At 46.0% G+C, this 142,451-nt stretch overlaps 7 protein-coding genes and 1 long non-coding RNA gene across 12 annotated transcripts; 4 read left to right on the top strand and 4 right to left on the bottom strand.

Moving 5' to 3' along the window:
* Positions 1–131: 131 nt before the first annotated feature.
* LOC102955556 (olfactory receptor 1440-like) lies at positions 132–1,717 on the top strand. The gene has a single exon (XM_007092678.2). It carries the CDS (start codon positions 132–134, stop codon positions 1,077–1,079), a length of 948 nt encoding a protein of 315 aa, XP_007092740.1. The 3' UTR covers positions 1,080–1,717.
* Positions 1,718–7,003: 5,286 nt separating this feature from the next.
* On the bottom strand, positions 7,004–41,750 carry LOC122231269. Its single transcript, XR_006208456.1, has 3 exons — positions 41,565–41,750; positions 11,728–11,975; positions 7,004–7,841 (listed from the first exon to the last, which is right to left on the bottom strand). It is a non-coding gene; the product is annotated as an uncharacterized LOC122231269 (long non-coding RNA).
* LOC102955270 (olfactory receptor 5A1-like) lies at positions 26,471–27,514 on the top strand. Its single transcript, XM_007092677.3, has one exon. The coding sequence runs from the start codon at positions 26,502–26,504 to the stop codon at positions 27,462–27,464; it is 963 nt and encodes a 320-aa protein (XP_007092739.2). The 5' UTR covers positions 26,471–26,501; the 3' UTR covers positions 27,465–27,514.
* A 3,078-nt stretch (positions 41,751–44,828) lies between the features above and the next one.
* On the top strand, positions 44,829–47,995 carry MPEG1 (macrophage expressed 1). Its single transcript, XM_007092649.3, has one exon. It carries the CDS (start codon positions 44,947–44,949, stop codon positions 47,098–47,100), a length of 2,154 nt encoding a protein of 717 aa, XP_007092711.1. The 5' UTR covers positions 44,829–44,946; the 3' UTR covers positions 47,101–47,995.
* Positions 47,996–50,121: 2,126 nt separating this feature from the next.
* Positions 50,122–86,059, bottom strand: DTX4 (deltex E3 ubiquitin ligase 4). The gene is made up of 9 exons (XM_042958508.1): positions 85,845–86,059; positions 76,980–77,706; positions 70,264–70,325; positions 69,784–69,945; positions 67,938–67,999; positions 66,327–66,479; positions 63,107–63,268; positions 57,742–57,831; positions 50,122–53,604 (listed from the first exon to the last, which is right to left on the bottom strand). The coding sequence occupies exons 1-9, from the start codon at positions 86,053–86,055 to the stop codon at positions 53,371–53,373; spliced, it is 1,863 nt and encodes a 620-aa protein (XP_042814442.1). The 5' UTR covers positions 86,056–86,059; the 3' UTR covers positions 50,122–53,370.
* Positions 86,054–87,170, top strand: LOC122231509 (basic proline-rich protein-like). Its single transcript, XM_042959631.1, has 2 exons — positions 86,054–86,295; positions 86,378–87,170. Exons 1-2 carry the CDS (start codon positions 86,054–86,056, stop codon positions 87,168–87,170), a joined length of 1,035 nt encoding a protein of 344 aa, XP_042815565.1.
* Positions 87,171–97,762: 10,592 nt separating this feature from the next.
* FAM111A (FAM111 trypsin like peptidase A) lies at positions 97,763–108,842 on the bottom strand. 5 transcript variants are annotated; one of them, XM_042958897.1, is made up of 6 exons: positions 108,552–108,842; positions 106,812–107,690; positions 105,902–105,925; positions 104,419–104,508; positions 103,746–103,900; positions 97,763–101,424 (listed from the first exon to the last, which is right to left on the bottom strand). In XM_042958897.1, exons 5-6 carry the CDS (start codon positions 103,824–103,826, stop codon positions 99,694–99,696), a joined length of 1,812 nt encoding a protein of 603 aa, XP_042814831.1. In that variant the 5' UTR covers positions 103,827–103,900; positions 104,419–104,508; positions 105,902–105,925; positions 106,812–107,690; positions 108,552–108,842; the 3' UTR covers positions 97,763–99,693. The 5 variants fall into 5 exon arrangements, with proteins under 5 accessions (XP_042814831.1, XP_015397758.1, XP_042814829.1 ...); XM_015542272.2 differs by having other exon boundaries at positions 104,419–104,505; XM_042958895.1 differs by having other exon boundaries at positions 107,544–107,690.
* A 15,765-nt stretch (positions 108,843–124,607) lies between these two features.
* FAM111B (FAM111 trypsin like peptidase B) lies at positions 124,608–134,357 on the bottom strand. Its single transcript, XM_042959044.1, has 3 exons — positions 133,949–134,357; positions 132,577–132,743; positions 124,608–127,169 (listed from the first exon to the last, which is right to left on the bottom strand). Exons 2-3 carry the CDS (start codon positions 132,655–132,657, stop codon positions 125,052–125,054), a joined length of 2,199 nt encoding a protein of 732 aa, XP_042814978.1. The 5' UTR covers positions 132,658–132,743; positions 133,949–134,357; the 3' UTR covers positions 124,608–125,051.
* Positions 134,358–142,451: the final 8,094 nt, after the last annotated feature.

Raw genomic sequence — 142,451 nt, 5'->3', positions numbered from 1 at the left:
GAAAATGTTTACTATGGATAACTTTTTGTTTAAATCATGAAAACATATTTAAAACAAGTATGTTGCATAATATTAAGATAGTCTATCATTAACCCAGGGATCCTTCTGCAGATTGAAGAAACTTCAAGACAATGGCTGGAGGAAGGAACAGTACAATAGTCATCAGATTCATCCTTTTGGGATTCTCAGATTATCCCAAGATCAAGATCGCTCTCTTTGTAGTATTCTTGGGTTCTTACCTCTTGACAGTGGCTTGGAACCTGGGCCTCATCATCCTGATTAGGATGGACTCTCACCTACATACACCCATGTACTTCTTCCTCAGTAACTTATCTTTCTTGGATTTCTGCTATGTTACCTCCACAACCCCGAAAATGCTCTCAGACTTCTTCCAGGAGCCTAAATCCATCTCCTTTCTGGGATGCACCATGCAGTACTTCTTCTTCTCTAGCCTGGGTCTGACTGAGTGCTGTCTCCTGGCCGCCATGGCTTATGACCGATATGCTGCCATTTGTAATCCTCTACTCTACACCGCCATCATGTCACCCACCCTCTGTGTGCAGATGATGGTTGGAGCCTGTATAACTGCTCTCTTTGGTTCACTGATCCAATTGTGTGCTTTACTTCAGCTCAATTTTTGTGGGCCCAATGTTATCAACCACTTCTTCTGTGACCTGCCTCAATTATTAGTCCTATCCTGCTCTGAAACCTCTTTCCTAAAAGTCATGAAGTTTGTGATAGCAGTGATTTTTGGTGTAATATCTGTCTCAGTCATCATGATATCTTATGGTTATATCATTGCTGCCATCCTGAAGACAAGCTCTGCTGAAGGCAGGTCCAAGGCCTTCAATACCTGTACTTCTCACCTGACAGCAGTGATCTGTTTTTTTGGATCAGGACTCTTTGTCTATATGCACCCCAGCACTGATAATTCTCTGGACCATGACAAGATGGCATCAGTCTTCTATACAGTGGTTATCCCCATGTTGAATCCTTTGATTTACAGTCTGAGGAACAAGGAAATCAAAGACGCCTTTAAGAGGTGTAAGAAGAGAGCTTTTTCCCATTGTCATAGTTAAAGGTCTGGCAGGCTAGTGGTCCTGGTGACTGGAAGTTTCTAGACTATGCAGAGAAATGCATTTAACTTTATTCAATCCTACTGATGCTCTGGCAGGATTGCAAGTGAGTCAACCCATCTAAATCCAGGACTGGTTCACTGGGATGCAAATCCTGTGGCTTCTTTGCATCTTGACAGTTGGCTCTTCTCTTGTATAGCGATAATAACATCACAAGTTAACTATATTAACTGTTATATTAATATAAGCCTTCAGTTCCTTGGTGTTTAGCCCTTACATATTCTTTCAGAACTTCTGCCTGTAGGCTGGAGTGATTAGGGCTAACCACAAGACTGGTGGTCTTTCTCATACACAACATCACAAGCAGCATCATGACCACTTCATCCCAGACTCCAAACCCTCTAGGTGTCTGAGAAAATTCCAGTTAAATAAGGTGGAGCTATGGAAAGAAACATTACTTTAGACTGTGACCTAATTCCGTGCAGGGAGATCTGCTATAGAGAGTTTGGTCTAGAGTTTGTTTTCTGGGTTTTTATTTCTAGAACTCAGCATCAGTAGTTTGCAAGTGAATGAACAGATTTCCATGGTACTGCCCTGATCTGGGAAAGCTAAACTACAAAGGAAAGACATGGTCATTTGGACTGTCACTGCAAAGCTGTAACAAGACCATTTTTTTTTAAGAAACTGTTTTTAAAAATATATTTCTGAGCAGCCAAGAAAAGATGAAACCTTCAGAACCAAATATAAAGTAAAATCAGGAATCATGAGAGTAAAGACAGCTCAGAAGGTGGCTTTCATGCTGGGGGAATCTGCTGAACTCTGACAGGATCTGTATTTTGACAGGCATGTGAAGCTTGGGGAAAGAGAGACCAAGCCTGGGGTTGCCTGGGAGTTAGATAGGAGACCCAGACATACACATGAGGGTCCAATCACTGTACTTCAGTATGAGAGGAAATTAAGAGAAAAAAACCGTGTCTCACAGAAAGGAAATCTTGACTCTTTCAGGTTTCATGCTCGGTATGGGGAAAAGTAAACTAAGAATTTGTAACCACCTGCTGTAATAGAGGTTTGTGGTCTGAATTCCCCCTACCTGGGCGGTTCAAGAAATCTTTAGCTGAGAATTTATTTTAAAGTAATCCCAGGTTGGTAGTACCCTCAAGTACCCTCAATCAGAAGCAAATGCAAATCCTCATTTAAGATTCTTAAGAGAGATTCTTAAACCCAGGCTCAAATAATTTTCCTAAAGAACTGTTTAAAGAAAATTGGGTAACACAAATCTCAAAGTCCAAAGGAACAAGACCTTGTGGGTGAAAGCCAAGAAGACATGGCCACATCACACCAATAAAAGATGTCAGGAATGGCCACTGTCTCAATACAAATATAAAATAGATGGACTGATATGTTCAGGAATAAGGAAAACTTAAAATATCTTTTGAAGACCAGCAAAATGAAGTTTACTGAGGATTTATTCATCTGGCAATGTGGTGAATTATACCCAAATGATTCTCCTAACTGAAACTGTTACAGAAACTGGTCTGGATCACCCGGCAGAAGAACCAAGTGGCACTTGGAGATCGTGGAAGTCAGGAGATTTATTTTATACCGATGGGTTCAGAGATCATTCTCCACAGGTCTGAGTCCAGAACATCAACAGAGGGGACAACTTATAGTCTGTTACTTACGCATTCCTCATTATTAGTAATTTGGTGCCTGAGGCAAGCAGGGTGGGAAGAAGAACCCGGAAGGGAAGTCTTCAGGCAGGGACTGAAATTCCCTTATCAGTCCTGTCGGCCATCATATAATAGGTTTTTCCCTATCAAAACAACTAAAATGTTGGATTTGAAATAAAATAACATTTTAAGTGAATTTCCTCTTAGCTTAATGAAAAGGAGGAAGAACAAGCTAAGCCCCCAAATGAAGTGAAACCAGGAACCCAGGGAAATAAAAAAGTGCCAAAAATGGCTTTCTTCTTGGAGAGTCTTACTGAACACTGGAGACCCTGAGCTTCTGCTACATAGACTGTGTGGGTGGTGAGGCTAGAAGACCAAACTCAGGGCATCCTCCAGGTGATTCAGACAGAAACCTGTACATAAAGCCCAGAGGAGTCTCCCCTCAGTGTGAATTAGTGAGAATTTCCACAGGTTATGTTCAAAAACACCAAAAAACAGTTATAGCAAATAAAAGCACAACCCTATATACAGAGTCAAGACCCCATAACTGAGAACCAGTAGGGGGAAATTGTCCATATAAGCAGACCTAAAAATCTTCAGACATTGGAATTATGAGTAAAGAGGATAAGACAATTAAGAACAGCCATGGTGAAACAGATTAAATCTCCCCGGAAAGAAGATACTCACTCCTCAGAGGAACTATACTGAGAACAGGTCTCAAACCTGGCCACTCAGAGCACTGATAACAAGAGAATCAAATGGAGGAGGACTTACCATTTGCCACAACATGGATGGACCTTGAAGGCATTATGCTAAGTGAAATAAGTCAGAGAAAGACAAACATTATATGATCTCACTTGTATGTCAAATCTAAAACAAACAAACAAACAAACAAAACCCAAACTTATAGATACAGAGAACAGATTGCTGGTTTCCAGAGGGAGTAGGGTGTAATATGGGCAAAATGGGTGAAGCTTACCAAAATGAACTTCCATTTATCAAATAAATCATGCAGGTGTAATGAACAGCATGGTGACTCTAGTTAATGATACTGTATTGTATATTTGAAAGTTGCTAACAGAGTAGATCTTAAAAATTCTCATCTCAAGAAAAAAATTAAGATGGATGTGAACTAGACTTAATTATGGTGATCATTTCACAATGATATATGAACATCAAACCATGGTATTATACATCTGAAATTAATACGATGTTACATATCAATTATAATCTCCAAAAAAAAGCAAAGGGAAGAGGTTTGGTAGATCCATGTGGTGGAATAATAGCTATAACGTTACAGAACCAGGCTGGAATGCTGGCGGAAAAACCAAGCGGCACTCAGAGATCTTAGTGGATCGGAGATTTATTTAACATCAGTGGGCTCAAAGGAGACCGTTTCTCCAAAGATCTGAGCGCTGAATGCAAGTGGGAAGGGGAATTTATAGTTGTCAGCTTCCATATCTGTGGCGGGTTTTCGTGTGCGCGGCAAACGGAGCAAGAAGAACCCAGAAGAGGGGTCTCTAAGCTAGAGATCAGAGCTTGTTTTAGTCCCATTGGCCATCTTGGGTGTACTTTATTCATTTCTCCAACATTCCCCCCTTTGATTCCTTTAAAAAAAAAACTTTCGGTAGGCATCACCTTTTAGTTTTACAGGTTGGTACTCTCAGAAGGGTAAGATACATGCAGTAGTTTGACGAGCAACAGTGTTTTCAATAAAACATACCATGGCATTCAGGGGCCGATGGATACAAGTAAAATTATGGAGAGGAGGGGCCCCACCAGGGCAGGAAGCCAGGATGCCCAATCCATGAGATCCCATCCATTCCATTGACTGATACTTTCCTGTTGTCTGCATTGAATTCTTTCCTTGAGTTCTTTAACCTTAGTTGTAACTATTCCTGACTGGTTTACAAAACAGCAACATTTCTCTCCCCAGAAAGATGCAAGTCCCTCCTTTTTCTGAAGTGAGGAGGTCGAGGGCTTGCCTATTTTGGAGGGTCACTGCCGCCAGATAGTTTATTTGGCTTTGTAAGGTTACCAGAGAATCTGCCACTCGTTCCATGTCTTCATGTAGCTCTTGAGATAGTCTATTGTTTAGTCCTATGGATGAACCTATGCCCCCTAATCCGGTTCCTATTCCTGTCGCAATTCCTGCTCCTATCAGAACAGGCAGGAGGATTGCCTGTTTAGCCTGGGATTTGGGGCTAAAGGCTGTTAGGAACTGATCTTCAGTGTATACGGATATCTCTGGGGTTAGGAAAATGGAATAACATATCTGAATCCAGTTGGCCTCTAAGCATCGGTAGGCCGAATTAGAACACAGATAGAACACCCCAGGGGTTGAACACAGGGTTTCATTCCTCTTTAAGGTTCTATTTCTTACGCATAGAGAGGTACCGTTCATACCTTCAGGGACTGTACAGATTAGATTGTTGGCATTTGTGAGACAGACCCCAGTGGCCAAGGGTCCAATTAAGACAGAAGTGTTGGTTTTGAGATTTTCAGGAGCTTCTCGGGTCAAAGGGAGGATGGGAGTGGCTAAGTAAGCCCTCCAACTGAAGGGCAAGCACATCCAGCAGGTTTGGGTGTGATTATCTGTTTTATGGAAGACTTGTAGAGTAGTTTTGGCCCAATGCTGGAGTGGGGAATTGGTAAGCATCTGATTAAGGGCTGAAAGTTTCAAACCCTGGTAGGCTGCCAGGGGAGTGGTTGCCTTTATGGCTTATATTACCCTATCCTGGGTATCCTTTATAACTTTTTGAAGAGTGCTATCTTGCATTCCTTCCCCGTCCAAGATCCCCCATTGAGGAAGGTAAGTGTAGCAAGCTCACTTCCTTTTCTGGAGGCCTTGTTGTGACATGGGTTCCTGACATTTTGGGTTATCTCTATGGTCCAATACTTAGTCCTTGGGGCACCAGGTGACTGACAGACAGTGGGTATTTTTCCCTTGTAGCAATCTTTGTGGAGGGAGGTGAAGGTGCTGAATGCCCTTGACCCCCTTTTTGTAATATAACAATCCTGGGAGAAAAGCAGGTAAGCAGCAGTTGTGAGGGTGAAAGAGGTTATCATAATATGCAGGCAATACTTAATAATCCTCTCATCCAGAAGAGGCATGTGAGACCCAGCATGCATCTTTTGTCCCATGTCCAGCTCATTGGTGCAGTCTCTATCAGCCCAACAGTAAGAAGTAAGATCAGGACTATGACATCAGTAAGGGGCAAGGGCTGGCAGAGTTGCATCCAAACCCCTGGGCTTGGTTCACACATTAATTCCTTAAGCATCTGCCATGCGCAGGCCAGCCAGCTTCTGGGGTGTGGCTGGAGCAAGGCTGGAGGTCTCAGGGGCCAGTGTCCCTTTTGAGGGTCAGTTTAAGTGGGTTGGCTGGATCTGGATCACTTCGCCAGGTTGTAGGTTCTTCTGATTTGGCCTTCTTAACTCTGGAATGATGGACCCATGGGGTGATACCGGAAACTTTAAGGGCTGTAGGAGTTGTTAGAATAACAGTATGAAGCCCAGTTCACTGTGGTTTAAGAGGTTCCCTCTTCCAATCTTTGATCCACACAGAGTCTCCTGGCAGAAAGGGGTGAATGGGTGTCCCTAAAGTAATTGGGGCCCTCTCTATGATGTATCTCTGTAACTTGCTTAGGACTGCCCCCAAGGTCTGGAGCTGTTCTCTTATTTCCTTGTCTCTAATCTGGTGTAGATCTCCTGGGAGTTTTCCTAAACATGGGGTGGGGGGAGGGATCACCCATATAATAACTAGAAAGGGGAGAGTTCTAGTGCCCCAGGCATACATCAGGCACGCAGGAGGGCCAGCGGTAGTAAATCTGGCCATGGGAGATTAGTCTCGTGGTGGAACTTAGCCAGGGTTTCCTTGAGGGTGCGATTCATCCGCTCTACTTTCCCTGAGCTCTGGGGTCGGTAAGCAGCATGCAGTTTCCAGGGAATGTTGAGGGACTTTGTCAGGGTCTGTGTAATGTCTGACACAAATGCATGTCCGTTATCACTGTGTGTGGTTAAGGGTAGACCAAACCGAGGCACAATCTCCTGTAGAAGAGCTTTGGCCACCTCATTACTTCATTCCGTTCTGGTCAGGAATGCTTCGACCTATCCCAAATATGTGCAGATTACTACAAGAAGGTACCTTAACCCTTTATTTGGTTGTATGTCGGTAAAGTCCACCTCTAAGTCTTCTAAAAGGGTGGTCCCTATCCTTTGTGTGCCAAGTGGGGGCCGTGGGGCAGACTGAACATTGTTTTTGGCACACGTTACACATTGTTCACTGACAACTTGGCATAATGCCAGCTGCTGGCTGATATAGTAGTTCTTTTTGCGGAGGGCCTCTAGCGCAGTTTTCCCTAGGTGAGTGAGTTGGTGATATTCCTTCACTAGGTATTTTCCCATAGATGACGGGACAAAGATGTGTCCATTTGGCCTGACCCACCATCCTTCTTTGCTTAGTGTGCCCCTTTCTGTTGAGGCCCAACTTCTTTCCTCGTTTGTGTACAGGGGTGGGGAGACTTCCTTCTGGGGCGCAAGAGTCATAGTGTAGGCAGGAGCTTCGCCTGGGTCACCACAGATGGCTGCTCTGGCTGTTTTTTTGGCCAGATGATTTCCTTGAGTTATGGGGTCATCTTTCTGATGTCCCTTACAGTGTAGGATAGCCACCTTGTCTGGCAGCCATATGGCCTCAAGAAGCTTTAGTATTTCTTCCTTGTTTTGGATAGTTTTCCCTGCAGCAGTAAGGAGGCCTCTTGCTTTATAGATGGCCCCGTGTACATGCACAGTAGTGAAGGCATACCGAGAATCAGTATAGATGTTAACTTGTTTACCTTTGCTAAGGATGAGGGCTCGGGTTAAGGCATACAGTTCAGCTCATAGTGCCAACCATCTTTTCGGCAAGGCCTTGACTTCCAGAACTTTGGTAGTTGTGGTTACCACATATCCTGCTCTTCAGCTGCCCTCTTGTAAATAGCTGCTCCTGTCGCTGAACAGATGATCTCCGCGCTTGTTATAGCCTGGTCTTGGAGGTCCAGGCGGCTGGCATAGACTTCATCCACTACTCTGGGACAGTCATGGTTGGGTTCTCCCTTCTCTGTGGGAAGGAAGGTGGCCAGGTTTACTGTTCTTACTGTTTCAAGAGTGACCCTTGGGTTTTCATAGAGAAGGTCTTGGTACTGTGTCAGCCGAGAATTGGAGAGGAAACGATATCATTGGGTGCTCATGAGGGATGTGACCGCGTGTGGGACCTTAACATTAAGTGTTTGTACCATTGTGAATTTGTCTGCCTCCTTGATGAGCATGACTGTGGCTGCCAGTGCTCTGAGGCATGGTGGCCATCCTGCAGCCACAGGATCAAGTTTTTTTGACAAGTAGGCTACTGGCTGTTGCCAAGGCCCCATGCTCTGAGTGAGCACTCCAAGGGCTCTTTTCTTTTTCATGTATTAAGAGGTTAAAGGGCCTTTCTATATCAGGCAAACCCAGGGCTGAGGCTCATCCCGGAGCCGACTTCATTTCTGTGAAAGTGGCCCTTGCCTCCTCAGTCCATGCGAGGGGCTCCCAGTCTGGCCCTCCCAACAGATCATAGAGGGGCCTTGCTATGGCTGAGAATCTGGGAATCCAAATGTGACAGAACCCTGTGGCCCCTAAAAATTCATGTAAGCCTCATTTTGCTTGGGGATGTGGTAGTGTGGTGATAACCTTCTTCCTTTCCGGTCCTAGTTCTCTTTTTCCTTTTGTGAGGAGGAAGCCTAAGTATCGGATCTGCTGCTGACAAATCTATGCCTTTTTCCAAGAGGACTGGTACCCCGAGTAGGACAGAAGCTGCAGGAGGGCATTGGTACCTTTCATACAGTCTTCTTGGGTGTCGCTGACAAGGAGGAGTCATCTACATATTGGAGAAGGACACACCCTGTGGTTTCCCTCGGAAAGTCGGTGAGGTCTGCAGCTAGTGCTTCCCCAAAAAGAGTGGGTGAGTTCTTGAAAACTTGGGGAAGTCATGTCCAGGTAATCTGCATCTGGCACCCTGTAACGGGCTTAGTCCATTCAAAGGCAAAAGATAGTTGACTTTGAGGAGCCAGGTGGAGGCAGAAGAAAGCATCCTTTACGTTGAGGCATGTAAGCCATCTGACTGACCCTGGAATTTGTCTGAGAAGGGTATACAGGTTTGGAACCACTGGGTGTAAGAAAATAGTCACTTTGTTAATGACCTTCAAATACTGTACTGGTCGGTATCCTCCTCCTGGCTTCTTGACTGGCAAGAGCAGGGTATTCCAAGCCAATTGGCACTTGATTAGAATACCTGCTTCTCTGAGCTTGGTCAGGTGCTCTTGTATACCCATTCTAGCCTTGAGTGGAAGGGGGTACTGTCTTTGTCTCTGAGGTTGGGTTCCAGGGAGCAGGTCAACAATGATGGGGGCCTAACTCCAAGCTAGTCCAGGTGAGTTATCTTCAGCCCATTCAGAGGGGAATGTAAGCCTGAATTCTGAGGGGCTACAGGGTTGGGCCTGGGTGCAGAATAGTCTCCATTCTTCTTCCCTTGGCAGGGTAATTGCCAAGACCAGGGTTTCCTTTTGCCTTGGGTTTAATTGGAAGCTAGTGTGTCCAGTGGGTTCAAAAGTTATTTGGGCCCCAAGTTTGGAGAGCAGATCTTGGCCCAGGAGGGGAATCAGGCAGTCAGGTAAGTAGAGGAACTCATGTCGGACCTTGTGACCCCCAAGTTCACATTGTTGAGCTTGACAGAAGGGCTGTTGTATCGCCTATGTCCCAGTAGCCCCAAGTGTGGTTGCCGTCTTTTGGCTGAAAGGGGCTACCAGGGAAGTAACAACCGAGTGTTCAGCCCCAGTCTCAACCATGAAAGTTATTGTTCAGCCCCCTACTTTCATTTCGACCGTGGGCTCATGGGGGCCAAGAGAGAAATAGCCTGGTCCCCCTCTGTCCGATTCTATCCCAGCCAGACCAATGAGGTTCTCACCTCGAGGTTCCTCCTGATATCAGCTGGGTTTTGAGGGCCCCTTCCAATTCGGACGTTCATTCTTCCAGTGTCCCTTCTCTTTGCAGTATGCACATTGGTCCTTTGCTAAGGGGGCTCTGGGCTTCCCCCCTTTTGGTGGCTGGGGTCTTTCCATCTTTACAGTGTCTGTTTCTTTTAGTGCTGTTGTGAGAAGGGTGGCTTTCTTTTTTAGTCTTTTCTCTGCTTCTCTCCACTTCTCTTTTGGCTGCGACTTCTCTGTTCATGAAAACTTTATTGGCGACCTCTATCAGCTGAGTGACATTCATCCCAGCAAAGCCCTCCAACTTCTGCAGTTTTCTTCTGATATCTGGGGCAGCCTGTGCCACAAAGGAGGTATTTACCATTTGTTGACTTTCTGGTGCCTCGGGGTCAAACGGGATGTATACATGGTATGCTTCACATAGCCTTTCATAGTAGTCTCTGGGAGACTCCCCAGGCTGCTGTGTGACTGATAATATTTTAGTCATGTTCATGGGCTTTTTGAGTCCAGCTCGGGTTCCCTGAAGGAGGGCTTCCTGGTATCATCAGATGTGGGCTTGTCCCTCTTCTGTGGTGAAATCCCATGTTGGACATTCTTCAGGTGTGGCAGTTAGAGCCCAGACAGCAGGGTTATTGATCCCTGGAGGTGCGTGATCTAGATACTGTCATGTTTCTCTCATTCTTCTTCTTTCTTCTGTATTAAACAGAGTACAGAGTAACTGTTGACAATCTTCCCAAGTAGGTCGATGGGTCTGGAAGAGGGACTCTATCAAGTCGACCATTGCTTGTGGCTTTTCAGAGTATGATGGAGTGTTGTGTTTCCAATTGAGGAGGTCAGTTGTAGAGAAAGGTTGATAATACATCATGGAATGGCTGGGCTGGACTGTTCTGTCCTTATTCTGCCTTTCAGGCTCTCTCATCTCCCTTACAGGCATTTGGAGAGCATTAGGTCTGGATCTGGGATGCAGTCTGGCTTCTAGCCCTGATGGGGGAGGGTTCTCCAGGTCTGGGAGTGAAGAGAGATGGGCAGCACGTCCAGAGCCAAAGGAGAGACAGATGAGGAGGAGTTTCAAGCTCAGGGGTAGGGGGGAGGGAGCCTGGTGAGTCATAAGGTGGCGGAAAGATGGGATCTTCCTCCGGGTCTCCTGCAAACACTAGGGAAGTGGTGGGTTGCTTCTTTGGCTCCCTGGGTGAGTCTCCAGATAAGGTAGCTAAAATCTTTGCCTGACTCTTCTTGCTATGGATGAATTGCACCCAAGGCTGAGGATTTTGGGCAATTCCAAGCCAGGAATCAATGTATCAAAATTGACCAGGGTGACCTGGGTTCCCAGTGAATATCAGCCAAACCCACTGCACTATTTGAGCATCTAATGTCCCTTTCGGGGGCCATCCTACATTGAATATGGGCCATTCTAGTTCATAAAAGGTCCTTAACTTCCTGGGTGTCATTTTCATCTGGTAATCACCTGAAAATCCATTTTTTAAATATTTGAGCATGACCTCTAAAATCGTAGGCTTACTCTGTTTTGATCCCATTATTAATTCTTTTCTCGTGTTTGGTGTCATGGAGACAGACAAAGGGAGGGTATCCCCTCAGATGAGAGGACCAATCAGATACTCCATTGGTCACATTCCCGAGGGAAACTTTAGATGAAGCTTGGCCATAGCAGACTCAGCTTTGTGACTTGCAATTGGAGTCTAATCCGATGACGCCCTGGACCATATGCCTTTCATTGTGAGACAGGAGAGCCCACTCAGACTCTGTAGACTTTTGGGGACCTTCAGGGCGCCCATCCGTGGAGCCACAAACTCAAACTAGACTGGCAAGACTATCCTAGCCGCACGTTCACATACACACACACACGAGAGGCTATTACATTCCCTCCTGCAAAATTTTCTACCTGTAAGACCACTAAGCTCTCTGGGGAGTGATCAGGTCCCTCTTACACCCTTTTGGGTAGGCCTGACTTCTTTGGGGCCCCAGTCTTACCAGTTCTGATGTCAGGTCCAGGTCTTCACCTACCAGGTCTCTTTGAGTCCAGCATGAACGATGCAGCAGGGCTAACCTGAGGCGACGAATAGGAGACTGCTGAAATTCAGGCAGGGCATGCCTTCTCCTTTGAGATTCCTCACTCTGTCACTGCCTCGCCATTCTTCCAAACCGGTGTCAACAATGGACCAGCCCAGTTGGGTTTCCCAGTCAGGTAACCAAATATGTTATGGAACCAGGCTGGAACGCTGGTGGAAAAACCAAGCAGCATTCAGAGATATTGGTGGATAGACTTATTTAACATTGGTGGGCTCAGAGGAGACTGTTTCTCCAAAGATCTGAGGGCCAAATGCAAGTGGAAAGGGTTATTTATAGTTGTCAGCTTCCATATCTGTGGTGGGTTTTCATGCGCTCGGCAAACAGAGCAAGAAGGACTCAGGAGAGGGGTCTCTAAGCTAAAGACCAGAGCTTGTTTTAGTCCCTTTGGCCATCTTTGCCACAGTACTTTATTCATTTCTCCAACAATAAAAAAGAATGGACTACTGATACATGCTACAACATGGATGAACCTTGAAAACATCATGCTAAGTGAAAGAGCAAGTCACAAAGGACCACATATGACATGATTCCATTTTAATGAAATCTTCAGAATTTCCAATAAACCTTTTTATTTAAAAAATTTTTTTAATGTTCATTTATTTTTGAGAGACAGAGAGTGAGCACATGAGTGAGTGGGGGTGGGGCAGAGAGAAAGGGAGACACAAAATCCGAAGTAGGCTCCAGGCTTTGAGCTGTAAGCACAGATCCTGATGCGGGGCTGGAATTCATGAACTGCAAGATCATGACCTGAGCCAAAGCTGGATGCTTAACCTACTAAACCACCAAAATGCCCCTCCAATAAAGCTTTTTTAAAAAACAACAGAGAACAAAGATGGAAAGTGTGTAGGACCAAAGGTGACATTCTTGGGAAGGTCTGTGGCAGGTATTCTGTAGAGATTTGGTAATAATGAAAAAGGAAATGAACCATGGAAATTAAAGGTCCTAAGAAAATAAAAAAGTAAAATACAAACCCATGTCTGTTCCTAAGTCACCATACACAAAAGAAACTGCCCTTCTTATATCAACATTGTTACAGCAAATACTCGGTGCCCAGGAAGAGACAAGTGACACACACTTGGGGAATCAGAAAAGACTTTATTTCTCACCGGTGCTGGCCCAGCAGAGTTACCTCCAAAGGCTGAACCCCAAGCCCTGATGTGGCGTACTTTTATGCCTGGCCAGCTTCTGGGTACTTGGAAACTTTCTATCGGCTGCACAGGTGGGTGGGATTGCAGGGGCTCAAGGAAAAAATGGGGCCACTTATCGGTTGTGCTATGTGGGCTGTAAGAGACAAGCAAGATTACAGAAGCCAAAAGTATGCAAGGGGAGTATCCAGCTATGGACATTTAGCAGACTCTTTTTTTTTTTTTTTATCTGTTTTTGCCAGCTTTCCTTCTCAACATAAGAGGGCACACTTAAACTAAGGCACACAGTACACTTAAAACCATGCTAGATTCCTGCATGGCCCTGCAGAGTCTCAGACCTCAGGCTCTGGTAGAACCATGATTGATTACTACTGCCAGGATCCTAGCAATCCCCCCACCTGTTGTGCTGTGGTGTGGTACAGATATATCATTCACCAACAAGACATACTGGACAGCTCCATGCTCTTGGGACAGAACTGAGCCAATTAAAGAATGGAGGAGGAGGGGGGGCAGCTCCTTGGGTCAGAAGTAGAAATAAAGAGATTCACCATAGATTTCTTGAAATAGCCATTTTTCTCTTTATGCAATTAAAATATGGCTTGTGCCAATTAGAGTTACATATAGATTGCCAGGAATATATTACATGGCTATGAAGACGACCAAACAAACCAATGATTATGAAGTGGCAAGTAAACTGGAATAAATTTTATATTATATGAAGTATATTTCTTACATATGTATGGTATGTCTATTACAACGCGACACCAAACACAGTCTAACAATGTGAAGTCTTCTTAGACCTTCGTTAACCAGTAGAGGGAGATCCATTGCAAGAGTCTGTAGTGATTGAGAAGTTAACATAGGGCAGTAGGCAGGTCTGACTAGTGATAGTGATGATACTAACTTTAGTGTGTGTAACTCTTCACAGTTAATATCCACAAACATTTGGTCTTCATGACAGCTTGGCTAATAAATGAGGAAGCAGAGCCTCAGCTCCACTTGCTGAGGTGACTTAGTGTGTTTATTAGCATCACCCAAGGGGACAGGATGTTAGCACCTCTGCCATAGTGGGCCAGATAGGATACTCTTTTTCCCCCCAGTAGTTACCACTCTAGCTGGGATTACCCCTTCAAATATCTTGGCATGCATGCCCAAGAGAGGCTGAATACATCCACCTCTGTGTTGTGCCCAGGAGATAAGAATATTTCTCTTCGATACTTCTCTTCATCCCAAGCACTCAGCAATCTTTCAGTCTCTTTAATGTTTCAGTAAAGATAAGAAAATTCTGACTGTAAGAAAATTCTTCCTTGAACTAAGCTATAAATTCTTTCCAAGTGACTTCCACCTATTGAAAGGGCGGGCCTAACGCCGGGCCTACGCTGGCCGACTCCATCTTGTTCTGTGTCCTTCACCTAGACCACGCCTCCACCCCTTGAGTAACCTCCCGCTCACCCGTTCAAACTTCCTGGTCAAAACATGCCCAGCGACCTGCATAACAGGACTCCGACCCTTCCCCAGCCAATCAGGTGAGGCCACAGCCATTACCTCACCAACTGCCCCTAGGCCCCAATAAAACCTTTGTCCTTTTGAAACTCGCTCTCTCTCCCTGGTATCTCACCGCTGCATCGCTGCATCGGTGCAGGTAGGGGATTGAGCTCGAGCTCGAGCTAGCTCGAATAAAGGCTCTTTTGCTTTTGCATCGGACTCAGCTCCCTGGTGGTCTTTGGGGATCACAAATTCTGGGCATAACACTATCACTTTTCATCTGCAAAAGGGACACTAAATATCCTCCCTCCCTACTTCATAAGATGCAGAAAGAGATAGGTGGAGCTAAATAACCCAATACCTTCCCTTACCCTGTTCAGGAGGAAGATAGTAAGCAGAGAACCCAGCTGAACTATGTTCAAACTTCTGACCTAAGAAGTTGAGATAGGGTCACCTGGGTGGCTCAGTGGGTTAAGCGTCTGACTTTGGCTCAGGTCATATCTCACTGTCTGTGGGTTCGAGCCCCACATTGGGCTCTGTGATGACAGCTTGGGGCCTGGAGCCTGCTTCTGATTCTGTGTCTCCCTCACTGTCTGTTTCTGCTCTATCTCTCTCTCTTTCTCTCAAAAGTCAATAAACATTAAAAAAATTTTTTTTTAAAGTTGAGATAGTATGAAGCAAAGGAAAAAGAAGATAAAAACAAAGGGAAGCAAACCATGAGAGACTTAAATACAGAGAACAAATTGTGTGTTGCTGGAGGGGAGGTGGATGGGGGGATGGGTTAAATGGGTGAGAGCATTAAGGAGGGCACTTTTTGGGATGAGCAATGGGTGTCATAAGTAAGAGATGAATCACTGGGTTCTACTTCTGTAGCCAAGGCTACATTGTATGTTAACTAACTTGAATTTAAATAAAATTTAAAAAAAAGAAAAAGAAAAGAGGTTGAGATAGTATGTCTATTGTCGAAGCTGCTAAATTCGCATTAATTCATTATGAGACAATAGAAACCTAGTATCCCCATGGCAAGTTTTAGTTTGCTTCTTTGTAAAGCTATCCCCCTCTAAACTTAGCAATTGATATCCCAATGAAGCTGTTATCTTTTTTAGAAAGTTCCTTTGTAGAAAGTTTGTCCTGTATCAATTCAGGAAACAGTCATGGAGCATCTATTTGATGACAGGCACTGGAACACAAAGATGAAGAAGTTAAAAGTCTGAAAATCCTCAGAGAAATTATACAATTAGATGCATAACTATTATCTGAGTCAGAAAGTGATGGAAGCCACAAAGGAATAACATGTATAAGCCATGAGAGTTTAGGTTAGGGAGAAATCCTGTCTAGGTGAGGGTATCAAGAAGGGTTATCCTGGAATGGCTGTGGGGTATATGATAGGGAATCAGTAAGAGGCTCAGGAAGGATTTCATGGTGCAGTAAATGTCTTTGTGGAGTTAGAGATCACCTGTAAATAGCTGATCCCATCAGCAACAAAATCTGGGACTAGTACTGGAAAGAGAAGAAAGTGGTGAAGGGTGGTGGTAGGAATGACTCAGAGCCAGAGTGATGGAGTCATGAATTTTGGAGGGTCTAAGGAGCGGCAAGTCACCAAGAATAGATTGACTGAGAGTTGCACAGGAGAAAAACAGGAAGTTTTGGTAAAGGGAAATTTTAGAATTTTAGATTTTGAAATTAAGCAGTTTCCCATTATGGTGAGGTCTGGGAGAAGGCTGCCAAATCATGTGACTGGGGTGGCATAGAATTTCAAGTTGGTGGAGGTATAGAGGTCAAGACAGTGTGAAGCTAGAGAATTTGGAGAGGCATTGACCTTGAAACCATTTAGTTCATCTTTATGTTTGCCCTTAAATGTAAAGGGCTTAATAAATGTTGACTTGAGAAACATGCAGAAGAATGAAATAATCACAATGAGGTGAAGTTGATCTAGAAATATTTCTTGCATTATTGAGCTTGATATTTGGTCTTCGGGAAAGGCAATAAATGGGTGAAGAATATATCATTCCTTGCCATTCCTAGCCTTGTGTAGCTGATTGCCCAAACCCATTCGTTGATCACCTTGAGAAGAGTGGTGTCTTGAGACCAATCAGATATAATAGAGGCAGTGCACAGAGAGAAACTATTCAGTTTTTCCCTCTACCTTTCTGTTACATCTGACAGAATTTCAAGACTAATTTTAGATTTTCAAGACTAATTAATAATTCCAGTGAAATAAACAGATACTTGATAATCAATAGCTGTCTTCCCCTCTCTTCTCTTGCCTTCCCAAAACATAAATATTCACATAGACTTAAGTGTCCCCTATTCATCTGGCTTTTTATGGCCTCATAACAAGGCCTTTCCCAGCATCTGGGATCCAGCTGGATAGTCCTCTCCAGTAAACATTCATCAGCCTAATGGCCTGCCTCTAATCACAGCTGCCTCTTCTGTTTGAAATTGAGCCCCAGTGACATCATGCTTAGAAGTACGAAGATAAAGCAAGTTCAGGGTGGTTGTACATTTCCCAAGTCACATCAGCTCTGGATCATTATCAGATCTATTTTAAGGGACAACTCAGTGTTGCAATGAACAGAACTTAATTGGATACATGATCCCCAAAGTCTCCATGTTTGTCAAAGCTTCTGGTCTTAGCAAGGCTTCTTTAGGAAGGGCTTCTTCTGCTGTGGGCTTACTCAGCAGGGGATACACAGCAATGTGGCTTCCTAGAAGAAGCTCTACCCATCCCATCACTCCAAACAGGACTGAAATATCGGACTCTCTTTAAAGAATATACAGTAGACACTGTAGAGGGCCATATCTGCCTGACATATGTGGTTGGGCAACTATTTTCTAGGTCATACCACCTTGCTGGTTTATAGATCTATTCTGAGACTGAAAATAGATTCCAAGAGACCACCTTCTCCACTTACCCTGGATCCAGAAAAATAAACTTCTATGCTATTTTTGATGAGCTAAAACAACTATTTACAAAGGCAGACAAGACCAGCCTCCTATGACTCAGCCTTCTGTATGCCTCCTCCCATGTAACCCCTCATTTCCTGATTCTGGGTTCCTCATCTTTCTCATTACTGCTTACCTTTGTGTTCTCATGCAGCCTTCCTTCGTCTCTTCCGATTGGCACAGGCTTACATTATGGCTCTTCCCAACAACTGGTCATGATCTGGGGAGCCGCCACAATTGAGAACAACTGCTATAGAGAATCCCTCTCCATGGCCTTTCCTTCAAAGGCCAAGTCTCCAAATCTGTTCTAGTTTCCCCAATCTTGACGATTCTTTCACTTGACATTGCTAGCCATTGTACCTACTTTTCATTTCTTTCTCTTCTTTAACTACTAAACTTATATCTCGCTTTCTTTAGCACCTGGCTTTATGCATATTCCCTGGTCCTCACTCCAGGTACCCCATCTGGGATGGATGGGCTTCTATTGAAACTGTGTTGATCACACCCTCCTTCCTGCTTGTTATGTCCAATGGCCTTTTGTTCCTGTTTCTCCTCTTTGATTTCCATACCACATTCACCAAGTGTCACTGAGTGGTGAGGGCTGAGGATCAGGACAAGGACTTTGGATGTCCTCAGGCTATTAAAGAACTACAACAAACTAATGAATATTCTTGAGCAAGGAATAGCATGATTAGCTGTGTGCTCTAGGGAAGTCCGCCTCCAGGTTAAGAAGGAAGAACTAAAATGAAGAGAGTCTCAAGGCAGAAAGACCAGTAACAGGGGCAGTGGCTGATGATGAACAATCAGGTCAGAACCACTAACAAAAGGGGGCTGGGGTGGAGACATCACAAAAGGAAGCCTTGATTCTATTGATAGTATTTTATTCTGCAAATGTCGAAGAGAGTCCTTTCTGAAGTTTTGCCTTGGAGAGGAGGGAGGGAAGGAGAAAGGCAAGAATTTTTTAAAAAATCAGTCTTCCAGCACCCCATCTTTATACCCATCAATCTGCAATAAGGAGTGTTTGTTTTTATTTTTATTACTTTCATCTAGAACAGGTTAATTGCATACAAACTACTGCAATGGCAATGGTGATCTTTTTCCCCGTATCAAGCCTTAGAGAGACCCCAAGAAAGTAGGCATAAGGTCAGGTGCTGGGAATTTGTAGAAGGGGTCTAAATTTTTTAGCCTCACATTGGGGGACTATGGCCTTGGTAGAAGAGAAATGGGTGGGACTTAGGTGTGGAGAAGGGAAACTACAGATTTTTCTCATCTAGATGCAAGCTGCAGAGCTGCCAACATAAACAGGGTGTGGCCACCATTTCTCACAAATCCTTGAAGGAAGCCACAAGTCCTGTGGGTTTGCACAATGCCCACTTCCTCCTCTTCCTTGCATGTCCCTCCCAAGGACACAGAAATAGAATTCAAGTCTTTTCAAGTTGGGTATTTGATAAATCACAAACAAAATGTACACAAGGGAAATCATGCTGTAGGCAAACCACTAAAGGTTATTTACTTTTAAACTCCCTGCATATAGATAAAAATGAGGTCTATCAGATGATTCCCACCCTCCTATTGCCATCCATTTTTCTTGTCCTTCTGGGATGAAGTTGGATGTAAGGACTGAGGATGGACTTTGGATTCTAGAAAACCTGAGCACAAATTCTAGCATTGCCTCAATATGTCTTGTGACCTTTGGCAAGCATGTCTCCAAAATTCCATTTTGTCATCTGAAAATGCATTTAAGAATGCTTTCCTTTCAGAGCTACTGTGGGGATATTATGAAATAAAGTTTGCAAAAAGTTCAATCCACACAACCCAAAGTGATAGTATATGCCTGTCTTCTTTCCTCATTCTCTTTACTCCACAGAATCTTAGAATTTTCCAGAGCCCATAAGGTCAACTAGTTCTGACTCTCTCTTGTTCTCTCTTTTTTTGATAGCCTATTTTCAGATTTTTATCAGATTTATTGAGATATAATTGACATATGACATTGCATTAGCTTAAGGTGTTTAACGTAATGACTGTATATTTGTATATATGGTGAAATGATCACCACAGTAGGTTGAGTTAACATTAATCACCTCATATCGTTACAATCTTTTTTTGTGATGAGAATTTTAAGATCTACTCAGGAAATTTCAAATATAAAGTATAATATTATAGTCACCATGCTATGCATTATATTCCTAGGAGGTATTTATCATATAACTGGAAGTATGTACCTTTTGAACACCTTCACCCATTTCCCTTACCCCCACCTCCCACCTCTGGCAATCCCCAATTTGTTCTCTGTTTCTATGAGTTTGTTCATTTTTAATTCTACATATAGGTGAGACCACCACTGTCAAGTATACTATTTTCTCCTTACTTTCAGTGCTGGAAAATCTACCTCTTTCTAGACCATCCATTCCACCTTTGGACTGGCCTATTGTTTTCCTATAATCTCTGTCTCTCTATCTCTCCCTCTCTTGTTACTCATTTAGTCCTGGTTCCAACCCTTGGAGTCATCCAAAAGATATTTTTACACTGGAAAGTTTCTGTAAAATATCTAGTGCTTTACAAAGGTAATTGCTGTTGTTTGAAATAGTTACACTATTTTGAAGCCAAAAGGCACTCTTGGCTTTCAATGCCTCTGGGGATATCTTTTTGGAACAAGACCAGAGACCAAGAATATGATGAAAGTAGGGCCAATGGAAATCAACTCCACCCAACCAAAGCTGGCGTCTTCTTTACCCCTGAGGCCAACCACCCAGCCAACCTTCCAATAGGTGCTCCCTGGGACATGTCATAATCCCACAACTAAGAGAGACCCAGTACTTGGGAGAGAACTGGCCTCCCTTTAAAGTCTTGTGAAGTCCTTCCCTTAGTGGCCAATTTAAAGTAGCTCCATCCATATTTTACTGATCTCTTTGACCAAAACCAAAACTAAGTCCTTCCCTTAGTGGCCAATTTAAAGTAGCTCCATCCATATTTTACTGATCTCTTTGACCAAAACCAAAACTAAGTCCTTCCCTTAGTGGCCAATTTAAAGTAGCTCCATCCATATTTTACTGATCTCTTTGACCAAAACCAATGCTTCAGGTGCTAGCAGAGATGGGTTTTCACCGTAGTTCTGTGCGTCTGGTCTTAGCCATCTGACCAAAGCCCAGAGTTTAAGAAGTTGTAGGTGAGTCTGCCCTTTGTCCTTCTTTAGGAATGGTGAATTCTACAATCACAGAATGGGAGTGTTGGAAGACTTTTGAAGGAAAGGGAGATAGATCAGACAGGATGCTGGCTTCCCCTCTCCCTACTGCTCCGACCTTAACCAGAGGAGCTGGACTTCACCTATTTTACATTCTGTACTTCTGCAGAAAATTTTGTTTTGAAAAATGTTCTGCTTTTCACAAGTGGAAAAAAGGAAGGAAAGTGGACTAGAAAACACTCTTTTTATTATATAGAGAGGAGATAAGAAGATTAAGACTCAGAATGGCAAATAATTTTTCCCAAGGTCACACAGCAAAAAGGTAGGAGAATAGGACTTGAATCAACATTTTTTTTTTAATTCTCAAGTTAGTTAACATACAGCGTAGTCTTGGCTTCAGGATTAGAACTGAGGGATTCATCACTTACATAAAACACCCAGTGCTCATCCCAACAAGTGTCCTCCTTAATGTCCACCATCCATTCTCCCCACCCCCATCACCCTCAGTTTGTTCTCTGTATTTAAGAGTCTCTTATGATTTGCCTCCCTCTCTGTTTTTATCCCATTTTCCCTTCTCTTCCCCTATGATCATCTGTTACATTTATCAAATTCTGTATATGAGTGAAATCATGTAATATCTGTCTTTCTCTGGCTGACTTATATTGCTTAACATTTTTTTAAAAAGCTTTCAGTCTAGTGCTTTTCATGTTATTCTAGGCTCATGAGTGTATGCATGTGCAAGTGTGTTTGCATCAAAACAAATCACAGGTTTCCTTGGATCCTCTCTAGTTGCCAATGAGACTTCCAGGTTTTAGAATAAGGTAAAGCAGGGGTGTCTGGGTGGCTCAGTCGGTTAAGTGTCCAACTTCGGCTCAGGTCATGATTCTGCTGTTTGTGGTTTGAGCCCTACGCCGGGCTCTGTGCTGACAGCTCAGAGCCTAGAGCCTGCTTCAGATTCTGTGTCTCCTTCTCTCTCTGACCCTCCCCCACCCTCACTCTGTCTCTCTATCTCTCTCAAAAATAAATACACATTAAAAAACTTAGAATAATGTAAAGCAGAAAGAACTACTCCTAGAAAAGGAGATATAAATGAACAACTCAGGAAACAGATGCTGGGGAGGATGTGGAGAAACGGGAACCCTCTTGCACTGTTAATGGGAATGAAAACTGGTGCAGCTGCACTGGAAAACAGTGGGGAGGTTCCTCAAAAAATTAAAAATAGGGGGCGCCTGGGTGGCACAGTCGGTTAAGCGTCCGACTTCAGCCAGGTCACGATCTTGCGGTCCGTGAGTTCGAGCCCCGCGTCAGGCTCTGGGCTGATGGCTCGGAGCCTGGAGCCTGTTTCCGATTCTGTGTCTCCCTCTCTCTCTGCCCCTCCCCCGTTCATGCTCTGTCTCTCTCTGTCCCAAAAATAAAAAACGTTGAAAAAAAAATTTAAAAAAAAAAAAAATTAAAAATAGAACTGCCTTATGACCCAGCAATAGCTACTAGAAATTTATCCAAGGGATACAGGAGGGCTGATTCATAGGGGCACATGTACCCCAATGTTTATAGCAGCACTTTCAACAATAGCCAAATTATGGAAAGAGCCTAAATGTCCATCAACTGATGAATGGATAAAGAAGATGTGGTTTATATATACAATGGAATATTACTTGGCAATGAGAAAGAATTAAATCCTGCTATTTTCAGCAATGTGGATGGAACTGGAAGGTATTATGCTGAGTGTAATAAGTCAGTCAGAGCAGGACAGATATCATATGTTTTAACTCATATGTGGATCTTGAGAAACTGAACAGAAGACCATGGGGGAAGGGAAGGGGAAAAAATAGATACAGAGAGGGAGGGAGGCAAACCACAAGAGACTCTTAAATACAGAGGACAAACTAAGGGTGGATAGGGAGTGGGGGAGAGGGAAAATGGGTGATGGGAATTGAGAAGGGCACTTGTTGGGATGAGCACCAGGTGTTGTATGTAAGCCAATTTGACAATAAATTATATTCATAAAAAATAAATGAATTTTTAAAAAGGAGATATAGGTTCTAATTCCACCTCTCCTGTCAAACAGCTGTACAGACTTTCACTATCTCTCTCTTTGGCTTTAGTTTTATCATTTATAATGGGAAAAGGCTAGCCTAAATGGTTTCTACTTCTATTATTTTAAGTATATCTTCAGAGTTTTCTGGACCTCCATGCAGCATTTAAAATAGTACAGGCCCAGGGGCACCTGGATGACTCAGTTGGTTAAGCATCTGACTCTTGATTTCAGGTTAAGGTCATGATCTCTTGGTTGTGAAATTGAGCCCCACATGGGTTCAGTGCTGGGTGTGGAGCTTGCTTGGGATTTTCTCTCCCCACCCGTCTCTCTGCCCCTTCCCCCGTCTCTCTCAAAAAATAAAAATAAAATGAAATAAAATCTTTAAAATAGTACAGATCCAATGATCTTGGAATTAGGGCAAGTTTATAGTAAATATGTTATAAGTCTTTATTGAGCCAGTCAAATATTTACTGTGTACCTATAAAGTGTCAACACTGCAACAGATGAGAAGAAAAATGTGATGAAAGCAGAAAACACATTTCTTTTCCTACAAGTTCATCTTTCTGGGTTTTCTTTATCATACCCTACAAAGTCATCTGAACTGAAAATACCCTCTGCACCTCAGTTATATAATTTATTTGGGAGTTACCACATTAGAGCTTCATTCTACTTTATCTTGGTATGTGGCTTTAACCTTGTTAAAAGGCAAGCAGACCTTCGGCGGGGGGCGGGGCATGAAGAAATCTCTTTACAGTGATTTTCAGAATTCAGATTCCACATATCCAGTCTTGTCTAATCAGTCAGGATGGGGAAAGGATCATATCTGTTGCAGCTATGCCTATAATATGGTCCTGTGGATTGCTCAGACCCTTTCTCGAGTTCTTTTACAGCATTCAGGAAAGAGAAGCAGCTGTGCAAAGAACTGGGGATTTAAAGCTTGGTTTGGTCACTTAAGTGCTTTAGCTGTTATAACCTCAATGAGCTTCTGGTCTGTAACATGTGCCTTTCCAAATTATTGTAGATTGAACTCATTCAGCAAATATTATTTTAGGTTTACTATGTTCCAGGAACTATACAGGGCACTGAGCTTATAATGTCTTCCCAGACTTTATAGTTAAGGCTGTAGACAGAACAAGCCAGCAAACAAAAGGAAGCACACAGTGTGATGAATTAAGTCAATATATTGCTGAAAATTATTGGCAATAACACCAGCAAAGGGTATATGGTTAATGTAGCCATTGTTGTGTACAAGTACGTGCACCTGGCTTTAAGCAGCATGTGCAGTGGAGAACAAACTCTAGATTAGGGATGGAGAGACTGGGATTCAAATCCTTATACAGGGCTGATCATTTGTCAAGCAATAAGAATTATTTCTTTTTCTCTCCAATACTTGATGTAACTTACTTCTTTTAATCCTCACGATCTGTGAAGTGGTCAGTACTATCATTGTCTTGGTTTTGCGGTTGAGGGAAATGAAAAGAGATTTAAGAGTGATGTGTTGGCTTGCCCAAGACCGCACAGCCTGCAGGTGGGTATACGGGGTTAGAGATGGACTCTGGCTGACATCAGAGCCCTGCTTAATGCCCACAGATAAGGTAGCAGATGTAGGACTGCTGTGTCATTTCAAAAATGCTATCAAAGTAGTGGTGGTGGCTCTCAGACCATGCAAACTATTATATATATATATATATATATATATATATATATATATATATATATATATATCCATATAAAATATGATGTGTAATATATTCATATAATACACATTATATGTACTTTTTATTATAGAGACATTTAACACATGTCATATACTCTACTTCTGTATCTTTATCTCCAGGTAATTCAGGTCAAGATAAGCAGGTTATTGATGTAGTAATCATACAAAATGATTGATAATTCACTTTTATCACACTCTAAAAGTGTAATCGATGTATACTATAGACTCCTGGGTTGAAATGGGGAAGAATCGTGGTGTAACTTATTAACACATTCCTTTGATGTGACTGTGAATGTGAGAAAAAAGGGAGCAAGGAATAGGTGGCTATTTATGGGCTTTCTCCCCACTGCACTGCACAATGAATGGTGCTGTTACATCTCAGGGGTGCAAGTACTTCTAAACCTACCCATCTTCACTCAAATCAGTAATAACTTTCCTCTCAGCTCTCAAAGCAACTGTCTGGTCTCCCTTCTCAGTTCCTTTTCACTCCTATCCAGCTTCCACACCTGCTTCCACACAGCAACACTGCTCTGTTATATTGTTAAACACATATTTGACAACTAGTTCCCTGTTTACAAAGAAATAATTAAAATTTTAAAAACAGACAAAAACAAAACTTTCATATTTTCCCTCTCGCCCATGGGAGAAAGGTCAAAACCCTTAGCATGGTATTTACCCAGAAAATATTTATTGAGCACCCACTATGTGCCAGGTACAGCTGTAGGTGCTAGAGATATTTCAATGAACAAAAAACACAAAAATTCCTACCAATCCTGGTTTTCCTAAGCTTACAATCTAAGGGAGACAGACAATCAGTATCAACAACCAATCGATTCTATGCAGTGGGAGAAGGTGATGCATCCTATCAAAAGAACAGAGCAGGGTAAAGTGGAACAAAAGTTCAGAAATGGAAAGAAGGTTGAAATTAAATAGGAATATGCATTACATATTTGCAATTATATATACAGCATATGCAATTATATACCTAGCATATGCAGTTGTATACACATATATTTATGAAACAAATGTTTTGCCATCTTTGCTTTGAGTTTCAAAGATCTTCCACAATTTTCCCACCTCTCACTGTCTCTCAAAACTAGACTCCTGTTATCCTCTCTTAACCCTGTTCACACTGCACTTCTGCCATGCTGACATTTTTAAAGTATCCCAAGTACTATGCTCTCCTCTGCTTTTGCAAATGCTTTTCCTGAACCAACTGTCACCCAACCCCCTCACACACCAGATTTTCATCCTGGTAACCCCATACTCACTGTTGGAACCCTCATGTGTTGCAACACATCTCTCAGAAGCTTCCACCTGCTATGCCCAACATCCAGGACACTATACAATACTTCTCTTGGGCACACCTATCACATTGTGCTGTGGTTTATCTGCTTTCTGTTTGTCCCATATATTATGTTGAACATTTTGAACCTGATAATAATGTTTTATTATTTTTTACATCATCTACAGTTAGGTCTATCAAACCTGGTGCAACGTTTGTGATCAGTTGATAATATTTGTACAGAATGAACACTGGCAATTCAGTGTTGAACTTTTATTTTTAACTCCTTTCTTTAATCTCTAAAGGGGATGCCAGTGTTTTACACCTCTATGTGCTTCATTCCACTGATTAAAGGAGAAAAAACACCTTGACCCCATAAAATCTGGTCAGAACAAACTATGATGATAAGAAACACAGAATTGCCTCTCTAGGTATTTCAATTTCTGACATATTTATTTTATTAAAAAAAAGAAAAAAGCATAAATCTGTGGCCCAAGAATCCAACCACAATGCTTGGAAACAAGTGGGAAAAAAAGGAGTATTTGGTGCAAGTTGTATTAATAACTTCCTTCAGTAAAGTGGTGACATTGACAATGAAGGTGGTGATCCAGATAATGCAAAATTGCCAGTCTAATCTGGGCCTGTCAGTTTTGCATGAACAGTGCATCAGATTAGGATGATAATGATCTCCACAAAAGACCCAATAAATGCTGTAGAGGGGGATTTGATGTTGGAAAGAGGTAGAACACCTGCTTTCCAGCGTCTCTTGTGACTCAGGGAGTCTATGATTCCGTGACAGAACAAAGCGGTTTCTTCATCTGGATTTTCATTCCCCAGGAATCTCATTTTGGGGCCTGCAGGCAGCAAAGAGAAGATACATGGCCATGGGAAGGAACATCAACATAACAACCGACTTCATCCTTTTGGGATTTTCAGAGCATCCAGAGCTTCAGGCTTTCCTCTTTGTGTTGTTTCTGGGGATCTATTCTGTAACTCTGACTTGGAACCTGGGCCTTGTTGTCTTGATCAGGATGGAGTCATGCCTGCACTCCCCCATGTATTTCTTCCTTGGAAACTTGTCCTTTGTTGACATCTCATACACGTCCTCCATCACCCCCAAGATGCTCTGTGACTTCTTCAAGCAGCAGAAGACCATCTCCTTCGTGGGATGTGCTACTCAGTTTTTCTTCTTCATCAGCATGGGGGCCACTGAATGCTGTCTCCTGGCGGCCATGGCATATGACTGCTATGCTGCTATTTCCACCCCTCTGTTCTACGCAGCCTTCATGTCACCCACCATGTGTGTGGGGATGGTCATTGCAGCATACACTGGAGGGTTCCTCACAGGATTGGTCCAAACAAGCTCCATATTCCAGCTGTATTTCTGTGGGCCACGAGTCATTAAACACTTTTTCTGTGACCTGCCACCTCTGTTAGTCTTGTCTTGTTCTAGTACCTTCCTCAGCCAGGTAGTGAACTTTCTTGTTGTGTGTGCAGTTGGTGGGACATCAGCTCTTGTTGTCCTGGTGTCCTATTGCTACATCATTGCTGCTGTCATGAAGATCCATTCAACCCAAGGGCGGATGAAGGCCTTCAACACCTGTGCCTCTCATCTGACCACAGTGATTCTCTTCTATGGCTCTGGTCTCTTCTCATATCTCCATTCTAGTGCTGGCTACTCACAGGACCAAGAGAAGGTGGTGTCCATGCTCTATGGAGCTGTGATTCCCATGCTGAATCCCATCATATACAGTTTGCGAAATAAGGAGATCAAAGATGCATTGAAAAAACTCAAGAACCAGAAGAAGCAGATGTTCCCTCTGTGTCTTATGGTTCTCTAAGTTAAAAAAATCTTAAATTGGGGCACCTGGGTGGCTCAGTTGGTTAAGCATCCAACTCTTGGTTTCAGCTCAGGTCATGATCTCATGATCATGTGAGTACAAGCCCCACATTTGGCTCTGTCAGCACAGAGCCTGCTTGGGATTCTCTCTCTCTCTCTCTCTCTCTCTCTCTCTCTGTTTCTCCCCCACTCAAGCTCACTCTTCCTCTCTCTCTAAAATAAATAAATAGACTTAAAAAAAGTTTGCTAAAAAAATCAAGTTTTGCTATATGTAAATAGGCATTATAATAAATGGGTCACAGAATGTAAGTAACAAATTAAAGAAGTTATGTCAAGCAAGATCCCCAACCTACATGTCTGTTGCACAATTAGGCTCAACAAAGGTTTTTCTTCCCTTTACCTTTCTTGTCATGGACTGATATGGTTTCAATTTAGGTCACTTGCAATAGAAAATAAATATGCTTTTGGATGACATTCTTTAGCTTTATGACATCAGATGCTGGGTCCAGAATGCCATATCTTAGAGCTGGTTAGATCATAATTCCAGGACCACAAGCATCCACTACAGACCTCTTTACAATATAACACTGCTCATACCAATCCATTCATTACTTGGGACAAATTTTCTGTTCCCCTTGCCCTTGATTTGTACCTATCCAATGGTTGATACTGAACAGGAAGTCTGACTCTGGTTTAGGAACCTGAGAGCCCTAAATAGTTGTGTCTATCAATGACTGTTCAGAGCCAAGAGAAAATAAGGTACCTATAAACTATGTCTGAGATGAGCCAGTGGTCACATATGTGGGGTCATGAAGTCCACTGGGCCAGAAATAGGAGCCCAAATCAGCAGATCCAAAGTTGGGAAGTCACAGTGAGCAAAAACCAGACATAAGGTTAGGTGAGAAACTCTAAAGGAGAGTAGGGTCCCATATGCTTCATTTTCGTGACTGAAGCCTCCTAGTGACTGGGTGGGACCACTTGGTTTAAGGAACAGGATCAGGGAAGAGAGACTTCCCCTGGAAATTCTAATTCTGCATCTGTTCCCTGGACAGTTCTCACTCTTGGCCCTGTATGGATATTTCCTCTCTGTCCTCACCCCATCCCCAACTTACTTTCACTTTGTGTTCTAGAGTTTGTATATTGTCTCCCATCTCTCTGGAATTTGACCACAGCCTGTCCCACAGATCTGACATCCTTGCTTTCATTTTTATGCATTATCTCAGAAGGAACCCCACTCCAGGACATGAGATAGGACAGCCAAGTCAGTGAGTTTGCAGCAGAAATAAATGTGGATTTTAAATGGCCTGTGATCCTATTTTACAAGATGGTTCTTGAGCAAAGGACACAGATTTCTGAAGTCCTGCTTCTTTAATGGTTGTGGATATAAGTCATGGTGAATAATGACAGCCATCCCTAAGCCATATCAACTTTGGCTATAACTAGTTTGCCTCTTTCTTTCTTTCTTTCTTTCTTTCTTTCTTTCTTTCTTTCTTTCTTTCTTTCTTTCTTTTGTTTAATGTTTATTATTTTTGAGAGAGAGAGACAGAGACAGAGACAGACAGCAAGCAGGGGAGGGGCAGAGAGAGAGGGAGACACAGAATCGGAAGCAGGCTCCAGGCTCTGAGCTGTCAGCACAGAGCCCAACGCGGCCTCAAACTCCCAGACTGTGAGATCGTGACCTGAGCTGAAGTCGACTATTTAACCAGGCACCCCAAAGCTGGCTTTGCTTCGCTCCTTCTTTCAATTCATGCTGCTATTTGATCTATTCTCTGACCACTTGGATTATTTGTAAAGGGTTCCTTGATCTGATCTTTGACTCCTCCAAACCAGGTTAAGAGTTACTGCAATGTGTTCCCATAGCATTCTCTATTTCATCTATCCGCACCTATGACACTTTATTACTTTTCCTTGTTTAGTTATATGTCTTCTCCCTGAGTTGTTAACTTTCTGTCTAAACTGCTCTCACACAACTGGGGAAAATTATGTGCTTAATACATATTCATTTAATGAATGAATAAAATTCAAATGCACTTGGCAGATAATTTTGAGATTTTATGCCAAAGGAAGGGAATTAACACTTATCGGATGCTTATTATATGCCAGGCATTGTGCCCAGCAGTTTTTTAAAATTCTGTTTCAGTTCTATAGCTTACACACAAATTCCTTGCTGAAAAAAAAAAAAAAATGAAAACACTATGGGTAAGAAAATGCCTCCTTTGACCGTAATTCTCAGTTTCAATTCCTTCCTGCTCCCCCCAAGAGGTAATGACTGTTTATGTTGCTATGTAAATTGACAGTTTTTCTGTCTATGTGTTAACATTCATATATGTACCCCTATGTAATACCGCTTTATGTGGCTCTGTGTGTATTTACATAAACAGTATTATACTGAATGATCCTTCCATACCCTGCTTGCTTTTTCACTCAACATGATTTCTTGGAGCTCTTTCCATGCTATACATATAACTCTACCTCAGTCTTAAGTTATTTCATAGAATTGTCACACCAAAATTTATGTACCTATTGTGCATTGATGGGCATTTAGGTGGTTTCCAGTTTTTGCTAGTTTATTACGAACAGTGTTGCAATATATGAGTTGTATATACCTCTTCGTGCTAATACCCAATTTTTCTGGTAGAAACAGAGAAGTTGAATTGCTATTAATAGGGTTTGTGCATATATATGTTATACACACACACACATACTATATATATATATATATATATATATACACACACATATATATGTATATATATAATTTAAATTCAAATTAGTTAACATACAATGTAGTATTGGCTTCAAGGGTAGAACCCATTGATTAATCTCTTACATATGACACCCAGTGCTCATCCCCAAAAGTGCCCTCCATCACCCATTTAGCCCCCATCAACCTCCATTCCATCCACCTCCCCTCCAGCAACCCTCAGTTCGTTCTCTGTATTTAAGAATCTCTTATGGTTGCCTCCCTTTTGGTTTTTGTCTTATTTTTCCTTCCCTTTCCCTATGTTCATCTGTTTTGTTTCTTAAATTCCACATATAAGTGAAATCACATGGTATTTGTCTTTCTCTGACTGACTTCTTTCACTTAGCATAATACACTCTAATTCCATCCACATTATTGCAAATGGCAAGATTTTATTCTTTTGATCTCCCAGTAATATTCCATTATATATATATACATACATACACACACACACACACACACACACACACACACACACATCTTCTTTGTCCATTCATTGGTCGATGAACATTTGGACTCTTTCCGTAATTGGGCTATTGTTGATAGCGCTGCTATAAACATCAGGGTGCATGTGCCCCTTTGAATCATCATTTTTATATCCTTTGGATAAGTACCTAGTAGTGTATGGCTCCTTTTTAATATAGAAGGGTTTGTATATTTTTAACTTCTAATAGACACTGCAAATTCTCTCTAAAGTGGCTGTGATGCTCCTGCCAGCAACCTCCTAGGGCATCTATCTCCTCATACCCTTGATGAAAGATGATATTAACAAAACTTAATTTTTTTCCTACCTGATAACCTCTTTATATGTATTCTGTTAATCCTTAAAATGATCCTACTGGATAAGATTGTTTATTGTTTTCATTCACATACAATGTACTATATACTACCTAAAGACTCTTTATACACACTCTCAGCAGTTCTCACAACCACATATGAGATAGGGGTCTTAACCATTTTTATCCAGGAAATAAAATATGTAAGGCTCAGGAAGGAGGTCAAGTAACATACCCAAAGGCACACACTAACAAGTTAGGGAGATCCTAAGTACATATCTACATGACACTAAAGACCATTAATTGAAAATACACCTTCTCATATGTATGCTTGGCATTGCCCAGAAAACTAAAACAAATTCTGTCAAAAACTGACTATTTTCTCAAGTCACGCATAATTTAAGTGCAAAAAAAGAAAGGAGAACTGACTTCTGTTAAATAGTTAGGCCTAGTTTCGGTAAGATCATCACTTATGTTATACACCAGGAGTGACGACCTTCATTTAGAACAGCATTCTTCAAAAATGGATTTCTAGGTGGAACAGTTTTATAAACGGAATTATCACACGTGACCATGAAATAAGGGAGAAACTAAAATATTAAAACAAAAACAGAATGGAATTAATAATGAATTTGTAATGCCTTTCAAAGGTAGAAGTAGTGATGAGGCTCCCTCCCAACTTAGAGCATTTGCATCTAGGTTCAGATAAAGAAATATTCAGCTGTGCTGTGGTCTCAGGGGAGGGACAACAGTTTTGAGAGCAATATCAAGACACTGGGGTCAGGGGATAATAAAGGAGGAAGATTGATGTTTTAAAATCTAGCCCTGGATTAAGCCAGTTAAGAAGAGAGACAACATTGTATCACCACCCACAATGAATTGTTTATACTGGAGGACTCTAGAAGAAATAGACTAACAACCACCTTCCTAGCAACAATTTTTCTGTATTCCCCCTATCAACAGGGTGAACTGTATCACTGAACAAGGAAACATGAACTCTGGCTACCTTGGCTGCTAAGAAATTCTGAGCAAAATCTGTGACCCATCTGTAGGAAGAATTTAAGTCATCTGGCATGCACTTTTATTCTTATTCCTGGCTCTCCTCTGCATCCCAAACTTGTGTCTCTTACCATTCTTTATTACCATGCGTATTTTATATATCTTTGCAAACTGCTTGCTCAAATATTTGGGAGCAAAAGAGAATATAAAAATGTCCAAGAGTTGGGGCGCCTGGGTGGCTGAGTCAGTCAAACATCTGACTTTGGCTCAGGTCATGATCTCATGGTCCATGAGTTCAAGCCCTGCATCAGACTCTGTGCTGACAGCTCGGAGCCTGGGGCCTGCTTCGGATTCTATGTCTCCTTCTCTCTCTGTCCCTTCCCTGCTTGTGCTCTCTCTCTCTCTCTCTCTCTCTCTCTCTCTCAAAAATAAATAAACATTTAAAAAGAAAAAAAGAAAAAAAATGCCCAAGAGTTTGCTTTACACACCAGGTTGGTGTGTTTGGAAGTGAATTGGTCACATAGGCTGCTGATCTCTCTAACTTCTGCTCCAGTCCCACCCATCCCCCTACTCTGTAGTCCTCCTGGACTTCTCCCCATCATTCTCCCAGTTTTGCCTCTGTCTCTGTCTCTCTCTGCCTCTCTGTATCTCTCTCTCTGTCTTGGAGGACCACCCTGACCCCCTAGTCCAAGTTGAGGCCTGCTAGTATGTTCTCTTAGCACTCCAAGCTTCCTTTCCATACCCTTCATCACTGTTCCATGTCTGTCTTCTGATTTGACTACAGTCTGCATGCCTGACACACCCTGTGTGCACAATAAATTTTTGTGAGGATGCTAATACTCAGGCCACATCCCAGAAAGCCTTTAGAGAGCTGTAAGTGACCTACCAGTGACTAACCCATTCCACTCCCCGCTTTTCACAAAGACTTGAAGCTCTGGGCGGGTGGAGTCCTTTGCTAATGGCTCACAGCTGTAGGGTGAAAGCATCCCTTTTCCAGCCCCACAGCCCTTCCCTGTGGTTCCACAACAGCTGGCAGCTGCCTGTCAGCAGCTTCTCAGCCAGGAGGTAGAAGCTTGCTCTAAGGGAGACCGAGGTGTGGGCTTCGGTCTGGCAGCTCTGAGTCCTGTTTTCGGGGAAATCACACCACTTCAGCTCTGCTGCAAGAATTTCGGGGCCAGGGACACTTTCCTCCTTCCTTTCATAATTATAATGCCTCAGTGCAAGAAATTGGAGAAGAGACATGTGGCCTGGCTGTTTGCAAACCATGTTCCAGGGGATCCCAGGGATACTGCACAGGCCTTTTCCAAGAGGTGGGGAGGAGATGAAGCCACTGAGCTCTGGGCCCCGGCCCTTGTTCAATCCACAATCCATCAAGGCAGCTTCTTTCTTTCTTTCTTTCTTTTTACATGTTTTATTATTTTTTTAAGTTTATTTATTTATTTTGAGACAGAGAGAGAGAGCACGCTCAAGTAGGGGAGTGGCAGAGAGAGAGAGAGAAAGAGAGAGGGAGAGAGAGAATCCCAAGCAGGCTCTGCACTGTCAGCACAGAGCCCGATGTGGGGCTCAAACTCATGAACTGCGAGATCATGACGTGAGCCAAAGTCAGATGCTTAACCCACTGAGCCACCCAGGCACCCCTTGTACGTTTTAAATATTAGCTTCCATGTAAACTTGCATTTGAAAGTATGTTTCCATTGGTAATATTATATTTATAATTCGTGGATTTAAGGGGCGCCTGGGGAGCTCAGTGAGCTGAGTGTCTGACTTCAGCTCAAGTCATGATCTCACAGTTTGTCGGTTCGAGTCCCACGTTGGGCTCTGTTTTGACAGCTCAGAGCCTGGAACCTGCTTCAGATTCTGTGTGTGTGTCTCTCTCTCTCTACCCCTCCTTGTGCTCTGTCTCTCTCTGCCTCTCAAAAATGAATTAACATTAGAAAAAAAAAAACAACTTTTTTTAATCCATGAACTTAATACAGTCCTCTAACTTTGTGAATGAAGAGGTGACAGGCAAAGGAAGAGAGGCGATAACAAGACTGATTTTTAAGCTTAAGTCTCCTGACTCCTGGTGCCTCGACTGTGCACTTTTCTTTACACACACACACTCACACACACTCACACGCTCTCACACAAACATATACACTCACACACGCACACTCACATACATTCACACATACACACACACTCACAGTACTCTTTCACACGCACACTCATACACAATCACATAACTTATAAACACACACACCAGGGAGGTGAAGGGAAGTGAAGGGAAGTGAAGGGAAGGGGGGCAGAGATGGCTACCGGATGTTAACATCCTGCTACCAGTAAAGTTGGTCTCAGGCCTTTCTCTACCCTGGACCCCAGGGCGCCTCATCTTTCCTTCTCTCCATCCTACTTGTGCAGTGACCAGCTCTCCTTCCCTCTCCCCACTCTAAGCAAAAATTCTGTTGTGGTCACTTTGTGAGACCAGCCGTCCTTCATCTTTGGGGGGGTGCAGGGAGAGGGAAAGGCAGGGCACTCCTGGACCCTGTGCTCTTCCAAGGGAAACAGCGTTGCTCCTTCTGGAGAAAGGACTTGGGTGAAGGAGTTCTGTCACAGGGAGGAGGGGTGTGATAGCAGGCAAGTTTGCTTCCCAGGGCCTGACACCACGGTTCGTGCGTGGCCGCCCACTCTGTCTGTGGGGAATCAACCACTCACAATAACCACGACGGGGCAGAAGGTGGCTGGCCACACGACGGGGCAGAAGGTGGCTGGCCAAGCTGAGTCAACCTGGGTGGCATTCTTCCCCCCTTAGGTACACAGGCAAAGATACATTTCTCCAAACACAAAGATTCAAGTTCAAAACCAAGAAAGGGAAATATTTGAGTGCCAGAAAGAGAACTCAGAATCAGAGCAGTTGGCGGGAGGAGAAGCTCTGTGGCTAAGGGGCTTTCTGCCTTAGCCCACCTCCGAGCAGGGGTACTGGGGCATTAAGGACTGTGGGAGGTGATCCAGGCCACTGGGTTGGTGCCCAATGTTCAAGGGGGTGGGGAAGCGGTGCTGGGAATCAAGAGATGCGGTCTGTCTCCGCCACCACCTGTGAGACTGCCACCCGCTTGCCTGTGAAAATGGTTGTGATGCTTGCCATCTTCCAAGAGATATCAGAAGCCTGGGCCTGTGTTCACACAAATGTGGGGACTGCCTTCACACAGATGGCAAACCGAGAAATGAACCTAAACGCCGGTCCAGTAGGAGTATCAGGCCTCAGCAGAGACAGACTGAAAACCGCCTGGGAGAGACTCCTTCCCAAGCCAGAGCAAACTGGCCTCCCTCAGCAAGCCCCAGAAGGAAAGCAGTTCAGGAGTCATAAGTTACAAACCACACGAGGAAACAAGCCAGCAGAAGAGGAAGTAGCAGCAAGAACAACAAGGAGGCAAATGTACATGCTGTGACCCATATGGGACAGAATATTCCCAACATTTATTAGTCAAAGATCACCACTGTGGCTTTCAGCCAAAGCAAGGTAATTGAATTGCAGAGCCATGGACTATGCGTCATTCAGATGTGGCAAAGGAGCTCCACAAACCGTTTCTTTACAGATGCAGAAACAGAGATTCAGAGAGGGGAAATGACTTGTCTGAGGCCACCAGCAGGTTAGCAGCAGATGAGGAACAGAATCCAAACTCCGGAGCTAGCCCTGTGCCACTTTTGCTGCTCCACGATGCCCTAGTTTCCCAGGTAGGCATGAATATCGTAGCTTTAAGAGAGGACCAGGAGAAAGGAGGGACAGAAAGACCTTCTCAAGACCTGGGAAGCACCAGAACCAAGGACCCGGCTCTCATTAGCCAAGCTCAGATTTGGCTGTGTGATAACTAGAAATTTTAAATAAACCCCATTCTATCTTTTGGTTTGCATTCTGCTGACCTGTTTCTCTTTCTTCTTCTTCTTCTCCCTTCCTTAGTCCTTGTCCTTACTGTCAGCATGACAGAATTATCATCAGAATTGGGGCAGGTCAGTTCTGATAGTTTCTCCCTCCTGCCCACTCTCCAGTCAGGCCCTGCTTGTGCACTGTGTATAAGGATCAAGGAGAGGGGAAAGGGAGAGGGGAGTGGGGAGACCTGATACCTTCAGGCCAGCCTCACTAGCTGCAGGTACTTGGCAGGGATGGGGGTGAAGGGGAGTATGGAAGTTCACATGGGTTCAGCTCTACACGGCCCAAGCTTTAAACACCAGGTCAGACATAAATAAGGCAACAGCTCTTGGCCCATACAAGCATCCCCTCGGGCTTTCAGAATTCATTTGTTATGTAGGACACTAGGCTCACACAATCCCAGATTCACCCAGGATATAATTGTAGATCAGAAAACCAAATTATTTTACAGTAAGAACTAATAGCACACAGTAGGTCCAGAGTAAGTGCTCAAAAATATTGGTAGAAAGTGAAATAAAAGTCCTATGATAATGTTGCTCTGGCTTGAATACTCATTCCCAGCCATTTGTGGCCTGATTTTCCAGAGACATGTTTGAGAGTTATTGTCACCTTTGTCTGCTTTATTTATTTATTTACTCATCCGATAGTAACAAATATTGGTTGAGCACCTGCTATGTACCAGATACTGCACTAGATCCTGTAATACAACAAGAAGCAAAAGGACACAGTGTCTTCCCATAAAGAGTTCACAGTTTCCTAGAGGTAACTAGAGGATGACTAGAGGCCAAACAAAAAGGTCATTAAAGTATACAGTGACAGGGGTGCCTGGGTGGCTCAGTGGGTTAAGCATCCGATTTTGGCTCAGGTCATGATCTCACAGTTCATAGGTTTGAACCCTGCATCGGGCTCTGTGCTGACAGCTCAGAGCCTGAAACCTGCTTCTGCTTCTGTGTCTCCCACTCTCTCTGCCCCTCCCTGACTTATGCCCTGTCTCTGTCTCTCTCTTTTTCTCTCTCTCAAAAATAAAATAAAAACATTAATGCTCTACATTAATTAACGTTTCATTGGGAGGTACAATCCTAGGGCAGCCACGGTAAAGGGGCAAGGAAACTAAGGCAGGGATGGAGACAAAGCAAACTAAGGGGGTATGTTACTGAGCTGATCACAGCTTAAGGAAAGACACAATTGTTTAATCATGCGTATATCTTTAGACAGACCACATGAAGCCCCCTGTCCTCCAAACAGTCCAGTGGAAGGAAGAGAAAGTGATTTGTCAGATCCCACCTATCTCTTGTCACTAATGCATTCATGTTCACTGGCACATGGAATGAAGTCCTCTGTACTTCTGAGTTGCATTTTCCAGATTTTCTGGCCAACTATTGGAGAAGCCATATCCCATGGCCATGGCCCAGTGCTTTAGCTGAGCTCAAAAGTGAAGAAGGAGCCAAAGTCTCTTAGGGTCCAGTAGTGTTTAGGGTCTCCAGATACAATATAGCATGTCACAAGACAGCTCTGTGCTTTGAGTTTGCCTCCACGACACCTGCTAATAAACATACATGGTTAGAAATTTCTTGGGCACCTGGGTGCCTCAGTCGGTTGAGCATCCAACTTCGGTTCAGGTCATGATCTCATGGTAGACTAGTTGGAGCTCCGCATCGGGCTCTGTGCTGACAGCTCAGAGCCTGGAGCCTGCTTCAGATTCTGTGTCTCCCTGTCTCTCTGCCCCTCCCTAGTTCGTGCTCTGTCTCTGTCTCAAAAATAAACATTAAAAAAAATTCTTACATATTTCCACCCTTCAACCTTCCCTGCCCCAATCCCTAGTAAACCCTATTCTACTTTCTGTCTCTATGAATCTGCTTATTCCAGGAACCTCATGTAAGTGAAATCATACAGTATTTGTCCTTTCGTGTCTGTCTAGTCCCAGTGTTGACAGGCCTCAAAATGCTGGCATAAAATAATTGCTGGGATGTGGACTCTTACATTGGATTTCCCTCCTAAATGGGATGTCTTGACCTGTTTGCTCCATCATCTCAGAGCCTGTAGGTCTCTGCCAATGACTGTTCTGGAATCTCATGAATAGAGTTCTAAGACTGCAAGTTTCTTACTATATTTGTTTTTTTATTCACTTATTTCTCCAACAAATATTTACTGACCTACTATGTGTCAGATGCTCTTCTAGGGAAGACTGGTATTCGTGTGGTTAGGTTGTTAAAATATTGAAATATATTCCTCTTGTAGGTTAACAGATGCTTTTCCAAACCTGCCAAGTACCCTATCTTCTGTGGTCCCTGCCCCAGAAACCCTGATATTCTCCATGATCCACCAATAAAGGAATAACTGGGCCAATAGGAGGCCTCTAGGACCCTCAAACTATGGTCCTCAACCATTCTGATTAGTCAGTAAACAGAATAGACTTAGCCATACTCCCATAGGACTTTCAGGATGGTGAGCATATAAGCCAACCACCTTCCCTTGCTTGGATCTGGTATACAGCATCACTGTCAAGATGACCATAACACAAAAGTCTGATCTCAGTCACCAAAGGGTCAAATGGATCAATCTGGGTTCAGTTGAAGAAAAAGCTTTCTGAGAATCAGAATCAGAACTGTCTGTAGGGGTGCCTGGGTGGCTCAGTCGGTTGAGCGTCCGACTTCAGCTCAGGTCACGATCTCACGGTTCGTGAGTTCGAGCCCCGCGTCGGGCTCTGGGCTGATGGCTCAGAGCCTGGAGCCTGCTTCCGATTCTGTGTCTCCCTCTCTCTCTGCCCCTCCCCATTCATGCTCTGTCTCTCTCTGTCTCAAAAATAAATAAACATTAAAAAAAAAATAAAAAAAAAACTGTCTGTAAATAGTAGGTAGGGAACCACTCTGCCCTGGAGGCATCTAAGCAGAGTTTACATTGTATTGGATTGTAAGGCTGTATTGGAGAAGACTCAAACCTAGGCTGGGAGAGCAGGTCCTTTCCAATTATGGGATTCTATGAGTCTAAATTGGGCATCAGTAAACTACAGACCACAGCCAAAATCCAGCCCCCCACCCCTGTTTTTGTAAATAAAGATTTATTGGAACACAGCATTTCCATGCATTTATGTATCATCTACTTTTGAACTACAAGGGCAGAATTGAGTAATTACCACAGAGGTCATTTGATTGCAAAGCCTAAAATTTTTTTAAATTTTTTTTTTCAACTTTTTTTATTTATTTTTGGGACAGAGAGAGACAGAGCATGAACGGGGGAGGGGCAGAGAGAGAGGGAGACACAGAATCGGAAACAGGCTCCAGGCTCCGAGCCATCAGCCCAGAGCCTGATGCGGGGCTCGAACTCACGGACCGCGAGATCGTGACCTGGCTGAAGTCGGACGCTTAACCGACTGCGCCACCCAGGCGCCCCCTTAAAATTTTTTACTCACTAGCCATTTACAGAAAAAGTTTGTCAACCCCATTCTAAAAGACCCTTAGGATGAATTCTTTGACAAAGCAACCAATCACTTCTAATTACCTGTGTCATTAATCCAGATTGGCATGGCTACTAGATTGCTTTCCTTAAAGTGATGCATGTCTTTGTTTAGGATATTAATAAAATATATTCAGGCAATCCCTCTGAGTCAATATGACTTCCCATGCTGTCAAATGGATGAGTAGAAGAAAGTCAAGCTCCTGAGATGCTTTAACATTTCTTTTCTCCTATTTCCATGTGAAAGGTTTGAACTACAGTGTCAACCTGAACATGGCAGCAAGCTCAACAAAGCTGAAAGCAGATACATACTGAGCTCCTACCTAGGTCATAGGGAACTTTTTATGGATGATTGCTTTACATGGATGATTTTACAACTTCATCTGTTACACACAGGTAGATGCTACTGTTTCTGTTTCATAGTAGAGGTGATGGAGGCTTAGGGAGTCTCCCGAACTTGCCCAGTCACATATGGAGCCAGGGTGTTGCCTACATTTCAAGTCTGAAAACTCTGTTTCACATCCATGTTTGTCAATCCAGAAGGTACTTTGAGTGACTATACAAACCCCAACAAAGTCTAAAGATTGAATGAACCCACAACACAGCCCATGCTCTTAATGTCACATTTAGATCACCAAAAAAGATAGTAGAGAGACAATAGGAATATTTCAATGGAGGACCCAAACTCCCAAGTCCACATAATTCTGGAAGAACCACCTCACCTAACTTTCCTGTTTTACCTTAACCTATTCATGATTATTTCAAGTAGAAAGAAAAATGTCTCTGTTCAAAGTCATTTGAAGATTGTGTGGTTAAAGAGGGAAAGATTGAATGGCAGACTGGTTTTGTGTTAACAAGTAATGAGACAAATAGAGAAATATAAAATCTGCCAGCAGTTGACTCAGGTCAAATGCCACTCAGTTACTTCTTTTGTTCAGATATTCCTTAAGGAGGAAGTTACATGACAGGAAAGAGTTGAGGACTAAGAATTGAGGACAGAAAGAAATCCCACTGTGTTCCAGCCCTGTTATGTGCAAAGCCCTTTGTGTGAAGCTGCTTTCAGCTGAAGGAGAATACAAGAGTACTCTTCATATTAGGCTGATGTCATTAGGAACCCTGAAGGCAGATGGGACGGGAGAATGGGTTGGTCCTAACTGCTCTGTCTCTGCAGAGCTTAGCTTGGAGAGGAGATGGAAAGGGGCGGGGACCTCTAAGGGCTCACTCGGTCACCCAGACTCTTAAAAGAGCATCAAATTTGGCATTGGCTACTCCAAATATGGTGCCTACAAAGATTGCTTGACAAATAGATGCTCAATAAGTGTTTGTTTAATGGGTGGATGAAACAAGCTTCCATTCGAATGTCCTGGAAAACTGTGCAGGGAAGGATTCAGAGGCAGTCTCAGAGATCAGCAAGAATGGATGGTGTGACTGCTGACTGGTGTCTGCCATGATGTGAAATAAGGAAGCACAGCCTGAAGACGGAGTCAGAATTTGTATCTTCTTAATGCAGTGGAAATGTCATCTTACATCACAGACTGTGTCCCTCAAACCTACATACGGAAATGGCAAAGAAAAAAGAGCAGAAAGGGAATAGTTGATGAGGATAAAAAGCACTAGAAAAATCGGAAGAGTGGAGGGAAGAGTGTCAACACAGAAAAGAAGGAAAATGGCATAGGCTGACAAATCCTGGCCTAGCTTTCAGTGGGAATATGCAGAATTTCACACGAGCCTTCCGTTTTTATCAACCAGGTTAAAAGGATTTGAGGAACCACAGTGTTCTTATTTTGGGGTCAGACCGCAAACAATGCTGGTGAGAACAGTCCCAGAGGGGAAGGAGATGACAAGGCAACTCTCAAAACATCAGGTTAGCAATCAACAGTTCAGGAAAGAAAATGTCACTGTGTTAAATGATACCTCCTGGATTTTCCAGAACCAAGTTTATTCTAGAGTGTATATAAGTTATTGTTCCCTGATCCGTTCATTTGGTGACCATTTGGCTGGTTTCCTGGCTCCCTGCTAAAAATAAGAAATGGATTGGTCCCTGCAAACATAGCCAGAATTTCCTGCCCGTGTCAGACCACAGGTGAAATGCAGAGGTCAGAAACACCTGGACCAGCTCCAAGCCCACACAGAACTGAAGCTCAGACATGAATCATGGTTTGGCTCAGAAAGTTGCACGTGCTCAAACTGAGTAAGAAAGCAGACATGGGACTTCCCTCTTACCTCTTTCTGGGGGAAGTGAAATCTCTCTTCTGCACAGAGATGCCTACCCTTTGTAGAAAAGTTTCCTTTTTCTTCTGTAGACCAAAGTTGCGTTTGTAGGCCCTGGAGAGCAGCGATCTGGAGAGTTTCTGCGATTGCATATGCATTTCAGCACAGGCAAAACCAGAGGAAGTTGCTGGTGAGCAGAGTAAAGCAAGAAAGGAATGGGTGAACCCCTGTCGTCCAAGTCTCATAGCCACTTCCTCCCACCTGACCACCATGAGCAGCTATTCTTGAAGGTAGCATGCAAATTCAGGCTGTATTGGAATTCCCATCTTTTACACTTCTCTTTTCATTGTTCCCGTGAACAGAAAAGAGAACTTCCTCGAACACGGCAGAGTCATAGGCTTTAGATCATTACAGGTATATAGAGATTCCAAAAAAATAATCAGTATCTTTTGTTTCTTAAATGAGTCCTTGCTGCTTATTTTCCTGAGTACAAAAGCAACAATTATTCAATACCCATCCCTGTGTTTGGAACTTGGTAGATTCTCACTAAAAATGTGCCAAATACGTGAAGCTATGCTCATTTTTGAAAACTCAAAAAATACAGAAAAGTAAGAAGGAAATTTTTACATAATCTATAAAACTTACCAGCAAGATATCATCGCTGTCAATGGGGTGATGTATTATCTCTCAAATGATATCTATGTACATAGTGGAGGTCACACTGAAAGTCTGTTATGCTTTTATCACTTCACTTTACGGCATAAGAATTTCTTTTTTTTTTTAAGTTTATTCATTTATTTTGAGAGAGAGAGTACGAGCAGGGGAGGGGCAGAGAGGGAGAGAGAGAGAGAGAGAGAGAGGGAGAATCCCAAGCAGGCTCAGCATGCTCAGCATAGAGCCAGATGCAGTGCTCAATCCCTGTGACATCATGACCTGAACCAAAATTAAGAGTTGGACGCTCAGCCGACTGAGCCACCTAGGCACCCCCAGCACAAGAATTTCTTATGTTACTGAAAGTTTTTGAAAATATGATGATGATGGCTGTAAAATATTTTGTGATAGGGATGCAATCTAATTTCACTCTTACCAGCTCTTTTAGCTATTTTCCACTTTCTGCTATGGTAGAAATGAAGAAGACAGTTCAAACACATGATATGCTGGGTGTTCAGAGATATAGGAACACCTGAATAGAGAATTATCTATATTCACCTTGCTTGTATTCTCATCGCAGAAGACTGAAACCTCAACAGGATCTATCACCGGGCAAACAGAACATAACAAATTGTCAGCATGTCTCCAAAACCGTGTAACATGTGAGGGTTTTCTCATGATGATGAACTAGCCCCATGACAGTCTGGAGAGGAGTGTGTGGGAATTTCAACAGACTTACCAGACATGCTTGAGGGCACTCAGCTCTAATTTTTCTAGTCCTAGGATCGCCCTACTGAGCTACAAATTTATAACTAATTCATTTACAAATTAGCCAGGACAACCCATGTACAAGCTTTCTTCTCTGACCAAATATAAACCAGACACTCATTCATACATTAATCCCTCTTGGATATAAGTAAATTCCTCCAAGTATGATAACCTAGGCATGAATAAACCCAGAGCATCACCAAGGTTTTAGTAATAACTAGTGAAGTTCAACCTGTGAACCTAGACCACTGGCCTCATTCTATCTGAAGATACCTGTCACTGCATCAGCGGCAATATTATCGTCATTTATTTCCCTGAAACCTTTCCCAGGACATGTACAGGTGATAGTGTAGTGATACCTGTAAACTGAAATATGACATTTTCTTTTTTTCTTTTTTCCCAATACTTTTAAAATTTATTTATTTATTTTTATTTTGAGAGAGAATGAGAGAGAGAGAGAGAGAGAGAGAGCAAGAGGTGGAGGGGTAGAGGGAGAGAGAGAGAGAGAAAGATTGAGAATCTCAAGCAGGCTCTATGCTCAATGCAGAGTCCAACTCATCACTCAATCCCACAGCCTTGGGAATCATGACCTGAGCAGAAATCAAGAGTCAGACAACCAACAGCCACCCAGGTGCCCTGAAACATGATGTTTTCAACCTCAGCACTGCATCTGGTTTGTGATATGATTTTGGGGGCCACGAGGGTACAATTGTGAGCTTCCTTAATTCCCTTGGATCCTTTGGCTACCACTGAATGTGCTAAGAGGCACCTTACTGGTCTCAAAGAAGTAATGGAGCTGGGCTTCGATTAATCCTGCTACCAGATCAGTGGGTCTGGAAACACTGTTCCAAAGTATGGAGTCTAACAGACATAGTATTAGCACACAAAAGGAAATTCATGAAATTATGTTCTCCTAATGATAGAATGAATGAATTGTTGCTTTAAAAAAATGAGTAATAAAGAGCCACATTCTTTTTTATGCACCTATACTGAGCACATAAACTTAACAGCAGAATGAAAAAGTAAAACTATAACAGCAGGTACCAACTTATTGCTAACGATACACACACAGAGGATGTAGAAGTGTGTAAATACATACACATATGTTTCTTGGCCACTGTCTGCTTTTGGTAGGTCAAAATCTAGATTATAGTATAGATTTTCTCTTTGTTTTAACATTTCTACCTGAAAGGAAACAACACAGTGTGGGGACCACTTGCCTTCACTCTGAATGCTGAGGACAATGCAGACTGAGGTTCACGGAATCCGCTTCAGGTCCCTTCAGCTCTGCTTCAGGAAATAGCACCTCCAAAGCCTATACTATTAGGCTTGTAACAGTAGAACTCCACAGTCCTTGTGTCCAAGATTTTCAGTCTTTTCTTGTGTGTGAATTGCCTTTACCTTCAGGTGAATGGGAAACCCAGCCCTCAGCCTTGACCTACAGCTACTTGCCTAGGTAAGGCGGAGGCAGTGTGTCTCAGCAAGGATGATGCTACCATTCACCTCTGCATTTACAGTAAAAGGAAACTAGTATTGGAGTCCCAGGGGAGAGCAGTTCAGGAAACTAAAACATCAAGAGAGTGAATAAAAAGCAAAACGAGAGCTTTCTTTCAAAGCCGGAAATCTCCCATGGAGGAAGCACTAAGACATGCGGTCGCACTTTTTCTGAGAACCCACCGTGGCTGCAGAGTAACCAGCCTGGGGCTGGGGGCTGTGGGGGACAGTGAGGGTGGTTAACTGGTAAGGATAAAGCTAGGACAACATGATTTTCTCAAAGTCCTGATGGACCTTAGTATTCCATTTGATTCTCATTTCCCCATTTTGCAATTAGATCAGCCCAAAGAGGAACTGGTGGCTTTAGGGGAGCTGCTGTATGTGTTTTGTTTCAGCAACTGCCTTCTTTCCCATCTGTTCGGTTTGCACCAAGCTCGCTGGCCGCTCCTTAGGGCTGGCGTGTGGCCGGAGCTTCTGAGCCATGAACAGCCTCAGGGGTGCTGTCCTCTTGTGGGCACTGGCAGCGTGGGCTAAAGCGGATGAGTCTCTGGGTGAGACAGATGAGACCAGATTTCAAAAATGCAAGAATACCTTAAAACTACCTGTACTGGAAGTCTTACCGGGAGGTGGCTGGGATAACCTGCGGAATGTGGACATGGGACGGGTGATGGACCTGACTTACAGGAGCTGCAGGACCACGGAGGATGGACAGTACATCATCCCCGACCAAGTCATCAGCATCGCCCAGAAACAGACCAATCTGGAGATGAACTCAGAAGTCCTGGAGTCTTGGGTGAATTACCAGAGCAGCACCTCCTACTCCATCAACCTGGAGCTCTCCCTTTATTCCAAGGTCAATGGCAAGTTCTCCTCTGATTTCCAGAAGATGAAGACCCTTCAAGTGAAAGACCAAGCCATAACAACCCGCGTGCAGGTGAGAAACCTGATCTACACAGTCAAAATCAACCCAGCTTCAGAACTCAGCTGGGGCTTTAAGAAGGAACTCATGGACATCTCTGACCGCCTGGAGAATAACCAGACACGGATGGCCACCTACCTGGCAGAACTGCTGGTCCTCAACTACGGCACTCACGTCATCACCAGCATGGATGCTGGGGCTGTTCTCATCCAGGAGGACCACATCAGAGCCTCGTTCCTGCAGGACAGCCTGAGCAGCCGTACTGCCCTGACCGCGTCTGCCGGTGCTGCCTTCCAGAACATCGTGAACTTCAAATTTGAAGAGAACTACACTTTGCAGAACACCCTCACCAAGAGCTACCTCTCCAACCGAACCAACTCCATGGTGCAGAGCATCGGAGGGCTTCCTTTTTACCCAGGCATCACCCTCCAGGCCTGGCAGCAGGGCATCACTAACCACCTGGTGGCCATCGACCGTGCCGGCCTGCCTCTGCATTTCTTCATCACCCCCAACATGCTGCCCGAGTTGCCGGGGCCGCTCGTGAAGAAGCTGTCGAGGACGGTGGAGGCTGCCGTGAGACACTATTACACATTCAACACCTACCCTGGGTGCACAGATGTCAATTCACCCAACTTCAATTTCCAGGCCAACACTGATGATGGCTCTTGCGAGGGAAAAATGACCAATTTCTCCTTCGGAGGAGTTTATCAAGAATGCACCCAGCTCTCTGGGAAGGAGTTTGTCCAACTCTGCCAAAACCTGGAGCAGAAGAATCCACTCACTGGTGATTTCTCATGCCCCTCTGGCTACTCCCCAGTCCACCTGCTGTCCCAGATCCATGAGGAGGGTTACAACCACCTGGAGTGTCTGAGGAAGTGCACCCTCCTCATCTTCTGCAAGACTGTGTGCGAAGATGTGTTCCGGGTGGCAAAGGCTGAATTTAGGGCTTTTTGGTGTGTGGCCAGTGGGCAGATACCAGAAAACTCAGGACTGCTTTTCGGAGGCCTCTTCAGTGGTAAGAGCATAAACCCTTTGACGAATGCACAGTCATGCCCTGCTGGCTATTTTCCACTGAGACTTTTTGAAAATCTCAATGTATGTGCCTCTCAGGACTATGAGTTGGGCTATAGGTTTTCAGTCCCCTTTGGCGGGTTCTTCAGCTGTGCAGTGGGGAACCCCTTGGTGAATGCTGCCATATCCGGAGATTTAGAGGCACCTTCTCTAAGAAAGTGTCCCGGGGGCTTCAGCCAACACCTCGCCCTCATCAGTGATGGGTGCCAAGTGTCCTACTGTGTCAAGGCTGGGCTGTTCACAGGAGGGTCTCTGCCCCCTGCCAGACTCCCACCTTACACCAGGCCACCCCTCATGAGTCAGGCTGCCACCAACACTGTCATGGTGACCAATAGCGAGACTGCAAGCTCCTGGATTAAGGATTCCCAGACCCACCAGTGGAGGCTGGGGGAGCCGTTAGAGCTACGCAGGGCCATGAGGGTCATCCATGGGGACAGCAGCGGTCTGTCAGGAGGGGCGGCAGCTGGGGTCACAGTGGCAGTCACTGCTGCCCTGGCAGCCACCATCACCCTGGCCATCTACGGCACCCGGAAATACAAGAAGAGGGGATACCAGGCATTGGAGGACGAGACACAGAGTTTGGCTGCGGGCACGGCAGCACCTGGAGATGTCCCCAACCAAGAGCAGGAGCAGAGTCCAGCCTAAATCTCTCCCAGGAAACATTTCTCTCATCTCTGGCCAGAACCACAAGCATGCCTCTCCTTCCTTCTTTCTCCACTTCTGCCTGAGGACTGCAGCAGCAGGTGCAACAAAAGGCAGGTATAACTTTGTGACTTCCTTAGGGCCCTGGGCCAGGAAATGAACAGAGAGCTCTGTGGACAGGGGTTGGGGTGGGGGAGGAGAGCACATGTGACTTTTTAAGCAAAAGTCATCAGGGGTAGGGGCTAAAACACAAAGAGGGTGTCTTTTCTCTGTGTGCATCATGGATTATCTTCATCTGAATATATGTGAAAAGAGAGGAGGGAGCATGTTAATATTTGGATTTGGAGACCATGCGTTTAATCTGAGGTCAGCCACAGTTTCCAATTCACGAGCTATAAGAATTTCTGCCTGTACATGTTACCCTCCCCCTGTTCTGTTTTGGTTTTTTTGTTTTGTTTTTAATCTCTCTGTATTTCATGCTCCTGGAGGCTGAGTGATCCCCTGGAAGACCCAGGAGGTCCCATGTGGCCTCTGATTTTCAGCATAGAGGGCTCTGTACTGATGGACTGGGTCCTTACAACTGTATCTAAACAGAAAGATGCTGTCTCTCCTAAGTCCATGTTTTCCAACTTTCCAACCACAATTCAGACTTACTCCGACCAGACCACTCTTGGCCTTCAGACTAGTGTCATGAAGTCCTCAAAAACAGATTTTAACTTAAAATCTTCTATTAGGAGGTCAAGAGAGAAGGGATGGTTTGGAGAAAAGGCATGAAGAAAGAAAGGGTGAAAGTTGGAAAAGATCCTGGTGCTCAGGGTAACTGGAATTCTTACCCATAACCACCTACCTGGCTTATGGAGCTGCAGATTTAGGTAAAACAAGCATTCCATTTTCTCAGTCTCTGTTACCAGAGTATCGTCCTTTCTTTTTCTATGAGTGGTCCTTCCCCTTCCTGTCCTTGTATCACGTGTACACATCCCCAAATACACACGTGCACATACCTCCACAATCCCCCTCCCCCGGCCTCCTAACACACACACACCCCAAACACAACCCCACTCCCAACTCCCCCAAACATACACACCCCAAACACACACAGAGCCATAGACACACACACACACACACACACACACCACATTCCTACAAAAAGTCTGCATTTCTCTAGGGGTGGGAGATAAGGAAAAATGCAAAAAAGTCAAAGTAAGCCCACACCCAAGTATTATTTCCTCCCTAAAACCAAAACAGAATAGAAACTACCAATTATGTATCCTACCTTTGTTTTTTGTTTTTTGTTTTTCCAGCAAAGGGACTGATATGATCAAATCCCTGTTTTTAAATGAAGCAAAAAAAAGGCACCCAGCACCCTCTGTGACACATGTATTTCAGTCCCAGGCTGACTTCCCTCAGGCATCTAGAGGGATGCATGCCTGTTACCTGGCATTTGGGGCTTTGCCCAATTTTAATACCAATCTTACTGAATTATAATGAATAGGGTGAGTCTATTAATACTTCTCCACATCTTTTTTTCTAATTTTCTTTTTTATTGAGTAAACTCTACCCTGGATGTGGGACTCCAACTCATGATGCTGAGACCAAGGGTCACGTGCTCTACTGACAGAGCCAGCCCCTTCTCCACAACCTTTTTAATAGTTACACAACTCTTCACCAAATCCAATGTCATTAATGAGCTCATTTGCATGAAGGATAATCTGTCCTCACCTCGTTAACATTCACAGTCAAGAGCTTAGGTTCACATAAGTCCTGAGGAGCCTGAAGATCCCAGCCTGGGGGAAGATGGGAAGGAGGTTCCTTGTCCGCCTCCCACTGTGAATACCAAGCGAATCACAGAAGGTGAGCCCTGCCCCCCCCCCCCCCCCCCCACCGCCAGCCACAGGCACTGATTTCTACATCCTCTTCTCTGAACCCTGCCTAAGCATTAAAATATTCTCTTAAACCTCTGGGTGTTTTGTGGGTAAATTTCAGCTGAGCTAACCACTTTTCTGCAAATTCCCCATGAACCCCTTGAAGATTACGGAGACTGAGAGACAACGGTCCAGCTACAGGCTTCCAGACTTTGCGCTAACTGCCCTTGGAAATAAAAATTCTTCACAAACTTCTGTTTCTCAGAGTTGCACATAACCATACATTAAAAATGTGGACCTAGGGGCGCCTGGGTGGCTCAGTCGGTTGAGAGACCGACTTCGGCTCAGGTCATGATCTCATTCATGGTTTGTGAGTTCGAGCCCCACGTCGGGCTCTGTGCTGACAGCTCAGAGCCTGGAGCCCGCTTCAGATTCTGTGTCTCCCTCTCTCTCTGCCCCTCCCTCACTCATGCTCTGTCTCTCAGAAATAAACATTAAAAAATTTTTTTTTTAAATGTGGACCTAAGGAACACTGTCCGGCTGCTCATCCACAGGAAATGAGAACACAGGGCTTTGCAGTTTGCAATCATCCTTTTGCCGAGTCAGCACCTGGAGAGGGGAGTTCACAGGCTCTGTTTTCCTGATCTGTGAGCTCAGACTGGGCGCTGTGGGAAGGCTCACCCCGGCTTCCACCCAAACCACACTCCCCAGACTCTCGGAAATAGAGGCACATGTGGGTGACAAAGGCAGCTTTGCGTTTGCATTTTGTGTTTGTGTCTGTGTGAGCATCGGGATGATTAACACTACACATGTATTTGACACACAACAGCCTGTCAACTATTGAAACCTATGCTATATTGTCGTTGGGCGGAGGGCACTGTAAAAAGCAAACATTCATGTTTTTTAAGCCGGTCTTTCCCCCACAGATTCGCTTACATTTCCCCTGCCATGCGGTCTCTTTCTTGAGAGGAACAAGCAGTCAGGTCAGGTCCCTTGGTCAAATGTGTGGGTGGAAAAGATATTGGGGGGAGGGGTGGCGAGAAAGAAGGGAATCCCCCACCCCCAATCAGTGGAAGGATTTATGGTTGCTCCCAGACTCGGAGAGGCGCCCCAAATGCCTCATAGGCGCCCTGACCTACAAAAAGCAGAAGGGGAACAGCAATTTGTGGTTGTTCATTTGCCATTTATTGTTCTGCACATACACCTCATGAGCACCAGGTGGCGATGTCCTCTCACAGAGCAACACCAAGGACTTCACAACACAAGGATAGTTTTTACATTAGGACATTCACCTTCCCTCTCCCAGAAAACCCCCACGAAAATGCCAGTGACCACGGACAAGGATAGGGGACAGGCCCCTTCCTGTACCACGCGGGGTCTTCTCCCTCCCCTCTCATGCACACGACAGTGCAATACCAGGACAAGTACTTTTGACCAAGTGTAAAACCATAAAGTCCAAGTTCTACAAAAGGGCAGGAGAAAGGGTATGAAACACAAAGGCACGCACAACCACATATACACAATTAACCTCTAAGGGACAGGCGTCTGACAGAGTTTGTCTGCAATCCCATTTGTCATCCCTGGAGACTCAGGAAGGGGAAAACCAGGCAGCTGGTGGTCCGGCCATGACAGGCAAGGCATGGGGTTCCCTGTGCAACCCAGGGAACAGAGCAGGAACAACACTGGTGGGGAAACGTCCCGTGTCCCAGGGATCGGTGCTCAGTACCTCTGCTGGCAGGGTGCTCACTGTGTCTGAGACCGTGCCTTTCTAGGCTGGCACAAAGGGCAAAGGGCTGCCTCCCCCCTGCCCCCCGCCTTGCTTGGCACAGCGTTAAAAGGAAATTCAAGATCCTTCTGCCCAGAAAGTCCCACCAAAGCGCAGCACAAGGAGGAGGTACCCCCTGCTGAGCATCCTCAGGGAGGAAAAGAACGGAGGGTACAGACACGGTCGGCATCCTAGGGGTAAGGTCTTGAAGGTATTAAGACTTACCCTCGAAGTGGTATTACCCCTGGCACACCGCCTGCCTGCCTATCCATTCTCTGAGTCCCCTTCCTTCTTTTCTCGGCTGTCCCCTTCCCCACCCATACCTTCTGCCCGAGGCAGGGAAATCAGCCTGTCCCCACTGCCATGGCCAGTTGTCAAACCTTATTTGCCTTCTTTCCCCACCTCCTGCTCCACAGCTGTGTGTTTCTACCCATTGACCCTCGGTCTGTTTCCTCATCCCTGTGGGTGAGAAGCTCAGCAGACACTTGACCCAGGTGCTGAAGGGCAGAGATGTACTAGGTGTGCAGTGAGGCTCTTCGATGACCTCTGGGACAGGGTGGCCTGGCAAAGGGCACGGTGGGGGGGGGGGGGTGGATATTAAATGCCTCAGCCATGTCTCTTCCGTTGAGTTCAAGTGTTTCCTCCCGACTGGCAGGAAACTGTGCCCTGTGGTGCAGTGGACTCAGGCCCAATCTCCTGGTCCGCTGGTGAGAGAAGATGGTGGCCGGCTGACCTGAGAGCTGAGTTGTCAGGAAGGATTCCTCTCGTCAGAGCTCCCTCTGCTGGAGCCAGCCATTCAGAGAATAAGGAAAGGCCCAGCACCAGTACCTCCCAAGGAACTGGGCGACACTCAGGTGCATCCACTGGCCACACCAATGTCAAAATGGCTGTAGGCAAACAGCAAGCGGCCACGGAGCCAGCTCTCAGGAAAGCCTGGCTTCAGGTTCTAACTTAAGTACCATTTTTGAAGGTTCTTTTGTTTCCATTTTTCTAGCATCAAAAACCTTCCAAATATTATGAAATATATATGGATATATATACGTCAAACCCCCAAAACATGAGGTATATAAATTCAAATTAGTATCCAGAGGAACTTCCCCCAAACACATAGTTCAAAGAACCCACTTTCAAAGGGGGAATTGGGTTTCCTTTCTTGATCCCCCTTCTCTCCTCCCTGACCCCCAATTCATTCCTTAAGGGAAGTGAAAAGCAAGAAGAATATTGGGGAGGGGACAGACAGAGTCTTGGGACACAACCCAAATGCAGGTTGGACTGGACCATGATGTGGTCCCAACCCTGTTGGGAATGAGCTAAAAAGTCTGCCTCCATGCTCTAGGTCAATCTGTAATAGATGAGGGGCCCAGCCCCCTCTGGGCTCTGATTAGCAAGTGTGCATGGAGACAGATCGAAGCCCTCATAGAAACATGACCGGATAGACTGGTTTAGATATGGTCTTGAAAGAGATATAAAAAGGGGTCAGTCCAGTCCTCACCTGACACATATCCCCAAGCACTGTTCCCTGGGGGCATCTAGAAAGATACATGATTGTTACCATTTGGGTCCGAGTTTACTGTGGAAATTGGTTGGCAAAGGGTGAAGAAAGTCAAGGAACCGCAGCCTGGCTGTTTGAGCCCCATCAGAGCTGGAGTTTGACAGTTTGCAAAACAGAATGGGAGAACAGGATGGGACTGTCTACCAACCTGGCCCAGTGGTGCACACTCGCGCACACACACACACACATATGCGCATACATAGATGGCACAGAACCCAGCCTGGGCTCTACTCACAGTGACTTGATGAAACTCATGGAATCTTTGAGCTGGTCTGGGATGAGTTGGGAAGAAGGCTATGGGCTCCTCTCCCTGAGGACAGTTCAGATGCTAAGTGGGATGCAGACTCTGGTCTGATCAGAGAGGGGCTGGAAACATCATGGGATGCCAACCCAGAGAGGAATCCCAGAGTCCGTCCATCCACACAAGAGAACCAGATGCCTCTTTGGACAGGTCGAAGATGTGAGGAGGGAGGGCCCAGAGAGGCCAAGGACTATTCTGAGAGCCGAGTGTGCTCCCAGAAGCCTTTGCTTCCCTGACCCTCTTGGTGAGAAGTGCTTCCTCGCTGAACACCGAGGCATCGACATCTGATGTCACAGCAATTTAGCGGTTCACCCCTTTGCCCCCCAATCTTGCACAGTGAGAGCTCCTCGCCTCCAGAGGAGGAGAGAAAAGCAGAAACTCCGCTCTCAAAGCAGAGTGGAAGCAGCAAGAAGCCAGCTGAGGCATTGAACCTCAGGCTTCACAAGGCCAAGGTATGGAGTGCCCACGCTCTGTCCATACCCTAAGTGTGCTGACCGTGCCCCTACTCAGGGGGGCGGGGGGGGGGGGTTCTTGCCTACCCAGCACCGAAAACTCCATGGGAACAGACCGAGGATGGCCCTCATCCCATGTCCCCTTTGTGGTGGATGAGGTTTATGAATGACATCACCTTATTCATCTCCCTCCCCGCTGTGGCCAGGAAGGATGGGGAATGGGGATAGGACAGAGCGGGAAATGAGGGGATTGGGAGGGCATGGCACCAACTTCCACCTCGATTCTCCCACTTCCTGCCCTGTGGTCCCCGCAGCCCCTCCTGGCTCAAAGACCCTCCAGCTCAGTCCTTCTCCTGGGTAGTGCTGTCCTCGGAAATGCCCTGGGCAGCCAGCTCAGCCAGCACATTATCCAGGTAATTGGCATCTGGGTAGCCGTGACCCGTGAGATTAGAGCCAAACTCTGTCTTGTGGTGGACCTCGTTCCAGATGACGGTGTCTGACTCGCCGGTGGTGCTGGAGGTACCGATGGCAAAGATGAGGCGGCGATCCCAGGCCACAAGCAGCAGCTTCAGCACCTGAGCAAGGGGAGGCAGGAGACCAAAGGCAGACATTCAGTGTTGGTCAGAAACTATGTCTTGATGGTAGGGTCTTCCCAAGGGTCCATGTCTTCTGGCATCATGATGCCCCCAGCGGCACAGTGAATAGAAAGAATTTGGGGGTGGAGTCAGGAAGCCGCAAGGTAAAGTCTTGGATCTGTCACCAACTAACTGTGTGACCTTGGGCATATTCTGTCCCCTCTCTGGGCCTTAATTTCCTTACTTACAAAATGGCAACGCTCTGATCTGCTAAATGGTACGAGGGCTTTCATAGCAGTGCCTGGCACCCACACCTCAACAGATGTTAGCTACCAGCAGCCTGGCTAAAAGACAGGATCTAGGAATTCGAGGCACTCACGATCCAAGAGCCTCTGAAGCGTGTCCGCCATTCCCTCCACCGCCCGAATGCGGCATTAGTGCACCCTCAGCTAGTGGTGTGGCAGAGCTCTCCGGTGACATGGTTGAAGTGGAGTGACCTCTGCCAGGCCATTTCACATTCATTTACTCACCTGGTCCTCATAACCACACATGGAGGCAGATCTGGCAGGGGCTACTATTGTCTCTATTTCATAGGTGAGGCCCAGAGAGGTGTTCGGGCTTGAAGAGTGTTCTCATTCAGCTAAATTTTTAAAAAATGGCTGTGGAGCAAGACAAGGGCCTAACACCCTACCCAGCATGAAGACGGCCGATAAAAGTGACCTGGATTCAAAAAAGAATGACCGTCGACACACTGTGGGCTGGAGGTGGGGAACTGTTAAGAGTGGTAATACCAACATGAAGTAATGGCACATGGTAGAGATACAATCGACCCTCCCCCGAGGGTTTACTTACTACATAGCAAGCACTGGGTCACGTACCAGTGACAACAACTCGACAAGACAGGTATTCTCCTTATCTCCTTTCTACACACGAAGAAGCTCAGAAGATAAAGACTTGCCCTGTTCGTCCAGCTAGTACATGGCAGAGGGGGGCCTAGACTTCAGGACTGCCTGAACTTACAGTCCGTGGTCTGAGTTACTACTCTGTTGACTCTCAGATGTGGATCCATACAGAATTCATGGGGGAAGATGCTTCTGAACTGTCGGAGAGGAGGGGGGAGATACAGCTGACCCTGAACAACACGAGTTTGAACTGTGCAGGTGCACTACACGTGGTCTTTTTTTTACAGTATATTATAAAATATAATATATATATAATACATTAAAATATAAATATTTTCACAGTATGATACTTACGATTTTCCTAATAATATTTTCTTCTGCCTAGCTTACTTTATTGTAAGAATACAGTATATCATACACACAACATACAAAATACGTGTTAACTGGCTGCCTATGTTATCGGCAAGGCTTCTGGTCAACAGTAGACTGTTAGTGGTTAAGTTTTGGGGAAGTCAAAGTTATATGTGGATATCAGCTTTGGGAGGATAGAGGTCAGCACCTCTAACCCCCCAGTTGTTTAAGGGCCAGCTGTCCATTAATAGAAAAGGACATGTAGACACAGTAAATGAATATGAGCCAAGGCATGTGTAATTATAACAACAGCTGTCACCATGCTGGGCATTTTACAAATGCTACTTTCACTTAATTCTTAACAACATCCTGTCCACACAGATAGAAATTATAACCACTGTTATATGGATCCAGAAACTAAGACCTCAGAATGTTCATCTTTATGCCAGTCCCCACATCTGGTAAATTGCTAAAGTAGGACTCGAACCCAGGCCAGTTTGTCTCCAAAGCCCAGGCTCTTATTACCTCACTGTGCAAGAGCCCAAGGTTAAGGTCCCAGACCAGCAGATGTGAAGGATAAAGGTGAGGAATTAGTGAGAGGGGAAGGTTCAGACCCCCACCATAGTAAGTCTTGAATGCCAAGCTGAGAAGATCGTACTTTGTAAAGAAGGAAGGGAAAGATATCAGAACAATTTTTTGGTTTTTTTTCTACCTTATTTCTTTTCAACAAAAAAGTTTGGTGGTAGAAACTGTACTTTAAGATACTTAACCTGGTGGCAGGTAAAAGATGAAAGTATTTATGGGGCCCCTGGGTGGCTCAGTGGGTTAAGCATCGGACTCTTGATGTCAGCTCAGGTCATGATCTCATGGTTTGTGAGATCAGGCCCCGTGTCGGGCTCTGTGCTGACAGTGTGAAGGCTGCTCGGGATTCTCTCTCTTTCCCTTTCTCTCTGCCCCTCCCCCTGCTCATGCTCCTTCTCTCTCTAAAAATAAATAGATAAACTTAAAAAAAAATGTATTTACTAGGTGGGTATGGCAGGATTAGAAAAGGAGTCACGTGGTTTGGCGGGCAGTTCCCTGGAAACAAGCCAGTGGGGTGGTGGCTCAGAGAGAGAGTCCAAGGAGACTACTGTGTCCAATATGGGTTCCAGGGATTCTGGGTATGTCATTAACAAGAGGAGGGAGGCCTGGAAGAGAGGGGAGCAGCTCTTGGCAAGAAGATTCAAGTTTTAGCAGTAGGACTTCACAGCGGACATGTTTAGCCAGCGGTTGGGACTGTAGAGCTGGGGCTCAGGCACAGAAATATGGCTTGCTCAGGGCTCAGGATCAGGACTGGTCCTGACTTCTAATCTGAGGACCCTGCACTGGGTACATCTTCACCATGTGGTTGATTTTCTCATTGTTCCACATGATCTGCTTCCTCCTCTGTAACAGAACACCCATGCCCTTTGCCATGGGACCCAAGGGGCTGCCTTGTAGGCAGTTCATGACCCCGTTCCTTGTGTGGTGTTCATGACTTGCTGGGGCCTGTGAAAGGCGAGTAGGAGTGACAAGCTTCCAGCAGCAGCTGTAGTGGGTTCACACTATTCCACTCGGATTCTCTCTTGCTCCTCTGCTCCCTTCCAGGAGAAGGGCAGAGACCACAGAAAGGCTGCTCCTTCAGCCTGGATTCCAGCACACGGAGCCCCACGGAGCAGACAGAGTGGACTCATAGCAGCCAAACAAGCCACAGCCACTGGCATGCACAGTGCATGAGAGTCAGCCTTTGTTGATGTCAGCCTCTGAGACCAAGGTTGTTACCCAGCAGGACCTAGAGAAAGCTAGCTAAAACCCACTTCCGGTCCAGCACTGCACCCCACAAGAAGGGGCGCGACACCCCCTTAGTTCAATGGTTCTTTTCCTTTTTGAGATCAGGGAAGGTTTGGAAATCCAATTGTTTTCTGGCCTTAGCCACAGAAAAATGAACATAAAGATTTTATTCTAATTTTACAATTCATAGAACCACTGAAGCTTGAATCATGAATCACTGGGGATCCAGAAACCCAATCATTTTTCCCTCTGTCTTTTGGGAAATTCATAGAATACAGAAGTACATTAAAAGAAAAGAAAAAAGGTAATCTCCCACAAATTAGGATCCCTGCCCTGGAGCAGTGCCTCTGAAGCTTTAATGTACTGTCAGATCACCTGGGATCTTGTTAAAATGAAGGAGTTTCTAAGGTTCTGCATTTTTTAAAAAAGTGTATTTACCCATTTTAAGAGAGACAGAGAGAGTGCAAGTGGGGGAGGGGTAGAGAGAGAGAGACAGACAGACAGAGAATCCCAAGAAGGCTCCATTCTGTCAGCGCAGAGCCCAACGCGGGGGTTGAACCCACGAAGTCATGAAATCATGACCTGAGCCAAAGCCGGATGCTTAACCAACTGAGCCACCCAGGTGCCCCGAGGTTTGGGCTTCAGTGGTTCTATGAATTGTAAAATTAGAATAAAATCTTTATGTTCATTTTTCTGTGGCTAAGGCCAGAAAATGATTGGATTTTCAAAACCTTCCCTGATCTCAACACCAAGCTTCTAGGTGTTGTCACTGGTGCTGGTCCCAGGACCATCTGCTAAGCAGCAAAGCCCCCTGGGAAAGCATCCTAAAATAGATGAATTATTGCCAGTGCTTATCCAGGAGAGGAAAAAGCCCTGCCCCAACTATCCTGCAAAAGAAAACATTCTAATCGTCCCCACCTTAACCTACAGTTGACTCAAATATGACCTTGTTACCATGTACATCTATGGTAAAAAGAGACTCAGCTCTTTAGCCTGTGCACAGCAGGAAGCAAAACTTGGGGCCCTGACACAGAAGCCAACCCTACCCCCCAGCCCCCCAAACCCCCGTTCTTACTTTTCTCCCTTTCTCGCTGTCTGGAAGGTAACAGTGTCTTGGGAAGCCACGGGCGCTGAAACTCTTCCCAGGATTTGGGTGTTCCGGCCCCTGAAAGCAGAAAGGAAGTCAGCGAAGGGCATTTTTCAAGATGTTTTTAATGAAGGGGTGCAGACCATGCGTGACTAATTCAAGTAATGATGACAATAATAACGGTCACAGCGTCTGGACAGAGAACAAATCCCAAAGCAGTGATAGCAGTGGTTTCCCACCTGGAGTCGTTAGACCTGCGTTTGGACCCAGAGCGGCCACCTCCCGATGTGTCAGCTGGAGCCCTCTCTTGGGGTGTGGGTTCCCCCAGCCATCGAATAGGGAGAGTGTGAAGGCTAAAGTGAGCTTGGCACCGCAGTGCATAGTAAGAGCTCAGTAAACGTTCATCATCATCATCATCACCCGGGGGCTCTGGCCACGGGCTCTTTTGTTTTACAAAAGAGGAAAACTTCAGCCTAGAGAGGTCACAGGGCTTCTCCAACCTCAATGGCTTTGCCAAAATTTAAGCCCAGGCTTCCTGAGGCACATGATGAACTTTTTCCCTCTAAAGTACTCAGAATAACAAAAGTGCCTCTGAGCCAGGAGCCTTGGAGTCATCTTTATCCATTCATCCACTGATGTGCGTGTAGGGTCTTGGCTATTGTGAATAATGCTGCAGTGAACTCAGAGGTGCACTGATACCCCAATTCAGCAAACAAGCAGGGACAGAAACTGACGCAGAATTTAGCCAGAAGCCAGGCTTCCTCATCAGGATCCACAGGCCCCCTTGAGAAGCTCAGGAAAAGTGAGGGATTTTTCTCCCAGAACCAATGCATCCATCCGCCCCCCTCCCAACCCCTTCCCACCCCAAACAGAAATGTTTGTCTATAATTTCTGAGCATCCCTAACCCCCTGAGGGTCTGTGGAGCCATTTAAAAAATCCCTTCTAGATGAAGCCAATCTAATACTGATAATTCCATGCAGCTCCTAGCACAAGCTCTCACACAAATGGTAACTGTCGTGGCTGAAAAAAATGAGTCCAGGAGTGAATGAATGCATGAATGAATGAAGAAACTATAAGAAAACACAGACTTTTCATTTTTTTCTTATGGTGGATGGTGGTTCCAAACTGATTTTTTAGAAGTTTATTTATTTATTTTGAGAGAGAGAGAGGGAGAGCAGGGGAGGGTCAGAGAGAGAGAGAAAATCCCAAGCAGACCCTGCGTGTCAGTGCAGAGCCTGATGCGGCGCTCAAACTCTGGAACTGCGAGATCATGACCTGAGCTGAAACCAAGAGTCAGACACTTAACTAACTGAACTTACCCAGGCACCCATCCCTCCCAAATTGAGTTTTAAATCCTGTGATTTAAAAAGATTTTTAGTAGCCTGGCTCAAGATCATCTATCCTTTCCAAATTGAACATCTTAAGCGCGATACAGGAGAAGGGAAATATACCCCTGGGCTGAGAGAGGTAACAACATCTTCTTGGAGACGCAGGACGTGACAGTTCTGAATTTCATAGTCCCATGAAATCACAGCACATTTACAACACGCTCACGGCCACAGCTGTTTGTAAGCCAGACTGCCCAACTCCAGAGACCATTCCCAGCATGGCTCTGCCCGCACCTCACCCTCCTGGGACTTGCCCGTCTGCAACACAGACACCCGCCTGGCGCTGACCCCAGGAGGCTGTGTGCTCTCTGCACGTCGCCAAGTGGAGCAGTCACGACTCTGCCTCCTCTAGATTGGAGACTCATTCTCTGAAGTGAAGGCAGAACTCCAAGTTCTCGACTCCTCTTGGAAACCCCAAGCCCTTGTGGTCTCTGGAGTCTCCAGGGACAGGGACAGACACAGCACTGAGGGGTCCTGCTACTGACTCGCAGGGGGTGGTCTATAGAGTGGCTGCACTGACCCCAGAGAAATGCATTTCCCTTGGCACAAGCTTGAGTTTTCCTGGACGATCCGGATCCATGGCGTCTACACAGGCAGCAAGCGGCCCCTCAACACCACCCCTCCCACCACCTCGACCTCTGTGCTGGCTCTCCATTCTTTAGTCCCAGAGGCTGGGAAAAGAATCTCCTGCAAAATGTTGCCCCGCCCTGATCTTTGCCCTCCTTCTCACCAGGGATCAGCCACCGGCTGTCTCTCCTGACTCCCCGACTCCCATATTGTCAGTCTTGTCCCTACCATCCCAACTGGCTGCCTCCAGTCATTCCAGAAGGTCGCAGCTGCCCCCACCTCCAACCACATCTCCCTCTCCCTCATCCTCCGCACCTTCCTTGTTCAGGCCCCATGACCAGAATGGTCTCCTAACTGGTCTAATCAGGTCACCCCTCACTTCTCCGCCAGGCTGACCTTCCCAAAGTGCAGTCCCAACTACACAACTTCCCAAAATGTTGGTCGCGTCCAGCAGTGAGCTGGACAAAGCCTGACAAATAAAGCTGCAACCCTCACCATGCTGGCGTCCTTCCATGGCCTGCCCACAGTCCTCCTTCACTCTCTGCTCCTTCACGCACCCTCCTCCCATCCCCCACCGTCGCAAGTCCCCAAATTAAACTCTTCTTTGTGGCCCACCAACACCCCTACTTCCTCTCCGCCACAACTCTGCTGTGTCCTCCCACTAAAAACCTTCTCCTCCATTTCTTTATGGCTCTCAAGGTTCAACTACTGGTGCCCTGCACCAGAAAGTCTCCTCAGACCCTCCCAGACAGACAGACATAAGCCCTCTTCTTCTTTACCCGGACAAGTAGCTTGCTCACATAATGCCAGTCACCGGGCACTGAGCCCCTGACCACCGTGCCCAATACCACAGCATGCACATACAAATGTTCACTCCCATTCTTACAAAGCCCCCTGCACAGGAGGTTCTCAGCTATACGGATGAAAAAACCAAGGGGCACCTGGGTGGCTCAGCTGGTTAAGCATCCAGCTTTGGCTCAGGTCACGATCTCATGGTTTGTGAGTTCAAGCCACACATTGGGCTCTGTGCTGACAGCTTGGAGCCTGGAGCCTGCTTCAGATTCTATGTAGCCCCTCTCTGTCTGCCCCTCCCCCGCTCAGGCTCTGTCTTTCTCTGTCTCTCAAAAATAAACGTTAAAAAAAATTAAAAAAAGAAAAAAGAAACCGAGCTCAGAGAGGTCTGGTGGTTGTCCAAAGTCCCAGCCAATACAGAGTCAGCCAGGATTCAGAACCCAAGTGTCTTCAGACTTTGAAGACCTCTTGTGTTGCCCCCCCCACAGCGTTTATCTATGGTGCACATTATGTTGTGTTCTATAGTTTGGTGATGTAGACTTATTTTCTCTGACTGGCTGGTAAGTCCCTCCAGGAATAACCATATTTTTCTTTAAATTCTTTTACAGACTATCTCACCTGCTCCGGTTTATTTCTGCCACATCTCTTATCGCTAGTTGGCAATACCTCGCTTATGTATCTGGGCATTGACTTCCTCATCCCGCTAGAATGGGGGCCTCCAAGGAGAAAAGACTGTGTCCACTTTGCTCACCTTTGTTTCTCCAGCACCTAGAACATGCCTGGTCCATAATCCATCCTCCAATGTTTGTTAAATAAGAGACAAAATGGAAGAAGGCAAGGAGGAGGGAGGAAGGAAGGGTGAACTGATAAATAGTTGCCAAATAAATGAATCCTAGATCAGTTAAAAAATCTTCAGTGTGTGAAGGAAGGGGCACATTTGTATTTACTGTTAGGAATAGGGTTCAATTTGTTCCTTAGGGTTGTCTTTCAAAGAATCAAAAGAGGAAATAAATGCCTACAAAAATCAAAGCCAAGGGACATCTATTGAATTATAAATGCAAATATCATTTGACAAAGAAATTCTACTTTTGGAAAATTATTCTACAGATATACTCACATGCATACAAGGTTATCTGTTACAGTATTATTTGTTGTAGTAAAAAGATTGGAAGCAATCCATATGCCCATCAAGTGGAGACTATTGAATATAAATTAGGGTGCATGTATACTATGGATTCTCACCCAGAGCCAAGAAGGAACGAAGAATCTCCCTCTATACCAACATGGGAAGATCTACAAACTATATTGTTAATTGAAAAAACCATGGTGCAGAACAATATGTCTAAAATGTCCCCCTCTGTGTACCAATGGGAGAGGTGGAAACAGTCTTTGCTGCACATGCACGGAGAATCCTGGGGGACACGTAAGAAGGTAAGAACAATGGTGGAACGCGGGGGCAGGAGGTGAAACCGGGTGGACGGAGGAAAGGAAACTTTTCACAGTATAAAATTATCTTATTTCTCTCCGGCTGCTGTAATGAGACACCACAGACTGGGTGGCTTAAACAACAGAGATCTATTTCTCACAGTTCCGGAGGCTGGGAAGTCCAAGGTGCCAGCAGATCCAGTGTCGGGTGGGTGCCCACTTCCTGGTTCATAGACTGCTGTCTTCTCCCTGTGTCCTCGATTCGGGAAGGGATGCGGGGGCTCTCCGGGGGCTCTTTTACAAGGGCACCCATCCTGTTCACGAGGGCCCCACCACATAACCTGTTCAGTTTCACGGAGTGCCAGCTGGAGAGGAACTTGTACATGGGGTCTCTCCCACCTCTGATTTAGATGGTATGTAGGTGAGTCCTCGGATTTAGACTTTAAAGTTGATGCTGGAATGAGTTAAGACTTTGGGGACTATTGGAACAGAATGTATTTTGCAAGCAAGAAGTACAAAAAGTAATGGACTGCTATAAACTGAGAGTCTGTAACCCTCGGAAATTAACAAGTTGAAATCTAACCCCCAAGATGATGGTATTTGGAGATTGGGTCTTGGGTGGGTGATAAGGTCATGAAGGTGAGCCCTCATGAATGGGATTAGTGCCCTCATAAGAGAGACCCCAGAGAGCTCCCTCACCCCTTCTGCCATGAGGACACAGCATAAAGATGTCCGTGACCTAGGAAGCAGGGGCTTACCAGATAGTGAATCTGCCAGCACCTTGAGCTTGGACTTCCCAGCCTCCGGAACTGTGAGAAATAACTTTCTGTTGTTTAAAAGCTACCCAGTCTGTGATATTTTCTTGCAGCAGCCTGAACAGATTAAGACAAACATATTACCGGGGCACCTGTACAGCTTAGTTAAGTGTCCAACTTCGGCTCAGGTCATGATCTCACAGTTCGTGGGTTCGAGCCCCGCATCGGGCTCTGTGCTGACAGCTCGGAGCCTGGAGCCTGCTTTGGATTCTGTGTCTCCCTCTCTCTCTGCCCCTCCCCCCTCGTGCTCTGTCTCTGTCTCTCAAAAATAAATAAACATTAAAGAAAAAAGACAAACCTATTGCCTGCAAACATTGAAACTTAAAAAATAAGTAAATAAAAGCCCGTGGCTGACTCGGGAGCACCTGAATGCCAGGAGGGATGCTGTAGATGATCCGGATGGTTTTGCAGTCGGGGTGGCCGGGCAGGGAGTGAGGGATGAGGTGGTACTCCATCTTCCCCGGAGGCTGGGTGCCTGTCTTCACCCCATAAATGGTCTTACAGGTTGGACACTGCAAACTTCCGTCCTGAGGGCGCAAGGCAGGAACAGCCAGGTTGGGAAACAGTCTTGGCAACACACCCCTAACCCCACCTAACCCTGGAAGGGGACAAAGATAAAAGGCCAGGGGGACAAAATGCACCCAAATAAGTAAATTCCACAAATTAGCTCCATGCTAAGGGCCATGTAAGAGAAACCCCCCATCCTTGAAAGGCAGAGCATCCCATGCGGGCAGGGAACATACACAGGGAGTCATTATTAACCGTGAAGTACCAAACGAGTCGGACACACAACAAAGCACTAGGGAGCAGCCTCTGCCCAACTGCTGAGCATCACAATTCTGACGAAGCTTGCTGGAAAAAAAGATGCTTGGACCCCACCCCAGGCCACCAAACTGGATGGGGCGGGGGGGGGGGGGGGGTCGCTACAGAAAGTAGCAGTGAAGAGTGAGAACTTTGGATTGGATTCTCAGCTCTGCCATCTACCTGCTGGGAGACCTGGAGCAAATTACTTAACCTCTCTGGGTCTCGGCTTTGTAACAGAACAAGGAAAACAATAGTATCTACCTCACTGGGTTGTTGGAAGGATTGAATTAGAGAACCCACAGGAAGTGCTGACCACTAAGTCGTGTCTCTAACTGTTATTAGTACTTTTATGACCCCTAAGGCTCATACAGGTTTAGAAACCACTGCTCTGAAAAGAGAAAGTGGGTGTCGTGTGCCCGAGTAGATGAAGCTGACTGTAAGAAAATGGTCCTTAAAGAAGAGCTGTGGACTGGTTTTGAAGGATTGAGGACAAGGTCTGCACAAGCAACGAGGGAGGGAATGAGTTGTTAGTGAAGGCGTTTTAAATCTTACAAAAGACTTTACATCTTGTTTCACGTAGGCCTCACCTGATATCAGCTTTAAAGGAATATTAGCCTTATTACTAGCCTTAAAAATGATTCCCGGGGCGCCTGGGTGGCTCAGTTGGTTGAGCGTCCAACTTCAGCTCAGGTCATGATCTAACGGTTTGTGAGTTCGAGCCCCGCGTCGAGCTCTGTGCTGGCAGCTCAGAGCCTGGAGCTTGCTTTGGATTCTGTCTCCTTCTCTCTCTGCCCCTCCCCACTTGTGCTCTGTCTCTCTGTCTCTCAAAAATAAATAAATACAAAAAAAAGTTTTTTTTAAAAATGGTTCCCATTTTGGGGCACCTGAGCAGTTGAGGTCATGATCTCCTGGTTTGTGAGTTCAAGTCCCACCTCTGTCTCCCTCCCTCTCTGCCCCTCCCTCCCCCTCAAATAAATAAATATTTTTAAAAAATTATTCCCTTTTACAGAGAAGAAAACTGAGGCACAGCACCATTAAAGGACTTGACACTAGTTAGGGCTTGGTCTTCAGCGGTCTGTACAAAGCCCACGGCTCGGTGGCTGTGTTGGGGCGCAGGGCAAGACTCTGGATGCAGACATATAAGGGGCCTTGGCTTCACACTGGGGCCCAGCGAGGCGTGGCCTGCACGGCTGGGAGGAGACCTTGTTCCCAGGCTTTCCAGAAGAAAGTGGGTGAGAAGGAAGGCGTGGGCAGGGAGCCATGTGTGCAGAAAAGGCTCACAGCCAGGAGAGAAGCTCTCCAGGACATCCGCACCATTTCAGGAGGACAGCGATCCTCTGTGGAGCTATTTGGGGACCTTCAGCTCAAGCTCTACTAATGTTAAAGGAGTAACTTGCATTCAGGGCAATGGAGAAGGTTACTCCATGTGGTCAACGGGACAGGAACCCAAGGCTTGGAACCCAAGGCTTGGGGCCAAGCCTTGGCCCTTCCACCTTCTGCTCTGGCCTTAACTTGCTTCATGGCCTTGGGAGAACCACTGGGTTTCTCTCTGGGTCCTTTCGTTTCCTCTTCTGTGTGAAGAAAATTTTAAACGGCATGCTTCAAAGTATTAGTGCAAAGAGGAGCTAGATTGTTCTTGAAAACAGTCCTCAAAAAGAGAATGAACATGCTAAAAAATCCCTTTAAATCCAAAATAACCTCTTAAAATACAAAACCCCAATGAAACCTTTTAACCTAGGGTCAGGAAAGTGAAAACCAGTTCAGACCGCATCATCCATCAGTGACTGAGCATGGGCTCTCTGAGACAAAGGTCCCAAGGTCAGCCCAAGGTCAGCACTCTGGGAACTTCAATCACAGGGCTATATAAAGATGAAGGGAAAAAAAATTATACCTATAATGCCAAGGAGATATCCATTTGACTAATAATGGTAATAATGCCCTGGAAAGTAGGTATTATTTTATCTCCATTTTCCAGGTGGAAAATGAAATCTCAGAGAGATTGAAAATCTTGCCCACAATCACTCAGTTACTAAAGCCAGGGTTCAAGCTTGGGTCTGCTGACTCTCTCCTCTCCTCTTTCCCACAGCAGGAGAAGTACAGAGCAGACCCCGAAAGGCAGACTTTTGGGGGGGAGGGGATGAGTAAGAAGCTGGGGACATCAGGGAAACCTCAAATTCTGCTGCGATCCAAGCGGGGTCTGGAGAAGCAGGTAGGATTTGAATTCATGGGGAGAGGGGAGTGACGGTTATTCCAGGCACAGCAAAGGACGTGAGGGATGTCAGTGGCTTAGTAAAAGCTCAGATAGTGTAAAGAGAGAGTTAGCATCTAAGGAGACTCGCAGATTCCTGGAATCCAGCTTCATGGAGGAACACTGCTCTGCCGTCAGTATGGACCAGGTGAGCATCACAGACAGCCTTCCCCTCCTCCAACAGTGAGCTTCGAAGGGACTAGAAACCTGCCCACACTGGGTGTAATGAACGCTCACTATGGGCACACTGTCAACCCCCCTTCCCCCCAAGAACTCTCATGGACTGAAGTCTCTACCTCTCAGACCATCACACCCACTGTAGAGATGGGGGAGGGGAGCAGTTGGGTAAGACAGGTTTTGCGAACGTTATAATTGTGTAAGACGCTGACCCTGCTGAGAACAGCCAAGATCCTCACTCCTGCTGCCCCCAGGGTGCCTCTCAGACACCCCAAATCACCCCAACAGGGCCTTCACGCTTTTGCTCCTCCAGGGCCCATGGCGGGCGGGGGCCAGCCCCGCAGGCTGGCACTAACCTTGTTGCCATTGTTGTACATGGCGACCAGACAATAGATGTGGTAGATGTGGCCGCATCTGGACAGCTTTCCCACCAGGTCAGGCTTGACTGTTGGCTGCAGGCCCTTGTAGCCCGAGGGGGCCGTGAGGCGCTCCATACAGATGGTGCAGTCCTGGGGGCGGGAGGGGACAGAGCAGAGAGGCCTTCAGCACTGGCCCAGCCTGGGAGGCCAGAGCATCTCCGCAGTGATTCTCGCATGATCAGACGTCCGGTGAGGTGTCCCTGTTCCTCTTCTAGAAAACCCACAAACCAGGATATATACAGACATGCCTTTGGGAATCAAAATCTAGGTTTATCTCACTTTACACAGCAGAAAAGTTCCTGGAATAATTGTTGCTGGTGGCATAGGCCACCTGGGGCTCACCACCAAAACTGTCCTCTCCTTTAGGGCGATGATGAGACACTGTCCTTCCTTGGTGTTCTCCAATGGCTTGCGGAGGAAACAGACACTTGCTGACAGACCCTTTATTTAAGCTGAACGTTTGCAAAGCAATTGTATCTCAAGTGTACCAGAGGGGCTGCTGTTTAAATAAGTCAACAAGAGGCACGCCTGGGTGGCTTGGTCAGCTCAGCGTCTGACTTTGGCTCAGGTCATGATCTCACCGTTTGTGAGTCGGAGCCCTGAATGGGGCTCCGTGCTGACAGCCTGGAGCCTGCTTTGGATCCTGTGTCTTCCTCTCTCTGCCACCCCTCCCTCACTGCATATGCTCCCTCCCTCTCCCCACCCTCAAAAATAAAATAAATACTGGGGTGTCTGGGTGGCTCAGTCGGTTAAGCATCCAACTTCAGCTCAGGTCACGATCTTGCAGTGCATGAGTTCGAGCCCCACGTTAAGGTCTGTGCTGACAGCTCAGAGCCTGCAGCCTGCTTGGGATTCTGTGTCTCCCTCTCTCTCTCTGTCTCTCCCCCACTCAACCCTCTGTCTCTCTCTCTCGAAAATAAATGAACATGAAAAAACTTTTTCAATAAGAAAATAAACATTAAGAATAAATAAATCAATAAGCCTATAAGAAGATTTCTCAACCTTGGCACTATTGACATTTGGGGTTGGTAATTCTTCGCTGAGGGGGCTGTCCTGGGCACGGTGGCTATTTAGCACCCTTGGCCTCTGCCCATTAGCAGTTCCCTCCCCCACGCCCCTCCCCACCCCCCCATGCAGAACTCCCTCTGGCTGAGAACCACTGGTCTACATCAAGCCCATTTAAAAGTCAGTTCCCATGGGGCGCCTGGCTGACTCAGTTGGTTAAGTATCCGGCTCTTGATCTCAGGGTCATCAGTTCAAGCCTCCTTAAAAAAATAATAAGTAGAAGAAGAAGAAGAAGAAGAAATAAACGTCAGTTCCCAGCGCTTGTCATGCTGTTTTTGTTACATTCAGACTGTTCACGGGAAGGTGGTTTAGAATGCAGCCTCGGTCTGCGGCTCCAGACCGCCAACCTTGGAGCCCTGTGGCAGCTCTGAGCGGCTCTGTAGCAGCCAGGACGCAGAAATCTGCTCCTGCTGCAACCTGTGGGAAACCCCGGCGGAGGAGAAGCTGTGGGTGAACCCTGCCCTGCCTCCCCCCTGCGCTCACCTCATCTGGCGGGTGCCGGACTTTCTGCAGATACTTCTTGAGCACTTCCTCTGGGGTTTTACCTGTGGGGGGACAGGGTGGTCAGTGGGCCACCAAGACAGAGGTAAGGGATCTAACGGCCTCATCAGGCTGGGCACGCGGAGAGGGGAGCCAGCAGCCAGGCTCAAAGCAGGCAGGGGGAGGAATTCATTCTGCAACCACATTTAAGAATCTGAAAGGGAATCGGCAGGAGGAGGAAGGAGCTAGGTGTCTGGGAAGGTGGGAGGCGTGCCTGCCTGTCTTTCCCTCCCGCAGTCTTTTTCCTGACAGCCACCCCCCCACCCCGCCCCGGGCCTGGTTTCACCAAACCCACTTTTTAACTGAGATGGGTGGTGTGGGGCTCTCTTCCGTGTAATCAAAGAGCCTGGGCATGCCCACACGATGAGGCGAGGTAGCAGAAGACAGCACTGTGTAAACTGTTACACATTAAAAAAAAAAAAAAAAGGAGGTAGGCTTATCACATGCTTTTTACAGTGTGCCGAGTACTGTCTCGGTCTGTAATGTGGTGTCAAAGTGATTTTATTTTCATGGGAAAGCAGGAAGCTATGCCCACAGCTTCCTTGGCTGCTGACGGTGCGGGAGACCAGCAGCAGGGAAGCATCCTGACAGGCTGCAGCGATTCTGGAATTTCTCTGGGGGCTGGACCTCTAGGAGGCAGCCCAGCCTGAAGGCAGGAGACAGGATGATACAACCTTAAAAAGGACCAGTGCCTCCCTGGGGACCCCTCTTAGCTTCTCTCAGCTTCTATTTTCTCACCTGTGAGATCGGGCAAAGCAATAGAGCCCACTCAAAGGGTTGCTTTGACAATTAAAGAAGCTAATGGACGCATAGACCTTTAGCACTTTTCCAGCTAAGGGTCCAACATGTGCTATTAATAATCACAGGAAGCGCGGGAAAGTGTGAAATCCTGTCATTTCCTATCAGACTATGAACAGGGCAATTGAGTTCATTTAAGCAGAGAACTCTTGATGGCATAGAAAAGTAGGGCAAGGGTTTGAGGAAGCAGATCATGCAACCGCCAAAACCCAGGATGCAAGCCCTTCCTTCCCACCAGCCCGCTTCGAAGAATGAAGCTTCTGTTCATTGAGAGCCTCTTGCTTGCCAGGCCCTGGGCCCAGTTACAATATACATGAGATCTCACGGACCCTTCAAAACAAGGTTGTAAGGTGGGGGCCTGGGGTGACGGTCAAGACATTTAACAACCGACACCAGCGGCCAGAAAGACCGGCCGCAGAGCTGAGACAGAGTAGACACACATCTGGACCCCCTGGTGACGGGACTGTGCACAGGGAGGGAGGAGTGCCTGAAGGAAGGTTCGAATGGTCAGCCTAGGGGCTCTGGGGGGACACAGGGCAGTGGTCACTCCCTGTCATGGATGCGTTCTGGGGCACACCTGCCCCATCCTTGTTGTGAGCATTTTTTACCCCATTGTGAAGGAAAGAAAAAGGGCTCTCTGCGGTCACATGACTTGGAAGTGTCACAGTCAGGACTGGAACCCAGGCTGTTCTGGCTCCAGGGCCACAGTGACAGCCCCCTGTATCGTATTTTATGCGTCACGCTTGGTGGTTCTGTGTCTCTATATTTCCGGACCGTGTTTTTGCACTTCTTAAGGTGCCTCCCTCTCACTCACGCACAATCCACTTTGGTGCAATCAGCAGAACAGGGGCTAGTTGGGCCCACTTAGCAGACGCAGAAACGAAGGCACAGAGGGTGAAGCCACGGGTATGACCTTGGGTGATGGCGGCAAAGCCACGGCCGAGGCCCACGCCTTTGACTCCCATACCCCCTAAGACAAGGAGGCTGATACCTTTCTTGGCCTGCTTTTTGGTGGTCTTGCGGCTCGTGTTGGAAACCCCCGGGATGGATTTGATTTCGCTCTTGCTGACGGGGGGCGGGTGGAGAACCAGCTTGGGCGGCCTGGTGAGGCACACAGGCAGCCCGGCTGCACTCATGAGAATCCCGGTGATTCCTGGAAGGGCAGGGCGTGAGCGTGGACTGCAGAGTTAGTTCCCAGCATCCCACCAACCGCCCTCCCCGGGAGCCCGCCCCGCTGTTTCCCCGGCACAAGCTCTCGTGACTCACTCAGCCTCCCCTGGCCCGCGCTGCCTGCCTCAGAAATGTGTGCGTTTGCTTCTCTCCAACAGAAGCTGTGCTTCTTCCCCCCCTCCCCACCCCGCTCCCAACATCCACATTTGCTTTCATTCAATTCTTTCTTTGCAGTAAATGCTCACCACCTCCTTGGCCCGAGCTTTCCTTTCCCCCCGCCCGCCTTAAAGCAAGCGCTTACCTGCCAGGGCCGGATTAACAGGACTGGACCCATTGAGGTTCTTTACTGGCACAGTGGGGACCCTGTGGAAGGAAAGAGCAGACACATTACGGTTTTGACAAGTGGGGTGGGGTTGGAACCCCCAAAATCCACTCACTGAGAGGTCCCTTTTCCGACAGAAACTACTTATCTCTATTCAAGGCAGAGCCGGTTCTTAGCACCACAAGCAGGAATGTTAACGTTTCAAATCTAAGTCAGACCATGTCACCCCTCCCCTCGGATCCCCCCAAATTTGCAATGGCTCCTTAAGTCTCTCGAGGTCCCGGCAAAGCCCACACAGCTCCGCGTGACCCGCCAACGTCCCCCCCCCCACCGCGCTCAACCCTCATCTTCCTGGTCTCCTCACATACCCCTCACCATTTTATCCTGCTCCAGCTGGGCCACACTGCTGCCTCAGGGCCTTTGCCTATGTGGCTCCTTCTGCCTGAAATGCTCTACCAGCAGATCTCTGCCTCACCTCCTCCTACAGATCCTTCAGTCTGGGCTCACCTTTTTGTGAGGTTCCAGAGACCATCTCATTTAATACCGAGACCCACCCCTCCATGCCACCCCGGGACTCTCAAGCCCTCTTGCCTCACTCTCTTTCATTTTTGTTTTGTTTACCCCAGGGAACTGATGGTTTAAAAATTTTTTTTTAAGTTTATTTATTTTGAGAGAGAGAGAGAATGAGCGGGGGAGGCACAGAAAGAGAGGGAGACAGAGAATCCCAAGGAGGCTCTGGGCCGTAGCATGGAGCCTGACGCGGGGCTCGAACTCACGAACCGCAAGATCATCGCCCGAGCCGACACCAAGAGTCGGAGGCTCAACCGACTGAGCCACCCAGGTGCCCTGGAACCGATGGTTTTTAAAAAATAAGCTGTTGCTTTACTCTCGCCCCCTCCAGAATCAAAGCTCCACACGGACAAATATCCTCAGAGCCTGACACTAGCAGGCATTCAGTGAGTGTTTGTGGAGCGAATGAAAAATGGAGAGGCAAGTTCAAGCCCGGGTGGGTGTACCAAGTGGCTCCTGAGAAGCTTTTAAAAAGACAGAGCCCCAGGCCTGAATCAGAATTCCCATGGGGGAGGAGGGGGGCACGGAACCTGCACTGCATTTTCTCTCGCTTCTGGAGAGGATCCAGATAAGGTTGATCCCAGCCTGACCTTGGGAAACCACTGCTCCAACAGCTGTTACCCCTCCTTTTCGCTGAGAAATCTAAATACCAGGCAAAGCCTCCTCCTCTTTCTGTCCTTCTCCCCAGAAACCCGAGCCAGGCTCTGGAGAGGAGTCCGCACAGCTGCCTGGAAAGGCGAGGCCTCCCACGACGCCAAATAGAAAAACATGGGGACACGTGGGACTGGGTTGTGCGCCATCGCCCCTGCCACCCAGGCTTCCACAGATGGGCTCGGAGGGGGAAAGGGAGCTCGAGGACGTCAATGGACTAGGTCACAGATGACTCCAGGGGCCAGAGAGCCTGAGAAGCCAGCAGATCTGCTATGGGGGGTTGGGGGGTAGGGTGGTGCTGGGAATACAGGAGGGGAAGGGGCGTGTTCAGTTGTTTCTTTGCAGTGTTCCTTATCTGCTTACGTGCTCATTCATACAGAGCCCTCCTTCCGGTTGGACTCGCCCCTAGAGCCTGGGGACACGGCGGTGAACAAGACAGCCTGTGGCCCTTCATCCGTGTGTGACCCTGAAGAGCCACCTGGTACCAGGCACGGTTCTAACCGCTCACATCGCACAAATCCATCTAAGACTTCCAACAACCTCCACAGGAGGTGTCGTTATCATTAGCTCCAATTTAATGGGCAAGGAGGTTGAGGCACAGAGAGGGTGAGCAAACCCGATGGAGGTCACACAGCTAAGGATTCAAACCCAGGAAATCTGGCTCCGGAGCCCGCTGTTGTAGCCACTCGCCGTGCTGGGCTCTTATGTTTCTGCGACCCCTCTGTCACCCCACGTGGCAGACAGAGGACATGGGGAACAAAGAGCGTGTGGAATAAATCTAGGACTACAAGAGAGGGGCTGGAAGGGGGGGCCTCAAGGCTGAGGAGAGGGTCTGCCTGTCCCCCACATGCCCACAGGGATGGGTGCTTCCCGGGCTACGCTGAGTCTTCCGGGGCCCCTGTCCCTTCCCCGGGATGATGACACGTGCACCAGGGCTGTGGGAGGGATGTGAAAGAACAGATGTGGGAGCGTTTGTGTCTCAACAGACCACCACAGCCTACTTTCCACCCCCAGGATAAATCAAACCCGGATGGGGAGAGGGGAAAGCTGAATTCAGCACAAAGGAAAGCTGGCCAAGAAGAGAGGCTCAGCCTTGCTTCTGGACTCTATGGCCTGCCCCCCAGGGCGAGGCCCGGCATGGTGGACTGGACTCAGGGAAACCAGACTGGAGCCCCAAACCTGCCAGTAACTCCTCACAACCTCACCTGTGAACCTGTGAGGGTCTGGAGTTAGCAGGTGCCGGGGGATGGACTTCTTGAAGATTCCCTGCCCCAATGCCTAAGAGCAAGGCAGCCGCCTAAGCTCTGGGTCCCCTGCGGGGACTGACTGGCCTCCCCGCCGCTGGTCTGGAAAAGGAGTGAAGGAGTCTGGCGGCCTGTGTCTGTTCGCAGGCTCCCCACCAGGGGGCAACGCTCACAGCCCAGCCCTGCGCCTGCCTTCCCACCCCCTTACCAGCTCCGAGCACCCCCCCCCCCCCCGGCCCCCACCAGGAGATAAGTAGCTGTGATCTGGGTGACAAAAGCCACCTTTGTTCCCACAAACTGGACTGGCAGGTTTCCACACCCAATCTGGTTAACCAGGAAAGAGTCCCCCTAGCACACCATGGGCAGCCCAGGGACCCAGGGACCCAGGGACGGGGCCAGGTCTGAAGAGAGGGAGGGTCCGTCCATATGAGGACCCGGGACTCCCGGGAATACGGTGGTGGGGGCCATGCCAGGAAAGGGAAAACTTGTCAGCAGGCTCTGGATGGTGGCAGTGGACTTGAGGAGGAAGAGATCTGCTGACAAAATACAGAAGGGTACAGTGGAAGGAGGCTTGCACAGGGGTCAGGAGACCTGCCTTCCAGCCCAGCTTGGCACTGACCTTGTGCCTTTGGGAGAGCCCCATGGCCCCTCTGCACTTCGGTGACCACATCCAAGTTACCACACCCAAGAGCAGGGCCACCCTACATCTCTGTCCCTGGGGTCCCTGTGAGGATTCAGGATCTAGGTCAAATACTCTATAAACTGGCAAGCCCCATGCAAATTGGGGGGTTGTTTACATTTTTGTTTCTCAACTGGAAGAGGAAGTCGGGCTTGATAAAGCCTTTTCCTGCTGGAATAGTCCAATTTTCTGATTCTTGAGGACGCGGAGGGCAAAGAGTAAAGCGGAGACCCGGGGGCAGTGCACAGGATTGTTGAGGTGGCAACACCTGATCAGCCCTCCCCCTCGGTGACTGGTTAAAATGAAAGCGGTGGAGGCGGCCCATGGAGTCCCCACCGGTCACACACACACCCCCCCCCCCCACCATTCCCCTCCCTGCCGGTACATGCCTGAGCCCTCCTTCCAGAAATCAGCAGGCCAATCACTGGCATGCCTCTCACATCCTCCAGCTGGGCCAAAGCTGTCTGGCCTCAGCATCGGAAGACACCCCCTCCCCATTCTGCTGGGCTGTTCTCAGTTTCCATTTCTGTCCCTCAAATATAAAACTAAGAAAAGACAAGAGCTGGCACGGTGGCCGAGAAGGGGGCTGATGGCAGGAGAAAAGCTCTGCAGATACCATGGTGAGAAACAGTGGGGTGTTTTTGGAGTTGTGAGCCAACCCAGGAATCCTCCTACAGGACAATGGTCTTGTCTCTCCAGCAACCGAAGTCTCGCTGGAGATAGAGAAGCCTCGATTCTGGAGGAGAGGGCCAGAGGGGCGACTCCCGCCCCCCACTACACAGCCCCCCTCTTTTCTCTTTACAAACCCCCTGCTTGTGTGTCTGAATAATTCACAGGGTCTTTTGTTCCCCCTCAAACCCTTCTCTTCAGCCCACCTCTCCCGCCCTCCCCGGTCTTCCTTTTTTCCGTGGGAAAGTTGCTTGAAGAGCTCACGGACAGGGAGGGCGGAGGGAAGGGGCCATTCCACGACAGAAGGTGGACGGCAATGCCAGACAAAGGGAATAAGCACGCTAATTAAATGGCCAAGAAAGACTGGAGGAGAAAATGGTGGTGGGGGTGAGGGTGGTGGTAAGAGGTGAAAAGGGAAGGGGCTGGAAGATAGAAGGGTAGGGCGGGGCCTCCCCTGTCAGGAAAACAGAGCGGAGAAAAAAGTGTGTTTCTATAGGCCTTTTGAAACAGCACTGCCCCCGGACCTCCACTCCATTCTCCACTCCATTCTCCGGCTCCGATTCCCCTGGGCTGGCGGGCAGGGGGAATAGAGTGGAGAGAAAGAGCTGTCGGCTTCCTCAGTGAGGTTTAAAGTGAGCAGGGTGTCCTTGCCCTCAATTATGGCACGAGGTCACTTGGCTTTTGCCAAGGGCGCCAGAAATGAGGTGGGGCGCTAGAGGCTGCTCAGCTTTGACTTTAGTTCGACTACACAGCACACATTCAATAGATACACATTAACAACAACAAAAATAATAGCAGCTAATACTGACCAAACTCTTACTACTGCCGAGCGTTGGGCTAAATCCACACGCTGAGCACTGCCTTTAATCCTCATGACAGCCCTGATAAGGAAGGTACTGTGACTGTCCCCACTTTACAGAGGAGCAAGCTGAAGACAGAGGGTGCAAAACTTGCCCCAAGTTGCACACGAAGGAACTTGGGTTCCAGCCCGGGGCAGTCAGGTGCTGGAGGCTGGGTTTCTCATCCACTATATGAGCCTCCCTCTGCCACACAAATAATTACCCTTGAACTCTGTCAGAGGCCCCCAGGACGCTGCTGTGTGGCCTTGGGGAGAAACTGAGCAGTGGTGTGGTTTACGTGCCCATTCCCCTCTACCAAATATTCTGCCAGTTCAGAAGGAGTCATGTGAAAACCCCACACATCTGACCTGCACTTGACAATTTATAAACTGCCTTCGCATACGGCGAGGAGCTGAGCTTTAGCCAAAAGGGCAGAGGACTAGAGGACTAAACCCTGGGCCCCAACCCCCACTCTGTGACATATGGGCCATGTGGCCCTCCTTGGGAAGTGAATTCTGAGCCGCGTGTCCGAGCCTGACACTGGGTGCACCAGGTCAGAGAATGAGATAATACTGGCAGGTGCATCTGGTAAATTCTCCAGGGATGCACTCCCTTAGTGGAGGTTTCCACAAGGACTCCATGGGGCAGGCAAGGCAAGCGTGAGGTTCCCCATTTCGCACACGAGGAAAATGGATCTTGCAGACTCTGGCTTAGCTTAGGGCAGAGACCCGAGGGAAGGCTGGGCCTCTCCTTCCCCACTACACCTGCCTCTCCTTGTCTCCCAGCGCTGAACCTCTGTGTGCAGATGGCCTCCCCTGGGCAGCCTGAATTTCCCACTTGGGTGTACAACCTCAGTCCAAACCACCCGGACAGTCTGGGGCTCAGGGGTCACAGGCAGGGCCAGGCCCCTCTGGAGGAAAGGAAGATGGGGCCGGCGTGAGAGGCCGATCTCACAAGAAATCGGGAGCTGGCAGGCAAAGGCCGTGGGCACCATGTGGACCTGGGTCTCCCCCATTTGACGATTAGGGGGACCAAGAAGATCATAAAAAGCAGTGATCACAGAACCGACAACACTGGGCTGTCACGGGAAGAATTGAGACAACGCACGGAAGGTGCCTGGCACACATAGTAAGTGCTTACTAAATATGGGCTCTTAGCTCCAAACTGGAGTTCCAGTTTCCAGAGAGACCAGAGGAAAGGAGCTAAGTCTCATCCGGCACCTGCTGTATGCCGGGCATTGTGACAGAGAAGCAGGATGGCAGTCAGAAAAGAGTCTGGCTCTGGCATCAGCCTTCCTGAAGTTTGAATTTTGGTCTCAGCCAATGATGAGCTCTCTGCCCTTGAGCGAGAGAACCTCTGATTTCTTCCTGGGTAAAAGGGGATCCAAATGCCTACTTCAAAGAGTTTCTGTAATCGGGACACCTGGGTGGCTCAGTCGGTTGACCATCCGACTTCAGCTCAGGTCATGATCTCACAGTCTGTGAGTTAGAGCCCCGCATCCAGCTCTGTGCTGACAGCTCAGAGCCTGGAGCCTGCTTGGGATTCTCTCTCTCTCCTTCTCTCTTTCTCGGCCCCTCCCCTGCTCACATTCTGTCTCCGTCTCTCAAAAATAAATACATGGTAAAAAAAAAAAAAAAAAAAAAAAAAGGAGTTGCTGTAAGGATTAAATGAGGTGATAAAGCCCCCAACCTAGATCCTGGTGGGAGCCCCCTTAAGGTTGCATAACCTTCAACCCTCAGCAGTGACCCTAACGGGGAGGATTATCGAAGGCATTTACGGAGGAGGAAGTTAGGACTCTGGGATATTAGGCACGTGTCCCAAATCACATAGCTGTGGCAACATCTCCATTAGAAGCCAGATCCGGTGGACCCCAAAGGCCAAGCCCACCCTTACCCACCACACCGTGCTGCCTTCCACCTGCAGCCGGAGGGTCAGGACAAGAGGACAGGGAGCTTAAGTCCTGGCAGGCAGCCTTCACCTCTGGCCCAGGTCAGTCGGGTCCTGTGCCCTAAACGCTCACAGGCATCAGGTGAAAGTACCTACCCAGAGGCTATCAGCACCCGGGACTGGGCGATGGCCAGTCGCTGCAGGTTGGTCCGATTTAAGGTCGCCAGGGCCACCCTTCCCGTCTTGCCGTTGGCTCCGGGGGGGCTGGCAGGAGAGCCCATGGTCACCCCAGCCGGCGTGCCGGAGGCCTGTCGCCGGATCGCCTGCGATGGGACGGGCTTCACCGGGCCTCGGATGGTGCCCGTGCTGTCCAGCGGCTTGGCCGCAGGGCCTGGTGGGGGGGGCAGCCTGGCCGCCCCAGACGGGGGCATGTGCTTGCGGGCGGCCGGGGGCTGCAGCGGCCCCGCGCTCCCCCCGTTGGCCACGGCGGCCTTGACGCTCATCACCAGGACGCACTGTGGGCAGGAGCAGGGCGGGGCCGCGGGCGAGGCGGCCGACGCGGGGCTGGCCGGCCAGGACTGGGCCTTGGGCAGGGCGCCCGTGACCATGGGGTAGACGAGATCCAGGCGCCGGCGGACGCGGCGTTGGCGCTGCGTCTGCCGGTTGATCTGGCCCATGGTGCTGAAGTCGATGACGTAGCTGAAGCCGACGGAAGTGAGGTCGATCCAGGGGTGCTGCTTCTCGTAGGCGTGCTGGATGGTGATGCCCACCTCCATGTCGTAGGGCGTCCAAGAGCCGTTGTCATTCTCCCACTCCCACACCACGCCCTTCCCGGGAGCCGAGGACGGGTCGTAGTAGTTGCGGCGAACTGGGCGCAGGGTCCCTGGCAGAGAGGGACGGAGCACAGGGTAGGGGTCAGCAGGGAATGAAACCGGATTTGGTTAGCCCGGCGGGCACTGGGCTGCCTGTTGGGGTATCAGCTTTGAGGTGGGGTGGGAGCATCTGAGTGACAACGTGAAGGGTGTGGGGTTAGTGTGGGGTACCAGAAAAAAGCACCTGCCGGTTTGCAGTCCGGAGACCTTGGTTGGCAGCCAAATTCATTCACTTCCCAGTTTACATAGAAATCCCCAACATCCTTTCCTTCCCGGGGAAACAAGGACTCCTTTGCAGAGTTTTTGTGAAAATAAATGCGATCTGCTTATTCATCTAACAAACAAATATGTATTGGAATATGGATGCCACGTCCTGGATCTCTCCTGCGCCCTGCAATTTGCACTAAGGCCCGTAAAGCCCTTGACACACAGTAGGCGCTCAGAAATAGCCTGTCACTTGTCCCCTACCCTGCAAATGCCCCTGCCCGGAGGGCTACGAGGAAAAGAACAAAAGGTCAGGATAGCCTAGAGGGCAGAAGAAGAAGATGAGACCCCCAGGAAGCCAGCCCAGCCTGGTGGAGTGAGAGCTCCCTCTCTGTCCCTTAAAGGGTGCAGCAAAAACAAAAATAGAAAATCAGGTTGCCAGAACTCTTACACTTTCGAGCATTAAATCTTCTATCAAGACAGTAATAATGATCATGATAATTTTCTATTTCTCTAACACTTTTCTTTCCCAAAGCTCAAGCCATCCTAAAGATAGGATTGTCTTGATCTTTAGTGTCACTGGGGGAAGGGAGAGCAGGGAAGAGGTCAGGATTATTTCAGGGAAGCAGTACAGAAGAAATGAACCTACAGGTTCAAAGGGAGTCCAAGGAAAAGGAAGTCTATAACTGTTGCCTCTTTCTCCCCGACCCACCCTAAGACTGAATTCAGACTCATGCCCAATCAGGGCTCATTTCATGGCTATCAACATCAAGGCCGAAGATGCCTGGGTCAAGGCAGGGTGAGGGGACCTGGGAGGGCTCCAAGAGTGCCTGAATCTCGCATCTGTCAGCTTAGGCCTTATCCATCAGTGGTGGGAAAAGGCTCCCCTTTAAGGGCCTCTGACCCATCCCCTCCTCCAACCCAGAGGGAGACACCAAGGCCGGGGACAGAATTCCATTCAAGGGGGGAAGAAAAGGAACAATGTCTATTCAGTCCTTTTCCAGGGTCATAACCCGCCCCCCACCCCATCTCCAAGCCCCTTAATGACCCAAAACATCAACATTCAGAGGCAGGAGGGTGAAGAAAACAATCCCCTATTCAGCACCAGGACGCTGCTGGGAGATCTGGGGAGGGGGGAACGGGATGGGAGGAAGAGAGGAGGAAGAAGGGGGGTGGGCAGTAGTTCCCCGGTTTGCCTCCATTTCCTTCGTAAGTAGCCAGCTCACTGGGGGACAAAGAGCACAGGCTCTGGGTCCAACAGCAGAGGCTCTGTCCCTTCCAGCTGTGCGACTGAGCCTCAGTTTCCTCGTCTGCATCTGCCTGGGTCCTGGGGAGCTACTTCAAAGGGTGGATTTGAGGATTAAAGGAAGGAATGAATAGAAGGGGCTGAAATCGCACCTGCCCCATGCCAAGAGCTCAATAAAAGTTGGTCGATTATCATTGTAATTTATTTTCTATTATATGTCCAAGCGGGATGGAGAAGTCATGGTAAGTTTAGTTCAGAGGATATCTGTGGGGTGTGGGGTGTGTGTGTGGGGGGGGGGGGGGAGTTTGCATATAACCTCTTATACAATCTTTCTTATTTAGAAAGCCCCTATCTCATCCCATATGATCAATGAAATGAAGGAGATGAAGTTTCGAGAGGTTAAATGACCCTATTTTAGCTTCTCTCCAGCGAAGCGGGGGCAATTCACGTGTCCGATTCTCACAAATATGCTTAAGAGGCTTTTTTTTTTTACAACAGTGGTATTAATCCCAATAGCTGTGGCTCTCCCATACCCTTCCAGGTTTATGTCACCCCACCCCCAACGGCCCCCATGCTGCTCTTTTCCTGGACTCCCAGCAGACGCATGGCCTTTTATCGTCCTGCACTCCCTCACAGGTCTCTGACCCCCTCCCCTACTACTCCCCAGGTCCCGTGCACCGAAATGCCCTCCTTTGCCATTTCTACCTATCGAGACAGTCCTCATTTGGGTCCTGTGCCATTTGCCATCCATTTCCTGAAATGCTCTCCCAGCCCAGGCCCCCCTCAGGAGGTCTGGGGTGCAGATCTGCCTGTGCCCCATGTGGACCAGGGTCTTGGCGTTTTTCCTACGGTGCCTCGAGTGCAGGCAGAGTCACAACCCTCCAGCTCTGCTCTAGCGCCCAAGGCGACAGTAATGAGGACTCCACAAAGGCAAGGTAGACTTCTGGCTGCTTCGGCATTTAGTCATTTGTCACATGTTGCCGGGTCCCCACTGGCTGCCTTGGGGAATGCAGCCACTACTCAAACAGCTTACGGTCTAAAACTAGACGAGGGGGGCGAATGACTATTTATGAGGCAGAATATGCCATGGGAAGGGTGCCAACAAAACGCATGTGGGCTGAGAAAACCTGCCCACATCCCCACTGTGCGTGAATCCCTTCCGTGCACTCCCCTCAGGTCAAAACCTGACCCTCTCCACTCCCTCCCATCTCTGCAGCCGCCTCACACCCTAATACCTCTGCTTACATTTCCGCCACACGGGCCCTTCCAGGCTCTCCCCACTGCCATGTTTCTCCTCGCCGCGCCTTTGCACAATGCCGGACTCCCCCCGCCCCACAAGACACTCTGGCATCCTCTTTGCTGCCCATAGTTCAGATTTCCGCTCATTTCCTCCAGGAAACTTCTCTGGACTGCCCTGACCCGATCAGATTCTCATTCTTGTCTTTTTTTTTTTTTTTTTTTTTTGCAGCATTTATCTTGATGTGCAGTTACACATTTGCTGGTGTGATTAACTTGGTAAATGTCTGTATCTCTTCACCGGACTCCCAAATGCCACGAGAGTGGACACCCAGGTGTTTGCTCATGGTTTCACCCCCCCCCCCATGCCCAACATTTCCTAGGGGCTCCATAAATACCGACCGGATAAAGGAAGCAATGATGGTTCGGAGGACATTTCAAGCAATGGATGAGGCTTGAATGAGAAGGAGAATTTCAACAGGCGAAAGGGGCAAAGAAGGGCGTTTCGGTAGAAGGGAATTTGTGAATAGTTCGGGGAGGGGGTGTCAGAGAACTCTGATGCAGGAGGATGAAAGGGACATCTGTTTGTCAGGAATTGCGGAAGATATAAGGCAGAGAGAAAGATAAACCTGGAAAGTTATGTCAGAGCTGAGGCGTAGACAGTCTGGAACGCCAGGCTGTGAAGGTTTTATTTGTAGGCAATGAGGAGCCAGTGAAGTCTGTGACACAGAGAAGTGACAAGACCAGAGTTGCTCTGTTAATGAGTTCCAAGTGAGAAGTAATGAGGGTATGGGCAGTGGAGACGAAAAGGAGGTGACAGACTGGAGGGACCCTACAGAGAAGAAATGGGTAGGAAGTGACCATGAGTAGCTGAATTCAATGCTTTCCAAGAGAGTTTCCAGAATCACCGGCTTCAGAATCTCCTGGGGGTACTTAACACCTTCTAGAGTACCCACTGGCTGCCATGAGGAATCACTAGCATCTCCAGGGCCTGGGCCTGGGCATCTGCATGCAAACAACCGTCCCGGATTTTCATCATGCACACTAATTTCAACAGCTGGCCACACGGTCTACGTTGCCTTACACATTGGGCACCAGAACAACACTGTGACAGAGTCAAAGAATCCTGAGGTCTCCACCATGGGCAAGGGGTAAAATGGGGACACCATTTGCCGGCAGAGGGGTTTCAAGAGGAAGAGCCAGTTTTTGGAGGGAAAGACGCTGAGTTCAGTTCAGCCCCAGCACATTATTTAGAGACAGAAGGCAGACTTCAGAACCAACGCCGTGGTACAAAAGAATTTCATCGCGGGATTTCGTGTCTCTGATTATTTTCAGAGTCCGCTCTGTCTGGAATGTGCTAGTCCTGGCCTCCTCTATAGTCAGGCCCACGAACTAGATGATCTGAGAAATCCATTTAGTCCTTGAGTGCAGTGACCCAAAGAAAAGGCCGCTAATGGGATAGGAATAAAGAATGTTCATAAACCAAGCGGGGAGAAAGAGAGGGAAGATCAGTTTTTCCTGGCAGCTCAGACACCTGCATTCCAAAGCACCGGAGATGTTTTGGCTCCTGGGAAAAGGGAGAAACACCTTCCAGGCATGAGCCAGTCTCAAAGGCACTTTTACCCGCATCTGTACATCGCTGTGTCAGAGAGATCCCGGGCCTCTCCCAAGCGCCCCACAGCCCCACTGGAATGTCCTGTGGGGGCAAAGCCCTAGAAGTTTCACCATTTGCTACATCCCACATGCCTGGAACAGCGCCTGCATGAAGTAGGCGCTCCAGAAGCGTTCACTGATGACAGAGTAGAGCGTGGGACACTTCATTTGGAATCTCAGCTCTGCCATGGACTAGCTGTAAAACTCAGAGCAACTTAGTCTCTTCCAGATTGTTTCCTTTCCTATAAAATGGGGACAATAGGTCCTTCCTAAGATCGCCGTGAGGATCAAACAAGACAATGTATGTGTGCAAGGGGCCTGGGGCATCCCCCATATTGTAACGATCACGACACCTGCCTCTTCCGCTCCGGTGCTCACACAGGGCAGAAGGTATTGTGGGGCCGAAAGAATCAGCTTCTGTCAAAACCTGTCATCTCTCTCCATCTGACCTTTGTCACCACATTAAAGACATAGAAAAGGCAAAAGTTGCAGAGAACACTCTTGAGCTGGGAAGGACGCTCCCTCACACCAGGCCAGTTCCAAGCAGCATCCTCACAGGTGCGGGGGCCAAACCCATTCACCTGCCCATCTGAATGATGACAGGAAAGGAGCCAGGGGACTCTCAAGGCTGCTCTTCCTTCTACAGAGAAAAAAACGTGGCCCGAGCAGCTAAGGGACTTGCTCAAGGTCACACAGAAGCCAGTGAGGCTGGGATGACAGCCTGAGTCACTCTCCCCACTCACAGCCCGGGCTCCCCACGTCCTGCTGCTGGAGCCCTGGAGGTGGTGGCAATCAGGTGTCCCGGAAGATACAAGGGACGGCGATGCTGAAGGACAGCACTCCAGTCACTTGCCTGTGACAGAAAAGGTGAGCCCCATCAAGGCAAATGACCGTACAGGCACAGGGCCCAAGCAAGGCTCTGGAAGCAGCCAAGACTGTCACCTCTACCTCGCTTCATCTCCTCCCTTCTTCCAGATTTCCTAGCCGGAAACACGGAAACACGATGGCCAGAGACCAGCAGAGTGCAAATAAGCTGGAACCCAGAGGCCGTGTGGGGAGGAAGGGCCCGGGGCAAACAAAGGCGGCAGAGGGCCCATGTACCCTCCCGGCCATCTCCCTGGAGACGGGGTGGGTGAGGCTGGAGCCCAGGGGAGCCGAGGGTCTGAGGCCTCACTTGCAGCAAGCCAGGCAACTTGTGAAAAAAAACAAAGCTCCCATGTCAGGAAATGTCCCCACATAGAGGAGGCAAAAAAAAAAAAGAAAAAAAAAGAGGACTCAGTCTCTAGGCAGGGGGACTTCCAGCTCTTCTTTGTTTCTGGGGATGTTTCTGGTTCCCAGCTTCAAACCGTGGCTTGGGGATGGCGGGTAATTTAATTAAACATTGCCAGGGCTTGGCTGAGGTTGCCTGGGCGCCCGCAGTATGAAGTTCCTACCCTGTCATGGCCTCATCAATGAGCTACATTGAGAGGAGCTGCCTGTCTGTTGGTGGAGAAGGGAGAGGAGGGGGCTCCAAGCCCAGAAGCCCAGAGATTCTATTCTGCTTTGACAAGCTCCTTGACAGCCCAGCATTCCTGGGAATTCAGCCCAGTGCCTTCAGCAGCCAGCGAAGGGCCTGGCACCGGGAGGAAGGCCGTCGGGATCATTCATCGACTGACCATTAGAAGCAGCCTGAGTCGTGAGCCTCTAAGACAGGCAAGAATGTAAAACACACCCCGAGGCAGTCTTTAAAATGATCCGGGCTACTAGCTCTCTGCCTCTGGTCTAAAACCTGAGAAGCCCCAGCCTCGGACTCAACTGCTAACCACCAGGCCATGGTCAGCCTGTCTTCAGGGAAGGGTGGCCGGACCTGGGAGGGGGACACGGCTTCCGTCCCTTAACCCAGTTTTCTCCATAATTTCACATCTGATGGTAGAAAGGGCGTTTCAAGCCATGACTCTTCATTCCCCTCTTTAAGATACCCCTAAACACTGATTAAATTCACCCCTACCCAAATGTGGGACAGGGGCTGGGACAAGCATGTCACCAGGGTGTTTCTCTCTATGCTGCAGAGATTTAGTCTGAAATAGAGAAGCTAACACCTGCCTGTTTATTCTGAGTAGGACTGGAATTCTGGGTCAGGTGTCTTAACTGCTAATCTCCCAGGTCCCACTTCCGGGGCTCAGCGCACCAACCCCCCCTCCTCCCCGCCCCCCAACAGTCTGCTGCCTCCACCCTCACTTCCACAACCTTTACCCCAATTGCCCAGTTACATTCTCTTCCCTCCCCTTGGCCACATTTAATACTCTTTCTCAATCTCCTAACATTCCTCCCCATTCCCTCCTCCCTCCCAGCGTCTCTCAGTTCCACCTCCCTGCCTTTCCCACCACCGGGGTTTAATCGAGCCCCTCCAGATGCTAACACTTCTGGAATCCTTTCCCCAGAAGGCTTTACTCAGTTGGCCGGTGTCTGCAAAGTCCCTGGCAAAGAAGCCGTTGGGAGTTAGGACTGAAGATGGGGACGCAAGGGTGGAAAGACACCCCTTTCCCATGACAATCCTAATTAGCACACAGGATGTGGGGGCTTTCCAAGGAGGCTGGGATGCCCTGCTCAAGCAGCTGTTCTCTGATCCCCTGGGACTCCCCCCCCCCCATCCTCTCTAGCCCCTCCCCACCACACCTGCTTCACCAGGCTCCTGGGTCACAATCTCCGGAAAGCCGGGCCAGAATTCCAGAAACAACCTCCCACCCCCAAGAAGACAGAGACTCCTGGAGAGGAGGCAGACTTGTCCCAGGTCCTCAATTAAGCCTGGACACCCCGAGCCGAGCAAAGACAAGCAGCTGGGTCCTGCCCCTCCCGCCACTGACCCACCACCCTGAGCCCCTCTTCTTTGCTCTGACCTGCAAAGCCTGGTCAGGGGGGAAGTGGGATTGTGGTGGCCACAGTGGCAACCTGATTCTCACGAAAAGATGGGGGGTTTAGTGCTCTGGAAGACCAGCGTGTCAGTTTCAGGAGGAAGCTTGGGGACCCTTTCTCCTCAGGAATCCACCTCCTCCTACGCGGACAAAGGGAGCGGCTTTCCTGCCAGGCATTCCGGAGCCGCGGCCCTCCCCCTCCTCTCTCCATCTGCTCTGGCCTGTTGCTTCAAGCACTTGGAGTGCACAGGCGGTACTGGCCAATGCCACAGCATCCGGGGTGTTTCATGTCCCGGAATCCCCCAGCAGCTCCAGGCTCTCCTCCCAGGGCGCCCGCCCTTCTCCTGCTAGACCACAGCGAATGCCTCCAGGGAACCCCTTCTTCCCTCCCCCCAGTCCCCCTCCCCCCCGCAGGACCCAGCTGCGGGCAGGCAACCCACAGAAGGCAACCCACACAGAAGGGGCAGAGGCAGTAAGGTGGGTGGTGAGGGGGACAGGTGGCGGCCCCGAGGGTGCCTGAGGCAAAGCGGGGTCAGCCACCGCGTGAGGATGCAGGAAACCTTTCCCAGCGGCTGGGATTGCATGTGGGCTGGGCCGGCCCTGGAATTTCTACATCGGAGGACTTGGGGCCACCAAGCGCTTAAAGGGGGGCGCGAGATGGGACGGGGGGGGGCGGTTCTTAGGGGCTCGGTTGAAGCTCGATTTGCACAAGCGGAACACGGATACTACTTGCATGGACGTTTATTGCGGGGGCAATCTTAAGAGGATGGCGGGGAGTAAAGCGCCCCCTCCACGACCACCTCCTGGTGACACGCCGCACGGAGTTGCGGACTGGGTGGGTCCCGGTGGGCTCCCGAGGCGGGAGATCCCAGGGCAGGGAGGGGAGGTGGGCGCGGGCGGGGCAGGGGCGCCGGCTCACCGGTATCCTGGCGGAACTGGTTCATGGACTGCAGGTCGATGATGTAGGGCGCGAGACGGCTGTCCACCTGGCCCAGCACCACGCTGCCCCCCGCGCGGGGGCCGGCGCGGACCACCGCCTCGATGTGGTGGCTCACGGCCGGGCTGTAGGGACGCCAGCGGCCGTGCTCGTTCAGCCATTCCCAGACCACCACGGCCGAGGCCAGGAGCATGGCGAGCCCCGGGCCGCGGCGGCCGCGCCGCGCCGCCTGCCTCCCGGGCCCCGCGCGCCGGTCCTCCTCCGCTTCCTCCTGGGCCGCCGCCCGCGGGCCTCGGCCGCGCCCCCCGCCCCGCGCCCCGCCGCCCCGGGCAGCCTCAGCTCCGGCCCATGGGCCGCTCCCCAGCCGCGCATCCACCGGGGCCCGGGCACCCGGGCCGCCCGGCTTCGACCGCGCGCCGCCGCCGCCGCCGCCGCCGCCGGGGTCCGCCGCTGCCGCCGCCGCCGCTCCGTGGGGTCGAGCGGCTTCATGCAAAGCCCCGGCCCTGCGCAGACAGGCCCCCGCCTCGCGAAGCCCCGGCGGGCGCGCGGCCGGAGCCCCGGCGGCCCGAGCTGGGCTGGCGGCGACGCGAGCCCCGGGCCCTCGCACCAGTTGCGCCTCGGGCTCTGCGGGCGGCGGGGTGGGAGCTCGCCGCGCGCTCGCGCTCGGAAAGGCACGCCGGGCTCCCCTCCCCGCGCGCCCCTCCCTGCCCACCCTCCGGCCGCGCGGACGCGGTGGCCGCCGCGGCGAGAGCTCCCCCTCCCTGCGGCTCTGCTCAGTCGCCTCCAGAATGGAGCGCCCCTCCCGAGCGGGGCGCTAAGGCAAACGCGCGCCCGCGGGGGTTTCCCGCGTCCCCAGGCGCCCCAAAGCGGCCGGCCATGACGCGGCCCCGGGACCGCAGCTGTCGCGCGCCGCCGCTTTGCAGCCTCCCTCCCAGAAACGGAATGGTCTTTCTCTCCGCGTTCAATTCAGCGCGATCGGGGTCCGCAGCGCCAGCGCCGAGACACGCGGTGTCTCCGGCTCGCGCACGCACTCACACTCACACACTCGCACACACTCGCGCGCCCGCACCCCCACGCCCTCCTTGCTCCGGCTCCTATTACCTCATCTTCGCCCGCATCCTCAGCTGTCCGTCAAGGATGCGGAGCCACGCCCCCGGCGGCCCGGGCCCCGGAGGGGGGCGCCCGCGGCTCACACGCCCCCTGCTGGCCCGGGGCGACGCGTGCGGGTCAGTGGCCACGCACGGCCGCTCGCCTCTAACCTCTGCTCCTGAGACCCGGTGCAAAGGGTTGCAGCGATTTGGAGGGTGATGGGTTTATATCGTCCGCCTAGAGGGCAAATGTGTTTTTTTTCTGGTCTGCTTCAACGTTACTGTAGTCCGGGAGATACAGGCTAAATTGAGTTATTCTGCAGGGTTTCTGTGACCAAAATATTGGGAGAGTAGGACAGACACGAGCTAGACTTGGCTATTTTCGTCATCGCTCGTTAATATGAAAAATAACCTAGAAGGGCAGATTAACATCAGGATTTCACGGTAATTTTGCCAGAGAACGCAAACTTCGTTTTGCTGAGGTGGCTGGCGACCGCATACATGAATTCATATGATCAGGAAGATCCAGGATACGATACAGAAATAAAAACAGTTTGTGTTAGGGGCTGGGATTATGAATCTCTTTGAAACAACCATTTTCTTTCATAAAGTCATGAACTTTGTCTTTTGTTTCAGAAGATTTGCTTTCCCTCTCTTGCTCCCTCTTGAATTACAGCCACCTGTTCTATCGTTAGCATTTTCCATTTCTTCTTCATCCTTCTTCCCTCGTCTCCCTGTTCACAGGGTTCTAGATAAGAAGCAAAAGGAAAAACAATCGTATATGTTCTTCGTCCAGCCTCCAAAAAGCTCTAGGATGGAGGCTGCCTCTGAGCTTCACTCTTGATGATGCCCCCGCGCCAAAATCTCCCTAGGATGACTTCTGGAGATCCGGTTAGTCTCTCCCTAAGGCCAGTCTCCCAATCCAACTCCGTCAACACCTTCATTAAGACATCAAATTTCAGGGTTTCAAGGACGAAAGAGAAAGGAGTAAAGGATATCTCAATTTATCCTACCATGAGCCATTGTATTCCCATTTTACAAATGAGACTTAGGACATTTGAGGATTTTGACCCAGTTTACCTATAGAGCCAGAAGGGAAACTGGTATTCAAAACTTAGTTGGACTAAAAAAAAAAAAAAAAGAAGAAGAAAGAAAAGAAAAAGACAAAGAAAAAAAGCCTATTCCATCATACATGTTATGTGACAAGGGGTAGTATAGTAAGAATCAAGGTATGTGGCAAATAAATAAATAAATAAATAAATAAAAGTGCCTCAATGTGAAAGAAGGGAAGGGGGAGAACACGAGGATAGGGTGTTCTGGAAGAACAAAAGTAGAGGTGAAGTAAGAGGAACCTAAAGCTTTGTTGAGCTATTTTTATTTCCAATCATAAGACCAAGAGTTCGAAGACCCTGGAAACTTCCTTGTGGTCTGGGTAAGTATGGATCCAGAAACTGTCAGTAATGATTTAAGAGAATGCTGAAAGTACCGGGGAGAAAACAGCACCTGACCAGCCCAACCAGGCATTCTCAAGTGGAAAAAGCCCAAACCAGAGAAGAGGGCTATCACCAAATGTTAGACCAGCCATTTGAAAGATGAAAGGTTGTTTGAAAGATGAATAGGAAGTAGGAAGACACTTACTCTTACCTATGCAGCTTGATCCTGTATCTGGTCTTCTTGTGTCTGTACAACAGGACAAAAAATGCCTGATGACATAAGAGAGGGTTTGTACGTAGCCTGATTCATGTGTAAGAGGAAGCCAAGATATAGATCAGTTGACGTTAGTAATCGATTACAGTTGTGTATTTTTGATAAGCTACACCCATAAGTGGCATAATAATCTCTAACCAAGTGAGGTGCCTAATTTGTGATTTGGAAGATGGCAGGTATAATAAAACCTCACCAATTGAGACTGATTGGGATGAAGCCAGTCTGAATTGTTCAAAGGTTTAATTTGATGATACTTCAAAAAAAAAAAAAATGCCATCATCACTTGACACAAAGGTTCAAGGGAAAAGACATACTCCTTGTCTGTGGCATGTTCAGAGGCAAAGTCGTTCTTTTTTCCAGTTACCTATTGCTCTGTATCAAACATCCTAAAATTAGTGGCTGAAAATGGCAACAAGGATTTATGTCGCACGTGAATCTGCAGCTTGGCGAAGGCTCCATGAGGACAGCTAGTTTTTTCTTCCGGGAGGGTGAAGGATGGCTGGGGGCTGAAATCACGTGCAGGCTTGTTCATTCACTTGTCTAGCGTTTGATGCTGGCTGTCAGCTGGGAACTCAGGTAGGGCTATCCGCCCACGCACCTACAAGTGGACTAGGTTGCTGATTGGCTTCTTCACAGCCTGGAGGTTCGGTTCCAAATGCGTGTGACCCAACAGAAAGAGTCAGACAGAAGCTGCATCGCCTTCTCTTTAAATTACGTTTTTTATTTTTAAATAATTGTAGGTTCACAGGTAGTTGTAAGAATCCAGAGAGATCTCCTGTACCCTTTCCCCCATGTTTCCCAATGGTAACAGCTTATAAAACTATACTTGCAAAAGTATTGTACAGTATCACTACTGACATTAACACAGTCAAAATAAGGAATAATTGTGATTCTGCTCCTTTATTGATACAACAGCACTGTATCATATATCATACAAGATACACTTTGTATACAAGTGTAAACAACACACATTTCTATTACCACAGGTTCCACGATGTGGTCCTTTTATAGCCATAACCGATCCTTCCCCTCCCATCCTCTCCTTAACCCCTAGAAATCACTAATAGATTCTCCATATCTATAATTTTGTCATTTCAGGAATGTTATATAAATGGAATTATAGACTACGTAACCTTTGGGGACTAGCTTTTTCTACTCAGTGTGATTCTCTAAAGATTCATCCAGGTTGTTGTGTATACCAAGAGTTTGTTCCTTGTATTCCACAGTACAAATGTACTGTATTGCCCACCCACTGCAGGACATAGAGTTGTTTCTAGTTTGGGCTTTTACAAATATAGCTGCTGTGAGCATTCATATACCAGTTTTTGCATGAATGTAAAGTTTCCTTTTCTTTGTGATAAATGCCCAGGAGTACAATTGTAAGGTCATACGTTTAGGGTTTTTTTGGCATCTATATATCCTTTTTTTTTTTATTCTTTAAAACTTTTTTTTCATGTTTATTTATTTTGAGAGACAGAGTGTGAGTGAGCGAGGGGCAGAGAGGAGGGAGACACAGAATCCAAAGCAGGCTTCCAGCTCCAAATTGTCTGCACAGAGCCTGACAGGGGGCTTGAATTCACCAAGAGATTATGACCTGAGCTGAAGCCAGATGCTTAACTGACTGAGCCACCCAGGTGCCCTTCTCCTTTCTGATCTTTATGCTTTTTATTTCCCTTTCTTGCCATAGAATAATTCTTAGAATTTCCAGTGCTGTGTTGAATATGGTAGGGAGAATGGGCATTCTTGCCTTGTTCCTGATCATAGGGAGATAGCATTTAGTCTTTCATCATTAAATATATCAGCTATAGTTGCTTATTTCAAATGTTATTTACCAAGTTCTTCTATTCCTAATTTTCTGAGACTTTTTTTGTCATGAACATTTATTTTTACCAAATGCTTTTTCTGCATCAATTGGTATGATCATGTGATTTGTCTTCCTTAGTCTGTTAATATGGAAGATTGCATTGATTGATTTTCAAATAATGAACCAGATTTATATCCCTGAAATAAACTCCACTTAGTCATCAGGAGTAATTTTTAAAAATATTGCTGGATTCTAATTGTTAATAGTTTGAGGCTTTGGAGGTATAAAATTATGAAAGATATTGGTTTGTACTTCTCTCTCTCTCTCTCTCTACTATCTTTATATGGTTTTGGTATCAAAATAATACTAGCTTTATGAAATGAACTCTCTCTTATTTTCCAGAAAATATTTTGTAGTATTGATGTTAATTCTTCTTTAAATATTTGGTAGAATTCTCCAGTTTATTAGTGAACAGTATTATGTTTTAAATTTCAAATTTCAATTTGTATAAGATGATAAGAAAGCAGTTGACTTCTGTATAGTAATTGTGTGCCTTGCAACCTGTTACAATTTCTTATTCCTTCCAGGAGGTTTGCTGTTGTTGATTCTTTGGAATTTTACACATAGTACATAGATAATCATGTCATCTGTGAATAAAGATAATGTTATATCTTTCTTCTTAATTAGTATCACTTTTGCACCTTTTTTTTTTTTGTCAAATTGCATTAGCTAGGATTTTCATTATGATAATAAATAGGTGAGAGCAGACATCCTTGCCTTGTTTCTGATCCTAGCGGGGAAGCATCCAGTTTCTCACCATGAAGTATGATATTAGCTGTAGGTTTTGTAGATGTTCTTTTCAACCTGCGGAAGTTCTCCTCTAACCCTAGTTTGCTGAGAGTTTTTATAAGTGGGTGTTGGAATTTGTCGAATGCTTTTTCTGCATCTGTTGATATAATCATGTCACTTTTATTCTTTTCCCTGCTCATGTGTCCTTACATCAATAAATTATATCAAATAATTTTTTAAGGTTGAATCAGCCTTGGATGCCTAGAATAAATCCCCTCTGCTGATTTTAATCTGTATTTTTTTCACTGTAAGAAACCAAAACCATGAACATAAGTTTTCTGACTTCTGTGAATCTTTTATAAAATTACTGAACCCGAAGGCAGTCTTTGAGACCTCCTGAACTTGTGCCCTGTAACAGTTTTGGCCAACAGGGAGCTCAGAAGCTAAAATGGCCAATTAGAGATGGCCCACCTTTGCCCTTTGCCATGTAATTTAACATACTCACAGGGTCCAGGAATTAGGATGTGGATGTCTCTGTACGGATGCTGTCCACATTGTCCATGTGACTCACTCGTGATCTTTTGTCCTGCTCATACTCAGTCCTGGGTGCATCACTTCTATAAGAGACAGTGTCTTATAAGAGACAGTGTTTGGTTGCAGCCAACTTTGTGACTTCAGAAATCTGAGAGAACCCACCACATAATGGGCAGTTTTCTGGATGCATGGTCACCTGATATCTCAAGATCGGGTGTTCCATCGTTAATGGGGGCCAGTAACACACCAGGATTTGCTATGCAAAAGGCATACGATTTTGCACTGCACATGGCATGATATGGCTTCAGAACCCCAGGAGTCTGCATTGTGATTCTCCCACTTGGGTTTGCCATAAACGCCACATGGTATCTTTTTATTTATTTTTTTTATTTTTTATTTTTTTTCAATATATGAAATTTATTGTCAAATTGGTTTCCATACAACAGCCAGTGCTCATCCCAAAAGGTGCCCTCCTCAATACCCATCACCCACCTCCCCTCCCTCCCACCCCGCATCAACCCTCAGTTTGTTCTCAGTTTTTAAGAGTCTCTTATGCTTTGGCTCTCTCCCACTCTGACCTCTCTTTTTTTTTTTTTTTTCCTTCCCCTCCTCCATGGGTTTCTGTTAAGTTACATGGTATCTTTTTAAAAAGTGTTTAATTATTTATTTAGAGAGAGAGTGCATTCGAGTAAGAGTGGGGGAGGGGCAGAGGGAGAGGGAGAGAAAGAATCCTAGGTAGGCTCCACGCTGAGCGTGGTCGATCCCATGACCGTGAGGTCACGACCTGAGCTGATATCAAGAGCTGGATGGCTAACCGATTGAACCGTCCAGGCACTCCGACTCCACATGGTATCTTTGCCCTCATCTGACACTTGTGATATAGAGTCAGCCAGGAGGATGCACCATCCAAGTGACAGCACTGTTTTCCTTTGTTTGCTTTTGTTTCGTTTTTCCATAACCAGAGTCTACAGAACCTTTATTTATTTATTTACTTATTTATCTATCTATCTATTTATTTATTTATTTAGAGAGCACATGAGAGCAAGAGCAGGGGAGGGACAGACTGAGAAGGAGAGAGAGAATCCTAAGCAGACTCCATGCTGTCAGTAAGGATCCCGACGCAGGGGATCAAACTTTGAGGGCTCAAACTCACAAACCCTGAGATCATGACTTGAGCTGAAACCAAGAGTCGGGGCACTTAACCGACCAAGCCACCTTATTTATTTTTTTTAAAGTAATCTCTACATCCAACGTGGGGCTTGAACCCACAACCCCAAGATCAAGAGTCATACACTCTACTGAATGAGCCAGCCAGGAGCCCCTGCAGAACCTTTTTGTAATCTGAGCCTGATTTAAAGCCGGCACCTGTCACCCTATAAATGGGCTAAAGCAGTATACCCAGGTATGGACTATGCTACCTTCAGAAACCAAAGAGGCAGTGTATCTCCTTCTTCATAGTGAGGCACACAGGATTCAACAGTTTATCTCTTACTTTGGGTGAGATGTCCTGGCACATCCCTGATTTAGTGGGCTGCTGATTCTTCATAGAGTCGATCTCCGTTGGCTACTTGTCGCTCCTCTGGCCTGATTAGCATGATGTCATTGACAGAGTGGATTGATGTGATGGTCAGCAGGACACACAAATAGTCCAGACTTTTCCTATCTATATTGTATCAAACAGAGTGCTAATATAGTCTGGGGCAAAACTGAAAAAACATGCCATTGTCTAGTCCATGTGAGTTGAACGGCTTATGATGCCCTTTTCTGATAGTGGCACAAAAGAGCACATTAATCCAGTCAATGGCCGAATACCATGTTCTTGGGGCAGTGCTGATTTACTCTGGCAAAGATACCACATGTGGCACTGTGGTGCCTACCACTCACTCGGTTTGACTTGGCAGCTGTCAACTGCTGTCCTTCAGACTCACTAGCTTCCCACAGGGGTCAACTGATAAATTAAACGTATGTATGATAAAGGCCTTTATTTCTATATTCTTCAGATCCTTAAGGGTCACATTTATTTATTTATTTACTTACTTATTTAAATTTTTTTTTATTTGAGAGAGAGAGAGAGAGGGAGGGAGCACGACCTGGGAAGAGGGGCAGAGGGAAAGAAAGAGAGAATCCTAAGCAGGCTCCATGTTCAGTGTGGAGCCCAACGCGGGCTGGATCCCACCACCCTGGGATCATGACCTGAGCCGAATTCAAGAGTCAGCCGCTCAACCGACCGAGCCACCCAGGGTCCCCACACACTAATTTATTTTCATGCCCCCTATACATCAATGAAAAATGGGGACAGGGTTCTCTAAAAACTTATAGTGCTGATGAGGTACAAGTTGGACTTCAGGATTTGATACGGGACACAGCACTAGTAAACATCCCTAGCTGCTGGCTGGGACACTCGGAGAACGTTCTGGAAGTGGTGCACACCAGAGGTAGACAGCCTTCTGTGACTCGGTCTGCAGTCACTTTTGTCCCTGACCACGTTTAGATGATCTGATTGCATTCTGTCAGAAGCTAGGGAGACCCCCTGGAGGAAAACAATAAAATCCAGGTGATACGTAGGTGATAATGCAATTTCTACTTTTTCATGTAAAATGCAAGGATGATGCCTAAGCCAGGCCGGCTAAGCTCCTGAATATACATACCATTAGTATTTGACTTCCAAGGCCTTTGGATCCTTCCTTTGTTAGTAAATGAGTCTGAGTGGAACTGCCTTAAAAAGGAGATGCCAGATGAAAAAGACCTCCTGACTCCTGAGGTCAGTTTCCACACAGGTTGGTTTAGCAACAGGTCAATGGCAGCCTTTGTTTAGAAGGGGTGCGCTAGTGGCTGCGTCCACCAGGTGGCGACGTTGTATCAGGAAGTGGCTTTTCTGAATGCTCCAGTTGCCTGTTTTTAACCCAAATTGGGATTTTCTTTTCTTCTTTGGAAGTTTTATATTATTTTTGCTGGAATATTCGGAGGGGACAGGGAAGTGGCTTGGGGACAGGCTATATGTCCAACACGAAGCAGTTCCTTAACAGGAGAATCTTCCGTGGCACTTCGGAGATGGGAAGTCCATCATTCCACAACATATCAACTCTACAACAGCAATCATTGAATCCACCCAAAGTAACCATCCACAGGATCACTTCAGCTTTCCTTCCCCACCTCAATCTTGCCTAAACCCCATTACTTGAATTAGAGTGCCTTTCTTCCCACACAAGTGCAATGAAAAGCAAAGGTTCCATCCAGGAGCCCAGGGAAGCTCAGGGTGGTGATCAGGGGTCAGGCTAGGGAGGATGGGGAAGGAGGAGAGAACGAACAGCTGTCAGTCTTTTTCCCTTCTTTCTTCTCACTCCAAAGTCAGCACCTAAACCCTGGAGCTAGGTCCTCTCCCTGTACCTCTCAGTGCCTGATGAGCATCAAGGCCCAGGGACCACTTTCTGCCCCTACGCAAGCTGCCTGAGCTCCACCAATCAGTCCTTGGGGCCTTTAATCACTCCTGTGCCCAGAACCTTTTCCTCTTCTGGGACAGGGTAGTTTGGTGATTTGGGCACCTGAGTTCAACAGGGCCATAAATTTGGGTGCTCCCTCCCGGATTCACACACGTGTATATGGACTTTGGTCCCCCTTGGGGGCAGGGTGAGCTCAGCTCCATCTCCAATGATTTCTCCAAAATCAGCTGAGGTTTTGGTAGAGAGGAAAAGCATCAGGGGTGAGGAGGGAGAGGAGAGTCACTATATGCTTCTAAATTTGTTTTCAGTAGCTGCCGGTGATTTGGGTGGACCAAATAAACTTTTAATGTGTTAGTTGTTCCCGAAGCTAGTTGCAGTGAGCATCCTGGACAGAGTCCGGGGGTTGAGTGGACGCAGTGAAGGAACCGGAGAGACCTGGGGGCTGGCAAACACGTGACAAAGTCGGCCCCTGCTGGGTAAGGAGTGAGGGAGGTGACGGCAAAAGAGACAGGGCTCTGAAATGGGCTGCGGCCTGGAGGGAAACTGATCGGCTTGATGCTTCTTTCCCCTCATTCCTTTGGCCCACCACCCCAACTGTCCCATCCGGGGCTTTTCAGATCAGCACGTCTTCCTTTCCTTCTTCTCCTCCACCTCCTGCTCCTCCTTTTTCGCCCCACACAGCCTTCTTTCTGGTGTACATGAAACCTCTCTCTCCTTTCCCTTATATGGACCTCAGTCATTGGTTTTCCAGTCCACCCTAAATCCAGGATGGTCTCACCTAGAGATCCTAAAGTTACCAGCAGTTAGGAGTTGGACATATCTTTTTGGGAAACACAGTTCAAGCCACTCCAGCTTCTTTTTCTGTGATGTCACTTAAATATCAATATATTTCTTCCCACAAAAGAGTCCTGGTTCATATTTCCCTATGTTTCTGGTCTCCTCTCTCGATTTCAGAAGTTCAGAGCTCGTAAGTACTATGAGGATAATTCAGTGGCATTATTCTGCTGACAGAATCCAGACTGATACTAAAGGTACATACAGGGGCACCTGGGTAGCTCAGTTGGTTAGGCATCCAACTTTGGCTCAGGTAACGATCTCATGATCTCACGGTTGGGGAGTTCCAGCACTGCGTGGGGCTCTGTGCAGCCTGGAGCCTGCTTGGGATTCTGTGTCTCCTCTCTGTGCCCCTCCCCCACTCTTGCTGTCTCTTTCTCTCTCTCTCAAAAATAAACACTAATTTTTTTTTTAATTAAAAAAAACTGATAACACAAAATGCTAGTGAGGATGTGAAGTGATGTGAACTTGCATTCACTGCTGGTGGGAATGCCAAACAGTCCGGCCACATTGGAAGATAGTTTGGCAGATACTTACAAAGTTAAACATAATTTTACCATACAGTCCAGCAATCACACTCTGAAGTATTTACCCAATGGAGTTGAGAACTTATGTTCACACAAACATCTGTACACAAATACTTATAGCAGCTTTATTCATATACACCAAACACTGAAGCAAAAGATATCTTTCAAAAGGTGAATGAATACACAAACTGTGGTATATCCATAGAACAGAATATTATCCAGTGGCAAAAAAAAATAAATGAGCTATCAAGCCACGAAAAGATGCACACGAACCTTAGTGGAATATTGTTCAGTGCAAGAAGTCAAGCTGAAAAGGCTACATACTATCTGATTCCACTTAAGTGACATTCTGGCAAAGGCAAAACTATAAAGACAGTAAAAGGATCAGTGATCACCACTGGTTCAGGGGAGTGGCAGGGTTGAGCAGCTGAAGCAGAGGGGACTTTTAGGCTGCTAAAATGATTCCGTATAATATCATAATGCTGGATACATGACATTATGCACTTGTTAAGACCCACAGAACATACAGCATGAAGAGTGAACCTTAATGTATGCAAATTTTAAAAGTCACTTAGGTTGAGAGATGAAAGGAAAGAATGGAGACTTTGACAAGAGAATCTAACTGCACTACAAATGTACAAAAACACCTCACTGAAGGGCGTGGCAGGAAAGGTGCTGACCCCAGGAACTTTGGAAGTGAGTCTGTAAGACTAAACACACACTGTACTCATTTTTTCCTGTCCTGCTGCAGGTGACCAACTCTGATACTGCTATGCATGAAAACTGAATTAAGCAATTAAGTAAATGGGTGGGGGATGGTAGGAGCCACGTTTCTCACTGTTGGACTAGGACTTCATAGATGACCAAGGCAGGAGGCAAAAATGATCCAAGTGGTACTGGAGTTGGAGACATCGGTAAGAATGTTTAACTTACTGCACATACAGGCAGTTACATATAGAAATGTTTGTAGAAAGGCACCTGGGGGGCTCAGTTGGTTGAGCGTCTGACTTTGGCTCAGGTCATGATCTCACAGGGCATGAGTTCGAGCCCCACATCGGGCTCTGTGCTGACAACTCAGAGCCTGGAGCCTGCTTCAGATTCTGTGTCTCCTTCTCTCTCTGTGTCCCTCCCCAACTCATACTCTGTCTCTTTCTCTCAAAAATGAATAAACATTAAAAAAAATTTTTTAAAAGAAATGTTTGTAGATATGCATATATGCAGTGGTTCCTCCCACCCCTCATCTGCAGGGTATATATCCCACGATCGCCTAGGGGACGGTACCAAACCCTATATAGGTAAGCTTTTTCCTGTACACACCTACCTATGATAAAGTTTAATTTATAAATTAGGCACAGTAAGAGATTAACAATAACTGATAATAAAATAGAACAATTATAATAATGTACTATAATAAAATCTATGTAAATATTGTCTACCTTTCAAAATACCTTATTGTACTGTACTCTTCCCTCTTCTCGTTATGATGATGTAAAGTGCCTACCTGACGAGACGAAGGGAGGTGGATGGCATAGGCATTGTGATGCAGCATTAGGCTACCATTGACCTTCTGGCAATAAGTCAGAAGGAAGATCATTGGCTTCTTGACTGCCGTTGACCCCAGGTAACTGAAGCCCCAGAAAGTGAAACCAAGAATAAGCTGGGGAGGCTGACTATACAGGAGTTAATACACACACGTATTCCTTTGCTTTGTCTGCTGAGCGGGCGTAGAAGAAATAATACCCCACTCGCAAAAGCATACCTAGTGCCCAGATGTTGATTTCAAATACACTTCTCCAATAAAAGTAACCAAAGGCTCCTAGAAATGGCTGATGATGCAACTGGGTCAGGTAATACACAAGAGGAGCCTAGAGTATCTCGTAGGACCACAACATAAGAAAGTGCTTAGAAAAACCAGGAAACAAACACAACACACTCTTGGGAATATGTCAAAGAGGGCACCAGAGCCAAATGAAAGTGCTCCCAATGACCAAAGCAGGAACAATCTGAGAAATACAACAAAGTAATTTGGATTATAACTCAACATGTATCTATGAGTCCACACTGGTACAATAAATAGGAAAGAAGAAGCAAATCTCCCATGCTGAATAAATTATGTAGAGACTCCAGGAGTTCCCTACATAAGGAAGAGAAGAAGGATGCCCCACTCCTTAGGTGTGGGCTGTGAATAAAACTTCCTTCCAAAAAGTACATTATAGAAAGGAGGGGAAAGGAGTAAATTTACAGTAGAGAAACCTGATAAACATTATCTTGGCCAGGGTATCAAAGGCAACACCAAATCATAACTCAGGTGGATACTATGTACCCTTGATACAATATAGTGAAAAAGTACTTTGCCCCACTGGTTTTACTCTCCAAACCCCACAACCACAGTCTAATTACCAGACAAATTCCAATAGAAGGACATCCCACAAAAATACCTGACCAGTACTCTTACTAACTGTCAAGGTCACTGGTCAAAGCCTGAGAACCTGCAACAGCCACAAGGAAGGAGCCTTAGGAGACATAACAACTAAATGCAACACACATACGATCCTAAAACAAAAAAGGTCATTAGGTAAAAACTAAGGGCATACGAATAAAGTAATATGATCTTTCAGATAGTCTCTTTGCCCTAATAGCCTATAAAAAGAGTGGATATTACCCTGTGAGTTTCAGAACACATATATCCTGAGTTGCAGTAATACGAGGATTTTGGAAATTCTAAAGATTTTGTTTGAAATTATTTCCAATCAAGCATTTAGTTCCTTAATTAAGATTAACAGTAGCCCTAAGTTGTGCTACTGACGGACCCACACGTTTTCTAAGCACTTACTTGCCTCTTCCAGACACTGGGGATAATGAGATGAACACTCATAATGAATGTCCTTCCTTCAAGCAACTGAACTTACAGGAAGACACAGAAATGGGGGGAAAAACCCCACAGCAGTTACACTAGAGTTAGTGTCATAATCTCATCGTCGTTCATGTTACTTGACTTTAAAATAGGGATAATGGCCCACCTGTTAGGATTAGTCTTCACGTGCTTAGAAAAGTGGTTAAAGCTTAAACAAACTTAAAGCTAGTAAACAAACTTAATTCTCACCATCCTCAATCCTCATCGCTCACCATTTCTACATCTTGAGGACTTATGCATACTTCTGTATACCACTGTCTGTGTTTTTCCTTAATATCAAGGAGGATGGATTCCAGAGTAGAGCCAAATTCAATGACATGAGATGATAACCCAATTTCGTTATCACAAGTGAAGCCAGCAGTATGCATGGCCACCAATGAACCTTCTGAATCAAGCACTGGGGAGCCAGAAGCCCCAAAGTAAAAAGAGGTGTCATAGGTAATCACATCAGGGCTGTGAGCTATTTCCTCGAAGGTTTTTCGAGTGCACATATGGATGTATTGCATCCCATAATTGCAACCCTCTCCCTTTCCAGCCTGAAGATATTCCTCATATTTCTTTTTTCGCTGACCCTGAGAGATCACTGTACAAGCATCACTAGACTTTTCCTCTCCATTTGGATGGCCAATGATGTATATCAACCCGGTAGGTGGTGCACGAGCAATTCTACTATAGAGTCCCAAAGGTACTTGTTGTCCGTTTGCCTTCAGTTTCAGAACAGCATAATCAAGGGTGGCATCAGATATCTCAAACCACGGTTCAAGGAAAAAGCAGTTCTCATCTTTCTCAGGGAAGCTGTTATAACGAAATGTCACCCTTGCGCATTGACCAATCATGTCTGCCCACTTACTTGGCTCTATTCCTTCCCCCATAAAGTCACTTACTACGTGTCGACAGGTGAAAATGAACAACTCTTTGAAAACATAGCAGGTGGCACAACCCTTATTTCCATTGTTGTCCCATGACAGGTACCCCACTGAGTTACCGACAAGAGAAAGAAAGTTGTGCACTCTGATCGGGGTGGAGTTTCTCGTCATTTTCCCAAACTTTACTTTAAGTAATTTAAATAATGAGGTTTTGCTCTTTTTACTTTTCATTTCTTTCTTGAAGTTTTCTCTGATTTTTTCGCTTTCTCTTTTCAAACTGGGGTACTGATCCACAATTTCTTCTCTCAGCACACTGGTGTTTCCTTTCTCTGATTCCGACTTTTGAGCGGCTACTGCCCTGGAGCTCATTCCTTTCTCTACCTCAACCTCAAAGAGCTTGCCTTCCAGGTCGTCCACGGTCTGTGTGCTTTCTAGAATGGAGTCCAGGTTTCTGATGAGCCTCCAATCCTCTTTCTCCAGAAAGGAGAGAAACCTGCCGTCCTTGCACAGAGCATCCTTGATGGTTTCTCCTCTGAAAGCATAGACGCAGAGTTTGCACCCTTCTTTGTGAAGCTGCCTGCGTTTGACGATCCTTTTCTTTCTCTTCCCGATTGCGTGAATATAAAATTTGACACAGTCAGCGGATGCCTTTTCATGCCGGCCAAATACCTGGTTCCCTTCTTTCTGCTTACTTCTACTTCGGACAAATGTGATTTGTACATGGCAGCTCTCGGGGAAACAACTGAGGGGCATTCCAAGATTTATGTACCCTTCAATTCCTTCTTTGCCAACCGCCAGCATTTCTTTGCCCTGCTGAGTTTCTATCTCCTCCTTGACAGCCTTGAGAGTGTTGAGGGCCGCATAGAAGCTCTTCTCTTCACTATGTGTGAGCTTTAGTTTCCTGGGGTTTACAGCCAAGGTAATGTAAATTGTCTTGTTGGGGGGCACAGTCTGGTCTTTGGGTCCTAGTGCCTGGATGTTAGTTATATCTTTTGGACCTTTTTTAGAGCCCCTCTTCATTGGAGAAATACTGGAATGACTCTCTTGTTCTTTATTGACCTAAAAATAAATGTGAAATATTTTAAAACTCTGATTACAACCTTACACAAGGAGGGTTAATCAAATAGCAGAAATTTAATGAAAAATTAAGAGCATTTGATTTCTGTATCTAAATGATACGTGTTCTATGCATCGGGGCCTAGGGGTCAACAGACACAAGTTTATATGGCAGCAATGCCATTTACTGATAATGGGAACGACAATGGCAGGATTGTTGTAAAGATTCAACGTAATGTCATGTGTGACAATACCTAACACAATGACCAGCACATTAATGCGTTAGCTTTCATTTTCCTTTCGTGATGCTGCTAATATTCTGGATCAGGAAAAAAAAAAAAAAGGAACATAAGGTAATATAACTTTACTCTCCACATAACATACAAACTCTCAAAGACCATCTCTTCAGCCCCATCCTGTCGGAAACATCCTTGTCACACACCCTATGGGGACAGTGTAATGGATTTCCAAAGATTCTTGGGCAGATACAGACATTTTCAAAGAGGGAACAATGGGGTGCCTGGGTGGCTCAGTTGGTTAAGTGTCCAACTCTTGATCTGAGCTCAGGTCTTGATCTCACAGTTTTGAGGTCGAGCTGTGCATTGGTGTGGAGCCTACTTAAAAATTTTTTTAAAAATATAAAAAAGAGGGGCATCTGGGTGGCTCAGTTAAGTGTCCGACTTTGGCTCAAGTCATGGTTTCACAGGTCATGAATTCGAGTCCTGCACTGGATTCTGCTGTCAGCACTGAGTCTGCCTCAGATCCTCTGTCCCCCTCTCTCTGCCCCTCTCTAGCTCACACACTCTTTTTTTCTCTCTCAAAAAGAAACATTTAAAAAATAAATAAATAAAATAAAAAATTTAAGAAAGGGAACTGGGTAGTATGTGGCTATTAGCTCACTCTGTCATGAAGTAGAACCAAAAGAAACATAACTAGGCTTGTCTTGGCTTCCCTAGATATTTGGATATTCTAGCTACAACCAGGATAAAAGAAAACAAATGAAAGCTTTTATGTTGCATCCCCAAATTCTCAAAGTTCTCTTCTTGATAATTTCAAGGAGCATTTCAGACTCAGGATAGGATATGATGGTTTGATATGATCACAGAGCCCTGTTATTAGAAAGAGCCCTGACTTAATGTCAATAAATGTAAGTCCAAGTCTTCACCCCACTTCTGTCTCAAGCAAGAAGTCATTTCTCTCTCCCCATAAACATAATAAAATCCTCCCTCCCTCCCTAACAAGGTTATGATAAGCATTATTATGTTTTACTTTTTTTTTTTTTTTTTGAGAGAGAGAGACCATGCGAGCAAGGGAGAGAGAGAAAGAATCTCAAGCAGGCTCCAGGCCTAGCACGGAGCCCGATGCAGGGCTTGAACTCATGACTGTGAGTTATGACCTAAGCTGAAATCACGAGTGGGATGCTCAACTGAGCCACCCAGGTGCCTGGAGGATCATTATTTTAAAATTTGTTTTGTAGACCAGAAAGCACAATATAAATGTAGGTTATTGTTGTGATCAAATACATGAGCCATATTTGGGATAGCATATAGTTTCATGCTATGAAATGGTGTTAATGTTTTTATTCCATAGTTGACTATAATACATGATATTGTACTTTTTGTTGTTGTTGTTCAGGAAGTGTTACAATAGTTTTTACCAAAGGCTGCTTTGATATGGCCAAGATTTATATTAAAACTGGGGTGCCTGGGTGGCTTAATAGGTTGAGCATTTGACTCTTGATTTGGGCTCAAGTCAAGCGTCTGACTCTTGATTTGGGCTCAGGTCATGATCTCAGGGTTCATGAGTTTGAGCCCCACATTAGGCTCCAGGCTAATGGTGCACAACCGGCTTGGGATTCTCTCTCTCTACCTCTCTGTCCCTCCCTCGCTCACTCTCTCTCAAAATAAATAAATAAAATTTAAAAAACTATACTAAAACTAAAAAATAGAACAAATGGATAAGAAAGATTTAAACAAAAATTTTTAATGTTTTATTTACTTTTGAGAGAGAGAGAGAGACAGAGTACGAGCAGGGCAGGGGCAGGGAGAGAGAAGGAGACACAGAATCCGAAGCAGGCTCCAGGCTCTGAGCTGTCAGCACAGAGCTGGACACGGGGCGCGAACCCACAAACCATGAGATCATGACCTGAGCTGAAGTCAGATGCTTAACCGACTGAGCCACCCAGGTGCCCCAAGAAAGATTTTAACTTAATATCCTCAACCTACCATGAGGTAATTTCTTGGAAGAGAGAACTATGGCACCCAGTGTCAAGGAGAGCTGTGTCTCGTATCGGTATATTCCATAAATAGTATTTACAAACATACCTGATGAAAATAGTGATCAATTTTCATATTACGCTTTTCATCAAATGCGATCTTCTGTGATCTGCGCTTTGTAGGGCTCATGGTGGCTTAAAGATGAATCGACAGTTCAGCCAAAACACTAGTTTCCCAAAGGTTCAAGAGTTGTGTCTTCGGAGCTGTGTTCATTGTATAGAGGATAATGTTAACAGGGACCCCACATCCCACGCTTCCCCCGTGGGCTCTAGCACCCTCTCTTCAAAGATGTTAACCTAGCAACAGACCCTTTACCAATGACTATAATCACCTCAACAATACAAGGTCCCTTCTGTAGAGCACCGCACGTTAGATACCACACTAAATACTTTACAAAAATTATCTCTAATTGCCAATCCCCCCAGATACTGTGCAAAGCAGGTATATTTGCTTTTTGCAGATGAGGAACGTATAACTCAGATCAGGCAGGTGACCCTCAAGGCCCTAGAGCTACGTGGCAGAGATGCAATTCAAACGCAGGTATAAATGCCTTACAGAAGGGTAGTTCTGCAGTTTGAGAATGCGGAAGTATGTTCTAGTTCCACTGATGTCAAAATCTGGCCCCCACTTAAGGTGGGGGTAGCACAGGGATGGTGTAATTACAGAGGAATGGATGGAAAAAGGACCATAAAGACAAAATAATCTTGGAATGAGAGTTTACCTGGGAAGAGTCAGGAAGTTTTGTTGCTGCTCGTCTGTTGGTTTTGTTTGTCTGTTTGTTTAAAGAGGTATTTTTCCTTCTATCTTTCTTCTCATGACCCCACAGAAGAGAATGAACAATGTAAATAAAACAGTGCAATTTTCATTAGTAGTAAATAGAACAAAAGCCATAGAGGGCAAAAGCCCTCTGTTTTCAGTATCCCAACATGTACCACGATGCCGGCACGTGGTGAGCTCTCAATACAGACACATTTATAAAGATCCAATGAAGGAATGGAGTCTCCACATGATATGCTACGCCCTATCCTAAGAGCTCTTTATAAATGATCTCATTTAATTCTCCCAACTCTGTGAGATAGGCATTCTTAGTTCTATTTTGTGAATAAAAATCGTGAGCATCCGGAGAGACTAAACTATTTACTCAAGGTTACAAAGCTCCAGCATACTTTTGATTACGAACATTTCAAATAGGAACGACAACAAAAAAAGAGAATAGTATAATGATTGATTTGGGCTCAAGTCAAGCGTCTGACTCTTGATTTGGGCTCAGGTCATGATCTCATATGCCTAGTGATTGTTCATTTTTTGCCAAATTTGCATCATCTTTTTATTTTACTAGATTATTTTACACTTAGATACATCGTGACATTTTATCCCTAATTATCTCTTTCCAGCTCTACAAATGAAGAACTTTTTCTTGTATAATTACAATACTGATTTGTTTAGACCAAGATCCAACTGAGGTACACAAGCCTGTCTTTAATTGTGTCTCTTGGGGTGCCTGGCCGGCTCAGTCGGAAAAGCATGCAACTCAGTCTCGGGGTCGTAAGTTCGAGCCCCATGTTGGGTGTAGAGATTACTTAAAAATAAAAACTTAAATAAAACCCAGGGTGCCTGGGTGGCTCAGTTGGTTAAACGTCCAACTTTGGCTCCGGTCACGATCTTGTGGTTTGTGGGTTCCAGCCCAGCATCAGGCTCTGTGCTGCCAGCTCAGCTGGGTTCCTTCTCGTTGTTTAACTTATGCTCTAGCCTGTCTGTTTCTTGTCAAGTGGAAGTTCTCAAAGACTGTGCCCTTAACCATTTCACTGTGGAGCAGGAGCCTGGGCTTCATTCTTTACTGGTAATGAGCTACCCAGGAAACTCCAGCGTCTCTGAGCCTAACTCTCCTATTTGTAAAACGAGGCCATAATTCTAAATGAGGTAAAGAATATGAAGTTGCTGCATCAATGTTAGTTTTTATAAGACCACCTGGATTCAAATATCTGGTTACCACTTACTAGCTGCATGACCTTGGGCCTACTAATTAAGCACTGTCTATCTCATTGTCCACATCTCTAAGACGGGAGGAGTGGTGGAATCTGTCTCTCTGCTTGTGGAGATTAAAAAATACAATTCATATAAAGCCTTTAGAACAGTTCCTGAAACATAACAGGCTGCCCAGTAAATATTACTACTATCATTATTATCAATATCAATATACTTACCACAATTCTTAAACTGCAGAGAACCTGGGGAAACAGAAACAGATACATATCATGGAGCAGTGGGGCTATGTTGTAAGATCCTTTAAGGCAAGAACTTACTGCCCAATAGTTAAGAGAATCTGGGGGTTCAGTGTGCTGTTGAGGATGACCCCAACTGGCGGACTTTGAGACAGGACCCAGGTGATTTAGCAGTGAGTATTATATATGGACCAAAAGAAAAAAATATATATATATCTATATACATATGTGTGCGTGTATATATATATATATATATATATATATATATATATATATATAAAGTGGACAGAAAGAAACGTGACTTTTGAACTATACGGGGGTGAACTGGAGCATTCACAGGGGAAAGAGACACGAGGCTAAGAAAACACCCCAATATCCACCTCCTGCCCCCAACATCATTTCCAGTATCCAGCTGGAACCACATTACAGCAAATGTGAAGTGTCGTTAGCTAGCTCTCATACTCCAGCCCGGTCTTAGAGTTGGAGAAGGCTCTGCTGACCTGAACGACTTGCCCAATGTCCTCCAGTAAGGTGATTAAGAAAGACAGGGACATCTCCTGCCCACCCAGAGGCTCTCTCTTGGAATTCTTCCCGCACTCGTCTCTCTCTTTCGCTCTCCCTCGCTCGCCCCATCTTCCTCCCCTCTCCTCCAGCTTCCTCCCCTCCCCATCTCCTCTGTCTCTTCACGAACTCCTCCTCCCCCCTCCCCCTTTACCCTGGAGCAAGTGCACAGATCTGAGCCAGACAAGAAGAGCGATCGATCGGGTCTCGAGGGACCCTAGGCCACCACCCCGCTCCCCGCCCCCTCCCGCACAGTGAGTGACCAGCAGCCGCCACGGAAATAAAAGCCTCCCCCGCGCTCCGCGCGTGGGCGGCTGTGTCCCGCCCAGACCTGCAGGCGCGCGTGCGCTTCCGCTTTCCTGCCCCTCCGCAGGCCTTCGGCACTCGAATCCAGCGCCCTTCTGTGATCGGTGCTTATTGGAGGAAACGAAGGCCTAGGAGCTTCGGCTGGAAGCCCGCCGGGGAGGGGCGCCAGGGATAGCTCGGCGGGCTGTACCCGCGGGAGGCAGGGCTGAGGTTCTAGAACTTTTCCCGCCTTTCGCGACCCGCTGCTCCGCCTACTGCTGGGTTCCTTCCTCTTTTATATCCGCCCGGCTTCTAACAGCCTCTGCCTCTGCCTCCACCCGCCTCTTTCCACCGCCGTCTCTGCGTCTTCGCTTCTTTGGACACCCCGGAAGCGGGCCTGGCTGTTGGGGGTGGGGGCCTCCAGAATAAACTATTAGAAAGCGTGTTTGTCTCAGTCCCTCCTGCCTGTAACGAAACCTTCCGAACTTCATCCCCACTGCCAGTGGAGGGGCCAGACTTAGGGGAGTCAGCGCCTATTCTCTTCCCTATGAACTTTTCTCTGACACAAGTGCAGCCACAACTGACGGGGGTAGAGACCAATTGTATTGTTAAAAAGGCGGGTTTTCAAGCGTAGACCTTATAAAGTTTAGGCCAGATAATCACGAGGATTCCTTAAAAGATTTCTTTACTCCCAGGGACAAAAAAAACTCAGCCCTTGGGGGACCTTCAACAAAAAGCAAGCTGGGGCTGAACCTCACGCAAGATCCGCTGTTCTCACCTTTGAGTTCAGAGAGCGCCGGAGAGAAAGTTAATGGGACCTCAGGACTGCACGGATCCGGAGTTGTGGCAGCAGAAACTGACTAGGTGTTTGCTGGGGCTTCCAAGGATGTCAAATGCTGGCTCCCAGAAATCTCAGCAGAACTACCTGTTGATAAGACAAAGCTAAGCTTACTGCTTCTTGAGGTTTTGGGAAGAAATAGCTTCACAGAACTTTGGTAGCATTTCAGAAGGAGGAGAGCAAGGTTGGGCTATTTATTGAGATTTTGACGTCTGGCTTAAATCAGGTCTTTAATGTGGGGAATTGGTTAGGATAGAGTAAGCACTGGGTGACAGTTTAGAATTGGTGGGTAACAAGGCAAGGATTTTCAAGGTTTGGGATGCCAACTGTACTTTGATGATTTCAACTGAAGAGTGCTTGGGTCTTTGAGGAAGTTCCTGGAATAAACAATAAAGATATTTGCAACTTTCATGTCCCTGGGCAAAACGTTGCTGGGAGAGTAAATTTATTTTGATGAAAACAGTAGATAAATCATATTAATGTAGTTGGCAAGCTATGTGAATGTAGAAGGCTTCAGTGCTCTTAATGATGAACACGATGGAGAACATAATCACCATGTGTCACATATTTTACCCTGGAAAGCAGCTCAGCTCACTCAGGAAAACACATTTGACATGGTTTGTTACACACACAATTCAGACACGGAGAGGCTGGACTTACTAGAAAACATTTTCATAACGTTAACGTTGGGTCTTATAAAACACATCAGTTTTAAAAATTAGAACATGCTCTCCCCTTGGGCACTGCAGAAGAAATGCACATCTTTTTTTTTTTTTTTTTTTTACGTTTCCAGGGACAAACCTCAGTCCTTTCAGGATATGATACTATCCAGCTGTATGGGTTTTTTATGCCCCATCTTTCCCAGCCTGAAATTTTTCTGTATCGTGTCCCTGTCAGTGAATTTTCTCAAACCTCTAAATCAGCTCCATGACCAAAGGGGTGACTCACCGAATAAAAGAGTTCGTCCCAAATTCCGCCGTCAGTCACCAGTCACTCACAGGAACTTGCGACTTTGGGGTGATCTTTGCCTCCAGCCAGGAATTCCGCCTTCGGGGCAAAAATGGTCTCTGGGCAAGTGGTCTCTGCCCTTCTGGCCAATGAACGAGAGGTCCCGAGTCCCTTTGCTCTCATTGGACGGCAGGTCTCTCACTGCGGAAGCCTATTGGTCGCGCTCTAGCCTCCCCGTGGAGGGCGCGAAAGTGTGTGAACGATGCGCGGCCAATGAGCGTCCGCAAGCCCGGCAGGGGTTTGGGGCGCGGGAGTCTGCGCACCCTCCCTCCGTAAGCGTTCCTAGTCGCGGTGAGCTAGATCTGCCTCACTGCCGTCACTGCCGGCTTCATCCCCCTCCTTTCCCTAGCCCCAAATCCTCGAGACACTCCCTGGGGAGGGGAGGAGGGGCTTAAGAGGGCGCGGGGCGGGAGGCAGGACCCTGGGCGCGAGCCACTGAGGCGGCCCCAGGCCTGTGCGAGGGAACCCACAGTGGAAGTGGGTGGGTGGAAACGCGGCTTCCGGATGCACAGCTGTCCCCTCCTGCATATCCTGTTGGGGGTGGAGGCGGAGGCACTAGCCAGGGTTCTGCAGCTTGTCACAAGCTCCAGCGCGCTGGACGAGCTGCTGGTGGGTGAAGAGGCGGGGGACTTGGGCGGCTCTGGCATTCCCAGCAGAGGGGACAGGTCCCAAGACTATGACAGTCAGGAAGAAGCTGCGAATGGAGTTGGAGTGAACGACTTTGTTGTAAATCAATTCTCTAAACGTCCATCCATCTATATATGCAGGAGTTTACAATCTTGATGCAGAAAACGGTATGGACTTTGGGAATATGAATCTCAGAGCTGACAGCTTCAGTAGGGTAGGGCTTGTAGACAGCCTGCTGTTTACGGATCTACCATCAAGAACAGATGTGCACGTATTCCGTGCTGTATTTGAAAATGAACCACGGTTACAACCGTGACAACTTTTCTGCAATTGACAGAGGAATAGATGATGTGTGCAGAAGGATAGGGTTGACAAGTGTGTTAGTAACAACAATATATGTGATAATTTGGGGGAACTGGATTTAATGTGCATACAGTGCACCCAATGTAGCTTCAGTTACTGCTTCCTCTTCTGTGGGTTCTCTAGGGTTTGGTTGGAGTAGCTTTTTAAAAGCCAAAAAGAAACAGAAAACCCAGATTGTACGAAAGTTTCACCACTAAATATCTTCTCTGAATCATTACAAGTTTCTATGCTCCTGAGAGTAATGCATGCAGTGATCATCAAAGAATTAACTTTGGCCGGTCCTTTTTTTTTTTTTTTTTTTTTTTTTTTTTAATTCATTGTAGATTCTGAAGAGGTAAAAACTTCAGTGACAAGAGGTGATAAAAATACGGAGTTGAAATTGCCCAACCGGATCTATCCGGTTTTGGAGAGCTATCCTGGTGACTTACCAACATTGACCAGCAACCTCCTGGTCCATTATTCCAGCTGACCGGTTAGCATTTGATGGGCTTTTCAGATATTGTCTGGAAACTAAGAAAGGGATCTGAACTATGAAGAAGAGTGATGTTGTCTTTTTTGGTATTATTGAAGCCACTGTATGTGCAGATACTATTGAGTAAGAAAACCTATAACGACAGAAAAATCTAGACAGTCCACTGAGAATGTATTTATGTAGATGTGAATCATTTTCTGTGTCTTTTTCTCTTTCCTTCCCTCCTTCCATTTTTCGCCTTTTGTACATTTCAGTGTTGAAACAAAGTAGTGACTTAGTAGGCAACAGGCTTAACAACACTTTCTAAAACGTGGATGTTAAGAATTCAACATTTTGTTTCTATGAAATATTAGTGCACAAGAAGATAATGAAAAGTTGAAATATAAAATATGTTCCTATCTGTGCAATATCTGTGAAACTATACCTACTATGTGGCAAGATATCTATCACTTTTTTCTTAAATATTTCTATTATTTTGTATAGTTTTAACAGTATTTTTAAAACATTTCTGGCTTGGGAAGTTATGTGTTGGCTTCTTGGGGAAAGGGCATAAAATAACAAATATTTCCTAAACCTTAGATATATTTGCAATAAAATATATTTTGCCTTAAGGTAATAGGAAAATAAACATTTTTTGGATGAAAGATTACTGTTACATTTTTTCCCCTTCATAATCCCTACATCTTTTGGTTACTGTATTTTTTTCTTCCAATTTCAGAAAAAAATGAAGTTGTACTTTCAAAGTTACAAAATAGAGCGAGTGAGCACTAAACCAAATAAAATTCACATTGTCAAGACTAGAAACCAAAAAAAGTTTTAAAAAGCTATTTGACCATTAAACTTATTTATGAAAGCGTCCTCTTTTTTTTCTTTTGTCTGCTAAAGACCAGAGTTCTTATAATTACCAGAAAACTAAAAAAAAAAAGAAGAAAAAAAAAAGAAAAATAGCTGTATTCCTTGTCAGTGCTTAATCAAACAGGCTATTTCTTAATTCCTAGATTATAGGTACAGAGGACAACTCTTTCCCATCACTAGCCCCAAAGAGTTTTTTCTTCCATAATTAACTTGTAGTCAGTACATAGTTTGGGGGTGGGGGAAGGACCTTTCTCCTTGATGGGAAGGAATTAATTTTTACATGTGAGGTCAACTATAAAGGTAACAGAATGCAATGAGTTTTCTTCCATAAACATAAACACCATTTTATTTCTTGCCTCTTTCTTTTATGCGGCTAGATAGTTAAGAGCAAATGGACTTAACACAGCATCATTTTTATGGTTAATTCCTGGGTGTGTTTATTCTGCTACGGAAATTAACCCTGTTATTATATTCAAAGCTTATACTACTCTGGCTTTTTGGAAACATGTAAAAATAACTCTATTGTGGCTTTTCATAGGTTTGTATGGTACTGGGGTCTATAAACATTAATTTTATTTATTTTTTTAAATTTTTTAAATGTTTATTTATTTTTGAGACACAGAGAGACAGAGCATGAATGGGGGAACAGAGAGAGGGAGACACAGAATCTGAAACAGGCTCCAGGCCCTGAGCTGTCAGCACAGAGCCCGACATGGGGCTCGAACTCACGGACCGTGAGATCATGACCTGAGCCGAAGTCGGCCGCGTAACTGACTGAGCCACCCAGGCGCCCCTATAAACATTAATTTTAATAAATAACTCATATATTCTAATTTTATTATGGGAAACAGATATGAATAGATACAACAATAATATGCATGGGTATCATTATGCTGTAATAACTGGTCTGTTTGGAGAATGTTTACAGCAACTCTTGAATCCTTACTAGAAAATCTTAATTAGATAATGTTCCTATTAAGGTATTACATAAAACCTGTAAAAGTATAACTTCATCTGCAGTTTTGGTTATTAATTTTTTTTTTGCAAGGTCTTCTTGTAGGAAAAGATTATATCATACATGAAGATGCCTTGTTTTCCATTTTTCCTTCAGGATTTATTTTAAAAGCCTTGGCTGCTCCACAAAACACAAACAAAAACCAAAAAAGTAAATAAACAAAAATTCCAGGTTCGTCCTAGTTGATACAAGTTTTTTTGTTTGTTGCCCTAACTCATTCTTTATTATTGAAGGCACTGTAAATAAATACCTGTTTCAATAATCCAAGATATGTGATCAAGTTAAAAATAAATTGTTGGTGGTGTATACAATTTTGTTGTAATTACTTTTGTAGTAATTTGTAAACTGAGAGAGGGGTGTGGGATTCCTTGGCAAAGGTCAGCCAGGCTGTTTGCTTTGGCTGATGGGCTACACTTATGTCTGCCCATGGAAGGAGTCAAGAGGGTGTACAGGCAAACAAAATCTGCTGGGCGACTGGTCTGAGCTCCTACTCTCTGCCTGACACATGCATTTGCTTGTTTCAATTAATATGCTCAATAACCCTGTACGGAAGATGTGGTCATCTTCCTGGATTCACAAATCAAATGTTTAGCAAGTATTTGCCCAGAAACATTCTTGTAAGGATTTGAAACTAAGGCTAAACTCTTCCTGTTGAACTATGGTTGCCTTTAGTATTTAAAGGCCAAGGGCACAGCAGCTCACCTCTTCCTGCGTATTTTTTCATTTATGCAAGCCTTTCTTCAACACATAAATTTCCAGTTACAAATTATAAGACCCAATTCTGGATTCTATAAAGGGTGAAATGTTGAGAAGAGTCCTGCCCTCAAACTGGGAAGAAGGAAAACGTACACACGTAATAGAATTTCCAACATGGTTTCATTCATTTAAAACACATGTAGATGGGAATGCAAGCTGGTGCAGCCACCCTGGAAAACAGTATGGAGGTTCCTCAAAAAACTAAAAATAGAACTACCCTATGACCCAGCAATTGCACTACTAGGCATTTATCCACAGGATACAGGTGTGCTGTTTCGAAGGGACACATGCACCCCCATGTTTATAGCAACACTATCAACAATAGCCAAAGTATGGAAAGAGCTCAAATGCCCATCGATGGATGAATGGATAAAGAAGATGTGGGATACCTATACAATAGAGTATTACTCAGCAATCAAGAAGAATGAAATCTTGCCATTTGCAAATATGTGGATGGAACCGGAGGGTATTATGCTAAGCGAAATTAGTCAGAGAAAGACAAAAATCATATGACTTCACTCATATGAGGACTTTAAGAGACAAAACAGATGAACATAAGGGAAGGGCAACAAAAAGAATATAAAAACAGGGAGGGGGACAAAACAGAAGAGACTCATAAATATGGAGAACAAGCTGAGGGTTGCTGGAGGGGTTGTGGGAGGGGGGATGGGCTAAATGGGTAAGGGGCACTAAGGAATCTACTCCTGAAATCATTGTTGCACCATATATGCTAGTTAATTCGGATATAAATCTAAAAGTAAAAAAAAAAAAAATTTTAAATGTAGATTTCCTGCTTCCAGATATTGTACTGGCTGTTAGGGATACAGAGTTGAACGAATACATTGCTCATATTCATGGACTCCGAGCAGTTTATTTATTTTTTATGTTTATTTAATTTTGAGAGAGAGGGAGGGGCAGCGGAGAGAGAGGAGAGAATCCCAAACAGGCTTCTTGCTATCAGTGCAGAGCCTAACACGGGGCTCAAACTCACAAACCCACAAACCCATGAGATCATGACCTGAGCCAAAAGTAAGAGTCGGCTGGCCACTTAATGAACTGAGCCACCCAGGTGCCCTGAGAGCAGTTCAATACAATATAGTTCTAAGCACGGTACTTTTCCAGGACACACTATACGTGTTTGCTGTTTAAAGTTTTGTAAAGCTTTACGTAATTTTGCCTTGTAAAATATTTATTTTGATTTTCTGGGAATTAGGGGAGCCCTAATTCTATTCTAACTATTTTGAAAAGTCCTTGGAGAACTGGAAGAACCAGATGTGCAGGGTGTGAGAAATTGTTGTCAAATCTTCGCCCTTCCCTGTATACACGCCTTTCGCCCTGTGACTTTGCAGTCCCTCCCATCTCATTAATGTCAGGCTTAGCCACCTGATTTGCTTTAGACAGCAGAACGTGTGCAGAACCAAAACTTGCTGAGCTTGGCCTTGGGTGTCACTGGGTCTTTCTTTGGTTTCTGCCATCCTGCTAGTACTGCCTCGTGAAGTGGCCAGGTTTCAGCGAGGCAGCGCATGTAATGGCTGTCCAAACACACCAGGCACAAATGCTCCGTAAACGATAGTCGCTGTCTTTGTTACTTCTTTTATTGTCATCATGTTACTGTTTGCTGTATGCCTGTCTAGAAGGCCGTGTGCACTAGGTCAAAAGTTGCACATGATTTCTACGTTTGGGGGAATACTGCCAAATTACTATACAGAAAGGATGTACCAAATTACTCTTCCACCAGCAGGACGAAGTGATATTCATTTCATCTTGAGGTCCTAAGTGTTGAGCGACCGGGATTCCTAAAGTCAGAGCCAGATCACAGAAACTCCGGATCCGCCCAAGACCAGGAGGTAACACTCTCGTCAGTAGCCTCTGCTTAGACTTTTAGGACGGTGCCTGCACCGCCCGATGGCAGAGACACCAGGAGGAGGCTACCTGCACGCTGGGTTCTTCCTCTCTCCAGGAAGAGGGATATCGGCGCCGCGCGCGGCACAGTCCTGGCGCGGCGACGCGCAGGGACGCGCGGGCTGGAGTGGCTTCTGCCCCTCCTCCTACGGAGCGGTGTAGAGACCCGGTGCGGGTCTCTCCTGCCGTACCAGCAGCTCCCGACCTGGCTGGGCTGGACTGAGCCCCAACAGCACGTCTTGGACGTGCCAGTCACAGGAGGAGGTACTGGGGAAGGTGGTAAGGAAACGCCCATCCTTGGGGCATCCTGGCTGGGACCGTCCTTTGTACCTCATAAAATCGGGTGGGGTAGGGTGGAACTCTCACGTTCATTTATCACTTGTCACCCGTTAGGGTTGTGCTTGGCGCACCTGGGTCTTGGCGCACATCCCCCTTTTTGGCAGTGGGTGTGACTTTGCCCCCATTTCACAGCTTAGAAACAGTAAATTTGCTAGGGGCCACGTAACCAGTTGGACGGAAAGAGGGCTGTATGGTAGGATTTTAGTCTTAGGGCCTTACAGCCTTTTAGGGCTCTGCAGAGACTCTGGGCACTTCTCAGTTCATTCGTTTGCAAGTCAAAGAGGTTGGCCCAGATGAGTGATCCCCCAACTTTAGTGTCTAGAAGAAATATTTGGGGCAGTCTTTTAAAAATGCAGATTCTTGGAGCCAGCCCAATATGTTATGGTTCATCAGATCCGGAGCGAGTGGACTCAGTCAGCTGCCTCTTTACAAAATCACCCTGGTGAGAGACTCTGGCTTAGATGATCTTTAAAGCCGATTGTTAATTAACAAACATCGCACACTCTAGGCCTGGCAAAGTGTTCTACGCACTTTACAAATGTTAAATCATCACAACACCTCTGCGAAATGGGCACAATTTTTATCACCTCATTTTGAGGAGGAGAAAGCTGGTTCCAAGACTTTAGGCTCTAGGATTTGCTTCCTTTCCATTGTTAGAAGGGTCTCCGTGACTCCACTTCCCCACGCCAGCTCTTTCCCGCCGGGCTCTCCCCGCGTCCCGCCGCCCCCACCTGTTCCTCCAGGACCCTCTCGCGGCTCCCGCGGTGCTCTTAGACTCGGCGCTCCGGGGCCTGAGATCGGCGCCGGCAGCCCCCTTCCCTGGACAGTACCTGCAGAGCAAGCGAAGTCCTTAAGCACCCAGTCCAGCAAGGGCGTTACCTCACCGCGAGCGGAGTCCCGGGCGCCGCCTGCAGGTGGCGCCAGAGCAGGAGCCTGCGGGAAAGAGGAAGTGGGTGGAGCCGGGGCGAAGTGGGTGGAGCCGGGACGATAATTGACATCCCTCCTGCCCAATGGCAGCACAATACGGAGGCGGTTTACCAAACCCTCAGTTCCCTGGGGCAGTGCTCGAGGTTTTTCGGAAGCTGCTTGTCCTTCGCAGAATGCTGGACTAGCCGGGGAGGTTAGCGGACAGTTGCGAAGCTGGGGAGCTGGACGTCCTCTCACGTGCTCCTCCTAGATCCCTCTGTTGGCCTAACGGTGCCAGAACTGAAGTCGGCTTGGCCTGTTGGGGCTGCTTCGCCGCGTCTTTAGTTTACTATTGACGTCTTCACCTTGCTGGGAAACAAGTGCCGTTTTCTCCATCACTCATGATACCCTGGATGTATTGCAGACATGTAAAGGGATTCTTGGCGCAGGGCTAAGGAGTCTGTTTTAATTAAATTAGCTGCCAGGTATTTCTGGCCCTGAAAAAAAGGAGAAAGCAGGCCGGATTTAAAACTATATTTTACATTATAGGGGCACCTGGGTGGCTCAGTCGGTTAAGAGTGGGACTTTGGCTCAGGTCATGATCTGGTGGTTTGTGGGTTCGAGCCCCGCGTGGGGCTCTTTGCTGACAGCTCAGGGCCTGGAGCCTGCTTCGGATTCTGTCTCCCTCTCTCTCTCTGCCCCTCCCCTGCTCACACTGTCTCTCTCCCTCTCTCAAAAATAAACATTAAAATTTTTTTTAAAAAAAGATTTTTAAAATATATTTACGTTATATATTTTTCTTGGGTTAAGCGATATATAACATATTAGGAAGTTTAATTCCTCAACCTGAGGTTTCTTCCCTAGCCTTTTTATAGCAGCAGCAACAACAACAAAAACACTCTGTAATTCACATTGTCACATTGCAGCGGCTTTCTGTTTCCTGGTAAACAATTAATTTATGTACCTGTCCTCACCTCCTTTGCTGGCAACTAGGAAAGTGGTTGGACAACATGATAAGACTGACCACAGTAGCACTAATCAGATTTCCTCTTGAGTGGTTGGTTGGGTTTTGTTTGTTTGTTTGTTTGTTTTCTTTGTTTTTTTTTTTTTAGTTCCACTTTAATTGTATACCTGACCTTCACGATAAACAAGAACAAAAGAAATCCAGGCCAAAGCCAAGACAGTCTTCACTCATCTCTCATTGACCTGTGTCAAAGAAACATAAACCTAAACTCATCTTTTTAAAAAATGTATTCACTCTTTTTGGAGGAACTGGAGTTTATGTGTGTGCCAAAAAATAGTGTTCAGCACTGTGGATACAAAGAGGAATGTAACATTGTCCTAATCACCAAATGAGCTGCAATCTAGTAGGTGAAAGACAGGTAAGAGAAGAGTTAACAACTCATGTGCTATAAATACAGAAACGAGGAGGAGGTGTGGTGTCACCGGAGGCTTCGGGGATGGTAGCACAGAGGCGGTCACATTTGAGCTGTAGATCCCACATTCAGAGATGCTTGTTGTGGCAAAATCCCAGGGTCTGTGCGTCTGACTCTTGCACATCCCAGTGATGAGCTTTAAGGAAAATACTGGTGGAAAATGCATGTTTACTATAAGCACTTGGAACCACCACTTGCTGGGCATCTGGTTGGACCCATATTTGGTTCAGAGGGACGGAGCAGAGATGGAGTGGCAGGCAAGCTCAAGCAGTGGCCTGTGTTTAGGCTCTCAGGATTGGCACTGACAGGGGCAGGCTTCCCCTTCGGGCTAAGGGTCTACATTCCCCCAGTTGGGAGCTGCCATGAAGACATTTCAGGGGACATTTAGTCACAACAGCAGGTGTGTGGTGAAGCAGGAGGAGTCCTGGGCTCCCAGGATCTGACAAGAGGGCCCACAGCTTTGTGAACGTGTCTAAAGTTGTCTTTTTGGTCATGGTGATACCTCACCTCTTGTTGCAGGACTCCATCTTCTAGTTTCGGTAAATAAACAGGAAATATTAGTCCCCGTGGTCTGGTAGGGAAGTGAGAGTCAAATGCTGACAGTAGAACTTACTTCCCCATTATTCGGGTAGTAATCAAGAAAGAAGTTCTGTCTCTCGAATAAGCACCTTGTCCCTTCAGTTGGCGTATAACTAAATAATCATAATGCAGTATACATTTCTCATGTTACTATTGGATACGATACAGCCACATCCTTCTCATTCGGGCTACATCTCCGCCATTTCTCTTAATCTATCTCACCAATATGAGTCTCTTACCTTGTTTTTAAAAGTCTACGATTTCATTTTGATGTCACAAATTTTGTCTTGTAGAAGACATATGAGGTTCAAGGAGGGTAGGAAAGGACTTTACAGTTCATTCTGGGAGGTGGCTGGGCTGGTGTCACTAGCAATCCCAGAACACCTTAACCTAATTTGGGTTGAGGTGATTTCAAACTGCCTTGTGTCCCTGTGAAAGCTGAGGTATTTCCTGGACAAAATTATTTATGGCTGCAACACTTTGTTTGCATTCAAAATCCTGTGTTTACTAGAACTCCTACTACTTTTTTAAATTAAATTTAATTTTTTAAAATTTACATCCAAATTAGCATATAGTGCAACAATGATTTCAGGAATAGATTCCTTACCCCATCCCCCTCCCACAACCCCTCCAGTAACCCTCTGTTTGTTCTCCATATTTATGAGTCTCTTCTGTTTTGTCCCCCTCCCTGTTTTTATATTCTTTTAGTTTCCCTTCCCTTATGTTCATCTGTTTTGTCTCTTAAAGTCTTCATATGAGTGAAGTCATATGATCTTCGGCTTTCTCTGACTAATTTCACTTAGCATAATACCCTCTAGTTCCATCCATGTAGTTACAAATGGCAAGATTTCATTCTTTTTGATTGCCAAGTAATACTCCATTGTATATATATCCCACATCTTCTTCATCCATTCATCCATCGATGGACATTTGGGCTCTTTCCATACTTTGGCTATTGTTGATAGTGCTGCTATAAACATGGGGGTGGATGTGTCCCTTCAAAACAGCACACTTGTATCCCTTGGATAAAAACCTAGTAGTGCAATTGCTGGGTTACAGGGTAGTTCTATTTTTGGTTTTTTGAGGAACCTCCATACTGTTTTCCAGAGTGGCTGCACTAGCTTGCATTCCCACCAGCAGTGCAAAAGAGGTCCTCTTTCTTTTCATCCTCGCCAACATCTGTTGTTGCCTGAGTTGTTAATGTTAGCCATTCTGACAGGTGTAAGGTGGTATCTCATGGTGGTTTTGATTTGTATTGACCTGAGGATGAGTGATGTGGAGCATTTTTTCATGTGTTAGTTGGCCATCTGGATGTCTTCTTTGGAGAAGTGTCTATTCATGTCTTTTGCCCATTTCTTCACTGGATGATTTGTTTTTTGGGTGTTGAGTTTGATACGTCCTTTATAGATTTTGGATACTAACCCTTTATCTGATATGTCATTTGCAAACATCTTCTCCCATTCTGTCAGTTGCCTTTCAGTTTTGCCGATTGTTTCCTTCGTTGTGCAGGAGTTTTTATTTTGATGAGGTCCCTGTAGTTCATTTTTGCTTTTGTTTCCCTTGCCTCTGGAGACGTGCTGAGTAAGAAGTTGCTGGGGCCAAGGTCAAAGAGGTTTTTGCATGCTTTCTCCTCAAGGATTTTGATAGCTTCCTGTCTTATGTTTAGGTCTTTCATCCATTTTGAGATTATTTTTTTGTCTGGTGTAAGAAAGTGGTCTAGGTTCATTCTTCTGCATGTCACTTTCCAGTTTTCCCAGCACCACTTGCTGAAGAGACTGTCTTTATTCCATCGGATATTCTTTCCTGCTTTGTCAAAGACTAGTTGGCCATACGTTTGTGGGTCCATTTCTGTAACCCCTACTACTTGATAGGCCTTCAGCTCTAACTCTTGTGCTTCGTCAGCTTCATGATTCTCTTCAAATGTCTGGTCAGCCACTCAGCCTCTCATCTCCTCCAGAATTGGCAGGTGCCTATGAGGTAAAAGCAGCACTACTTACAGAGCTGACCCCTTTGGGCTTCCCTCCTCGCTGGGATACTGGCCCTGTACTTCCTAGCTGCTTTGGTAGCGTTTTGATACCTTCACACAGGTGTTTCCTGTTTTTCATCTAGATTTTCTGGTTGTTCAGTGTGCCTTTGTGTGTGTGGGGGGGGGTGTGGGATGGGAGGGAAGGTTTGGTCTGAAATACCCATCCCATCATTACAGAACTCTGAGATTGATTTTTTTAATGTTACTAAGTTTCAATGGCAATTGCATTCACAAATTTTCCTGTCCTGTTTGTGAAATTTAAGACATTTATTTACAAACGGTAAGTTTCTTAGAATTGGAGTTATGCTATTTGGGAGGCTTCTAAGACATGGAAAGTATCAACCCCTAAACTTGAATGACGTATTCTCTTTGCTGCTTCTCTTTTGTCTTCTGGTAGGAGAAAGATAAAACATTTCCCTCATGCACAATGCCTCGCTGTAGTGGTCCTGACATCCTATGTATTAGGGTTCTTTTAAAACAATACCCATAAATATACATAAGACAATATAATTTAACTTGTTGTAGGTAATGGCTTCATGTGATTAGGGGTGCTGGAAAGTTCCTAGATCTGCAGGGTGAGTCAGTAAGCTGGAGCCCCAGAAGAGCTGATGGTGAAGTTCTAGTTGGAGTCTGAAAGTCTGAGGACCCAGCAGGCTCGAGACCCCAGAAAGAGCCAATGTTTCAGTTCAAGTATGAAGGCAGGACAGAGTCAATGTCCCAGTTCAAAGACAGTCATACAGGAAGCATACTTTGTTACCTGAGGCCTCCCAAAGTAAATCTTTTTGTTCTCTTTGGGCTTTCAACTGACTACATGAGGCCCACCCACATTAGGGAGAGCAAACTGCAGTATTTAGTCTACCAACTTAAATGTTAATCTCATCCAAAAACACCCTCACAGAAACACCTAAAATAATGTTTGACCAAGTATCTGGTCACCCTGGAGCTGGGCCACATTGACACATGACGCTAACCTTCACACCAGATTTAAACTTACTGTGATGGGGGCGCGTGGGTGGCTCAGTTAAGTGGCCGACTTTGGCCCAGGTCATGATCTCGCAGTCCATGAGTTCGAGCCCCGCATCGGGCTCTGTGCTGACAGCTCAGGGCCTGGAGCCTGCTTCAGATTCTGTGTCTCCCTCTCTCTGCCCCTCCCCTGTTCATGCTTTGTCTCTCTCTGTCTCAAAAATAAATAAACGTTAAAAAAAAAAATTTAAACTTACTGTGATGATCTGACGGGCGATTTCCAGAATGTGTGGGAAAGAAGTTTCATGCAAAGAGAACTTTCTGAAGTTCTAGACCTTGACATCAAAACCCAGGGAATATTTGTGGGAGTGGAGTTTAAAGGTTCTTAATAAAAGAAGATGGGAAATTATTTTGGCTTAGTTCTTTGAAGTGGTGAACTCTCTAGAGATTCTCATTCAACAACACTCCATTTTAGGAAGCCAGTGAGTTTTACCCTAAATTTCATGACATTAATGAAAACAAGGCTCAGATATTTAGCCCACAGTAAATGCAACTGGAAGGCCAGACATCCCAAGGCACCACCTAGGAAGTCTTCTTGGAAAAAGCCTAAACTGAGAATAATCAAGTCTTTAGATCTAACCACCCATTTATAGGACATACAGGGGTCCATATTCAATGACACTGCCAAGATAGAATTGCAAAGAACAGAATGTAGAATTCTCTGCCGGACAATTAGGATCCACTTTCTTCAATAAATACATGCCAGGGAAAAGATAAAGGGGGAATTTACACATTAAAAGGGACTGAAGAGGCTCCTACAACCAAACACAATGTACAGCCTTTGTTTGGATTCTGATCTGAATGTTCCAGATGTAAAATAAAAAAACATTAACAGCAAGTATATCATCTCGCCCTGGAGGATGCTTCAGATTGCTTCTCTGAAAGGACAGCAAGTTAAGAAGTTAGGGAAAGCTATACACTGACTAAAATTATCATTAAATTTCTGTAAGCATGCTGACTGCACTGTATATTTTATAAAAAGTGTTGCTTCCCTTTTTTTGATTGTGGTAGTAGTTACTCTGGTATGTGTGTTTGTCAGAATACATAGACCTGTATACCAAAAAGGATGTATTTCACTAAACATAAATCCTAACTTACAGAAGGGAAATGGCCATAGAAAACAATGGACAGAAAAGAACACCCTGAAGGTCAAAATCTGAGGTTTTGAAGGACAATGGTCAAAGCATTTCCAACTGCCATGAGCAGTGAGTGACGGACAGCTGCAGTGGGCTAACCCACGATTGTGCTCCCTGCGGAGCTGGGCATCCTGGCACTTCCTGCACAACAGAATTTGATCACTGCTATGGAACAATGACTGTTGTATCTTCCATTGCCTCTTCTGAATACGAGTTTAAGTGGTTGGATTCTGGCCATACTCCATAGGGTGTATTGGGTATGTAAGTAGGGTGAAAGGAACAGGCAGACACATCTCTGGGCCATGAAAGCTACATCCAAACGTGATAAAGACACATGCACAACACCCAGAATTCTGGACTGTCTTGGGGAGTGGGTTAAGTATGCTTTGTGCGTGGAAACTAGAGTGTATTTGGACACTACAGAGGCTATATGAGTGGGACTGTGGTTGAAATGACTAGTTCATCCAATATCCATTTTCCCTTTTTTCCAAAGTAATAGAATTTAGGCTGGGCATCTGGTCATCCAAAATAAACACTACATTCACAGCCTGATTTTCAGTTAAGTGAGCTACTTGACCAAGTTGTAGACAATGGGTACCAGCAACTGTGATATATGCAGTTTCTAGATGGGGTTCTTTTTTAAATGTCTATTTATTTATTTTGAGAGAGGGAGAAAGGGAGAGAGAGAGAGAAAAATTGAAAGAGAAGCCATGTGAACAGGGGAGGGGTGGAGAGAGAGAAGGTGAGAGAGAATCCCAAGCAGGTTCCATGCTGAGTGTGGTGCCTGACTTGGGGCTTGATCCCATGACCCTGAGATCATGACTTGAGCCAAAACCAAGAGTCAGACATTCAACCAACTGAGCCACTCAGGCACCCCTTAGATGGTGTTAAGAAGAGATGTACACCTCTTTTGCACATTTTTCTCTTGCCCCTGCCTGTGGTGTACGTGCATGGGCTAGAAGTTTAGTAGCCACCTTGGACCTGACTGAGAAAACCTAATACCATGACACCCTGAACTCCCACAACCACAGAGGGCTGTACACTTAGATATTACATGAGGAAGAAATAACTTCCCCTCATTCACGCTGCTACTTTATTTTTGGAATTTAGCAGTTGTTCCTAATAGACATACATGTCTAGAGTTTCTGAACCAACAATTTCTCTGGGTGAGATTTATGGCTTTTGCACAACTGAGAGATGATCACATATTTGATCAATCTGATCAACTGCTAGTTGGTAAGGAGGGTATTCCATGCAGGTAAAAGAGATTCAATGGAGGGGATTAAGTGCCAGAACATCTTTAGGATGATAAAAGCAATGGGAGGGATTCAAAGGGCCAATATTGCAATTGAGTTCAAGAACACACCCTCTCAGAGGCAAACCACAAGAGACTCTTAAATACAGAGAACAGAGGGTTGATGGGGGAGGTGGGGGGAAGGGGAAAATGGGTGATGGGCATTGAGGAGGGCACTTGTTGGGATGAGCACTGGGTGTTGTATGTAAGCGATGAGTTATGGGAATCTACTCCCAAAGCCAAAAGCACACTGCATATACTGTGTGTTAGCCAACTTGACAATATTTATATTTTTATATATTTAAAAAATAATAAATAAACATACATACATACATATATTGGGTGAATTTAGACATTTTTTAAATGAAAAAAAAAAAACAAAAAACCACACCTGTTCAGCTGCAGACCAGGAATCAGGAAGCTGGATGAGGAAGCTGTTACAAATGCCTGTTGACATTATCAAAGCAAATGACTAGGCCTTGCAATGCAGATTTTGGCTGCTACTGCTTGCAGTCACCTCTCCATCCACATGAAGCTAAGGACTAGATGTGACTCTAGACACTCATTTTTCTTTTCCTTTTTTTTTGTTTTATTTATTCCTAGGCATCCAATTATTTTTTAAAAATTTTACCAAAGTTTACTATTTTATTTTTTAATATGAAATTTATTGTCAAATTGGTTTCCATACAACACCCAGTGCTCATCCCAACAGGTGCCCTCCTCAATGCCCATCACCCACTTTCCCCTCCCCCCCACCCCTATCAACCCTCAATTTATTCTCAGTGTTTAAGCATTTTCCAGGAGCAGAAGAAAGATGGTCTCCACCTTATTTCTATCTTCCAAATAACAGGCAAGTGAGTCTATTTTGAGGCATCTGATTTATACCCAGATTCTTAGTTGCAAACTAGACAGAGATACGTAGACTTTAGCTTTCTAGACTCTGGATATAAGAGGGTGGGGATAGGGACTAAGTCATGCTTCTATCTTCCACAGAAGGGCAGAACTAGTGGAAAGAACAGAAAAGTTGGACTTTTCTTTTGTCATTTGCAATAAGGGCTGATGTTACAGGGGCCCAAAAGGGAAAAATTAAGATAACCAAATAATTTTTTAAAAATGTTTATTTATTTACTTTGAGAGGGGGAGGGAGAGAGAGAGAGAGAGAGAGAGAGAGAGAGAGAGAGAGAGAGGGAGAGAGAAAATCCCAGGCAGGCTCTCCACTGTCAGTGCAGAGCTCGATGCATGGCTTGATCCCATGAACCATGAGATCATGACCTGAGCTGAAATCAAGAGTCAGATGCTTAACAACTGAGCCACCCAGGGGCCCCAACAACCAAAGAATTTTGAGTTTTAGAGGAACATCTTATTTTGTTCACTCTAAAAGTGTATTTCCCCATTATTTTGTTATTCAGAGAACAGGGGTCACCTCACCAGTTAGGAAGATGGGATAGATGTATCATCCGATGTACTTAGAATGGCAAATACCAAATTTGTTGTATGTATAGAACAGAGCTAAGTATTTTAAGTGAGGTTTGAGATTGTTTCAAATAAGAAAAAAGCCAATGACCAAAAAAATCAGAATTTATTTGAACTGTTATATTTTTTTGAACATCCACATCATTTTCTAATTAAAAAAAGAATATTCATTATAGTTTATGGAAACAGCCCTGAATACTCTAAATTATTAGCATATTTTCTTGAAAACATCTTTTTCCTAATATTCTATGGGTTCAATCTGATGATCTTGAAATGACTTGTTATCTTGGTCTTCATCATGGTTCTCGTTTTTCTCTTCATTTAATAATTTATATAAACTCTCATTTTTCTGTTTAACATCACAAAGAATTGACTCCATAGAATAGCCAAATTCAATAAGGGCATATACTGTATCTCCACGTTGATAAAAATGCCCAATGGTATGCATAGCAACCAACTTGCCAGATGCATTAAACACTGGGGAGCCAGAGGACCCGCTGGAAAAACAAGTATCATAGCTAAGTGTATCTGTGCTCCAAACCTCTGATAGGAAACTTCGTTGGGTAAACATAGAGAAAGCATTATAAGTGGCAGCATGGGGACCTACCACCCCATCTTGATGATGCTCTGGGTACCTCTCTAACCGCTGATTTAGAGGAATCACAGCACAGCCATCTATTTTCTTGACCTGGCCTTCTGGGTGACCAATTAAATAAATCAAACCACTAGATGGTTGAGAGGAAATCTGTCCAAACAGGCCTGGAGGAAATCCATTTACGTTTTTTCTTAACTTTAAAATGGCGTAATCTAGAGTTCCATCAGACACTTCAAACCATGGCTCAATGGAAAACCAATCAACATCCATAGGACAGAACTTTTTATAAGCAAAAGTTACCTTTGCACATTTGCTTATTATATCTGGCCACAAACTTGGATCTGTGCCTTCTCCCACCATAAGATGTATTACATGTCGACAGGTGAAAACATAACCATGATTGAAGACAAAGCAAGTAGCGTTGCCTGTGTTTCCATTATTGTCCCATTTCATGAACCCAACTGACTTACTAAGATGAATAAGATCTTCACAGATTGCAACTGAAGTAGAATTTTCGGTCACTTTTCCAAAGTACTTTTTATAAATGTTGAATTGTTGAAATGGTAGCAGTTTGGTTTTCTTCTGTTCATCCTGAAAATACTTTCTCATCCAGAGAGTCTCTTCATTAAAATTTGGATACTGATCCATTATCACTTTGTCCAACCTTTGGAAATTCTTCAGCCAGAGGTTAGTTGCCGTCCTTTGGATATATTGATTAACATGTTCCATACCTGGATGGGGACTTTGCCTAACCTGTGAGTTGTTTCTCCTATATTTTCTGTTGAAACTATTATTGTAATAATTACTAATTCTGGAAACTGTCCGTTGTTTTTTACTTTCAATATCATGCCCTAGATTCCGAGCTGGGAGAATTTTTTCTCTGTTGTATTCTACATCTTCAGTCTCCCCATCTTCCTCTGGTTCGTGTTCCCTGATCTCAGACTGTATCAGATCCCAGGGACAGATTTCTTCAGTGGTATTTTCATTCTCCTGTTTAATATTCTTATGGGTACCTTTCCTGGCAACGTTTTTCTTAAAAATGTCCATTTCTAAGGTTTTTCCAGACACATAATCCACCAGGGAACGTTTTCCATGAATTATCTTATGATCTTCTATTATTTTCCATTTAAATTCATCCAGGTCAGACCGAAATCGGCCATCCTTGCTTAGAGCTTCTTTGATAGTCTCACCCTTTAGGGCATAGATACAAAGTGTAGTTCCTCTTTCATGAAGTTCCTTGATCTTGAGAATCTTCTTTATCCTCTTCCCAACAGCAACAATGTGAAAAAGAACGCATTCCATGTATGGATTTTCACACTGGCGCAAGATCTGATCACCTTCCTGGTTACCCTTTCTTTGACTAAATTTTATTTTGAAGTGGGACCCTGTAGGTAGGCACTTGAGAGGCATTCCTAAATTTATATATCCTTCTATTGTTTTTTCTTCAAAAACAAGAATGTGCTTATTCAAATGATTCTCCATCCTTTCACTGAAATTGTCATTAGCTCTCAGAGCTGAGTAGATACTCTCATCGGGTTTACCATGTGCTTTAAACATACTACGGTCAGATTTCCTCGAGTTTTCATTAAAAGTAAAAGTAAAATAACATTTTTTATGGGTGTCCCAGTCTGGGTTCTGGATTTCCATAGATGCTTCATGCTTGACTTCACTTTTAAGCTTACTGGTCCCGCCACACTCATTTATGTCAGGTAGAAGATGAATAGCAAGTCTTCTAGGGCAGGTCTGCTTGATGGCCATATCCTTAGAAAAAAGGAAAGATTAAAAACATAATGAGAATCTCCTTTAATAATAATATTTCATGTTTGTCTAATTATAAAACTAGTAGCTATTCTGAATAAAAATTGAGTAATATACTGGATAATGCATAGTGGAGAAAAATTACCCATCATTGTTCCATCACCAGAGATAACCATTCTACATTTTGTTTTATTCATTTCTTTTACTTTACGTGCAGATACAAACCTTAGGTTTCTGAAGTTGTGCTAAGCTGCATGAGTTTATTCTTCGCCAAGCAATCTGCCATTGGCTGACATGTCATTAAACATTTAAATTTAATGACATTACATGCCATCAAACAACCTTTGGAAAACAATTTTGGGGGCCACAGGATATAGTTCACTGTACAATAATTTCTAATTCATTCTTCTGTAGCTGGACACTTAGATTGTCTCAAATTTTTATAGGACAAACATTTCTATACGTAAAACATTTTGGCTGAACATCTGGATATTTCCTTAGGCCAGATTCCCAGCTGTAGAAATACAGACACTAAGGTTATAAATGTACTTCACAACATATATGGTGCCCAGCTGCTTTCCAGAAAAATTGTGTCAACTCATGCTGCTCCTTTTCCCCTTGATGCCCAGAGACCAACCGTATGGTTGGCTCCTTCAGAGGATTTCAGTACTGTTATTTTAAATGTCTTCCAACTGATAGATGAAATGCCATTTAATTTGACTGCTTTTGTAAATTTACATTACTTATTTACTAGTAGAGCTGTACTTAGATCTGTGAGTTCGAGCCCTGAGTCAGGCTCTGTGCTGACAGCTCAGAGCCTGGAGCCTGCTTTGGATTCTGTCTCCCTCTCTCTCTACCCCTCCCCCACTCATGTTCTGTCTCTGTCTCTCTCAAAAATAAATAAACATCAAAAAATTTAAAAAAATAAACATTAGGAAAAAAAAAAAAAAAAGAACAGTGAATCTGGAAGACAGATCCAATCAAGTTTTGCTCAATTTTTAACAAAGGTATAAAGGCAATTCAGTGGAGAAAGGGTAGATGTTTCAACAAACTGTGCCAGATGCCATATACAAAATGAACAAACAAATGAACTAAGTAATTAGCCACTGTTTCCTATTACTATTTTATGATCCACATACTTCACCATACACACAAAATTAGTGCAAAGTGGGCCACAGACAAACCTAAAACTGTAAGGGTTCTTGATGAAAACTCACAAGAAAATTTTTGTGATCTTAGGTTTGGAAAGAGTTCTCTGATGATACAACCAAAAGCATAATCCAAAAAAGAAAAAAATGTTAAAATGCACTTCTTTAAAGTCAATAACTGCCCCCCGCCAAAAGAGTATTCAGCAAATAAAAAGATAAGCCACAAACCGAGATAAATTATCCACAAAGATTACAAGAAAAGCAATCTGACAAAGGGCTCATTTCCAAAATATATAAAACACTCCCAAAACTCAACAACAAAAAATCAGAAAGACCAATATAAAAACAGGCCAAAGATTTTAACAGACACCTCACTGAAGAAGATACATAAATGCTATATAGAACATGAAAAGATATGCAATATCATTAGTCATTAGTGAAATGCATTTATACTACAAGGTGAGACCATTATATACTTCTCTGTTACACACTTATTCGAATGAGTAAAATCAGGAAAACTTTCAATACTGTATGTTGGCAAGAATGTGAAGCAGCTGGGACTCATACATTGGTGGTGAGGATACAAAATGATAGAGCCATTTTGAAAATATTTTGGCAATTTCCTATAAAGCTAAACATAGACTTACCCTATAACTTGGCAATTCTGCCTATAGGCAAGAACTCAAAAGCAATGAAAATGATATTCATACAAAAACTTGTATACAAATCCTCAAGGCAGCTTTACTTATACAAGACACAAATGGGTGGCTCAGCTGGTTGATCATCTCTGGCTCTTGGTTTCGGCTTGGGTCATGATCTCACCGCTAGTGAATTCGAGCCCAATGTCTGGCTCTGTGCTGAAAGTGTGCAGCCTATTTGGGATTTTCTCTCTCCCTCTCTCCTGTTCTCTCTCTCAAAATAAATATATATATAAAAAAAAGCCAAAACTGGGGAAAAAACCCAAACATCCTTCAATGGGTGAATGGATAAACTCTCATATATTCGTACTGTGGAATACTACCCAGCAATAAGAAAAAGCTACTGATACATCTAACCACCTGGATGAATCTAAAATGCCATGTTATATGTGAAAGAAGCCAGACCCAAAAGGCTTGATTCAGCATATGATTCTATTTACACGATTCTTTCAGCTCTGCACTCCTCTGTTTATAGAGTCTTAATGGTATTTAAACCCTATCCTTTTTCTTCTTTCTCCCTTTCTTGTTAAGTCCCTTATGCGTGTTTCCATACTTTCTCTCCAGCTGCTTTTGGGGGGAGTGCTTTTTTCATACTGTCCCTCAACTCCATCCTCTCACTGCAAAACAGCTTCCTACCCTCTGTGGCTTCTCTCTCCCACAGTTCACCTCTCCACGCTGCATACCTGCCGAGTTCTGCAGTTCAAGTTGTGCAGATTGTTGTGTTCATCCTCAGATCAATTTTCTAGGTGTGTAAGATGGTTTGGTGTTGATCTAGCTGCATTCAAGAACTAGAGAAGCAAAAAGCTTCCATGCTGCTCTGCCATCTTGGCCCCTCTCTATTTACATGACATTCTGGAAAAGGCAACACTTGGAGAACACATTGTTGATCACCAGGGGGTCAAGGTGAGTGTCAGACAAGGCAGAGCACAAGAGAATTATTTAAGCTGATGGAACTCTGTTGCATCTTGATTCTGGTCATGATTACAAGACCACAGGTAACTGTCATAGGCCAGAGAACTATATGTGGAAAAGATTTAATTTTACTGCATATATAATAAATAGGTTGAAAGTAGTGATAAAAGTCTTTCACACAACCAGTAAGATAACCAATCTTTTTTTATTCATTTGTTATCTTTTTAGTTATTTTCTCCTTTTCCAGCTTTTCCCAGATTTACTTATATTCTCCTTCTCTCTTGTCTTCTTTTAGATTTTTTCCCCCTCCGCCTTTCACTTTCCCTCCAAATAGTTTGGAAACTTTACATTGTAGTTTTGTTGTAGAAGTGGATGCCTTAGACTAGTGCTGTTCAGATGGAGATCTCCAACATCTATCCTTCCGGATACGGCAGCCTCAGGGGAAGTATGCTTAGTGTGAGCAAGGGTCGGAATTCTTCATTTTCTTCATTATTTAACTTTAGATAAGTTGAATGTAAATTTAGATAGCCACATGCGGCTAGTGGCTACCATAGTGAACAGTGTAGCCCTTTAACGTGAATATTTAGCTTAGAGTTTAAATTAAATCTCCTCCTTAAAGATACAAGGATAAAGCCTGTATATAACTTCTCCTTCACTTACAGAATGAAACCCAAATACTTTAGCATGGGGTTCAAAGAAGAGGAAGATACCCCAGCTCTTTTCCAGAAAGCCACTGCACCTCTCTCCCGTTTTGTCGCAGCCATACATGTGTACAAAAGTGAATTTGCGCCAGCTCAGGGACAGGCCTCGCTTGCCGGAAGTGCCTCCTCAATCACACGGTTTTGTGCAGGAATGGCTGAGCTATGTAGCGTGGAAGGGTTAGATGCAAAAGGAAGTCTTCTCAGGGTACCAGGATGGACTCATTATTTGAATGGTAGCCAATGCAGGTATGCACTCTGAACTTACTGGAGTTCTGTCGTCACTATGCAGAAGGCCAGACAGAGGCCAACAACAAAGAGCAGAGCCCAGAGATTGGAAACAAAGGAGTCCTTGAAGCCAGGTGTACTGCTGCATTAAAGCTCCGCTGAACTCTGCACTTGTCAGACAGATGAACCAATGAATCCGTTTTATTTTCTCCCAGGGCTAAACATTTCCTCTTTTGAAACGATACTGTACAAGCGAAGTAAATATTAGCAAATAATGCTAATAACAATGAGATTTCACCGTACCGAATCTTCAGGGTATCTCAGATCAGTATTTCTCAAATTTTAATGTGCCTAAGAATCACCCGGGGGGTCTTGTGAAAATGCAGATCACAGAGAGGTCTCAGGAGATAGCAATGCTGTTGCTGCTGTGTGTGGACCACACCTGGAACAGCAAGGCCACAGAGGTCCCTAATCTAGAGCAGCACTGTCCAATGGAACTTTCTGCAATGATGAAAATGTTCTATATCTGCTTGTCTAGTACGGCAGCCATTACCCACATATGGCTACTGGGCCCTTGAAATGTGGCTAGTGAACAGAGGAAATTAATTTTAAATTTTATTTAATTTTAATCCAATGAAACCATTTTATTATTTCACAAGTAGAGGATTCTTTTTGAGAAAATAAAAGTTCTAATGGAAATAAAGCCTACTATAATCTTCTACCAAAATACCTCTCCAGCACTATTAGCCGACATTCTCGAATTCTTACATATGATCAAATCTAACTATACTGCTCCCAAATATGTTTTTATGTGTATATGACTTTACTCACACTCTTCCCTCACGCGGGATACACTTACCTGGTGAAATTCTATTCACTAAGAGCAAGTCTCATATGATCCTGCCTTAATTTCTTGAGTGTGAATTAAGCACTCTTCTCTCCGCACTCCAAAAGCACTTGTTTATATCTTGATTTGGTGTTAACGATTTGCATACTTTGTGTTGGTCAAAAGCTGGCTGTGAAGTCTGAACCCCCAGATTCAAATCCTTGCCCTAACGTTCATTATTTTTGCAACTTTAAGAAAGTTGGGTTTCAGTTTCTTCATTTTTAACATAGGGATGAGAGGGGTGCCTGGGTGGCTCAGTCAGCTGAATCTTACTTTGGCTCAGGTCATGATCTCAAGGATTTGTGGGTTTGAGCCCTTCATTGGGCTCACTGCTGCCAGCGTGGAGCCCACTTTGGATCCTCTATCTTCCTCTCTCTCTGCACTTCCCCCACGCATTCTCTCTCTCTCTTTTTCTCAAAAATAAATAAATCTTTAAAAAGTAAAATAGGGATGATAACACCGTGTATTGTTTTATTAAATGTCAAATGAGATAATCCATAGGAAGTGACAAAAATAATTCCAGGTACACACTAATTTCTCAGTAAGCATGAACTGTATTTCTTGTTTTTTGCCTGTCTGTCCTTCTGATATCAAGTGTCTACACTGTTTGTCAGTGATCCTGTTGTCTAAAACGGCACACTTTGCATTGTTGATTCATACACTATCATTTGGCTTTACACAAACACTTATATGTGTGATCTCTCCAAATATATTTTTCACAACACGGAAGAAGGGTTTATAACTGCCATCCTCTATGAGCGTATCCCCTTCCAGAATCCTGATAGCATGCTAAGGTTAGGTATGCTGCTCTAGCAAAGAGTTGTTAAAAAGTGGACACACCTTTGAAACTTCAGGTCTGGTACTCTGGCCATTTTCTGTAGCACTGGATGACTGGTTCTCTTCAGGCTTCATGGAATTCATGATGAGTTCACAGAAAATATGACTCACTTCCGCTTCCAGCCAAGTTACAGAAACAAGGACTGGATTTACCTTCCCACTTACAATGACTTAAAAAAAAAAAAAAAAAAAAAAAAAAAAAAGAATACAGTATGTGAAACAACTTTCAAACACTGGGCACCAGGCAGTGCGGAACAGTGATTTCCCATCCTTCAGAGAGAGAAACCAAATGAGGTAATCCCTATGGCCGTCTAGCTTTCCACCTGGGGGGTGTTTCCAGACCATCTCTCAGGGAAGGGACACACAATGGAGCCTGGCAGTTTCCCTTGAGTTGAGAAGACAAACTCAGGGTCATGGGAGGCCTACGTGGCTGGAGTTTGTGGGGCAGAGTACTAGAGAGAAGAGAGCGACAGCCACCCAGAGAATCCGAGATCTGCAGTGGGTACCCCTTGACATTTCAGCCAAATATCAGTCAGTGCATACGTGCTGATGAAGCTTTCAGAAGCCAGGGGAAGAATCACCTAAAGGGAAAAGATGGAATAATTCTGACCTCCTGTAACTGAGGACATTGACAAATACAGTACACCCTAGGATTACTGCGGCTGACTGCTTGAGAGATCTCAGGCCAGGGTGCAGGGGACGCTGCAAAAGGCAGAGCCAGGTGTAATCCCTGATATGAGGGAGAGAGAGAGAGAGGAAGTTGGCACGTGTTCACGTTCACAGGACACAGAAGGGAAAGACCCACACAGACAGAACTCTGGATACAGGAAGAGGGTTCCCCTCAGGCATTCGGGTGACAACTGATCAGAGCAGCAATGGAAGAAACCAGGTAAGGCCAGGAAAGAACCACCCCAAAACGTCAAACCCTCTCCCTACACCCCTCCTGGGGATCTCGGTTTCCTCGTTTGTAAATTAAGGAATCTGGTGTAAACCAAACTTTTATTGTTCCTGTGAATTACCCACTCTGGGCTTGTTAAAAAGGAAGATACCACATCCCACCCTCAAAGATCAGGATTCAGTACCTCTGGACTGCAGTTACCGAATCTGCGCTTTAACACCGCCCCCCCCCCCAACACCCCCGCACAACACTCGGTGGCGGAAGCAGCTTCCTAGCTGATCTCAATGTGTCTTTCCAGGAGTAAAACTCTTGACCTCTGAAGCTGGGGGACGGAAAGTGGGTTCCCACAATGGGAGGCTGCCTATCCCCCCACCCTCAAAACCTCTTTGGCTCCGGATCAAGGTCCTTCTGTCTAGTGCCCTTGACAACCACCCCCTAAGGGCTCCACGTCCGACTCAGGACCAGAGCGCTACTCACGGATGCGAAGAATCTGTCCAACGGTGCGGGTACCGCTGTCTGGGATTCGCAAGAGCTACAAAGCACTGGGCTCAGTGGCCTCTCTTCCGGACCTCTTCCCTCCGGGGGAAGTGCAAGTCCGCCCTCCCGCGCTCGGCGCCCAGCCAGCAGGAGGCTAGGGGGCGGAGGCTGGCTGTGCTCATTCATTGGCCAGTAACTCATTCACTTCGGGAACCGATTGGCCGAGTCCGGCCACCCAGCGGGCGGGCGGGAAAGGCTGGGCTTTGACCCAGTCCCGAGGGCTGGCGAGTCCCAAGGCGGGATTCTCCGAATGTGCCCGCGTGCGCGCCATCCCGGAGCTGGTGATGCAGCTCAGTCCCTCCCAGGCACGTACTCCCCACCCTGGCCGACGGTCAGCATCTTGTTCCGGGACCCACTGCGCAGTCTCCTCCCGCCCTCCCTCCCTAGAGCCTCTGCGCCGCGGCCGTCGGGGGGGAGTGCCTCGAGCCAGCGCGGGAGTGGGAGGAGCCGGAGGTTGGCGCTCTCGCGGGGCTGGAGCTGCGCGCCCAGCGTCGGGAGCAGCGGGACGAACGGCCTTCCTGCCAGGTGGGCGGCGGCGGCGACGGCGCGAGGAGCAGCCCGGGCGCGACGCGGCGGCCGCTGCAGAGCTGGCCGGGATCGGGCAGAGGCCCCGCCAACACCCGCGGGCGTCCGGGCGGGCGCCGCACCGGCTTCCAGCGGACGAAAGGGCCCAAACCGGGCAGCGGCGCTCCTGCTTCCGGTCTAGCGGGACTTGGCGCCCCCAGCAAATGAGCCAACCTCGCCGAGAGACTAATGCACACACTCAGACCAAACCAAGAAGCCCAGAGATCGAACCCTCTCCCCCAGTCCCCTCCCCTGTGACTCGCGGTTCCGAAGAGCCCGATTTCATCCCTCTTAGAGGGAAATCCGCCCAGCGGGGTCCCAGGGGCCTGTAGGCATTTCCCGCTCTGCGCCTGGAGATGGATGTACACTTTAGTTCAGCCCCTATTCCCAGCGGGGTGGTGTTTGGTAGTAGACTTATTTGGGTCTCATTTGATCTTTGCAGTCACCTCTTGAGTTAGGTGCGACTTTTGCATCCATTTCACGGGATAGTTTGCGCAAGACCACGGGACTAGTTGGGGGCGGCGTTGTCCGCGAGTAGTTTTAACCTTAGAGCCTCACAGCTTCTTGCAGGGAGACAGGGAAGTTCACTCCCCTCACGGGGGTCTTGATTACCAATTTGTAACTTAAACGGATCTGGCCATTTGTGATTCACCGTCCATTCGTGTCCAAACATCACTTGGGTAGCTTTAAAACCCGCGGACGCTCAGACCAGTGCTTCGCAAAGTTTATGATGCATCAGGATCCTCTGGTGAGCTTGTCGAAATACATTTCTGAGCTCCCTCTGTTAGAGATCCTGACTCGGTAAGGCTGGAGTGTGGCCCGGTAATTTGCATTTCTCAAAAGGTACTGTCAGTGCTGCTGGTGGCCATCTTTAAGTCCAATTGTTAATTTCATTGACCAAAAAGTACTCTGAGCATTTACAAACGTTAACTAGTTTTATCCTCTAACAACCATAGGAGGCAGCTGCCGTTATCCCCATTTCAAAAGAAATTGTGGCCACAGAGAGACAGCAAGCAACTGGCCTGAAGACAAACAGCTATCGGCAAGGCTAGGATTACGACCCAAACAGGCAGGCAAGGTGTCCTGAGCCACTACCCATTGCTTCTCCACTGTTGTTCCAATCAGTCTCCACGACCCCAGCACACTCCAGCCCTTTCCAGCCCCGCTCCCCTCCAGTTGCGCTCCCCACCGCCCTTACCAGTACCTCTGTGTCCCTCCCTCTGCGCTCCAGGGCTTTCTTAGACGCAGCTCTTGGGAATGGGGTCAGTACGGACAGTCCCCTGGCAGGATCGCCCAGGCAGGTGAACAGAGCCACTAGGAACAGAGCCCAGTCTTCTAGAACAGCGGATACTCGCTGCGGGCAAAGGATCTTCCACCGCGGACGGAGTTCCGCGCGCGGCCTGCAGATGGCGCCAGAGGACGTGCCTGGTGGAAAAGGGAGGGAAAAGGAGGCGGGGAAAGCGAGTGAGGATTGACACTCATTATGGCCAAAGGCAGCGCGATGTTGGTTTGCCCACTCTTCCGTTTTCTGGCGCCCACGATCTTCCCACTCCTTTAAGGGGTGCATTTGTGGGACCGAACAGACAGGTGGGAGTGGCCTATGCCGCGTCACGTGCTCCCTGAAGGTACACGTGTACGTCCAAGGTTGCTCTAACTCAGGCTGGCTTAACCCCTTTTTTCCAATTTACCTTGCTCTCAGTTAACTAAGGCCCACTTAACCTGTCTCTCCGTGCATTTGTCTGTCTATCACTCTTGGGTCCTTGGAGTTTTTGTAACAGTCATCGAGGGGGCAAAGCCAGCATGGTGCCTCATTGCCTTAGCAAATAAGTATTTCCGGGTGCTGATAATGGGGAGTGGGCTGAGTGGGAGTGGGGGTCAGGAGAGCAGAGTGGAGAAAACAGGTGGGAGGCCTCCACTGAACATTGGGCGCTGTGTTTTCGAAATTGTCTGGAGGATTGTCTCATTTCATCTTTCTATTTAATTCATTTTCAATTTCACAGGTTAGAAAACGAGGTAAATAAATCATCCAAGAGTAGTCCTTGAATGATTTCAACTCGTGTCAGACGCCAAAGCTGAGGTCCTTTATTGTGCCCAGGCTGCCTTTGTGGCATTTCAATGCACGAAGGTCCAGTGAATCACCGCTCCACCCTCATTCATCTTTCTATCCATTCGTTCATCTATTCATTTATTAGGGACCCATCTGCACGCCATGGGTCTAGTTGCTATTGAAAATACAGAGGAATAGGAACTGTGCTGTAAATTACAAGAAAAAGAGATATACACAGCATGTTGATACCTGTTTTGTTCCAAATAATATGAGGGAGAAAATCTACCCTGGTGTTCCAAATCATTGCCTTAGGCTGTAGTAATCTTTGAACTTTTATTTTCCCGTTCCTGTAATTTTTAAAAATTGAGTATTCGCCCCATCTATTTTTATTTACCTTATATATTTTATTTAATTTTTAAAAATTTATTTATTTGAGAGCAAGAGAGAGGGGGGTGAGGGGCAAAAAGGGAGAGAGAGAATCCCAAGCAGGATCGTCACTGTCAATGACTCTGGCAGAGCCAGACTCTGGGATAAATCTCATGAACCGTGAGATCATGACCTGAGCCAAGATCAAGAGTCAGATGCTTAACCCACTGGGCCACCCAGCCCCCTAATATATTTTAATAATTAACATTAAATGTTAGGCACATGTGATTTTTGTGTTTTAGGTAAAAATATAAATGGGGGTTCAAATAGATTCTTCATTCACCCCAAAGGACCATCTCGGTCACATCCTGAAGTGCTTCCTCAGTCTGGAAACTTCTACCTTGATTATGTGCCTGGCTGTCTTCTTTCTTCAGAACACCACCAGGTTTTCAGGGTGTCCTTCTCTGACTACTTCCTATAGAATATGACCTTCCCCCCCTCTGTTTTTTTCTGTCCCCTTATTCTGCTTTATTTTTTCATATACTATATCTCGATGTATAATAGACAGGATTACTTTGCTTGGTTAGTTTTGCCTCCTTGCATCAGAATCTAGCTTCTAGAAGAACAAGAAGGAGTCCTCAATGCTGGTAACTGTGGGAGGAAAGCAACAGAGCAGAAGGGTGGGAGGTGGAGGTTCCAGAAACCCTGGGGCTGAGGTGGGAGAACAGGGAAGATGGGAGACTCTTTGTTCATGCCCCCTTTGGCTCCTCCATTCTTGCAATTGTCAGGGCCAGGGGCACCTAACTCTTCCCTCTGGCCCCGTTAACAGCAGTCTCTTCCTCTTCTCTCTGATTTTTCAGCCCCTACCCCACAGTAGGAAATGTGGATGCTCCATACACAGGTACCTCCAGGAAGACTCAGTTATAGTTCCAAGAAAAATTCTGTTGTTGTCTCTCTCAGCATCTTCTGTGTTAAGGTGCTTGTACAAAGTGTTCTGGGATGGGAGCCAGAAGATGTAATCTCTGCCCGGATTTGCCCCTGAAGAAAGAAAGATTACACAGCGTGATTGAATAGCCTGTCCTCACATTAGCTGACCTACTCCCTATACAGGAGCCAAGGACATCTGAGAGTTGACCCTGAATTGAACTTCTTACCCAAACTGTGTCCTGAACTAATGATGAACGAATCTTGTGAGTGTGCTGGTTTCAGTGTGATGTATGGAGAACATCCTGAGAAATCTACACAGGGTATAGAGGTTATTATATGATTTATAATCAGTGGGAACCAGTCATACATCCCTGAAGAGCTAGCATAGCTAGCCAGGGAAAAAGTTGAGCACAGATATGCACTGGCTTCTCTGTGACATAGCACCTCTTGCTGTGGGTGGGCCTAGAAGCTTCCCCCACACCCCTGAGGTCATCGCAGCACCGCTGAAGAGGGATACGTTCTGTCGCCTCTGTCCAGGCTTACATCACCATAAAGTCAATATTGGGCTAAGCCCTACTTGATCTTGTGCTTTTGACTGTTAATCACAGTCCGAAACTCCCCATTATTAGTCATCCACTTCTTATTAGCTGAATGACCTTGAAGAAGTTACCTTCTTTCTTTGAGCCTCAGGTTCGTCACGTCTAAGAAGGAAGAAATACAATGTCATCAGCCTCACACGTGGGGTCCCAGGGTGTCAGTCCTCTGAGGATCAGAGAAAGATATTTGTGGTTTTGGGAGACTTCAGAAATCCTATTACTGACATACTCATGTGTAGAAAATACTGGAGGAAGAATTGTAACCTAACAGTAAGTAAATAGGAACACAGACCTCAGACAGGAGCAGATAACAAAGACAGGAAACAGTGGTGAGCAAAAAAGGTCTGGCCAATTTTATTTTATTTTTGTTTTATTTTTTAATGTTTTATTTATTGAGAGAGAGACAGAGACAGAGCATAAACGGGGGAGGGGCAGAGAGAGAGGGAGACACAGAATCCAAAGCAGGCTCCAAACTGTCAGCATAGAGCCTAACGCGGGGCTCAAACTCACAAACCACAAGATCATGACCCGAGCTGAAGTTGGACGCTTAACCGACTGAGCCACCCAGGTGGCCAATTTTATGTAGATGGTTAAATCTCACTGACCATGATAGACTCTCTGGAAATGACTAACAACAAGAGAGGTCTACCATATCTTGCCTGAGCCATCCAGAGTTGTGCTCTGGGCCAGAAGGGCTGGAGGAGTGAGGTGTTTGGTCTCAGCCATCTCACTCACTCCTCTGGGTGTGATGAGGAAGGAGGATAGGGAATGAATCTTCCTGAAAGACACCATCTTATTGGGGTCCGTGGGAAGCACAGGGAGAGGACCTGGTACTTTGTTTCCTACAGTAGAAGAGAAATTTGCATTCAGTTATGATACTAGGAAAAATATTAGTGATCAATACAAAGTTAAAAAGGGACTATGATGATAAGTAAATTAAGATTCTTTTAGTGGAGGCAATATCACCTTTGAAAAATGTTCTCTTTTGAATACTACAGGGTATACTTTTTAAAAGAAAAAAAAAACCTCTACAAGGGAAATAAATTTTCATCCCATTCTCTAGATGCTCTACCTTTCCAGAGATAATCTGTGATGGCACAAGCATAAGAACTCATTTTCAATGTATTTTCACAGCAACAAAGAAGCTCAGTGTTCATGCATAAGAAAACTGGTGGATCTGGCCTGAAGTGAAAAATTTATCTGAGATACATTTCTCATGGATAGCTTTTGAAAGGTCTGTGAGGATGCTCAAAAGGAGGTTCACAAGTGTTCTACACCACATGGGTTTGGGGAACAGGAAGATAAAGATTTGGATTAAATCTAGATGAAATCAGGGGCCAAAGAGTATGGTAGAGGGGTCTGTGTGTGTGTGTGTTGGAATGGAGGGACAAATGGAAGCCCAAGGGTGGCAAGGGAGGTGCTATGGTCTCCAGATCTGGTGTAGGACCTTGGAAAGACAAACTGGTCTGAAGGGTTGGTGCCTTTACTGTTTTTTAAATATTTTTATTCTCACTCCTGGGCATTACTGTTAAATTAAAAAAAATTTTTTTTAAGTTTATTTATTTATTTTTATAGGTGGAGGGAGAGGCAGAGAGAGGAGAGACAGAGAATCCCAAGCAGGCTCTGCGCTGTCAGCACAGAGCCCAACGCAGGGCTTGAACTCCCGAACTGTGAGATCATGACCTGAGCCAAAACCAAGAGTTGAACGCTTAGCTGACTGAGCCACCCAGGAGCCCCATCACTGTAAAAATCTCACCCTTGAGCACACGGGCTACTCTTCCCATGATGACAAGGCAAGGCTTGGTTGGCAGGGGCTTCTGCTGGAATCCCTAGGTTTTTCCTGTGAGAAGAGGGCTCCTTCAGGTAAGGAAGGGTGGGGGGAAAAATGGTCCCTCCTCACCTACTGCCTCTCCTCTGTACCCTAAACACAGCACAGCAAGTTTACCTTCAGGGACAGCCCACTGGGATCAATGGTAGGGCTGCCCCTGTTCCTGAAGCCAGGCCTCCACGAAGGTAAGAGAAAAAAATGGCTTGCTGTGTCAAGGGAAGACTCAGATGCAAAGCCTGAGACTCGGGTAGTATTTCAGGGGAGTTTAGTGTCCACGGGAAAGCAGGATGCGCCCAGGTTCATGGGCCGGCAAGGGCAACTACTTGAGGTACACATGAGGGCGCTGGTGTGATGTGGGGACTGGGGTCTGCCTGGGAGAAGGGGTGAGGACAGCGTCCCAGGTGGAGAGGGGAATCAAGGTGGTGAACCAAGTTACACGTGCTTGTCTTCTTCACACCAATAGCTGTATTCGATCATTGAAAAAATAAAAAGAAATAAAGCCAGAATAAATCTGCAACAGCAGAGCAAATGAAAACAAAATGTGCTGTCAGTGGGCCAGAGATTTTGAGTAGACAGATGAACCTGCAGGAAAACCCCAGGTCAAAACACGTGAGGGGGCAGACCTGCTGTGGAGAAAGAAACTGTAAAAAAAACTTTCAAAGGCAAACCATGAGAGACTCTTAAATACAGAGAACAAACTGAGGGTTGATGGGGCAGGGGAGAGGGGAAATGGGTGATGGGCATTGAGGAGGGTACTTGTTGGGATGTGCACTGGGTGTTGTATGTGAGCAATGAATAATGGGAATTTACCCCCCAAACCAAGAGCACACTGTATACACTGTATGTTAGCCAACTTGACAATAAATTATATTTAAAAAAAACATTCAAGTTCGGGGATGGGGATACAGCACATCTGTATCCCTTGGATAACTACCTAGTAGTGCAATTGCTTGGACATAGGGTAGTTATATTCTTAGTTTTTTGAGGAAACTCCATACTGTTTTCCAGAGTGGCTGCATCAGCTTGCATTAGCACCAATAATGCAAAAGAGATCCTCTTTCTCCACATCCTTGCCAACATGTTGTTGCCTGAGTTGTTAATATTAGCCATTCTGACAGGTGTAAGGTGGTATCTCATTGTGGTTTTGATTTGTAGTTCCCTGATTATGAATGATGTGGAGCATTTTTTATGTGTCGGTTTGCCATCTGGATGTCTTCTTTGGAGAAGTGTCTATTTATGTCTTTTGCCCATTTCTTCACTGGATTCTTTGTTTTTTGGGTGTTGAGTTTGATAAGTTCTGTATAGGTTTTGGATACTAACCCTTTATCTGATATGTCATTTACAAATATCTTCTCCAAATCTGTCAGTTGCCTTTTAGTTTTGCTGCTTGTTTCCTTTGCTGTGCAGAAGCTTTTTATTTTGATGAGGTCCCAGTAGTTCATTTTTGCTTTTGTTTCCCTTGCCTCCAGAGACGTGTTGAGTAAGAAGTGGCTGGGGCCAAGATGAAAGAGGTTTTTGCCTGCTTTCTCCTAGAGGATTTTGATGGCTTCCTGTCTTACATTGAGGTCTTTCATCCATTTTGAGTTTATTTTTGTGTATGGTGTAAGAAAGTGGTCCAGGTTCATTCTTCTGCATGTCACTGTCCAGGTTTCCCAGCACCACTTGCTGAAGAGACTGTCTTTATTCCATCGGATATTCTTTCCTGCTTTGTCAAAGATTAGTTGGCCATACGTTTCTGGGTTCTTTATTCTGTTCCATTGATCTGAGTGTCTGTCCTTGTGCCAGTACCATACTATCTTGATGACTACAACTTTGTAGTATAGCTTGAAGTCTGGGGTTGTGATGCCTCCTGCTTTGGTTTTCTTTTTCAAGATTGTTTTGGCTATTTGGGGTCTTTTATGGTTCCATACAAATTTTCCTGTATGGAAAAATCCATACAGGATTATTTGTTCTAGCACTGTGAAGAATGCTGGTGTTATTTTGATAGGGATTGCATTCAATATGTAGATTGCTTTGGGTAGTATCGTCATTTTAACAATATTTGTTCTTCCTATCCAGAAGCATGCAATCTTTTTCCATTTTTTGGTGTATTCTTCAATTTCTTTCATAAGCTTC

This window comes from Panthera tigris, chromosome D1 (assembly GCF_018350195.1).
Source record: "Panthera tigris isolate Pti1 chromosome D1, P.tigris_Pti1_mat1.1, whole genome shotgun sequence".
In the NCBI taxonomy this organism is placed as follows: domain Eukaryota; kingdom Metazoa; phylum Chordata; class Mammalia; order Carnivora; family Felidae; genus Panthera; species Panthera tigris.
The sequence above is the reverse complement of the archived record's forward strand: the minus strand, read 5'-3'. Positions and strand labels throughout refer to the sequence as shown.

Coding starts and splice junctions, on each gene's coding strand:
- LOC102955556 (XM_007092678.2), top strand. CDS start 132: ATGGCTGGAGGAAGGAACAGTACAATAGTCATCAGATTCATCCTTTTG.
- LOC102955270 (XM_007092677.3), top strand. CDS start 26,502: ATGGCCATGGGAAGGAACATCAACATAACAACCGACTTCATCCTTTTG.
- MPEG1 (XM_007092649.3), top strand. CDS start 44,947: ATGAACAGCCTCAGGGGTGCTGTCCTCTTGTGGGCACTGGCAGCGTGG.
- LOC122231509 (XM_042959631.1), top strand. CDS start 86,054: ATGGCGAGCCCCGGGCCGCGGCGGCCGCGCCGCGCCGCCTGCCTCCCG. Junction 86,296..86,377: donor GCGCCGCCGCCGCCGCCGCC/GCCGCCGGGGTC, acceptor CTGCGCAGACAG/GCCCCCGCCTCGCGAAGCCC.
- DTX4 (XM_042958508.1), bottom strand. CDS start 86,055: ATGCTCCTGGCCTCGGCCGTGGTGGTCTGGGAATGGCTGAACGAGCAC. Junction 77,707..85,844: donor CCAGTTCCGCCAGGATACCG/GTGAGCCGGCGC, acceptor CCTCTCTGCCAG/GGACCCTGCGCCCAGTTCGC. Junction 68,000..69,783: donor CAAAAAGCAGGCCAAGAAAG/GTATCAGCCTCC, acceptor GTCCCCCCACAG/GTAAAACCCCAGAGGAAGTG.
- FAM111A (XM_042958897.1), bottom strand. CDS start 103,826: ATGAGCCCTACAAAGCGCAGATCACAGAAGATCGCATTTGATGAAAAG. Junction 101,425..103,745: donor TTGATCACTATTTTCATCAG/GTATGTTTGTAA, acceptor ATTTATTTTTAG/GTCAATAAAGAACAAGAGAG.
- FAM111B (XM_042959044.1), bottom strand. CDS start 132,657: ATGAATTCCATGAAGCCTGAAGAGAACCAGTCATCCAGTGCTACAGAA. Junction 127,170..132,576: donor CCAGACCTGAAGTTTCAAAG/GTGTGTCCACTT, acceptor CTTTTTTCTAAG/GATATGGCCATCAAGCAGAC.